At 60.3% G+C, this 129625-nt stretch overlaps 7 protein-coding genes across 7 annotated transcripts; 4 read left to right on the top strand and 3 right to left on the bottom strand.

Annotated features, from left to right (window-relative positions):
• Positions 1-1414: 1414 nt before the first annotated feature.
• LOC128975835 (carbonic anhydrase 15-like) lies at positions 1415-8253 on the top strand. Its single transcript, XM_054392891.1, has 8 exons — positions 1415-1481; positions 3158-3193; positions 5295-5465; positions 5685-5845; positions 6561-6653; positions 7003-7069; positions 7265-7425; positions 8035-8253. The coding sequence occupies exons 1-8, from the start codon at positions 1415-1417 to the stop codon at positions 8251-8253; spliced, it is 975 nt and encodes a 324-aa protein (XP_054248866.1).
• Positions 8254-16284: 8031 nt separating this feature from the next.
• On the top strand, positions 16285-21408 carry IQCD (IQ motif containing D). The gene is made up of 4 exons (XM_054392880.1): positions 16285-16977; positions 18644-18877; positions 20460-20531; positions 21121-21408. The coding sequence occupies exons 1-4, from the start codon at positions 16285-16287 to the stop codon at positions 21406-21408; spliced, it is 1287 nt and encodes a 428-aa protein (XP_054248855.1).
• Positions 21409-22780: 1372 nt separating this feature from the next.
• Positions 22781-74442, top strand: OSBP2 (oxysterol binding protein 2). Its single transcript, XM_054392608.1, has 15 exons — positions 22781-23049; positions 39130-39338; positions 54034-54284; positions 64562-64760; positions 65303-65420; positions 65528-65594; positions 66242-66409; positions 67994-68239; positions 70661-70781; positions 71368-71471; positions 71759-71854; positions 72215-72399; positions 73225-73417; positions 73916-73939; positions 74064-74442. The coding sequence occupies exons 1-15, from the start codon at positions 22781-22783 to the stop codon at positions 74220-74222; spliced, it is 2409 nt and encodes an 802-aa protein (XP_054248583.1). The 3' UTR covers positions 74223-74442.
• An 11908-nt stretch (positions 74443-86350) lies between these two features.
• MAJIN (membrane anchored junction protein) lies at positions 86351-95919 on the bottom strand. The gene is made up of 9 exons (XM_054392892.1): positions 95819-95919; positions 92908-92953; positions 92508-92583; positions 91335-91470; positions 89742-89876; positions 89001-89055; positions 88113-88185; positions 87274-87418; positions 86351-86393 (listed from the first exon to the last, which is right to left on the bottom strand). Exons 1-9 carry the CDS (start codon positions 95917-95919, stop codon positions 86351-86353), a joined length of 810 nt encoding a protein of 269 aa, XP_054248867.1.
• A 6435-nt stretch (positions 95920-102354) lies between these two features.
• On the top strand, positions 102355-104796 carry PLA2G3 (phospholipase A2 group III). The gene is given in 8 exon segments (XM_054392893.1): positions 102355-102458; positions 102460-102791; positions 102869-103001; positions 103090-103224; positions 103368-103657; positions 103996-104119; positions 104250-104384; positions 104595-104796. Coding segments are annotated over 8 exon segments (1455 nt in total).
• Positions 104797-105865: 1069 nt separating this feature from the next.
• On the bottom strand, positions 105866-114340 carry INPP5J (inositol polyphosphate-5-phosphatase J). The gene is made up of 12 exons (XM_054392895.1): positions 113541-114340; positions 112472-112582; positions 110906-111014; positions 110267-110383; positions 110007-110182; positions 108680-108791; positions 108230-108339; positions 107703-107892; positions 107405-107542; positions 106931-107023; positions 106607-106711; positions 105866-106492 (listed from the first exon to the last, which is right to left on the bottom strand). The coding sequence occupies exons 1-12, from the start codon at positions 114338-114340 to the stop codon at positions 105866-105868; spliced, it is 2688 nt and encodes an 895-aa protein (XP_054248870.1).
• A 12027-nt stretch (positions 114341-126367) lies between these two features.
• SELENOM (selenoprotein M) lies at positions 126368-127915 on the bottom strand. Its single transcript, XM_054392896.1, has 5 exons — positions 127787-127915; positions 127671-127706; positions 127558-127592; positions 126685-126763; positions 126368-126606 (listed from the first exon to the last, which is right to left on the bottom strand). The coding sequence occupies exons 1-5, from the start codon at positions 127913-127915 to the stop codon at positions 126394-126396; spliced, it is 492 nt and encodes a 163-aa protein (XP_054248871.1). The 3' UTR covers positions 126368-126393.
• Positions 127916-129625: the final 1710 nt, after the last annotated feature.

A 129625-nucleotide genomic window follows, 5' to 3' on the forward strand; every position in this document is an offset into this window, starting at 1 on the left:
AGGGGCCAAGTGGCAGCCGTGGCGCAGAGCCAGAGCAGCCTGGGGGAGCCCTGCGCTGTCGCCCAAACATGCGGCACCTGCCCGGCGCTGGCGCTGCCCGGGGGGCGTAAGGGTGTCCCGAAGAGCCCCCGCTGAGGACGAGCCCCGCTGGGTGTGCTGTCCTCTGTCGCACACGGCAGCCAAGTGGCTCTGCTGAGCCGGAGCCTGGCCCTGGCCAAGCTGGCAGCGGGAGGCTCCTTCGCGCTGCCCTTGCGCTGCTGCCGCTTTGCTCATCCTGACAGCGCCTCGGCATCGCTCCCGGCCAGGGCCGAAAGGGGCTGCAGGCTGTGGGCTCCGTGGCCTCTTGCAGCCTGAAGTCGGCAGTGATATTTCAGGAGTATGTGCCAACACCTCGCTCCTGTCTTCTCACCCCCTGCCCACCTGCCTGCTGGGAGCGCAGAGCTGCGCGGGCACCGTGCTGGCTCCTGTGTGCCCTGCCCGGCCAGGTGCAATGGGGACAGCCTGCGCTGCCTTCGCGGGGAGGAGCTGAACGCCTGCGTTCGCCAGCGCAGGATGCCAGTGCCAGGCTCCCGGGATGCCCAGGTGGGTGCTGAGGCTCCTGCTCTGGCACTGCCCCCCTGAACTGAAATGGTGTGGTAAGACCTTGTGCCAGGGAAAGAGCCGAGTCTTGCCCCACCAGTGTGCTGCTCCTGGGTGGCCAGGGGGCTACCTGTGCCCTAAGGGTGCTGGAGGGCTGCTGGGCTTTGCCTGGGGAGGGGCTTCTGTTTGCACTGATGAGCCGGATTTGGCCCACGGATCCCCATGGTACGGCCCTGCCCTTGGTCCTTGATGGGAGCCACCAGCCTCAGCACGGGTGCTGCAGGACCTGCTGCTGGCTCGGAGCCGCCAAAGCTGGAGTGGGGGAAGGCTGACCCACAGGCTATACCTGCAAAGAGTGAGCACCACTGGGGTGGGCATGGTGGCACACAGTGAGGATGCTGCCAACCCCTTGCTTTGGGGATGGAGAACAGGATAGCACTGGGGGGCCACCCCCTCACCCCTCGGAGGGCAGCAGGCCAGCAGTGCACTACACTCCTAGGCTACCGCCAGCCCTCTGCTCCCCTGCCTTTTCTTGCTTTGTCCCTGCCTCCTGCCCTTGGGCTGGCATCGCGCAGGGGCTTGGCACTGCACAGAGGGGCTGGCTGGGGGCCGGACCGCTCCCCCTTATCCCCCCCCTCCCCCCCCCTCCCTCCTAGCATCCGAGGAGTTAAAACTCAGCCCTTGTGATGAATATTTAACAGCAAAGCACAGGCTGGAGCGGAAGATTTCTCCGGGCTGGAAGCACTGCCTCCCGCCCCAGCCCTGCCGCCTGCCCGAGTGCACTGCGGAGGAGGCCAGGGGGCCCCCGCCCGCTGCTCTCCAGCCTGCCGCCAGCATGGGGACACAGGGACTGGGGTTAACTTTCCTGATTTTGCCTCTCGTCGTGCGAGCGGCCACAGCAGGTGAGATGAGATGATGATGAGATGCTCCATTTGCACATATTCCTGGGTTGGCTGGGGTGGCTGGAGGGGATGGTGGCAAGAGGACAGGGGGTCGTGGAGCTGGGGTGTGCCTGTGCCAGTCCCATTCATTCCCTTCGTGTCAGTCCCATTTATTCCCTTTGTGTCGTTGGGTTGATGCAGGGCTGGCATGCTGGAAGTAGGAACAGGGGGACCTGGTCTGGCTTAGGAACGGACTCCTGTCCTCCCACCACCCTCCTCCCCACTAGTTGACGTCCCCCTGTGCTGCCAGGCTCAGGGGATCCCAGGCTGCCCAGGACGATCTATGCTAGCAGGAGAGGTCTGGGCCAGAATCCCCTTGAGGAGTTTGGGTTGTGGGCTTCAGCCCACCTGCCCTACTGGGGATGAAATGTCACTGTGCTGGGACCTAGGCACTGGGGAGCTCACTTGCGTTTGTGCCAGGCTGGCAGCAGCAGGCACTAACTGGCTCCTGCCAGAGGATGCTTGAGGTCAGGTGAGGGGTGGTGAGGGTAGATCCAAGGTAGGTCCAGGAGCCAGGCTTCCCCCTGGACCGGGAGGAGAGCCTGAGGTCCCTGACTGGGAAACCCTCTGAGTCCTGAGGTCCTTGACCCGGGGACTCTCTGAGTCCTGCACCATCCTGCTCCCAGTTCTCTTCTGGGGCTGGTGTCTCCTATGCCACCATAATGAGGATTTGGAAGTGGTGCTGCAGGCTGGGGCCACGAGTAGCACAGGTGGAGGCAGGCTGGGCTGCCTGAGTCCTGCCAGTCTGGGTGGCTGGCACGAGAGCAGGGCTCAGCTTGCCTGCAGCCAGTCTGCTGGCACAGCCCCTTGGCCATCCGTGGAGACCACTTGTGTAGGCTGGCCCTGGCCAGCGCTGAGCTGCTCTGTGCCTCCTGGCAGGAGCAGTCCAGGGAGCTGAGGAGGGAAGGGATGTGTTCCCCTGGCTCCCATCACAGAGCTGATGGTCCTGGGTGGATGTGCAGACAGCAGCAGTGGGGCTCTGGTTTCCTTGGCATCCCCTCAGCATCCTCTCAGCATGCCTGCACCTGCTGCACTGGCACCAGACATCATGCACAGAGTCCCCACAGCCACCTAAGTGCAGGCAGCAGTGCTGCTGGGAGCTCAGCAGCTTCAGCTGAGGTGGCTCTGAGTGATAGGGTGAGTGTCGTCCCCACAACGTGGGCACTGCCCACTGCCAGCCCTGCCTGCTGCATCCCCAGCAGCCGCCTGCTACTGCCAGCCCACCTGCGGGGAGCCGTGAGAGGCACCGGGGAGGGCTGCAGCAGCCTCCCCCTGCCTTAGCTCACTGCTCAGCCGGGGCTGGCGGAGGGTAGGGCATCTGGTGTGGTGTGAGGAGCTGCCGTGGCTGCCCAGGATGATTAGGAGGCAGGGGTGGCCCTGCAGCATCCAGGGAAGGACCCCGACGAGCAGCGAGGTTGGGCTGCCTGGCAGCGGTGCTGAGGGAGGTTTCCTTGCTGAGCGGCCGGGGGAGGCAGGGAGAGTGCGAGAACACCAGTGCCAAGAATAACTGGCATGAATATGAGTGCTGGCAGGACCCCTGGCTGTGTTCAGGGGTGCCCTGGCTGCCGGGGGTGGGTTTGGGGGACGGGTGTGTGCCCGTCTCCATCAGCTGTGCTGAGCTCTCCTCTCTCCCGCAGGGCAGTGGTGTTACGACTCGCAGGACCCCAGCTGCGGTGAGTGGTGCCTGGTGTGGGCCTTGGGCGTCGGGCTGTGAGGGGCTCCACCCCTGTGCCACCCCACGGTGCCCAGCTGAGGGGTGATCCTCAGCAGCATCAGCAGGGCTGCAGTGGCTCAGTGAAGAGTGAATTCACCTGCACCACCCCAAGGTGGGAATAGTTGGCTGAGCCTCGCTTCCAGGCTGGGCACAAGCGCCTGAGCCCCTTGGAGAGCTTCAGCCCTGGCTCCCCGCCCCAGCCAGGCCCAGGCGCAGCCCTGTCCCCCTGCCCTGTCCCCCTCTTTTCACCTGGAGCAAATGAAATGTGCCGTTAGCAACCCCAGCCAGGCACAGGCTCCGAGGAGGCCGTGGGGCACAGGAGGGACAGCTCCATTTGGGCAGGCAAAAGGGGAAGGGAAGCATGGCTGGGGGCACTTTGTCTTGAAGCATGTAAATGGCTTGTAAAAGGTTAATTAAGGATCAACGAGCATTTAATCAGCCGTCACGGGCCAGCTGGTTTATAGCTCTTGGGTTTACATGCCCCGTTCCCAGATGCCATGGCACACAGGCCGTGGTTGGCAAGCTGTGCTCCACTCCTCCGTGCTGGAGCAGCGCTGGGCGATCCCAGCGAGTTAACGTCAGCGGCCCGGCGGCGAGGGCAGCCTTCAGCAGCGGAGCAGGGCCGGTGGGAAGCGGCTCCGGGCAGCGCCGAGCCGGCCGTGTGCTCACAGCAGTGCCCCGGGCGATGGTTCTTTAATGAAGGCACCGAATAATTGCTGGGGTCACCCAGCGGCACCATACCAGGGAGCTGGTGGGACAGGCTGGCAATTCCCAGATTTCCCAGGCAAAAAGCTGCCTGGAGTTCTGAGAGGAGAAGAGAAGGAGACGAGGCTGCGCACGGAAGGGTAGGAAGTGGTGAGCAGTCTGTGGGTTTGGCTGCCCAAGAGGAAGAGAAGAAAACGTGAGAGCTGACCCATGGGGTGCTGCTGGGGGCACAGCCCCTCCAGCCCCTCATCGCAGGAGATACAGAGAGTACTGGTGTGGGGGTCAGACAAAGGCTGCCCAGCCATCTCCTGTGCCAGAGCAGAGCCAGGAGTGTCCATGCAGGGATGCCCTGTGCTCCCCTGGGACTGGCGGTGCCCAGGGTGGCCAGGGCTGGAGACGTCAGGAGACCTCCCGTTCCCTGACTGGAACCGCAGCACAGCCACTGGCAGTGCCCAGTGCGAACACCTCCACCCTGGCACCTGCAGCCTGGGCTGCCCTGTGGTTGCTGGGTGAAGGGTTGGGTATCACTACAGCCACACTGGAGCAGTGACCAGCAGGGTGGCAGGCTGCAGCCCACAGCTGTGGACCACGATGCATTCTGCAAGAGGAGATGATGCCAGGGTGATGCATGTGTGAGGTGTGTGGTCTGGCCATGGTGGCAGCCGCAGGGCTCTGCTCACCACCCCCAGGCAGCGCTGTGGATCTGCCGTGGGTCCTGCTGGCTGCCAGTGCTGCTCTGTCCTAGCTCCTGCCACAGTGATGCCCCACCCGAGGATGGGCATCCTGTTGTCATGCAGAACCCCACGTGGCATTTGCCCCAGGATGTGCTGCCACCTGCCACCACTGGATAAAACCAGCCTGGCGAGGCTGAAATGGGATAACCCCAAACCTCGTGGTTTCTGAAAGGGCTCCAAGCCCTCTGCCCCCTTCTTGGTGGCTGCACTCTGTCCTTCCCCTGCAGGGGTGGTTTGTTCCCTCTGTGTAGAGCAACCCCCAGCCCAGTCCTGGCAGGAACCCCAGTCCAGGGGCTGTGGCATGGGATGGTGGCCAGTACAGCCCCTCAGTGGGGGCTGCTGGGCAGAAGGGGCTGGGAGAAAAGCCTGCTGCTGGGCTAAATATAGCCCCCACCCCCACCAGAGAATCCTGCTGAGCTAGAGCTGAAGCTGTAGTAAGCCCCCACTCATCACCAGAGAGCAAGGCTGGCTGGGCAGGAGGGCACAGATGCAGGCCAGCATGACTGGGACAGCAGGACTGGCAGGGGACACAGCTACATTCAAGATGGCCTCATGGCCCCCTGCCAAGGGGTGGCAAGCAGCTTGGTGGTTAAGAGCAGTGCCCCTGCTCCTCCTCTGCAGGCCCCAGCCACTGGAAGGAGCTCCAAGCTGCGTGTGGTGGTGAGAAGCAGTCCCCGGTGAACATCGACCGGCACTGGCTGCAGCGGGACAGTGGCCTGGGGGACATCCTCTTTGAGGGCTATGACCTGGCACCCCCTGGCAAGTGGAGGCTGACAAACGATGGGCACACAGGTGTGTGCTGTGGCTGGGCACTCACCCATGGCTTGACTCCTCAGACACTGCCCCGGCTGGGGCTCAGCTCTGCCGCCGTCCCTGGGTCTTCTCTGCCCTCCAGCTGCACCCACCCCGTGGGTTTGTGCTAACGCTGGGGTGAAGCCTGGGGAGGATGAGCCCAGGTGTGCAAGGGCAGTGTGCAAGGCCTCTTCCTCACCCTGTCCCACTGCCCTGCAGTGATGCTAAGCCTAGTGAGTGAGTTGGCCTCGGAGCGCATCACCGTCAGCGGCGGGGGCCTCCCCGGCAGGTACCGAGCGCTGCAGCTCCATTTCCACTGGGGCAGCCCAGTCGGGAACGGCTCTGAGCACACTCTGGATGGACACCAACTCCCCATGGAGGTAGGTGAGAGAAAGCACCCGCTTTGCTCCCGGGGTTTCCCGGGTCCTCGGTGAGATGGGAAGGTGTGGTCCTGTTGTGTCCCCTGCAGCAGGCTGCCCGAGCTCCGGTGCTGCGCCGGCGAGCTCCACCGTGCTCCCGGTCACCGCAGCCTGCTGCTGACGGTGGGACGCAGCCAGCCGTTGCTCGGGGCAGCCACGTGCTCAAACAGTGACTGACAGGAGGCTCAAGGTTGTTCTGCTCTGTGCGTGGGTCAAGCTGCCTCGTCGGAGGCACTCAGCGGGGCCTTGAAGGCTCTACGCCCCGCCGGGGCCGCCGGCGGAACCGGCGAATGCGAGCAAGAGCGCGTGGAGCCTGCTGTGCCGAGCGCCTCGGGAGCCTTCTGGGTGAGAGAGGCTCCGAGCCTCTCAAATATTAATGACCTGCCAGTGGAGAGCAGAACTGATGTACTGCGGCTGGCAGGCGCCCCGGCACCACTGCCCCCCTTTGCCCAGCCCCTTCCAAAGGCGCCTGCTTCACTGGGAGGCTTCGATCTTCCCAGCGGCCGCCCTGTGGCAGCACCCATGGCACTGAGAGGGTTTTCCTGGGAAGTCCTTGGCTCAATGTCTGGCTGCATGTCCCCAGGCTGGACAGGGAGAGCCATGGGCATGCATCTCACTGCTAAGGGGTCGGTCAGAGACAACTGCCGATGCTTGGCCCCTCTTGTGCTTTCCACAGCTGCACATCGTCCACGTGAATGTCAAGTACCAGACGCTGGCAGAGGCCAAAGGGCATGCCAACGGGCTGGCTGTCCTGGGCTGCTTCTTCCAGGTGGGTCTGTGAGGGCTCGTGCTGCCTATGGATGGGAACCCTCCCTTCCTTTGCAGGGAACAGGGTGCTCATGGTGCAGCTTGGAGAGGGTCCATATGGCCACCCCAGGGGAGGGAGGCAGGGTGGAGAGATTGGGTCAGTGCCGGAAGGTGCTGAGGAGCCTCAGCAGTGAAAGGCGCCACGACTCCATCACTTGCTTCATGTAAGGGGGTCCTGGCAGGGAGCTTACCCATCCCCACCACTGCCCTGCAGCAACATGGAGCTGGGGCCAGCTCTGCCGGCGGATGCTCAGAGGTGCAAGATGCCCCTGTTCGACTCTGTTCCAGCTGCTTACTCTCACCCCCTGCAGGTCTCTGAAGCCCCTAATGCCAATTACAACACCATCGTGGCGGGGCTGAGGAACGTCTCCAACGCTGGTGAGTCACCTCCTCACCGAGGCAGGGACAGACAGGGTAGAGACCTTGGTGTGGGAGGGAAGGGATGCGGCCCGACAGGGTGGGCTGAGGGGGATCTGCTAGCCTGTGGGGCCGTCGGACTGCAGGGAAACTGACGGGGGCGGCCCTGCCATCCGCTCGGCGTCTCTGGCTGAATGCTCCCGTCCCACCCTGCAGGGCAGTCCGTGGATTTGGCCTCCACCTTCCGCCTGCACACCCTGCTGCCCAGCCAGCTCTCCGGGTACTACCGCTACCAGGGGTCCCTCACCACCCCCGACTGCAGCCAGGCTGTCATCTGGACCATCTTCGAGGAGCCGGTGGAGATCGGACGGGAGCAGGTACTGCGTGCACAGCCCCAAGCATCCTAAGGGCTGCACCCCCTGGGTGGCCAAACAGCAGCCCCTCTGCTCGTGCTTCACCTGGCCCTGAAGCGGGGAAGGTTCTCCCTGTGCTCCTGGCACACCTGGCCGTTAATGGAGCTGTGGCCACCTGTCAGTGGGGAGCAATCCCGTAGTGCTGTGCTGCCCAGCCCTGCTATTGATGAAGGGAAATGGAAGTGAACACAGTGGAGCTCATAAGAGGCTCCCAGGAGGTGGGTGGATGTATGGACGGAGTTCTCCTCTGCTGCCCAAGCATCTTAGCAGATGTATTTCCTTGAGGGTGTCATGGGCCAGCTGCTCTGTAAGTGCTGGGCACAGGCAGTGGCAGCCGATTAACTCCTCTCAGACTCCAAAGCTGATCCTGGCAGGACCCTGCTTCAGCGCTCACCCTCTGGGTCTGGGTTCAGGAGAGCGGCGAGGGGCAGTGAGGGGACAACCACCTGGCACTGGGTCGCGTTGCGGGGTTCTGTGCCGCGTGGGGCAGCACGGAAGGGGACTCGCAAGCGGGTGGGGAGCTCAGGGTGCCTGGCGAAGCGGCTGCCCACCCCTGCCTCTCCCCCTGCCTAGCTGCGGGCGTTCGTCAGCACCCTGCACTTCCCGGCCGACGGCCCCCGGCTCCTGACAATGACCAACAACTTCCGCCCACCGCAGCCCCTCGGCGGCAGGAAGGTCTTCGCCTCCCGGGCAGCCACGGCCAGCGGCGGACCCCCGAGCCGCGACTGCTGCCAGCTCCTCTTCCCCCTGCTCCTCCTGGCCCTGCTTGACCCCTTCTCACCACACCCATAGGCTCTGCTCCAGCCTCTCAACAGCCTCCACGTAAGCGCTGCCCTGCTGTGCTGACGGTGGGGAGGCGACACACCTGGTGCATGGGAAATGGGGGAAGAAAAGGTAAAAAAGCACCTCGGGACCTCAGCTGGGTGAAGGTTTTGCAAACCTGGCTCTGTGCAGGGCTGAGTCTTTGCAAGCCTGCAGCCTCCCTGTGCTGCTCCAGTAGCCAGCGGTGGGAGCCATCAGGACGGAATGCTGGAAGGGCGGCAATAAAGCTGAGGTCCTAGCGGGTGGCTGTGGGTCGCTGCCTCTGATTCTGTTTCCCTTTGGCATTGCTGGGGCAGGGTGTGTGGCGTGGGGATGTGGGATGGTGTCTGGGTGGCACTCACGGGTACTGGCCCGGGGCATGCCTATGCAGGTGGACATGAGACCCCTCTGCTGTGCAATGGATGCCCCGGGCTCTGCAACATGGCTTAGTTTCCTGGCAGTCCCTGTGCTTGCAGGCATTGCCCTGCTGCTGTCCAGGGGCTGGCTGATAGAGGGACAGTCCTGCTGCCAGGGTCACAGCGCCCCTCAGTGTCCTGGGGCGGCTTGCAGGAGCCGATGGCTCTTGCCGTGGAACGAATTTCAGGCTGGCAGAAATCACTGCAGCTGCCACTGCTTCTCCTGCGCTGCCCAGCAGGGCAGGGGCAGAAGCAGTGCCAGGGGAATTGAAGTGGTTTCTAATTAACGTGCTGAGCTCCAGGCATGTTCCTGGCTCCTGAATTATGGCTGTCAGAGCTCCCCCAGGTCATTACCTGGGAGCAGAGCTGGTTGAGGTTTTCAGCATTTCTGGAGCCCACTGCCAGTGCAGGGCTCCAGCCTGGCCCCAAGTCCAAGGGCTGGCTGTGGCACGGGGCTCAGGCTCCCTGTGAAGCCCACAGTATGGAAGAGGCTCAGCTGAAGGCCCCGTGGCCCCCCTGACAGGGAGCTTTCAGGCCCCTGCGAATGCTGGGGCTCCATAACCCCTAGATCTCAGCTCTGGGTTCTCGGAGCAGGGCAGGGCAGAGCTGGGGCCGGTGCCGGTGCCCTGGGTGCTGCTGGGGGCACCCCGGGGGTGCGCTGGTGGGAGCCAGCACCCAACTCAGCACCTCAGCGGCCTCGGCTGGAAGTGGCAGCCTTGCCCGGGGCACGGGGGCTGACCGGCTGGTACGGAGCCCATTATTGCGGGTAACAGCCCTGGCCCGGGAGCGCCGGCAGCCCTGGGACCTTGTCCTCCCCGTGTTCTCTTCCCGTGTCCCCTCCTCGTGTTCCCTCCCCGTGTCCTCTCCCGGGTCCCCCTGCAGCGCACGCCCGCGGCCCAGGCGCCGCGCGGGCCGGCAGGGAGCAGCGGCGGCCGCCAGGGGGCGACAGCGTCCCGGCTGCGGACACTCGGACCCGCGCGTCTCCTCTGCCACTGTCACCCATGTCGCCGCTGTCCTCCCGTGTCCCCTGATCCCACTGCCACCTGTGTCCCCCTGTGTCGTCTCATGGTCCTCCTGTGTCCCCTATGCTGCTGTCCTCCATGTCTTCCCGTGTCCTCCTGTCTCTTGTTGTGTCCTCCCGTGCGCCGCTGTGTCCCCTGTGTCACTGTCACTGCTCTTCCTCCCTTGCCCTGCTGCTGTGGATGCAGCCCAGGATACAGTTTTCCCTCTGTGTTGATGGTGCAGACTGCTGACTTCTGCCCAGCTTTTGATCACCTAAGCCTGCTGGCCTGGCCCAGCTTGAGGCCATTCCCTCTGTCGTGTTGTTAGTTACCTGTGAGGACAGACCAGGGCCTACCTCTGAGCAGCTTCCTCTCAGGGGGCTGGAGAGAGCAAGGAGGTCTGTGCCCCCCTGTGCCCCACTCAGCCACAAGCACCAGGGCGTTATGAGGATGCCATTGGAAGCTGTGCCAAGGGCCTTATGGGAGTCCAGCTAAACAGCATCACAGCCTTACCCTCACCCACCTGGCAGGCTCCCTGGCACAGAAGGAGATCAGGCTGGTCAGGTAGGAGCTGCCCCTCACATACCCATGCTGGCTGGGCCTGATCCCCTGGCTGTCCTGACTGGGGTCAGGATTCATAGCAGGATTCATAGTGGGGTTTGGACCTGCTTTGGAGAAGGAGGAGGATCCTGGCCTGGATCACAACCAGTGTGGCCAGCAGGAGCAGGGCAGTGATGGTGCCCCTGCCCTGGGCACTGCTGAGGCCACAGTTTGAGCACTGAGATCAGTTCTGGGCACCACAGGACAGGAAAGACATTGAGGGGTTGCGGGGTGTCCAGAGGAGAGCAATGAGGCTGGGGAGGGGTTTGGAGGAGCAGCTGAGGGAGCTGGGGGTGTTCAGTCTGGAGAAGAGGAGGCTGAGGGGAGGCCTCACTGCTCTCTACAGCTCCCTGAGACTTGGTCTCTCCTCCCAAGTCCCCAGCAACAGGAGGAGAGGAAATGAGCTGAAGCTGTGCCAGGGGAGTGTTAGGTTGGAGATGAGGAACAATTTCTTTCCTGACAGTTGGTGAGAGGTTGGCACAGGTTGCCCAGGGAGGTGGTGGAGTCCCCAAGCCTGGAGCTGTTCCAGAAGCTGCAGCTGTGGAGCTGCAGGATAGAGTTTAGTGACCATGGCAGCCAGGTTATGGTTGGACTCCATGATCTTAAAGGTCTTCTCCAACCTTAATGGCTCAGTGATTCTAAGGCAGAAATGCTGCTGTCCCACCCTGCCTTTGTAAAGCACAAAACACAAACCACCTCAGAACTGCAGTCAGGTTTATTTGATGTTTCTGGCAGTCACAAACATTTGGTGGTTCTGGTTGTGTTGGAGCTAAGCTCTAGAGGCAGTTTAGGTGGTTCTTCAGGAACCAAGAATGGTTCAAACCAGCTGCCACCACTGCAGTAGGTTCTTGCTCTTCCCTGTTTGGCCAGGACTGGGACAGGCTGGGAGCTGAGTCTGGCAGTGCTCAGCACACAGCACTTGGGTTTGGGGTTGGACGGGGAGCTGCTGGGATTTAGAATGTGCTGTGGTTTCACATGGACCATTGGTAAAGCTGCCCTGCATCTTCCCAGCAGGCAAAGGTGATCCTGGCTAGGCTCCTGCCACCATCCACCCTGAGAAACCAGCACCCTGTCCTCCTGCTAATGAAGTGCAGCAGCAACAGCGTCTTTAGAGTGCTCATCCTCTTGGCCCGTGCCTTGCTTCTCTGCACCACTCACACCTTGCTAAGGGTCTCCTTCTGCTCCACAAGCTCTGCATTGGGGCTGACCCAAGTGCCACCCAGCTTGGTGGAAAGTCTCCACCTGGCTCATGGCAATTCTGAACAATCCCTTGGACATTAAAATGCTCCAAAGAATAGGTGAGGAGAGTCCAAACCTATTCAGGAGTTTGGAAACCTGCCTCAGAAGTCTTTTCCAGGTTTCAGATCTCATCCCTCAAATGCCCCTCCATGAGGAAGGGGCAGAGGGAGTGATCCTCAGGCCCTCAGCACCCCCAACCCTCCACTTCATCCCACAGCAGGGACCTTCAAGGCCATGGGCCCCCCAGCTGCCAGAAGAACCATACCTGGTGCTTTGCTCAGACATCACCCTGACCTTCACTGAGCTCATTCCACATTCCTAAGGGTGCTGCCACTGGCAGGAAGAGGTCCCACAGCAACCATAGCCCACCCCTGCATGGGCAACCAAAGAAGCAGTTTCAGGAGGGACAGAGGACGAGGCAGCAGCTCAGGAGAGACACCACCAGCCCCAGAGTATTTACCCCTCTGGGACACAACTCATTGTGAGTGGTGTGGAGCCCATTGAGATGGATCCACTCCAAGATGAGAAGCAGCACATGCAGGTGGATCCACCTAAAGACGAGGAAGATCTCATGCAGGTGGATCCACCTGAAGATGAGGAGGCTCCCATGCAGGTGGATCCACTTGAAGATGAGGAGGAACCAAAGGATGTGTGTCCACCTGAAGATAAAATGAAGCCAATGCAGCTGGATCCACCTGAAGATAAGGAGGAACCAATGGATGTGGATCCACTTGAAGATAAAAGGGAATGCATGCAGATGGATCTACCTGAAATTAAGGAGGAAGTGAGGGAGATGGATCCTTGTGAAGGAGGATCCCATGCAGGTGGATCCACCTGAAGATGAGGAGGATTCCATGCATCTCCTGAAAATGAGGAACCAATGGATGTGGATCCACCTGAAGATAAAGTGGAGCCCATGCAGACAGATCCACCTGAAAATACAGGGGGTCAGAGGGAGATGAATCCTTGTGAAGAAGGATCCCATGCAGGTAGATCCACCTAGAGATAAGGAGGAACCAGTGGATGTAGATCCACCTGAAGATAAAATGGAGCCTGTGTACATAGATCCACCTGAAAATAAGAAGGAAGAGTTGGAGATGGATCCTTGTGAAGAAGGATCCCATGCAGATAGATCCACCTGAAGATAAGGAGGAACCAATGGATGCAGATCCACCTGCAGGATGGCTACCCCTACCACCATGTGCCCTGCCATTGGCACGGTCACCACAGCTGACAGCAGCTGTGTGGCCTGTCCCTGTGCCTGTCTAGTGGAGCTGGTGGTGTAGAGCCCATGCAAGTGGATCCACCAAGAGATGAGGGGGATCCCATGCAGGTTAGCCCACCTGTTGATCAGGTGAGACCAATGCAGGCAGATCCACCTGAAGATAAGGAGACCATGCAGCTCGATCCACTTGAAGATCAGAAGTCCATGCAGGTGGATCCACCTGAGGATGAGAAGTCCATGCAGGTGGATCCACCTGAGGATGAGATGTCCATGCAGGTGGATCCACCTGAGGATGAGAAGTCCATGCAGGTGGATCCACCTGAGAATGAGAAGTCTATGCAGCTGAGGATAAGGATGAGACCATACTGGTCGATTCCATAACATAAGGAGCATGGACAGGGACCCACATGAAGATAAGGATGAACTAACGGATGTAGATTCACATCCAGGTGAATCAACCTGAAGATGACGAGGAGCCGATGCAGATGGATCCACTCAAAGGCAGACTGAGCCGCGGGGTCTCTGGGGCCGGCAGCAGCAGCACCCCGCGGGCTGATTCCTCTCCCCAGCGCCAGCCCCGGCCGGGCCGTGAGCACGGAGCCGGAGACTGGGAGAGCAGCAGCAGTGCCGCCCACGGCCCCGGGCTCTAACGCATACAAGGGCTGGCTCCTCGAGTGCACCCGAAAGGTTAGCAGAACCTCAGTGCTCAGCTACCACAGGTACCCAGATGGGGAAGGGGGAAAAGGGTCTGGTACCGAGGGCTGCTTGGCCCAGCCCGGGTGCTAGGCCTGTGCCACCCCCAGCAGCAGGATCGCTGCAGCTGGCACACCTGGGTGGCCGGCTGCTGGCTTACCTGTTCCATCTCCCTGACATAAACAATTGGTTTGGTAATGGCCATGGGTCCTTGTGAGTCCTTCCTTCCCACCTCCCCCCCTCTCCCTGACCACCACACCTCCTGAGGGGAAGTCATCTCCTTTGCACCAAGCCCCAAGAAAATGGGGTGGCACAACACAGCTTTGCCAGGAAAAGCCCCTCAGAGGGCCACCAAGGTCCCCCAGGGCCTGGAGGTTTGATTATATTCCAATATTGGTTTGTATCTGTTTAATTTTTCTGTTCCAATTTCCATTAAAGCTTGTTCAGTTTCTTTCCCAACCACCAGGCTCTCTCCCTTAGTCCCTTTCTGGGGGGCAGATGGGTGTCTGCCTTCCTCAGCTGGGCTTGAGTAGCACTGAAATGCAGGGATAGATGTCTTGAGGGGAAAAGCAAGGAAATGCCAAAAAGAAAACAGTGCCATCAAGTTTTAGAGAGGAGCCTGGAGGCTGTCACTCAGGGGTGACCTGTGCTGGCCACCCTGGGGGTTATCCTTCTGGGAAGATGCTGTGAGACAAGGACTGGTTTAAAACCAAGTGAAAGCTTCTGGATTTGGTTCAGGTGCTCCCACGCAACACTTGAGCTGTTGTTTGAACACTGCCTGGAGATCCTGGCTCTGGCAGCTGTGAAATGTGCTACCCAGCCAAGACCCAACACAGGCTGCTGCAGGCATCTGCTCCAGCTCTCAGCGGTCTGACCTGCAGCTGCCCTGTCCTACAGGCACTTTGGGCTCTCCTGAATGTGTCTGGTCCCCACAGCATCCTGGGGCAGTGAGGCTCAGCATTTATTAATGCAAGCTGCTGGAGGCCTGGAGCAGGCTGCCCAGAGACGTTGTGGTCTTCTTCTCTGGGGAACTTCCAACCCCCTGGGCATTGTGCTCCTGGGCAAGCTGCTGTGGGTGCCCTGCTGGAGCAGGGGGTTGGACTGGATGATCTCCAGAGGCCCCTTCCAACCCCTCCACGCTGGCGTTCGGTGATTCTTCCCCAAGCGCTCTCCGGGAGATTTTCCTCTCCCGCTGCTGCTTCTATCGCTGCCCGCGGCTGCCTGCAGGGGGCGCTGCGTGTCTCGGTTGATGGCGTCCTGGCGTTTCGCAGCCCCTTGGGGCTCTGCCTCCTTGAATACTGCAGCGTGGTCTGAATGTCCGTAATATCAGCCCGCCCGAGGAGTGTCAAGAGGCAGTGTCCTCAGACGGCACTCAGTACAGCATTACTCTTCCGTGAGCTCTCCTCAGCTTGGCCCCACGGCAAAGGCCCCGCACGTCACACCCAGCAGCTGCCGTGGATGGGTCTGCGGCCGTTCCCTTATGTGTCTGTCCGGCGGGCAGCTGGCAGGTCCCGCAGGGCTCCTGGGCACCGACTCACTGACGCACTCCCCCTGCTTAACTTTTGCTCCTTTGCGACTGAGCAGGGCCTGATCTCAGCGGGTATAAAGTTTATTTTCTGTCTTGTTTTTAGGCCTCTCCGGAATGCATTGCGGGGCGCCCGGAGGGAACGCTGCTGCGAGCGCACGCTGTTGCGAGCGCACGCTGCTCAGGAAGCCGTCAGGAGAACACAGCGAAACCCTCCCGTCTCCACAAGAGCGCATTCGCCCTTCCTACCTTCCCCTCCCTGGCTCCACCACCAAGATGGCAACCGCCCCTTCCACGGCAGCTCGCCGCTCTGGCACATCTTATTGGACAGCGGCACTGCCCATCAAGTGAACGACGACACTGAGAGGTAGGTGCCGCAGGGGGTGGGAATGAGCCGATCGCCATTGGCTGACGGGGAGGGCCCGCCCCCGCTTCGGGTTGCCTAGCAACAGCAGGACTCTGGCAGCGGCGAGTGCGGCAAGGATTGGTACCAGGATCGGGACCGGGACAGGATGCGCTGGGGAACTGGAGGCAGCCCGAGACCCACAGCCCCCGGAAGCTGATCCCTGAGATACTCGTGACCCTCCGAGAGCCTCCCTGGACCGCTGTACCCCAGGCCCGTATCTCTCCTCAGAACCTCATATTGATCCTCCGATCCCGGGCGCTCTCGAGCCTCCTTCCCGTCACCCGGCGGGGTCCGCCCCTAGTCTCTGGCTCTTTCCCGGGGGATTCCTGAGTTCCCCTGGAACCCCGCTGTCCACAGCCCCACACTTCCTCTCCGTCCCAGCCTCCCACACACATCTGCCCCCTCTTCTCACCCCTGTCCCTGTCAGCGCAGCCCCCGTGGCCACCCAGATCCTGTCTCCCACCTCATCCCTCTGGCAGCGCCAGGGGTGGAGGGATGGAGGTTTGCGTTTCACAGTGGGAACTCTTCCCTCCTTCAGGGTGGCCCCAGGGAGCTGCAAGCTCCTCTGCACAGACCTCCAGGGCTGCAGAGCTGCTGCTTAGAAGGAGTTGGGAGCTTTCTTCCCACCACTCTTCAAAGTCAGGTGTCCATTACTCTGCTCCTTTCCCACAAGTCTTCCATAGCCTCTCTGGGGTGGAGATCAGTTTTGACGTACAACCCCATGTGCTGATCCTGTGCTCAGAACCAGGGGCAGCTCCAGTGTAATCTGAAATTCCCATTGTTCCCCTAATGCTGTCACCACATTTTTTCTGTTTAGAGACAAAATCCAAGAAGGAAGAGTATGTGGCAGGATGTCCGAGTCTCACTTTGTGTAAGAGTTCCTAGACCTTTAAAGCACTCAACTCACAACTGAAGCCATGGCAACAGAGGATCCAGCTGCACTCCAAGTATCATCTCAGGATGTGGAGCAAATGAAAAAGCCCTTGGTGAAGGGCATGGCAACTCCAGAGAAGGAAACAGCCGTGTCAGATGACACAAAGATGCTAGATTTGTGTCGTTTACAACCTGATAGCATAGAGACAGACAAAATCATAACTGTCTTGGATGAGACCATGGCCAGGCTGGAGATGAGCAGCTTGATCCCGCATATTATTGGCTCTCTGGACAGGTTTGCTGATATGCTGGGACCTGAGATCACAAACTGCCTGATCCAGTACCAGAAGCTTTCCATTGAAATGGAGCACCTGCTTGGTAGCCCTGAAGAAGAGGCCAGCATGGGAAGTGAGGTGCAACAGGGCTGGCTCTGTCAGCTGGAGGAATGTCTCTCACGTTCTGTTCGAGATGTCCTGAGGCTCATACTGGCCAACCCTTCACTGTGCCAGGCTCTGAAGCAGGAAACTTGGGCAAGGAAGTTACCAGCTGAAGGCTTTCTTAAAGGCTTTGGGGAGTTCAGGAACTTCATGATCGAAAGACTCCTGACTCATCCTGTGGAAGAGGAAGAAAAGATTCAGCTCATGGAAGACATCTCCCTCCAGATAAAGGAAAGCACTGAAGCAATCACAGCTCTCCAGGCAGATCTGGCAGCAGTGAGCCAGGCTGGAGAGAAGGAGGTATGTAGGAATGTTTTTCCAACAAAGAGTTACAGAATCAAAACTCTGGTAAGCTAAAAACTCAGCCCTTCCTTGCAGTTAGCTCCTAAACAGGAAGTTCCAGAAATGATTTCTAAACCAGATCCTAAATTTAAAGGCACTGTTTTCATCATAAAATACCATGAAAAATGATTATTGCATGTTAGACTAAAAGAAAGAAAATAAAAACCAATTTGAATTTGGCATGTTTTGGGCCAACTTGAGTGACACAAGTGGCTGAGTTTAAAGAGGAGCTGGAGGACAGGCACAAACTGCTGCAATGGTGCTTTGGCAGGTCTGCAGTGCCAGCTGCCAGCTCCAGACTTGGGTCAGTGCTGATGAAATGATGAAAAGTCATCCCAGGGAGAGATTGCTCTGATTAAAATCCATTTTTAATGTCTTGCTTTGCCTTCACTCTTGCTTAAAACCAACATTGCTGTAACCTCCAACTCCCTAACACGAGTTGCTTGAGAGCAGTGTGTGATGACAGACTGCTGGAAGTGGACTGGGGCTGTTCAGGCTGGAGAAGAGAAATTCTTTGCAGTGAGAGTGGGGAGACACTGGCACAGGTTGCCCAGGGAGGCTGTGGCTGTTCCCTCCCTGGAGGTGTTCAAGGCCAGGCTGGATGAGGCCTTGAGCTGGATGGGCCTGTGGGAGGTGTCCCTGCCCATGGCAGGGGGTTGGAACTGGATGATCTTGAAGGTCCCCTCCAACCCAACCCATTCTATGGATCTCTGATGATATGAACTCTTCATGATTCAGTGGAGGCAGCTGAGGCGCCAATAAGCAAAGGGGCACTTTCCAGGCTTGTTCTGTCAGTCTATGGGCTGTGCCAGCCCAGCCCCTGGGCTCCTGACAAGCCATCCTTTGTTTTATGCTTTTGAAAATGCTTTTCTTTCTCCTTCCTGCAAGAAGGGTCAGAGGGGAAGGTTTTGTCATGTGCTTGCTGTGCTGAATGGTGCTAAGGGAGACAAGGGCCTGCTTTCCCCATCCCTCTGCTCCTTGGAGTTCATGAATCCAGACAGGACCTCATGGGTCCTGGCTCTGGGTCCCCCACAGTCCCTTTAGCTCTTGCTAAGCTAAAGATCCCCTCTGGGGCTGCTCTTCTCCAGGCTCAACAGCCCCAGGGTTCTACCTTTCTTCCTCACACAGATGCTCCAGGCCCCTCTGCATCTTTGTAGTCCACAGATCTAAGAAGAAACTACAAAGATGCTGAGGGGCCTGGAGCATGGGGGCTCCAGGGGCTGTGAGGGGCAAGAGGCTGGGGCCAAACTCTTGGCAGTGGTGCCCAAGACAGGACAAGGGGCAGCGGGCACAAACTGGAACCCAGGATGTTCTGTCTGAAGAACAGGAGAAAGTTTGATGTGAGGGTACTGGAGGCCTGGAGCAGGGGTCCCAGAGAGGTTGTGGAGTCTCCTTGTGTTGAGAGCCTCCAACCCCCCCTGAGCATTGTGGTCCTGGGCAAGCTGCTGTGGGTGCCCTGCTGGAGCAGGGATGTTGATCTGGGTGATCTCCAGATGTCCTTTCCAACCCCCACCATGCTGGGATTTTGTGATCTCTTCCACCTTTGCAGGGGTGCCTTACTTCTCCTGCACCCCTTATGCCTCACTAGAATTTCTCAGTGGTATTTCTTTCTTTTTGGATCTAGATTCACAAGAAGGACCAAGAGATTGAAGACCTCAAAACCAGCATGCAAGATCTGGCCAAAGACTCCAAGGCTGGCATCCAGCAGATCAAGCAGGAAGGAGATAAACAGCATGAAAACGAGCTTCAGTCCTCTCAGGCCAAGTGTGCCAGGCTGCAGGAGGACATTGAGCAGCTGAGAGCACAACTCAGTGCCTTCATCCCAGAGCATCGAGCATCAGAGCTGGATCTCAAGCAGGTAAATGGGAGGAGAGGTCCAGGAGGGATTTCAGCCCTTGTGTAGTGCTGTCAGGTCTGGTGCTGTGAGCAGTCCTGTGGCCCTGCTAGCTCCTGGCAGCGTGCACATGGTGCTTGTCAGCCTGTACCTGCTCTGTCCTCATGCTCTGCTGATTGCAGTGGAAAGCAGCCCTGCAGCGACAGCAGAGAGAGAGCCTGCTGACAGGTCCCCCTCCTGCCTGCTGACCTAGCACTGTGACATGCCCTAGAGAGGTGACAGCACAGTGGGCAAGGCCTGGGTTAAACACAGTGAGCAGAGCAAACATCACACTGGCTTTACACGAAGCCATCTCTCAGAGCTGGTGGCAGCTGCTCTGGGGAACTGAGTCCTTCCCACCCTGGCTGATGCAAGCCAAGGAGTTGAGCTGAATGAGGGAGAAATGGGATTTATCCCTGAGCTGAGCAGACACAGCAGGAGGAAGGAGCAGCAGCAGGCAGGCCTGGGCTGCTGTATTGACAGCTTTGCCCTGAGCTGTGCCCTGGCATGTTGGTGCCACAGGGAATCTAGAGCTGGAAAAAGAGTGTGGGTGTTTTTTTCCCCCTCCATTTGCTCCTGTTGGTTATTTACTCCAGAAAAGCACTGGCTTCCCATGGGCAGGACTACACACACTAGTACTGGGGCAGCTTTCACCCTTGTGTTGGATGATGTAGAGCAAAGGGACAGCAGGGCTGGGCATGCACAAAACATCAGATGCAAGTCAGAGCACAGGACAAAATCCCAGTCCCACCCATTTACCCCTCCTTTAACGCTGTGGGGTTATGAAGCAGCTCTCCTGAGACTGCAGCCCTGCAGGTTTTGTTGGTGAGCTGCTCAGCTCTCTCTATTGCTTAGGCAGACAGATTTTCTGGCCACTGTGGTTTCCTTTCCCCGTCCTCTGCATATTCTCTGCCCCTGTGCGGCCCAAGGTTGCCCTTGTGGTCCTAAATAGCTGAAGTCTTACCTCATGATGGCCCTTAGGATGCCTTGGTGAATCAGTCACACAGAAAACAATGTGGCCCTCGTGATGGTCTCTATCTGATCTTCCTTTTTATGGTTCCTCAGGACACAGATACAGCAGCTTGGGTTAACTGCCTGCACCTGGTTATACTGCAGTACAACCCCTGGTGGAGTGATTTACAGCTAGAAAGATCTCTTTGACGCAAAAGGCACCATCTTCCCGGGCCTTTCTGTCCTGCTTTCATGTTTGGCAGTTCTCTGTTGCTTCAATTTTAGGGTGATTGGCCCAGTTTGGGGATGACTTGCCACATTCCACTGCAAATGCTCACTTCCTGCTGCAGAATGCACCTTTCAGCTGCCTTTCAATCCTGCAGCTCCACGCTGTAAACCAAATAAGGCCCTTCTGGCCTCAGGGAATGTCCCTTGAGAATGCTCAAACCAGGGCAAGCAGAGAAGCGTCAGCTGAAGGAAGCTTGCCACAAGGAGGAGGTGCTCTGCTCAAGTACCCCGGTGCTGGAGCTCAAGGCTGCTATACTGTTTACTAACTCAGGCTACTCTGTATCAGGCTTGAGGGACACGCGGGGAACCTCTCTTGTTTGTGTTTCAGAGGAAGCACAGAGTGGAGATGGAAATAATGAACTGGATGCAGAAATACAAGACAGACATGGCAGAAAAACAGGTATCACTTGGAGGCCCTTTGCTGTCCCATGGGGTGATGGTCCAGCAGATGCAAGAGCAAACTGCAGGAGGTTCAACAAGTCACAAGGCAAGGTCCTGCATCTGGGACAGGCCAGTCCTACACATCCAGAGATGGAGAGGGACTTTTAGCAAAGGCACAGAGTGACAGGCCCAGGGGGAATGGCTTCAGACTGGAAGAAGCTGGATTGAGATGAGACATTAGGAGAAATTCTTCCCCATAAGGGTGATGAGGCACTGGAACAGGTTGTCCAGAGAAGCTGTGGAAGCTGCAACTGTGGAAGTGTTCAAGCTCCTTGAGGAAGGAGGTGTCTCTGCCCATGGCAGGGGGGTGGAACTAGATGATCTTTAAGGTCTGTTCCAACTGGAAGCAGTCTATGATTCTATGATCTTGTGGAATTCCCTGGATACTCTGGGCTCATGTGCCCTGTTTGAGTCCCTGTTTGAATCTCTGTTTGAGTCCCCTAAAGGCTTAGCTCAGCTCCCAGCCATGGTGCTGCCTGGATTTGGGGTGGGTTTGAGTTGCTGAATGTCTTCAGAGTTGCTGTACTGAGTATCTGCTGTCTTGCTAGGCTGAGTACGAGGAGGTTGCTGCTGCCTACAGCGAGGAGAAGGGCCAGCTGTCCCTGCTGATGGAGAAACGTGTGGTGCTTTTCCAGGAGTATTCCCAGATTGAGGAGGAGCGCAGGCTACAGCAGGAGAAGGAGGACGAGGCTTTGGAGGAGTTGAACACCAAGACTCTTGCTGCCACCTGCATCCAGGCCTTCTGGAGAGGATATTTAGTCCGATCCCTCTTCAGCTTTAAAAAGAAGACAAAGAAGGGCAAGGGCAAGGGCAAAGGCAAGAAGGCCGAGAAATAATGTCCCAAATGTCTTCTCTCTCTTCCTGGTAAAGCTGCTGATCCCACTGGGACTGAGATCTACCACACAAAAGCACTGCACTTGAAAGAGCATTTGCCAGTGCTGAGGCTGCTTCTCACCATGGGAGCACCTCAGAGAGGTGCCATGAAGTCATGTCTCACCATTTCAGCTTTGGCTTCGCTACCTCTGCAAGGAGGAGGATGTCTCCTGAGCCAGGAGTGCAGGCTCCTCTCTTGTCTCTGTGGCTTTAGCCTCCTTGCTTTACACTTTGTCCGCCAGGGCCCTGCTCTGTCCTTACTAAAGATGGAAATAAATTAATACCTGGGGTGGGATTAGGCTCTTCCTGTTGGAGTAGTTTACTCTCTGGCTGCTTCTGAGCATAAGATTTGCCCTTAGAGTTGCCTCAAGGTCTGCTAGTGCCAGAGGTATAGGTCCTTGTGGCTGAAGGACTCCCAGGGTCATCTCTTTCTAACAGGAGGAGATGCTCAGCTAGCTTCAGGAGAGCAAAAGGAACTCCATTCAGGACAGTGGGTGGAGTCTGCCTCCTTCTTTTTTCACCCAAGGAACTGCCTAGCCCAGATGCTCAGGCTTGGAGCCAAGTGTGCTCACTGGAGATGCCTCCAGGGGCTGGAGGAGCCCCTTCATTCACTCTCCATCCCCGTGAGAGCCCAGCAAGGCTAGCAGGAGGTCCTGCTTTGGGCTGCCTGTGCTGGCAGGGCTGTCATGAGGCAGCAGGGGTGCAGGTGATGGGTGAGCAGTAATGGGATCAGGGGGGATCAGAGCAGATTAGAGAGATCAGAGAAAGATGATCCCCTGGGCCATGAAGAGAAGGAGCCTTGGTAGACACAGGGGTTCCTGGCAGGGCAGAATCTGTCACAGGTTCCTGTGGTGCTTTGCTGGGCTCTCTGTGGAGAGGGAACCTATTCACAGGAACCTATTCAGATGTGACCCAGCTCATAAACGAGAAAGGACCATGGGCAGCGCCGTGGTGGGCTGAGAGGGCTCCTCAGGCTGCAGCTCCGGCGTCTGCTGTCCGGAGCCTTCTCCAACGCTCCGCCGAGACACAGACCGCTTGTTCAGCGGAATCGGCTGGAAAGGTAGAGGTCGGCGAGCCCGCGATACCCATCCGCCGGTACCTGCGGGCCGGCCAAATGACGGCTCGGGGGATGTCGAAGTAACGTGCTGCGGGAGCGCAAACCCTCCCCACCCCGCCGCCAGGGGGCGCCCGCGCCGTGACACCGCCTCCCGCGCCCCTCTCTCCTCGCTCCCACCCCTTCCCCAGCCCGGCGTCACGTGTTGGCGGCACCGCCCCCGCGCCGGTGCCCGGCGGAGCGGAGCGGCGGGCGCCGAGCCGAGTCGAGTCGCGGGGTCTATGGGGAAGGCGGCCGCGCTGTGTGGCGGCGGCAACAGCACCCGCGGGCTGGTTTCTCTCCTCAGCGCCGTCCCCTGCTTGGCCTGCCAGGAGCTGCCGGCCATGAGCGCGGAGCCGGGGGGCCGGGGCGGCGGGGGCGTGGCGGGGGGGCCGCCCGCCGCCCCGGGCTCCGACACGTACAAGGGCTGGCTATTCAAGTGGACCAACTACCTGAAGGGTTACCAGCGCCGCTGGTTTGTGCTCAGCAACGGACTGCTCAGCTATTACAGGTACCCAGACGGGGGTTGGGGTGGGGAACAGGCCGGTACCGGTGGCCGCTCCGCTCGGGCCTGCCGCGGCGGGCACTGCGTCCTCCGGCTGCCTCGTGCCGCCCCCGGGGTCGGGCGTCCCCGCCAGACCCCTCCGGTGGCGGGGTGTGAGGGTTTGCGCTCCCGCAGCACGGCGGTCTCTCGGTTTCGCTCCGTTTGCGCTGTGGCTTTTGGTTTCCTTTTGAAGCGAAACTCAGTGCCCGAGGTCTCGGTGCCGGCGGGCTCCGGTGCAGACCCTCTGCGGGGCTCGTCCGGGGAGATCTCCCATCCCTGCGGCTCCTGCTGCAGCGGCGCCGCTGCTCCAGCTGCCCTTAAAGCCAGAACCCGCAGCCTGCTAGCAAACCCCCGCGCCCCTTCATCCCCCCAGACTCCTTCTCACTACAAATCGATTCCCTTCTGTAACCTGCTCCTGCTGCCGCTTCGTGCCCGGGCGGGAGGGCAGAGGCTGCAAACATTCCCAGTAACGTGTGAAAGGGCGAGCGCTGCGGTTCCGGTGCCTGGGGGGACAGGAGGGCCTGGGAGGCAGCCGAGCCAGGAGGCTGTGTCGGTGGAGGGAGGAAGGAAGCAGGTTGTAGCACTTAGCCGGGACTCGGGATCCCTGCCTGGCTTTCTGTACTGTCTGCTGCGGTGGTTTTTGGACAGACCTTGCTGCAGGTTCAGTGGGGAGCAGATGGGGCAGGAGGCTGCAAGGTTTGATCCGAGGTGGTGGTGTCATGGAAGGTTCTCTCTGACAGCAGTTAGAGCTGCAGAATCACAGGGTGCTGGGGTGGAAGGGAGCTCTGGAGCTCACCCAGTCCAACCCCTCTGCTCCAGCAGGGCACCCACAGCAGCTTGCCCAGGAGCACAATGCCCAGGGGGAGTTGGAAGCTCTCCTGAGAAAGGAGACTCCACAACCTTTCTGGGCAGCCTGTTCCAGGCCTCCAGCACCCTCACACCAAACAAGTTTCTCCTCATGTGTCAGTGAACCTCCTGGATTCTGGTTGGTGCCCATTGCCCCTTGTCCCATCCCTGGGCACCACTAAACCAGGGACTGGTTCCATTCTCTTGAAAACGGAGCAGTCTGAGCTTGTTCATCCTCTCTGTGGCACTGGAGACCTAGGGCTGGACCACATCTCCTGCACATCCTGTTTCCTGTGGGTTCACATCTCCTTCACACAGCTCTGATCTCTTGGCTGGCTTCTTGCCAGTGCAGGAATTGCTTTCAGAGCCATGGAGTTGGACTTAGAGATCCTTAGAGGTCCTTTTCCAACCAAAACAGGTCCATGGCTCTGTGATTGAGTCTTGTGTTTCCTGTGCTGGTGGAGTGGTGAAAATAAACCTGCCACTGCTGGAGGGGTTTGGTGTTTTTCTCCTTTGGAAAGGATCGTGTTTCCTCTTGTCCTTTGCAAAACAACTGCTCTGTCACCTTCAGTGTTGTGCAGTAGATGCTGGCTGTGTTTCAGAGCAGGGAGACAGTCCTGGATATTAAATATAGTCAGGCAGTTGATAATGCATCATGGAAGTACCAATCCCTGTGAGTGTGGACTGCTGTGTAAAAACTCTTTTCCTCCTGGCAAAGTTCATCTGCTTTCCTCTCTGCTCCACTTCGTGCCACGTAGCCTGAAGCAGATCCTTGACTTTCAGCTTGCTCTCAGATGTTGATTTTAACTACTCCAGCTCTAAAGAGAGAGATCTCAAAGCTGGGTCCTGGAGTCAGACCATGGCAGGTTGCAGGTCAGGAGTTCAGTGATGTGTTGATCTACTTGGAGGTGTTTGAACCACCCCCAAAAGTGCTCCAGAACACAAACCCCCACAAGAATGTAGTTACCTCTTAGTAATTAAGCTAATTTGCTTGGAATCCCTTCTGGTATGTTCATTCCATTTAGCTCCTGTCCAACTCTGGACCAGCAGAGATCTGTGGCTTGAAAAGGTTGTTGTAGTTTAATGCTCTGCTCATAACCTTCTCAGAACACTTCTGTGTTGCTGCCAAGGCTGTCATGAGCAAACAAGTGGTTTGCTTCAACTATTATTTTAGGTTGGGACAGCTGGGGGTTATTTGAAAACAAGTTGATCTGTTTTAGGCTGAAACAACAAACAAAAACACCCAAGGAAGTGCTTCTGAGCAGCACGTGAAGGGAGCTGGAGCTGCAGTGTTTGGTGGAGCCATCCTGCAGCAGCTGCTCTGGGGACAGGGCTGCTGAAGGTTTTCATTGTGGGGCTTGATAAGGGCTGAGTTAATTTGGTTGTGAGTCAGGAGTACAAAAATATATAGTAGGGACCAGGTGGTGAAGTTCTTGCTAAATGGAGAGAAGCCTTCAAAGTCCTCTTCAGAAGCAGCACTGGTCAGTGACAGCCAGGCCAGCATGCAGGGGGCAGCTCACAGCACTCCCTGCACAGTGCCCCAGGCAGAGAGGCTGGGGTAGGGCTAGGGTTGCTTTAATACAGAGTCACAGCTGGCACTGGGCTGGAAGGGACTCTCCAGGGGCATCTTGTCCACCCCCTGCAGGCAGCAGGGACACCTCCAGCCAGAGCAGGCTGCCCAGGGACACAGCAAGGCTGAGCTTGGATGTCTGCAGGGATGGAGCCTCAAGCACCTCCCTGGGCAGCCTGTGCCAGTGTCTCCCTACCTTCCCTGTGCAGAGCTTCCTCCTGCTGTCCAACCTAACCCTGCCCTGCTCCAGTTCCAAACCCTTGCCCCTGGGCCTATCCCCACAGCTCCTTCTAAACAGTCCCTGCCCAGCCTCATGGAGTTCCCCTGCAGATACTGAAAGGTATTTATTTGGATGCAGATTGAAGCTCTCTCATTTGCCTTACCTTTCTTGCCTCTCAGCTTGCTTTAAAACCAGCCTGGCACCAGTGCTTGGTGCTTCCTGGTAGGTTGTTTTGTTTAGGAAGTTGAGCTCTTCAGATCCTCTTGGGAGGTCCTGTTGTGATGGCACCTGACTGGGAGCAAGGAGCTGCTCTCTGGGCTCTTCTTGGACAGGCAGGTGCAGCACCTTTGTGTCACCCAGGTGGCTTCACAGGCACAGCTTTTGCAGAGGCAAAGCTCCCAATTAGAGAATTCTTTCCAAAGCCTCCTCTCTCTCTCTTGCATCTATGCAGACATCAAAATCTCACTGGTACCAAAGCTTCCCTGCTGGTCACAGGATCACAGAACATCAGGGTGTGGAAGGGACCTCCAGACAGCATCCAGTCCAACCCCCTGCCAAGGCAGGGGCACCCAGGGCAAGGCACAGAGGAACACATCCAGGGGAGTGGAAAGGCTCCAGAGCAGGAGACTCCACAACCTCTCTGGGCAGCCTGCTCCAGGCCTCCAGCACCCTCACCAAACTTTCTCCTCATGCTGAGGTGGAACCTCCTGGGTCCCAGCCAAGGGGAGTGCTGGAGGATGCCAAGTTGCCCATGAGCCAGCAAGGTGTCCTCATGGCCAAGAAGGCAAATGGGGTCCTGAGCTGCATGAAGGTAAGTGTGGCCAGGAGGTTCTCCTCCTCCACTGCCCTAGGGAGGTCACATCTGGAGTCCTGGGTCCAGTTCTGGTCATCCTGGTTCAGGGGACACAGGGAACTGCTGGAGAGAGTCCAGGGGAGCCTGGAAGCTGCTAAGGGGCCTGGAGCAGCTCTGTGAGGAGCAAAGGCTGAGAGCCTGGAGAAGAGCAGCCCCAGAGGGGGGCTGAGCAATGCTCAGCAAGAGCTAAAGGAGCTCTGGAGAGCAAGAGGCTGGAGCCAGCCTCTGCTCAGTGGTGCCCAGGGACAGGCCAAGGGGCAAGGGACACAAACTGGAACCAGAAGGTTCCATCTGAGCAGGAGGAGGAGAAAGTTGTTTAGTGTGAGGGTGCTGGGGACCTGGAGCAGGCTGCCCAGAGAGGTTGTGGAGTGTCCTTGTGTGGAGAGCTTCCAACCCCTCCTAGGCATTGTGCTCCTGGGCAAGCTGCTGTGGGTGCCCTGCTGGAGCAGGGCTTGGACTGGGTGAGCTCCAGAGCTCCCTTCCAGCCCCTTCATGCTGGCATTCTGGGATTCCGTATGGCTTTATGAACGTCCAGGCACAGCAGGACTGTGGGACCATTTTGATTGCCCTTGAGTGTCCCTCTTAGGTTGTTTTTTGACTAAGTTTTCTGTCTGACTTGGCAGCCAGCAGCACAAGGGTGCTGCCAGTGTTGGGAGGCAGTTTGATCCTGGCACAGCCCCTCCACTTGACTTGCTAACAACCACAGCTCCCTCCCTGAACTGCTCTGATAGGTTGCTACTTACAGATGTCTCATTAGCTATAATTAGTGCCTCTGCACAGCAGAACCTAATCACCTTGAGCAGGGCAGTGTTTGCAGGGAGACTGGGGAGATCTCCAGGTAAGTATTAATTCATCAGAGATGAGCTTTGGCTCTTGTGATCAATGCTCCAGGTGAGAGTTGTCTTCTCCAAGCAGCCTCTCATCTTCAGTAGAGAATCACAGAATTGTCAGGGTTGGAAGGGACCTCAAGGATCATCTAGTTCCAACCCCCCTGCCATGGGCAGGGACACCTCACACTAGAGCCTGAGTTTCATCTTGCCTTTTCTGGATGTTTGCTCTGCAGCCTGGGGTCCATTGGTTAGGTGTTCTAAGAGCCTTTGACAGGACAGAGCACAGGGTGCACAGAATCACAGCATACCAGGGCTTGAAAGGGACCTCCAGACAGCATCCAGCCCAACCCCCTGACAGAGCAGGGGCACCCAGGGAAGGGCACAAAGGAACACATCCAGGGGGTTGGAAAGACTCCAGAGCAGGAGACTCCACAACCTCTCTGGGCAGCCTGCTCCAGGCCTCAGCACCCTCACACCAAAAGTTTCTCCTCATGTTCAGGTGGCACCTCCTGGATCCCATCTCCCCCTTGTTGTTCCTGGTCCCTCTGCAGGCAAGAGCTGCCTCTCCTTGACCATTTGCTTGGTCCAGTGCCTCCAGGGTGCCAGCTTTTAAGGACAGCCCTGGGGCGGCACAGTGCCTTTGAGCTGCTTTTGGAGCAGTGGTGTAATTTGTGTTCCCACTCCTCCTGTTTGCACAAGGTGCTGCCTTCAGCCATCTGGGCTCTGCTGGGGAGCTCTGTTCACCCAGTGCCTGCCTGCCTGCCTGCTGGGAAGCTTCCCTTCTGTGCCTGGGAGCTGTGGACACGGTGCTGGCACAGCACTGAGTGCTGCTGTGGTGCAGGATGAGCCCTGCTGGGCTACTTGCTGCAGGCTTGATTGCTCTGTTCCCAGTTTAAAGCTGTGCTGGGACAGTCACAGAGTCACAGGTTGCATTGGGCTGGAAGGGACCCTCCAAGGGCATCAGCAGGGACACTTCCAACCAGAGCAGGTTGCACAGGGACACAGCAAGGCTGAGCTTGGATGTCTGCAGGGATGGAGCCTCAAGCACCTCCCTGGGCAGCCTGTGCCAGTGTCTCCCTACCCTCCCTGTGCAGAGCTTCCTCCTGCTGTCCAACCTAACCCTGCCCTGCTCCAGTTCCAAACCCTTGCCCCTGGGCCTATCCCCACAGCCCCTTCTGAGCAGTCCCTGGAGGTGCCCTGCAGATACTGAACCGTGCTGAGGAGCACAGAGCTGTAGTTAACCTTTGCTGGTTGTACCCTGCCTTGATGCCCTCTGTAAGAGCAGGACAAGGTTACTGCTCCAGGCCTGTCTGTGTCCCACACCCTGCTGGTAGCTGCTGCTTAGCTCTGCCTCTTGCAGCTGAGGGCAGGCTGCAGCTTGGTGCCAGCGGAGCCTCTGCTGCCCTCAGAGGAATCGCTGCCAGCCTTGGCCTGGCCTGGCTGTATGGTGCTTGGCACAGCCCAGGAGCCATGTGGCCCTCTCCTCTGCCCCAGTGCTGGTGGGCATCACCTGCCATCTGGCTGCAGCTCCTCTGCCTGCCTTTCTCCCGGGGTGGTGTGCTCAGCTCCCACTGCAGGTTCCAGCTGGTGCTTGCGTGGTCTGTCAGCTGCCATGCCCACAGTGAGTCACCAGTGAGGGAGCTGATGGTGCTTGGCAGAAGCAGTGTGAGCAGCCTGTGGTGCTGGTGCTTGCAGCACCCTTTGGAACCTGCCTGGTTCCCTCCTGCTGAGGAGGCTGCAGTCAGCGCGGGCGCTGAGCTCCTGGGGAAGGCCTTGGGCTGCTATCCTGTTGTCTGTAGGTGGATTTGTCTGTGGCAGCAAAGTCGTGCTGCTGTGTGCTGCTCACATGAGAATTGCATCATGGCCAGGCACCAGCCTTGAGTCCTGTCAGGCACCTCAGGGAGCCTCAGCTTGCAGCAGGGCAGGCTGAGGTTGGGTATTAAAAGAAGCATCTTCACTGCGAGGGTTGTCAGGCACAGGCTACCCAGGGACATGGCTGAGTCCCTGGAGGGGTTTAAAAGAGGCAGAGATGTGGTGCTGAGGGGCACGGTAGAGTTAGAGAATGGTTGGACTCGGTGTTCTTGAAGGACTTTCCCAACCAAGCTGGTTCTGTGAGTGTGTGGTGACATTGGTGCCCTCTGCTTCTGCGGGGCTGTTCAGATCTGGAGCTGGTGGCCAGCAGCTCAGGTGGTCCCCCAGAAATGGGAGTAAGCTGAAAGCAGGAAGCTCTCCTGCTCTAACATCAGAGAATCCTCATCAGAGAATCCTACAGAGGCTCAGGTTGGAAGGGACCCCAGAGAGCTCTGTTCCACCCACCCTCAGACTGAGGAACTTCTTCCTCAGTTCCACTCTAACCCTGCTCTGCCTCAGCTTCAAACCATTCCCCCTTGGCCTGGCTCTAGACCCCCTCAGCAAAAGTCTCTCTGCAGCCTTCCTGCAGGATCCCTTCAGGTCCTGGCAGGCAGCTCTGAGGTCCCCCTGGAGCCTTCTCCTCTCCAGGCTGCACGTCCCCAGCTCCCTCAGCCTGGCCTCACAGCAGAGCTGCTCCAGCCCTTGGCTCATCTTTGTGGTCTCCTCTGGCCTCCCCCCAGCAGCTCTGTGTCCTTGTCCTGCTGGGGACACCAGAACTGGAGGCAGGATTGGAGCTGAGGTCTGAGCAGAGCAGAGCCAAGGGGCAGAATCCCCTCTGCCCTGCTGCCCACACTCCTCTGGCTGCAGCCCAGCACACAGCTGCCTGAGGGCTGCAGGAGGCCACTGCTGGCTCCTGGGCAGCTGCTCAGCACCCAGCACCCCAAAGGCTTTGTCTTCAGGGCTCCTCTCAGCCCCCTCTGCACCCAGCCTGGATTTGTGCCTGGGCTTGGCCTGAGCCAGCTGCAGGACCTTGCCCTGTGACTTGCTGCCCCTCCTGCAGCTGGCACTGCCTCACTTCTCAAGCCTGTCAAGACTCTTCAGGATGCCATCCCTGCCCTCAAGTGAGTGCCCTGCAGCGCACAGCTTGCTCCAGCCCTTGGATCATCCTTGTGGATGATATCCTGGAGGTCTGACCCCTGCACAGAAGAGCACTTCAAAGCCTGAGCTCACAGGAGGACTTAAATTCCCCTTCAGGTCGTCTTTGTGTGGTTCAATTATTCCAGTGGTTCCTGTGGGCACCTTGGCAGGGATCTTGCTACACTTCAGATCAGCCTTTGTTTGGTTTTGATCAAAAATCTCCTTTAATAATTAATGTCTTCAGATTCCCCTGCCTGCCAACTGCAGGCTGGGCAGAGGGATTTAAAGCTGGAGCCATAGCCGGGCTGGCTGTGCTGGCTGCTGCTGGACACTGATTGCTGACTCACAGAGGGGGAGGGGGAGGCCAGCCAGGAGCCTCTGGGCCTGCAGGAGTCAGCTGCAGACTTACAAATGCAAATGGCAGGCAAGGTGCCACAGGCATGTGGCAGGATCCCCACTGGCAGCACTGGGGTGAGGGTAGAACAAATATCAGAATCCTAGAGTGGCTCAGGCTGGAAGGGACCTCAGAGAGCATCTGCTCCAACCCCCTGCCATGGGCAGGGACACCTCTCAACTAGATTTGGAGGTGCCTCAAGCCCTCATCCTGCCTGGCCTTGAACACCCCCTGGCAGGAGGCAGCCACAGCCTTCCTGGGCAGCCTGTGCCAGACTTTCACCACCCTCACACTCAAGAACTTCTTCCTCAGCTCCACTCTAACCCTGCTCTACCTCAGCTTCAAACCATTCCCCCTTGGCCTGGCTCTAGACACCCTCAGCAAAAGTCTCTCTGGACTCCCCCCAGCAGCTCTGTGTCCTTCTCCTGCTGGGGACACCAGAGCTGGAGGCAGGATTGGAGCTGAGGTCTGAGCAGAGCAGAGCCAAGGGGCAGAATCCTCTCCCCTGCCCTGCTGCCCACACTCCTCTGGCTGCAGCCCAGCTTTGCAGGACCTGCTGCTTGGTTCCTCTCTGGGCACTGTCACCATTCCCCTCTGCAAGCAAGAGGCTCCTGGCACTGCTCTACTGAAACCTGTCCCCAGGTGCTGTTGCTGCTGGCTGTGCCCTGCTGCTGGCTGTGCCCTGCTGCTGGCTGTGCCCTGCTGCTGGCTGTGGTTGTGCCTCTCTGTGTGATGCAGTTCCAGGACTCCAGGGCCGTGCTGCAGTGTCAGCAGGATGCAGCAGCTCACAGCTGCCCTGCTGCCAGCCTCCCTCCTTGCAGCTCCTTTGGGCCAAGCTGCACTTCTCTCAGCTTTGCTGCTTTAGTTGATCTTTTTCCTGCTGCTTGAAGGATCTCTCTGCTCGGGAATCACGAGCCTGGAGGTGTCTGTCCCCACGGTGACTCAAGGGGAGGGCCTGGCTCCCTAAAAATAGGCTGAGTGCTCCAAGCCTCCCTGGCTGAGCAGCACTGCCTGGGCAGGGGGCAGCACCTCCTGCAGTGCTTGTGAAGGTGGAGCTGGGGGAGTGGGAGTCTGTCCCTTGCTCTTTTCCTTCCCTTTCACCAAGCAGCCAGTCCCACTCTGTCACTACTAGCTGGAGCAGGTTTCTGCTAAGCCCTTGAGCAGGGAAATGTTGTCCTGAGCTGCTCCTGCCTGTGTGTTGCTGCTGTGTGCATCTGAGCATCTCCCTTGAGGCTTGGCAGTAGCTGTGGATGCTCCTGACACCTCAGCCCTGCAGCTGAGTGGCCTTGGAAAGAATCTCACAGCCCCATGCTGGGGGGTTGGAAGGCTCCTCTGAGGATCATCCAGTCCAACCCCCCTGCTGAAGCAGGCACCCACAGCAGCCTGCCCAGGAGCACGGTGCCCAGGCTGGTGTTTAATCCTGCAGGTGTTCAAGGCCAGGCTGGATGAGGCCCTGAGCAACCTGGGCTGGTGGAAAGTGTCCCTGCTCATGCCAGGGGGTTGGAACTGGATGATCTTTGAGGTCCCTTCCAACATTCCAAGAAGCTATGAAGCTCCTGGGTTCCAGTTTGTGCCCCTTGTGCTGTCCCCGGGCACCACTGAGCAGAGCCTGGCCCCAGCCTCTTGCCCCCCACAGCTCCTTCAGCTCTTGCTGAGCATTGCTCAGCTCCCCTCTGGGGCTGCTCTTCTCCAGGCTCTCAGCCCCAGGGCTCTCAGCCTTTGCTCCTCACAGAGCTGCTCCAGGCCCCTCAGCAGCTTCCCAGCCTCCCCTGACTCTCTCCAGCAGTTCCCTGTCTCTCCTGAACTGGGCAGCCCAGAACTGGACCCAGTTCTGCAGGAGTGGGCTCAGGAGGGCAGAGTGGAGGGAGAGGAGAACAGCAAAGTGCTCCTTCAGCTGTGATTCCAGAGGCTGGCAGCAGTAACCCTGGGTGGGCAGCAAAGGTCCTTTGGGCAGACCCTTGACCTGCTGTTGCTGGGCCATGGCTTGGGGCCCCTCAGTTTCAGGTGTGCTCCCTGAGGTGCTGGGTGGTGCTGGGCTGTCAGTGCAGCCCTGCTGTCAGGAGCTTGGTGGTGGCTGCTTCCTAGCTGAGTTGGTGCTTGGTGGCTGTCACTCATCTGAACACAGGATTAGAGTTTTTTGTGGCAGCAGAAAATACCCATGGCAACTAACTGGCTACTTCTGGGAACCTTCCCAATTTTGGAGGTTTCTCTTTGTTTGTGAAATGCACAGGGGTGGTTCCACAAACTTCTGTTTTTCAGCTCAGAGCTGTGTCTGCTTCTGGGGTCCCCAGTGCAGGAGAGGCAGGGAACTGCTGCAGAGAGTCCAGGGGAGAACTGTGAGGATGCCGAGGGGCCTGGAGCAGCTCCGTGAGGAGCAAAGGCTGAGAGCCCTGGGACTGAGAGCCTGGAGAAGAGCAGCCCCAGAGGGGAGCTGAGCAATTATCAGCAAGAGCTAAAGGAGCTCTGGAGAGCAAGAGGCTGGGGCCAGACTCTGCTCAGTGGTGCCCAGGGACAGGCCAAGGGGCAAGGGACACAAACTGGAACCAGAAGGTTCCATCTGAGCAGGAGGAGGAGAAAGTTGTTTAGTGTGAGGGTGCTGGGGACCTGGAGCAGGCTGCCCAGAGAGGTTGTGGAGTGACCTTGTGTGGAGAGCTTCCAACTCCCCCTGGGCATTGTGCTCCTGGGCAAGCTGCTGTGGGTGCCCTGCTGGAGCAGGGCTTGGACTGGGTGAGCTCCAGAGCTCCCTTCCACCCTCACCATGCTGGGGCTCTGTAAGTAAACTCCACTTACACACCTCAGGTGTATTTGTAATTAATAACTGTAGTTCATTTCTAGCACTGCTGGTGCTCCTTTGCTCTTGATTTCATTTCCATCCAACCCTACATGAGCAGCCCCTGGGGGGGTTGCAGTGAGCCCCACACTGTCACCAGCAGTGCCCTGTCCAGACAAGGCCATGTGTTGTTCTGGGGCATACACCTGGCATGGTGGCTGGCAGCAGGGTAGCTTTGGGTCCCACATCACCATTGAAGTGATCAGAGGGCTGGAGAACCTCCCCTATGAGGGCAGGGTGGGAGAGTTGGGGCTGTTCAGCACTGAGAAGAGAAAGCTCCAGGGAGACCTCAGAGCAGCCTTCTAGTACTTGAAGGGGCTCCAGGTGAGTTGGGGAGGGACTTCTGGCAAGGGCTGGGAGCGACAGGATGGGAGGCAATGGATTGGAGCTTGATTGAGGAGGGCAGATTGAGACTGGGGATGAGGAAGAAGTTTTTCAGTGTGAGGCTGGGGAGACACTGGCACAGGCTGCCCAGGGAGGCTGTGGCTGTCCCCTCCCTGGAGGTGTTCAAGGCCAGGCTGGATGAGGCCTTGAGCAACCTGGGCTGGTGGAGGTGTCCCTGCCCATGGCAGGGGGTTGGCACTGGATGAGCTTTAAGCTCCCTTCCAACCCAACCCATTCCATGAATCCATGAATGGAGAAGATTTGATGGAGGAAATGTTGTTAGGTCAGCTCTGGCCTTGCTTCCGCTGCCACACCAGTAGAGCATCCCTGGTGGGAACTGCTTTGAGAAAATAAATAGCAGCACCTCAGGTCTTGCATCAGAGAAGCCTCTGGTGAAACTCGAGGAGCCTTTGGAGGACACACAGGAGCTGCATCTGAATTATTGATGTGCAGCTTGCAGCCTGTGTCTGGTTCTGATGCCTCTTGTTCTGCTCCCAATGGAAGGAGGGCAGGACAAATGCAAGCCCCCAGCTGCCACTTGAGATGAGCTTCTGGGCTGGAGGAGGTGGTGTGGGGCTGCAGAACTGTGTTGTGCCTTCAATGGGACCAGGGGGGGTGGTTTGAAGCTGAGGAAGAAGCTGTTCAGTTTCAGAGAGAGGAGCAGGATGGCTGAGAGGCTGCTCTGGAGCACCAAGCATGTGCCTGGTTGCTGTGGCTCTGGCAGCAGCCCTGCTGTGCTGGCAGCCCTGGGCTCTGGCCAGCAGCTGCAGCTGGGCTCCTTTTCAGGTGTCTGTGTGGTTACCAGAATGCAGCCCTGAGCCGAGGCTTTATCTGCAGGAGCTGCATGAAGGCAAGGCTTAGGCAGAGGAGAGCTGAGGCACCCACTGCCCAGGAGGGTCCTGAGAGGGGCAACAGAGCTGGGGCAGAGTCTGGAGAACAGAGCTGGGGAGGAGCAGCTGAGGGACCTGGGGGTGTCTGGCTGGAGAAAAGGAGGCTGAGGGGAGAGCTGATTGCTCTCTGCAGCTCCTGAGAGGAGGCTGGAGCCAGCTGGGGCTTGGGCTCTGCTCCCAAGGAACAAGGGACAGCACAAGGGAAGAGTCTCACATTGCCCCAGGGGAGGTTTAGGTTGCACATGATGAACAATTTCTTCCCCTTGAGGGCTGTCCAGGCCTGGCCCAGGCTGCCGATGGCAGTGGTGGAGTCCCCATGCCTGGAGGGGATTCAAAGCTCTGGAGATGTGGTGCTGAGGGCCATGGTTTGGTGGTGCCCTGGCAGTGCTGGGCTCAGGCTTGGACTGGGTGATCCAAAAGGTCTTCTCCAGGCTAACCAGTTCCAGGGTGTTCTGTGGGAGGAACTCCAGTGCAGAGGAGGCAGTGCAGAGGTGTCAGAGGTGTGCCTCAGGAGCTTTTGTCACTGTCCCCAAGGACGCTGCAGCAGCAGCAGTAGCATCAGGAGATGCTGGCTGCAGCCTTTCTTCCCCTGCCCAGCTGCACAGCCAGGGCTCTGCTGAAGCTGCTGAGCTCATGGCTTGGATTCTGAGCTGAGCTCTGTGTGGGGTTTGCTGTGTCAGTCGGGGCTGCTGCCCTGCTTGGGGTCCCGCCTGCCCTGCCGGGCTCCCGACTGCCCTGCTGGGCTGCCCTTAGGGGCTTGCTCCTGGCCAGGCACTGCGCTGCCTTCCCAACCACGTTGGCTTTGCTTTCTTTGCTCATTCTCAGCTCCCTTGCAGCCTTCTGCTGGAGATGGAGGAGTGCCAGCCCTGGCTGGGCAGCAGGGTCTGGAGCAGAGCTGTGGTTATGCAGCATCCAGGCTGTGTGGAGGGCTTCCCTTTGCCCTGCAGAGCCAGGGGAGACTTCACCCTGGGAGCAAGGGAAGATTCTCACCTGAAGCAGTGCTTGAAGAGCTCCTTCTGTGTGCCCATGTTGGCAGTGCTGATATCCCTTATCAGCTGGGGCCACCCCCAGCCTCTGCAAGGGTGGGGAGGAGATAGCATGAAGTGGTGCAATGAATGAGGAACCATCCTGGGAACCTTTTGGGTCTTGGTTTGTTGGGTTTTTGGTATTTTTACAGCCTGCTTTATTTTGTCTATTTGTTGTTATTTTTTTTATTCATTAAAACCCCAAGAGTGAGTCCCTGTGCAGGCTTCCACTTGCTGAGCTCTGCAGGATCAGAGAACCACAGGATGGCTCAGGTTGGAAGGGACCTCAGAGATCCTCTACTCCAACCTCCCTGCCATGGACAGGAGCACCTCTCAACTTGATTTAGGTGCTCAAGGCCTCATCCAACCTGGATGAGCCTTCAGGATTAGCTTTTAAAAGACATTTCTGAGTCTACCAGGTGCACAGGGCAGGTTTGCTGCCAGGAATCCTCAGCAGTGGTCAGGAGGGAAAAAGATAAACTATCGTAAGAAGGACACAGAGCTGCTGGGGTGAGTCCAGAGGAGACCACAAAGATGATCCAAGGGCTGGAGCAGCTCTGCTGTGAGGCCAGGCTGAGGGAGCTGGGGACATGCAGCCTGGAGAGGAGAAGGCTCCAGGGGGACCTCAGAGCTGCCTGCCAGGACCTGAAGGGATCCTGCAGGAAGGCTGCAGAGAGGCTTTTGCTGAGGGTGTCTAGAGCCAGGCGAAGGGGGAATGGTTTGAAGCTGAGGCAGAGCAGGGTTAGAGTGGAGCTGAGGAAGAAGTTGTTGAGTTTGAGGGTGGTGAGAGTCTGGCACAGGCTGCCCAGGGAGGCTGTGGCTGCCTCCTGCCTGGGGGTGTTCAAGGCCAGGCTGGATGAGGCCTTGGGGAACCCAAGTCTAGTTGAGAGGTGTCCCTGCCCATGGCAGGAGGTTGGAGCTGATGCTCTCTGAGGTCCCTTCCAGCCTGAGCCATTCCATCATCACTTCTCTTACTGCACCTCTCAGGTTTACAGCTCAGCGCCCCCTCCCCCCCCCTTCCCCCCCCAGTCCTTGCTCGTGCAGTGCTGGCTGCAGCTCAGCAGGATTGGGCCCCAGGTGCCTGTCCCAGCAGCCAGCGTGGGAAGCTGCTGGATGGCTCAGGGGGGGAATTGTCTTCTGTGCAGGGGCAGTGGGTGCCCAGCTCTGGGGCATCCCTCTGGATGGTGAGGCTGGCAGCCTGGCTGTGCCCTGGAATCTGCTGGTTACTAATCTGTGCCCGTCCTGAGTGCTGGCAGCTGCAGATTAATCAGCCTTTAAATAGCAGCAGTCCTGTCTGGTGGTGGCAATCCCAGCACAGCTCTTTGCTCTTTGCCTCTGTGGGCTTGGGCTGTGGCTTTGCTGGAGGGGAAAAAGAGGAAGAGAAAAAACCCAACCCAAAGCCTGAGCTGTTTGTCACATGGAGCTGGGGGTGTGGGAGAGCTGTACTGAACCAGCTTGTGATGTGCTGAACAGGAATCCTGCTTACTGCTGGGCTTGGAAAGTCCCTCCTGGGCCCCACTTCCCTTGGCTATCCCTGTGGTGCTGCTTTCCAGCTGGTCCTGCTGCAGGGGGTTCCTCCTCAGTGCCCTTCAGGCCCTGCAGTGCCAGGCACAGGTGGTGTTATCTCTTGGCTGTGCTTTGCAGGGCTGCTGCCCTTCCACAGCCCTCTGCAGGACACCCTCTGCCCTCCCAGGGATGGGTGCTGGACCACCACTCCCCTCTCCTCACATGCTGGGGACTTTCCTTTTTCCCCCCAGCAGGGAACAGGCTGCTGGGAAGCCCTGAACAGATGCAGGCAAATGTCTTCTTCTCTCTGAGAGCAGAAGGTGGCTCCTGGAAGTGTTCTTTGCAGCCCATCTGTCACACTGAGAGGTTCCCTTGCCTCAGTCTCTTCCTGACAGACCAGGATGGAAATGTTTGTCCTTGCCTGGGGAGCTGCTCCAGGGCCCTGTGATGTTCACCTGCTGCTGTCTGCGGAGCTGTGAGGTGATGCTGGGCTGCAGCAGGAGCAGTGTGGCCAGCAGGGCTGGGGAGGTTCTGCTGCCTCTCTGCTCTGCCCTGCTCAGACCACCCCTGCAATGCTGTGCCCAGTTCTGAGCTCCCCACTTCCAGAGAGACAGAGACCTGCTGTGGAGAGTCCAACAGAGGCTGTGAGGATAATGAAGGGCCTGGAACAGCTCTGCTGTGGAGGAAGGCTGAGAGCCCTGGGGCTGTTGAGTCTGGAGAGGAGAAGGATGAAGGATAGACCTGGAGGAGGGCTCTGGTGGGTGGGCTCAGGGGCAAGGGAAGGAGCAGGCAGTTCCCTAGCAGTGGCTGTAGTTCCTCCTGCAGCTCAGTGAGTAAGTGCATAGTAAGGTGGTGCGCTGCAGAACCCCTGTAGGGCTTGTCTGACACCTACCCCCCTGGGGCATCTTCTGGTGTCAGGGGAGGGGTGGGAGAGAGGACTCTGGAGATGACTTGGATGAGAGGCATTTAAGAGCCCCTGAGGCTGGCATCATCCTGCTCCCATCTTCCCTCTCCTGGGCACCAAGGCTTGAGAGGATTTAGGGCCTTTCAAACTCTCTGAGGATGTTTCATGCTGCCCCAGATGGGTAAGGGAGAACATTGCTGGGCCAGATTAAACTGTGCCATGGGAAGAGATAGTCCCAGAGAGGAAGGGAACTGCTGGAGAGAGTCCAGGGAAGAACCATGAGGATGCTGAGGGGCCTGGAGCAGCTCTGTGAGGAGCAAAGGCTTCAGGCTCCCTGGGGCTGAGAGCCTGGAGAAGAGCAGCCCCAGAGGGGATCTGAGAGGAGGAGGCTGAGGGGAGGCCTCACTGCTCTCTACAGCTCCCTGAGAGGAGGCTGCAGTGAGGCTGGGCTTGGTCTCTCCTCCCAAGTCCCCAGCGACAGGAGGAGAGGAAAATAGATGAAGCTGTGCCAGGGGAGGGTTAGGCTGGAGACGAGGAACAGGAGTAGTCCTCATCTTTGCTGCAGGAGTGGTCAGGGCTTGGCACAGGCTGCCCAGGGAGGTGGTGGAGTCCCCATGCCTGGAGATGTCTCAGAAGCTGTTGGGGTGGAGCTGCAGGCTGTAGTTCAGTGGCCATGAGCTGGGTTATGGTTGGATCCAGGACCTTAGAGCTCTTCTCCAGCCATCCTCGGTGCTTGCAGGGTTCCCTGGGGGCGGTGCTCGGGGCCGGGCGGGCTGCGGGTACTGACCCTTCCCTTGGCCCTGGCAGGACGCAGGCGGAGATGGCTCACACCTGCCGGGGCACCATCAACCTGTCCACAGCTCACATCGACACTGAGGACTCCTGCAATATCGTCCTGTCCAGCGGGGGCAGGACCTACCACCTGAAGGCCAGCTGCGAGGTGGAGAGGCAGCGCTGGGTGACGGCGCTGGAGCTGGCCAAGGCCAGGGCCATCCGCATCAGGAACAACCAATCAGGTATGATCTGCCTGCCCTGCCCACCCCTGCTGCCCTGCACTGCTGCCCCGCCCTGCCAACCTCTGCTGCCCCGCCCTGCCAACCTCTGCTGCCCCACCCTGCCAACCTCTGCTGCCCCACCCTGCCAACCTCTGCTGCCCCGCCATGCCACCCACCCCTACTGCCCTGCCCTGCCCACCCCTGCCACCCTGCACTGTTGCCCTGCCCTGCCAACCCCTGCCACCCTGCCCTGCCCACCCCTGCCACCCTCCCGCGGCAGCCCTTGGCCTTGCTGAACCTCACCCTTCTGTCCCCAGCCCATGGATCTAAGCTGCCCCTGTCCTCTATCACTGCCCTCAGCCCTGCTGCAGGGACCCCCCAGCAATGTCCCAGGCAGGTGGCAGGCACCCTGGAGCCAGCACAGCTGGACAGGCTCCTCAGGCAGAGACACAGGGACAGGCTGCAGCACTTAGGGAGAGTTTGTTTCCTTCTCCTGCTGGGGACACCAGATCTGGAGGCAGGATTGGAGCTGAGGTCTGAGCAGAGCAGAGCCAAGGGGCAGAATCCCCTCTGCTGCCCACACTCTTCTGGCTGCAGCCCAGCACACAGCTGCCTGAGGGCTGCAGGAGGCCACTGCTGGCTCCTGGGCAGCTGCTCAGCACCCAGCACCCCCAAGGCTTTTTCTTCAGGGCTGCCCTCAGCCCCCTCTGCACCCAGCCTGGATTTGTGCCTGGGCTTGGCCTGAGCCAGCTGCAGGACCTTGCCCTGTGACTTGCTGCCCCTCCTGCAGCTGGCACTGCCTCACTTCTCAAGCCTGTCAAGACCCTTCTGGATGCCATCCCTGCCCTCAAGTGAGTGCCCTGCAGCACACAGCTTGATGCCATCAGCTGACTGAGGATGCGTTGCAGGAGACCAAGGCCCCAGCCCTGGCCTGACCTGGTTTGCCTTTTGTAGGCTGAGCTGTCCCTGAAGGTCACCCAGGAGCTGATTGTCTGTGAGGCGCTTCCCAGCCCTGTGTGAGCACAAAGTGTTCCTCGAATGGATTTGCTGGCAGTGCTGTGAGCTCTGTGTCACTCCACAGTGCAGCTCTAGGGGGTGTGAGCAGCCAGGCAGAGCACAGCTGGCACAGGAGGAGGTGCCAGGCAGCCTTGTTTAGCCTGGCAGAGCCTGACACTGCACCAGGGCACAGCTGCAGCGAGCTGGCTGCTTGGCTGTCCCTCTGCTGAGCAGCACTTCTGCCACTGTGGGACAGGGTGAGTGTGTGCAGCAGGGGCTGTCCTGTGGGAGAGCTTGGGATGTGCCTCCTCGTCCTCCTCCTCCTCCCCCAGCGTGGGACCCGGGTGGTGTCAGGGCAGGGCTGGAGCCAGCCAGCTGCCCCCAGTGCAGGGCTGCAGGAGGAGGTTGGTGATGCTGCCCCCAGGCAGGAGCTCTGCCTCTGGGGTGGCTTAACATAAAAATAGCAAAGGCAGAGACTCCCTGGCCTTGGGCCTGGACCTGCTGCCTGCCACCAGCAGCCAGCCCGGGCCCTGCTGTTGGGTGAGGACAGGGCCCGGGCTGGCTGCAGCTGTGGCTCCTGTGCTGCCTCCCTGCTGTGCTGAGTCAGCTGCTGGCAGAGAGATCACAAAGAGTTCTGCTGTGGCCTGCTCCTGAGGGTCAGATACTCATAGACTTGTAGGAGGGTTTGGCTTGGAAGGAACCTTAAAGACCATCTAGTGCCAACCCCCTGCCATGGGCAGGGACACCTCCACCAGCCCAGGCAGCTCAAGGCTTCATTCAGCCTGGCCCTGAACACCTCCAGGGAGGGGACAGCCACAGGCTCCCTGGGCAGCCTGTGCCAGTGTCTCACCACCCTCTCTATCAAGAACTTCTTCCTCATCTCCAGTCTCAATCTGCCCTCCTCCAGCTTCATCCCATTGCCAAAGTCCCTTCCTGACTTTCTGGGTGGCTGTGCCCTGAGAGGCTTTCTCACAGGGCTGATTTTCAGTTCTATTTTTAAGAAATAGCAAAACCTAAGCCCAAAGCAGGAATGAGCAGGGGGACTTTGCTGTTCCCTCCTGCCTGTAACTGGAGGAGCTCTGCTTTCCCCTCTGCCCAGGACTGTTTTGGTAATGGGCCCTGAGCAGGGCTATCAGTGAGTGCTGGTGGATGGCAGGAGGGAAGGTTTGCTCTCCTCATCCACCTGGAACCTGTTAGGGCTTGGAAGGGAGCTCCAGAGAGCATCCAGCCCAATCCCCTGCCAGAGCAGGGCACCCATGAACACATCCAGGGGGGAGCTGGAAAGGCTCCAGAGCAGGAGACTCCACAATCTCTCTGGTAGCCTGCAGGACCAATGCCCCTCACTGTTGCTTGGGTGCCCTGGATGACAGCTACTTGCTCCCTCGAATGATCTCTGCTATTTCCAGCTCACTTCACAACAGCTTTTCCTCCCTTTTCCTGTCCTCCTTGGGATATTTCTCCATCATCTTGTGCACTGGTTTGGCTTCCCCTCTGCTCCTGGAGCTCATGCCTGCAGAGGTGCTGGCTGCCAGCCCTTGGCTGCTGTGCTCCTCTCGTTGTCTTTGTGATCCTTGGCAGTCTGAGTTTGGCCAGCCTGCTGGGGACTGTGCCAGGAGGTGCTGCCCTGCAAATACAACTGGCAGTGCTGCTGAGATCAGAGAGCCCCAGCAGGGTGGGGTTGGAAGGGACCTCTGGAGATCACAGCTCCCTGTTCCAGCAGGACACCCACAGCAGCTTGCCCAGGAGCACAATGCCCAGGGTGGGTTGGAAGCTCTCCAGAGAAGGAGACTTCACAACCTCTCTGGGAAGCCTGCTCCAGGCCTCCAGCAGTCTGCCCTCAGCTCTTGCCCTCAGCTGTGTGTGTGGCAGGAGGGGAAGGGATGATCCAGGTCATTCCTGCTGTGCTGCACCTGCTGAGGTCAGCTTCAGCTGGCATCTGGGTAGCTGTTGGGACTGAAAGAAGGCAGAGGCAGTGTGGATGGTCCCTTGCTGTCCAGGAGTGGTGCATTGCTGACTTTGGTGCTCTGCCTGGCTGGGTCCAGGCTGGGAGAGTTGGATGTCCTCAGCCTGCGGAAAAGAAGGCTCCAGGGAGACTTTAGAGCAACCTTCTGGTACCTGAAGGAGGCTCCAGGAGAGCTGGGGAGGTACTTCTGGCAAGGGCTGGGAGTGACAGGATGAGGGCAATGGGTTGAAGTTGTAGGAGGGCAAATTGAGACTGGAGATGAGGAAGAAGTTCTTGATAGAGAGGGTGGTGAGACACTGGCACAGGTTGCCCAGGGAGGCTGAGAGGGAGAAACTGCCCAGGCAGGGCCTTAGCTTGCTCCTGGGTTTCTTTCCTCCCGAGGGCTCTGCTGGGACTTCATTCCCCAGCGGCCCATGGCTCTGCTGTGCTGTGCCTCAGGGCTGCCGCTTGAGGTTCCCTTGGCGGTGGTTTGCTGCGTACTGCAAACCCAGAGGATGCAGCAGGAGCAGGTTGCCCTCTCCTGGTGCTCTCCTTCCATGAAGCCTGGCTCCTGGTGGTACTCGGCAGACCCCGAGGCTCCTCCGCTCCTGCGGAAGGGACGTCCCAGCAGAGAGCTCTGTGTCGGGGTCGCCGGAAGTCTTTAATTGCCTTCAGCTGATTCTGCAACTGCCCTCCAAGAGTGGCTGACAGGAGAGGGCTCTGGCAGCCAGACCCTGCTCAGAGGCTCTCCGTGGGGGCAGGGGATCAGCTCTTCTGGTGGGGCTGCCGGGGAAGAGCTGCACCTCCTCTCCCCAGCATTTCAGCTCCTCCTGGACCCAGGTGTGCTGCAGGCTGCTCACGGCATGTTGGGACCCGTGGGGACCCCAAAACTGCTGGAGTGGGTTCAGAGGAGGCCACCAAGAAGATCAGAGGGCTGGAGAACCTCCCCTATAGGGACAGGCTTGAGAGAGTTGGGGCTGTGCAGCCTGGAGAACAGAAGGCTTCAGGGAGACCTTAGAGCAACCTTCTGGTACCTGAAGGAGGCTTCAGGAGAGCTGGTGAGGGACTTCTGGTAAGGGCTGGGAGTGACAGGATGAGAGGCAATGGATTGAAGCTGGAGGAGGGCAGATTGAGACTGGGGATGAGGAAGAAATTCTTTGCAGTGAGGGCAGTGAGACCCTGGAAGAGGCTGCCCAGGGAGGCTGTGGCTGCCCCCTCCCTGGAGGTGTTCAGGGCCAGGCTGGATGAGGCCTTGAGCAACCTGTGCTGGTGGAGGTGTCCCTGCTCCATTCCAACTGGGCCCATTCTGTGCTCCAGGCTGTGCCCTGCAGTGCCTGAGGAGCAGCTCTGCTCTCAGGCTGATGATGGAGGGCAGCTTCCTCAGCTCTCCAGTGAGGCTGGTTTGGCTCTTGCCTCTCTTCCCATCTGGAGGGTGGGTTGGGCATTGGCAGAAGAGTTCTCTGTAGCTTGCAGACTCCGCAGGGGGCTGGGGGCAAACGAGGGGCAGCCTCTGGGTGTATGCTGTCCACTCCAGCAGAGCTTTCCCAGTGCAACAAAGCAAGAGGAGGGCAAGGGAAAAACGTCAAGAAAAAGCCAATTGTTGGGCAGAGCTCCTGCTGGGCCTCAGGGCATCTGTTTCTCTGGAGACAACCTTTCTGCCTGACCTTGGACAAGCTGCCTTGCTGCTGGATGTCCCTGCTTGGATCTTCACAGCCTTGAGGGGGCTGTGGGATGGCTCTGAAACTGCTGTGCCCTTGTATGTCTTATGTTCCTGCAGATAGCCAGAGGGTGAAATGTCTCAGCTGGGAAAAAAAAAACCTCCAGCTGTAGCTGGCTGGAGTTGTGATGGGGTTTGCTGCAGGGTTCAGAGGCTGGGAGGCTGGATGGGGTGCTGAAGGTGTCCTGCATTGAATGACATCTTGGCTACAGGGCAGAGCTTAGGCTCTGTTGTCTCCAACTCTGCTCCTGAACCATCCACTGTAAAAGACAGGAAGGAATTCTTGGCAGTGAGGGTGGGGAGACACTGGCACAGGCTGCCCAGGGAGGCTGTGGCTGCCCCCTCCCTGGAGGTGTTCAAGGCCAGGCTGGATGAGGCATTGGGCAGCCTGGGCTGGTGGGAGGTGTCCCTGCCCATGGCAGGGGGTTGGAATCTTTAAGGTCCCTTCCAACCCAATCCAATCCCTTCCATGAATCTGTGAGTATTTGACCAGGAGCCCAGCACTGTGTGCTGCTGTCTTCTCAAAATGCTCCTCTGCCCTGATGTGCTCAAGGAGATGCCTCCCAAGGGAAGCTGGTTCTGTGTTCTTCCTTTATAGGCATTCTGAAACCTGAGCAGCTGAACTTTCCTCTGATCCTCTGCCATGCTCCCACTGTGCTGGGGCAGGGCAGGCAGCTGCCTGTGCATAGGGGATGGAGGGAGAGGAGGAAGAGGAGGAGTGCACAGGAGCTTTGAGTAGGGCTATGCAAAAGAGGAGTGCATGGGATAGATGCAGAAGCTGTGAGGATGATGAAGGGACTGGAACAGCTCTGCTGTGGAGGAAGGCTGAGAGCCCTGGGGCTGTTGAGTCTGGAGAGGAGAAGGCTGAGAGGGGACCTGAGCAATGTCTATCAATAGCTGAGGGGTGGGGGTCAGGAGGAAGGTGCCAGGCTCTGGTGGGTGGTGCCCAAGGACAGGACAAGGAGCCACAGGGATGAGCTGGGACCCAGGAGGTTCCTCCTGAGCATGAGGGGAAAGTTGTTTGGTGTGAGGGTGCTGGAGGCCTGGAGCAGGCTGCCCAGAGAGGTTGTGAAGTCTCCTGCTCTGGAGCCTTTCCAATCCCTCTGGATGTGTTCCTGTGTGCCCTGTTCTGGGTGCCCCTGCTCTGGCAAGGGGTTAGGCTGGATGCTGTCTGGAGGTCCCTTTGAATCCCTCCCCTGCTGTGATTCTGTTACCCTGGCTTGCTCTAGTTGTTTGCTCTGAGAAATGGAAGTGCTTGCTCTGAGCTAAACCTCCTCAAGAGCTTCCTTCCCAGTTAAAAACTGCTGCTTGTGGGCATTTCCCCCTTGACAACCTTCTGCTTTCTACCCCAAAGCAGGACTGCAGCTGCAAAGTGACTAAAATGTGTCCTGTGCACTGCCAGCACTCCAATGGGATGCATCCAGCAGAGTGTGGCCAGCAGCTCAAGGCAGGTTCTCCTGCCCCTCTGCACTGCCTCATCTGGAGTCCTGGGGCCAGCTCTGGGCTCCTCAGGTCAGGAGGGACAGGGAACTGCTGGAGAGAGTCCAGTGGAGACTGGGAAGCTGCTGAGGGGCCTGGAGCATCTCTGTGAGGGCTGAAAGCCTGGAGAGGAGCAGCCTGTGCCCAGGCACACATCAGCCAGCAGCCCTCTGCTGCAGCTGCTGCTCTCTCAGGGAGCCCTGACAGGTGCCACACTCCCTCCAGCCCTTGCTCCTTCCCCCTGAGACCAGTGAGCTGGGAAAGGCTGGGAAAATCCAAGGGTCCCACCAGGGAGGGGGTGAGGGAGCAGCTGCTGGGGGGGACACAGTCATCAACCCCCCCAGGGTTTGTTGTTGAGCTGCTGGCCGGGGTGGGGGTTGGTTTGGGGTGGTTGGAACGTGGCTGCTTGAGTGAAATTTCTCATGGAGCTTCTGATATAAAGGAAAGAATTCTGCTGTACATTTTAAGCAATGTCCTAAAAATAACCTCCAGCAGCATTTAAAGGGACAGGCCTCTAGATATCATCTCCCCCCCCCTTACCCTCCCCCAAAGCAGCATCCCCTTGGCTTTTGGGGCTGAACAGACGGCAGCGAAGCATCCCCGGGGGAGGACCCAGCGCGGTCCTTTGTCATCCCCCTGCCTGCCGTTTGGGCAGGAGGAAGGCTGTGCCCGGCAGGGCTGGGGTTAAGGCTGGCTCCGTGGTGCATGCTGGTAAGGGGGTGGTCGCTGGGGGGAAGCAGGGGGCCGGAGTGCCCTGCTCGCTGCCAGCATGTGGCCAGGATTTATTCTGGGCGGTGTGGAACTGTAAGTGCAGCGCTGGGAGGAGTGCTGCGGAGCAGGACGTTTGCTTTTGCTTTGCTTATTGTTATTATTATTGTTAGTTTGGTTTTCCTTTCTTTTTGTTTGTTTGCTTTTTGCCTTTCCTCCTCCACCCTAAAGCTCGCAGCCATGTAGGGCAGAGCCTTCCGCTGTGGGGATGAAGGGGAAGGGCTGCTGGGAGCCAGGACCCCTCCGTTCCTTCTGCAGCGCCGCCTGTCTGAATAAATTTCACAAGGGTTAGTGGCCTTCCTGGCACCCTCCTGGCACCCTTTACCCCCGCAGCCTGCCCAGCGGGCACTCCCCTGCCAGCCCTGCGCTCGCCGGGCACGGTGAGGAGCGATGCAGGGGCTGCCCTGCCTGCCCAGGGTGGGGAGGGTGTTTGGCCCCTGCACAGGAGCCCTGGGAGGCAGGGAAAGAGGGAAGATGCTCCGTGTGGGTCATGGGGGGGGTTGTTAGTGGCCTTCCTGGCACCCTCCTGCCCCAACAGCCTGCCCAGCGGGCATTCCCCTGCCAGCACTGCACCCGCTGGACAGCTGGCAGGATGAGGAGCGATGCAGAGACTGCCCTGCCTGCCCAGCTGCCTCCCCAGGGTGGGGAGGGTGTTTAACCCCTGCACAGGAGCCTTGGGAGGCAGGGAAGGAGGGAAGATGCTCCATGTGGACCCGTGGGGGGTGCTGGCATGGTGGGATGGCATCTTGGCTCCTGGGCATCAGGTGGGCTGCTGGGGTTGGGTTGAGGTTTATGCAGTGCCTGGCACTGGCTCCTTTGGCTTGCTCAGGAGATCAGCCCCAGCTGGCATTCGCCGAGAGGGTTGGCTTCTGATCTTTGGGAGCACTTTTAGTGCCCCCAGGAGGCAGTGGTGATGGCTGAGTCCCTGCTGCAGGCTGCTCAGGCCCACTGCTGGGTTTCAGAGATGTTGATTTGTGGTTCCTGAGAGAGACTGGGGGAGCTGGAAGCTGAATTGCTTTGCAGCTGCGATGGAGTGGGAGGATTTCTGTGCTGCCTTCTATGTTGGCTCTGCTGAGACCCTGGCTGAGGGCAGAGCTCTCTGGGTTGGGTGTCCTGCTCCCAGATGGATTTTGGGGCAGCTTTGCCAGCCCAGGGTGGCTGTGGTGGGGGAGAAGCTGGACAGGAGCCAGCAATGGGCACTGGCAGCCCAGAAGGCCAAGGGCAGCCCTTGGCCTTCTGGGCTGCCAGTGCCCATTGCCAGAGATGCAGAGAGGGGATCCTGCCCCTCTGCTCTGCTCTGGGGAGACCTCACCTGCAGGGCTGTGTCCAGCTCTGGGACACAAGAGAGACCTGGACCTGCTGGAGAGGGTCTAGAGGAGGCCACCAAGATGATCAGAGGGCTGTGGGGACAGGCTGGGAGAGTTGGGGCTGTGCAGCCTGCAGAAGAGAAGGCTCCAGGGAGACCTTAGAGCTGCACTGCAGTATCTGCAGGGCACCTCCAGGCAGGCTGGGCAGGGACTGTTCAGAAGGGGCTGTGGGGATAGGCCCAGGGGCAAGGGTTTGGAACTGGAGCAGGGCAGGGTTAGGTTGGACAGCAGGAGGAAGCTCTGCACAGGGAGGGTAGGGAGACACTGGCACAGGCTGCCCAGGGAGGTGCTTGAGGCTCCATCCCTGCAGACATCCAAGCTCAGCCTTGCTGTGTCCCTGGGCAGCCTGCTCTGGCTGGAGGTGTCCCTGCTGCCTGCAGGGGCTTGGAAAAGATGCCCTTGGAGGCTTCTTTCCAGCCCAGTACAGTTTGTGACTCTCTGGTCCCCCTGCCCAGGCTGTGGTGTGAGGCCCAGAGCGAGGCAGAGCTGTGCTGCAGGAGCAGCTGAGTGATGGGCAGCTGGAACTGCTCAATGTCATCTCCCATCTGCTGTTGTCCCCCAGGTTGTTCTATGTGTTTCCTATTGGCGGTCCCAGGACAGCTCAGTGCTGGGCATGCAGCAGAGCTCTCCTGTGCAGGGCAGGTGACTCTGCTTGAATCTGTGCTGGGCTGGGGCAGAAATCCCTCCTTGCAGTGTTCCTGTGACCAGTTGTGCTGTGTTTGTCTGGACTGGATCTTGTGATGAGGCAAAACATCTCCCTAGGGAGGTCCTGCTGTTCATGCAGACACCTTTTGTGTTGAAAGGGCCAGGGAGGGTCTCCTGCTGCCCCCCTGCCCTGCTGAGACAACCCCTGCAGTACTGTGTCCAGTTCTGGGGTCTCCAGTTCCAGAGAAACAGAGGCCTGCTGGGGAAAGTCCAACAGAGGCTGTGAGGATGATGAAGGGCCTGGAACAGCTCTGCTGTGGAGGAAGGCTGAGAGCCCTGGGGCTGTTGAGTCTGGAGAGGAGAAGGCTGAGAGGGGACCTGAGCAATGCCTATCAATAGCTGAGGGGTGGGGGTCAGGAGGAAGGTGCCAGGCTCTGGTGGGTGGTGCCCAGGGACAGGATAAGGAACCACAGGGATGAGCTGGGACCCAGGAGGTTCCTCCTGAGCATGAGGGGAAAGTTGTTTGGTGTGAGGGTGCTGGAGGTCTGGAGCAGGCTGCCCAGAGAGGTTGTGGAGTGTCCTTGTGTGGAGAGCTTCCAACCCCCCCTGGGCATTGTGCTCCTGGGCAAGCTGCTGTGGGTGCCCTGCTGGAGCAGGGCTTGGACTGGGTGAGCTCCAGAGCTCCCTTCCACCCTCACCCTGCTGGGCTTTGGTGGTTCAGTGTAAATGGAGCCTTGCAGGCTCTGGTCCTGTCTTGTTTTCACTGTGTGCTGTGAAGGTGTCTCTGCAGAGCAGGGCCTGAGTGTCAGCCTCTGCTTGATGTGATCCCTGCCCAGCCCTCCCAGCCCAGCCCAGCCCCATCCTGCCCTCCAGCATCTTTTCCCAATGACTTATTTCAGCTAAATGGAATTTCCTTCTGCCAGAAAAAAAAAAGGCATGGAAAGGAGAACTGTGAATAGGTCAACTCAAAATTCAAGCAATTGAGGATTTACTGGCTTCAGATGACCAAAAAAAAAAAAGAAAAAAGTTTTTTTTTTCTCCCCTCAAATCCAGATTGGCCTCTTTGGTTTTCCTGTGGAGCTGCTTCTCTGGCTGGGTGACATAAGGACAGGAGAGGCACAGGAGAGCTGCACACACAGAGGCTCAGTGCTTTATGTAACTCAGCTTCAGCAGGCAGTGAAGTGCCCCCAACAAGAATTCTGCTCACAAAGGGCTGCAAGCAGCCTGAGTCTTGCTCTGTGAATCCTCCTGGGAGTGGGGGAGTGCTGGAGAAACAGGGACTGAGCTTGGAGAGAGTGGCTCAGAATGGAAGGGACCTCAGAGAGCATCTGCTGCAACCTCCCTGCCTGCAGGTACAGCTCTCAGGTAGACTTGGGCTGCTCCAGGCCTCATCCAGCCTGGCCTTGAACACCCCCAGGCAGGAGGCAGCCACAGCCTCCCTGGGCAGCCTGTGCCAGAGTCTCACCACCCTCACACTCAAGAACTTCTTCCTCAGCTCCACTCTAACCCTGCTCTGCATCAGCTTCAAACCATTCCCCCTTGGCCTGGTGCTAGACCCCCCTCAGCAAAAGTCTCTCTGCAGCCTTCCTGCAGGATCCCTTCAGCATCCTGAGGCTTGGTTGTTTGGGGATCAGCTGTGTGCTGGGCTGCTGTGGAAGGCTGAATGGTAGAGCTCAGAGAGGTTGTGGAGTCACCTCTGAAGCCTTTCCAACCCCCCCAGGATGTGGTCCTGTGTGCCCTGCCCTGGGGGCCCCTGCCAGGTTGGACTGGATGGTGCCCAGAGGTCCCTTCCCACCCCTACTCTATGACTCTGTGATGCCCTCCCCAGCTCAGCTCATCCAGGGGCAGTCTGGCCATGAGCAGCAGCACCCTGGGATGGCTCTGGGTCTCCCCTTATGGTTCAGGGGGGGGTGTGCTGCATGGCCTGGTTTAGGGGTGGGTTTAGGGCTGCATGGCTGTGCCTGGGTGGCCACCATGCCCCTGAGTGTGCCCAGGAGCTGCAGGGCCAAGCCCTGGTGTGCCACCAGTGCCTGCGCTGTGCCTCCAGCCTGCAGCTTTCCCTCCAGCTTGGGAGAGGCTGGCAGCAAGGGGAAATGTGTAACTGAGGGAAGCTTCAGAGGCAGAGGAGGGAGGCACTGAGGGAGCTTCTGCCTCGGTGGCCTCCCTGTGAGAGGCTGCTCTGGGTGCTGAGGGTTGGCGCTGCTCTGCATGCTGAGGAGCAAGCCCCAAGAGGCTTAGGGGCTGGTGGCTGCCGAGCTGTTTGACACAGATTAAAGAGCAGCACAGCTCCAAAAATAATCTCCCCAGTTTACCATGAGGCTGTTCCTATGGCAACTGCTTCATGCCAGTGCCCCACAAACACAGCTCACAACAGAGGTGCTCTGCAAGTCCAAGCAAAGAGTGGGATGGGGAGCCAGGGGGCTCGGCTGGGGGGGGTGTGCAGGGGGTTCTGGGCTGCCCAGTTCAGGAGAGACAGGGAACTGCTGGAGAGAGTCCAGGGGAGGCTGGGAAGATGCTAAGGGACCTGGAGCAGCTCTGTGAGGAGCAAAGGCTGAGAGCCCTGGGGCTGAGAGCCTGGAGAAGAGCAGCCCCAGAGGGGAGCTGAGCAATGCTCAGCAAGAGCTGAAGGAGCTGTGGGGGGCAAGAGGCTGGGGCCAGGCTCTGCTCAGTGGTGCCCAGGGACAGGCCAAGGGGCAAGGGGCACAAACTGGAACCAGAAGGTTCCATCTGAGCAGGAGGAGGAGAAAGTTGTTTGTTGTGAGAGTGCTGGGGGCCTGGAGCAGGCTGCCCAGAGAGGTTGTGGAGTGTCCTTGTGTGGAGAGCTTCCAACCCCCCCTGGGCATTGTGCTCCTGGGCAAGCTGCTGTGGGTGCCCTGCTGGAGCAGGGCTTGGACTGGGTGAGCTCCAGAGCTCCCTTCCAACACCCCCCCTCCTGCTGGGTTAGGGATTTCAGCAGTGGGAGGTGTTTCAGCCTTGGCTGTGGATCACAACCTCATCCTCAGAGGCAGTGTCAGTGCTTGGCCTCCTGCTGGGGAGCTTTGTGTTGCCCTTGGCTCGCTCTGGTTTGCTTTGTGTTTCCCTTGTGTTTTTTCCCTTTGTTTCCTTCTTCCTCTGCTTTGGTTGGAGCTTCAGGGATTTCTTTTTCACCCTGAGCCACAGAAGCATGACCTTGGCCAGGTCTCCTCTTGTCTGGGGCTGCAGGTTCAGAGGCAGGGTTAGGGGAATGGGGGTGCTGGGGATGGAGGGCGGTGTGCTGAGGTTTCCATCCTGCTGCCCACCCCCCATGGCCATGAGAGCAGCTGTGGGGCAGCCGGGAGGTGGTGAGGGATGTTCAGCTCTTAGCCTGAACCAGCAGCACCACAACTGGTGTGGGCTGACCCAGCTCCCTTCCCAACCCCCCTTTTTTTTTTTCCCTGGGCTTTGAGGCCTTTATGTAATTCTGCTATAAAAAAAATGGGCCACAGTGTGTCCCTGCTGCTGCCTCCAGCTGGGCAGGGATCATCACACAGCCAGGAAAGGATGGAGCCCATCCCACACCCTGCTGGCTGTGGCCTCCTCTAACGATGGGCAAAGGTCCCCAGCCTGAGGCTGCAGCTGTCCAGGCTTTGCTCTGGGAAACAGAGCACCCCCAGGAGCCAGGAGCTCAGACAGCCCCATGGCTCTGCCCTGGAGAAATCAGAGAACCACAGCATGGTAGGGGGTGGAAGGGGCCTCCAGACAGCATCCAGCCTAACCCCCTGCCAGAGCAGGGGCATGCAGGGCAGGGCACACAGTAACACATCCAGGGGGGCTGGAAAGGCTCCAGAGCAGGAGACTCCACAACCTCTCTGGGCAGCCTGCTCCAGGCCTCCAGCACCCTCACACCAAACAACTTTCCCCTCATGCTCAGGAGGAACCTCCTGGGTCCCAGCTCATTCCTGTGGTTCCTTGTCCTGTCCCTGGGCACCACCCACCAGAGCTTGGCACCTTCATCCTGACCCCCACCCCTCAGCTATTGATAGACATTGCTCAGGTCCCCTCTCAGCCTTCTCCTCTCCAGACTCAACAGCCCCAGGGCTCTCAGCCTTCCTCCACAGCAGAGCTGTTCCAGTCCCTTCATCATCTTCACAGTCTCTGTTGGACTCCCCCCAGCAGGTCTCTGTCTCTCTGGAACTGGGGTGCTCAGAACTGGACACAGTACTGCAGGGGGGGTCTCAGCAGGGCAGGGCAGAGGGGCAGCAGGACCTCCCCAGCCCTGCTGGCCATTTGTTTGGTCCTGGGAGGAAATGCAGGGAGGGATCTGGGGGTTAAATGCTGCCCCAGGTCCAGGTGGGGAGATGCTTCCCCCAGCTTGGCACAGTTCTGGCAGTCTCTGTGAGCAGCTCCAATGATCTCCAGGAATTGTTGCTGTCTGCCAGCACAGAAACTGCAGACTTGGCTTTTCTCCTTGAGTCCCACAGAGCTGGGGGTGCTTTCTGATGTCATTAGTGGTGGGAGATACCTGACTTGGGTCTGCAACAAAAGCTGAGCTGCTGTGGTTGGGTTCTGCCAGGAGTGGGGCAGGGATTGTGCCCCTCGACTGGGCACTGGTGAGGACACACCTTAAATGCTGGGGTCAGGTTTGGGTCCCTCACTGCAAGAAGGACACTGAGGGGCTGGAGCAGATCCAGAGAAGGGCAACAAAGCTGGGGAAGGGCCTGGAGAACAGGACTAGGGAGGAGCAGCTGAGGGAAGTGGAGGTGTTCAGCCTGGAGAAGAGGAGGCTGAGGGGAGACCTCATTGCTCTCTGTAGCTCCCTTCCCAGCCTTCCTGGAGGTCCCCTCCAGGATATGGCAATGCAGCTCTGAGGTCTCCCTGAAGCCTTCTCCAGGCTGAGCAGCTCCAACTCTCTCAGCCTGTCCCCATAGCAGAGGTTCTCCAGCCCCCTGATCATCTTTGTGACCTCTGGACCCTCTCCAGCAGGTCCATGTCTCTCTTGTGCTGTGTCTCTCTTTCCCCTCTCCAAGCTCCCCCAGTCCTGGCAGGCATGCTGGGGACAGGTTTTGCTGCTCCCATCTCTTTAATCCCAAAGCAGCTGCTTGAGGGAGAGGAAGTGGCAAGGGGCTGCTCCCTGCTCTGCTGCCTTCGTGGGGTCTGAGTGTCCCCAGAGGGACCTTGGCTGAACCTTGGGCATCAAGATGAGGCAGGAGCTGCTCTGCTGTCCCTTTCAGTACTTGCTCTGTCGGGGCTGTTCCACCTTCCCCAGGGCAGTGCTGGGAGGAGCTGGAGAAATGCTGCCTCACACTTGCTGCTGGCTTTTTTGGGTTGAATCTCTGGGTTTAAGTCACCCAAGTGTCCTGGAGCTGCAGGAATAGCCTTTTCTGCTGTACCTGAGCTGCTGAGTGTGGAGTTTTCTGCCCCCTGAAGATGTGATGATGGTTTTGGGTAAAGGCTGTTGCTCTCCCTGTAGCTTTGTGGCCTTTCCCTTGGGTGAAATACTTTCTTCTGCCTTTAGCAGAGCCCAGGTGCAGGGCACCTTGACACGGTGCCTGCTGTGGAGGGCAGAGCTTTGACCTGTGCCCCCCCTTGCTCCCAGTGCCACTTAGCCTCACCACCCTTGAGCCCTGTCCCAGCGACAGCCGCAGGGACCCTTCAGGTGCATCCTTGGGCCGGGGGTCGCTTCTCGGCCCACCGCCAGGCTTTGGTCCTGGGCTGGGGGGGTGACACACGGTGACACCGACGCCTGGAGCTGCTGGCAGGCAGGAGGTCCCCGTGCCCACTGCGCTGCCGGGCGGGCAGGGGGTAGCCATGGAAACCGTTCTCCCTCCATCCCTCCCCCGGCAGATGACTCTGGCGACGAGGAGCCTGCCTCGCAGTCGGACAAGGGCGAGCTGCAGGGCACGCTGAAGAGCCTCTCGGGGAAGCTGGAGGACCTGAGCACCTGCAATGAGCTGATCGCCAAGCACGGCGCCGCCCTGCAGCGCTCCCTCAGCGAGCTGGAGAGCCTGCGGCTGCCGGCGGAGAGCGGCGAGAAGATCAAGGCGGTGACGGAGCGCGCCACGCTCTTCCGCATCACCTCCAATGCTATGATCAACGTGAGTGCCCGCAGCCCCCTCTCCTCTGCCTCCTCCTCTCCCTCCTTCCCTCCGGCACGGCCCCGTTGCTCCCCGTGCAGCCGGAGCCGGGCGCTGGTGCGAAGCGCGGCCGGGGGCTCGCTGCCGGCTGCCTGCTGCCGTGAGGGGCTGGGAAGTTGGGAAGGGGCAGCTCAGGGAGCGGGGCGGGCGCGTGGGTAAGCCCCGAGGCGGGGCTGACACCATCATTGCAGCAGTGCCTTCCGGGGAGGCTGCTCCCACATGGGACGTGTTGGATGGAAAGGGGGCAAAGGCTGAGGGTTGGGGTGCAGGGGGGTGGAGGGAGTGTTGGGCTTTTCTAGGGGGTGACTTTCTGGCTGGCACAGCAATCTGAAGCCCGTGGCTGCTGCAGGTTCAGACCCACGTCTCCCCCATGGCTCTCATCCTCTTTGACTTCCATGAAGCTGCTCTCATCTGACACGAGCTGGGGATTTAACCCCCTTGAGGTCCCAGCACTGCCTGCTGCTGGCTGTGCTCTCCCAGCCCAGGGAGCTAGAGGTTGGTGCTGGGACTGCTCCCTGCCTTGTGCTGCTTTCTGTGCTGCTTTTTGCCTGTTCTTTGGACAGCTTCTGCTGTCTCCATGGCAGTGAGACAGCCCTTCCTGAGGAGTCATACTTCCCACAGGGAGATCTGGGCAGGGGAAAGGAGAACAAAACTGAGTAAAATATTTCAAGGAAGGTGGCGGGGAGGAGGAGGGGGGGGAAATAAATGCAAAAGCCCAGCAGAGCTGGAATAACAGATGAAGGCAGAGCTGGGGCAATTGTGAATGGAGCAGTGCTGTCCCAGCCCTCAGCCAAAGGAGGTCTTCTGTTGCTTTATGTGAGCTTGGGAAGCATCCTCAGAGCCCAGAGCAGGGCTGGAGGGCACTGGGGAGCTCTACACTCCCAGCACCCCCCCAGGCACAGCCCCCTCCCCGCCCCTGCTCGCAGGGGGTTGTAGCTGTGGTGGGCAAAGGGCTTCCTGAGGTGGTGTCTGGTGTTATGGAGCAGCTCTGGGGTGCTCATGCAGAGCTCTGCCCCTAGAGAGCTCAAGGGGAGGTTTTGGAGCAGGGTGGCAGCATGGCATGAGTGGTGATGGGGTGTGGGCAGGGAACTGCTGGGCACAGCTGGGAATTGCTGGGCTCTGCCCTGCTGAGACCACTCCTGGAGTGCTGTATCCAATACTTCTGGGGCTCTCCAGTTCCAGAGAGACAGAGACCTGCTGGAGAGAGTCCAACAGAGTGTGAGGATGTTGAAGGGACTGGAACAGCTCTGCTGTGGAGGAAGGCTGAGAGCCCTGGGGCTGTTGAGTCTGGAGAGGAGAAGGCTGAGAGGGGACCTGAGCAATGTCTATCAATAGCTGAGGGGTGGGGGTCAGGAGGAAGGTGCCAGGCTCTGGTGAGTGGTACCCAGGGACAGGACAAGGAACCACAGGGATGAGCTGGGACCCAGGAGGTTCCTCCTGAGCATGAGGGGAAAGTTGTTTGGTGTGAGGGTGCTGGAGGCCTGGAGCAGGCTGCCCAGAGAGGTTGTGGAGTCTCCTGCTCTGGAGCCTTTCCAGCCCCCCTGGATGTGTTCCTGTGTGCCCTGCCCTGCGTGCCCCTGCTCTGGCAGGGGGTTAGGCTGGATGCTGTCTGGAGGCCCCTTCCACCCCCTACCATGCTGTGGTTCTCTGATTTCTCCAGCAGCCTTTTGGGAAGGGATGAGCAGAGCAATTATTTGCTGGGCCCAGGCTGGAGAGGGAGGAGGTTGTGGTGGTTGTGATGTGGTAAAAGCTTGAGTGAGGCTGTCTGGTGGGTGGGAGATGGCATGAAAAATACTGTGCAGGGTGAAAAGCAGCAGCAGCATGGCTTGGCCACAACACTGAGCAGGGAGGGAGCAGGGGTGGCTCTGGGTGGACATCAGAGACCTGTTTTTAACAGCATCCTTTTGTGCTTCAGCTTCTGGCTCAGTCTGGAGATGGTCTCTGAAAAGGGAGAGGCTATAGTGTGGAAGGAGCTGGGAGTGAGCAGAGTGACAGCTCTGGGGGCTGGCTGTGCCCCTGCCAGCTGGCTGAACAGGCTGGCATTTCAGGAAGAGGTGGTGGAGAGGTGGGCAGAGGCCACACTGACCCCACAAAGCAGTGACCCTTTCACAGGAGCACAGGATGTGAGGGTTTGGAAGGACCTCTGGAGATCATCAAGTCCAACCCCCTGCCAGAGCAGGGCCATAGAGTCCAGCACAGGTCACACAGGAACACATCCAGACAGGGCTGGAAAGGCTCCAGAGAAGGAGACTCCACAACCTCTCTGGGCAGCCTGCTCCAGGGCTCTGTGGGTGGATGCTCCAGGGATGAGTGCTCCAGGATGGATGCTCCAGTAATGGATGCTCCAGGTATGGATGCCCTGGAATAGATGCCCCAGGGCTGGATGCTCTCTGGATGGATGCCCAGGGCTGGATGCTCTCTGGATGGATGCCCCAGGGCTGGATGCTCTCTGGATGGATGCCCCAGGGCTGGATGCTCTCTGGATGGATGCCCCAGGGCTGGATGCTCTCTGGATGGATGCTCTATGGATGGATGCTCCAGGATGGATGCCCCAGGGCTGGATGCTCTATGGATGGATGCCCCAGGGCTGGATGCTCTATGGATGGATGCTCCATCCATAGAGACAGGAGTGCTGGGCTGACCTCTTGCAGAGAGCAGGGAGAGCTCCTGCCTCATCACTCAGCAGCAGGGCTGTGTGGCCGTGCTGAGGGAGCCAGCTTGGGCCTCAGGAAGCGCCTGCAGGGCTGTGGGAATGGTGCTGCGGCTGGCTACAGCCAGGCTGGGCGGCGGCCAGGCTGCGAGTGAGTGCACCACAGTAGCCTCTTCCCGCTGGCTCTGTGCTTCCCCAAGGCAGGGAGCGTGGAGAGCAGCAGGGCTGGGCCTGGGCATGCATCACTCCTGGGTTCATTTGTGTCTTCCCTCAAGGTTTCTTTACCACTGAGAATTTCTTTGTCATGAGGGTGGTGAGACACTGTAAAGGGTTGCCCAGAGAAGTTGTGGACATCTCATCTCTGGAGGCATTCAAGGCCAGACTGGATGAGGCTTTGAGCAACCTGGGCTGGTGAGAGGTGTCCCTGCCCATAGCAGGGGGCTTGGAACTGGATGACCTTCAAGGTCCCTTCCAACCCAATCCATTCTGTGATTCTTGGATTCTGAGGAGCAGAGTTGGAGGAAGGCTCAGCTGGGCTGGTGCAGTGCCAACAGGGAGAGTGGTAGAGAAGCCAGGGCAGGGTGTGAGGCTGTGCTGGAGATGCTGAGTGGGCAGGCAGCCCTGGGAGCCCTGGCCTGCAGCAGGAGTCCTGAAGGACTCCATCTCTGGCTCTTCAAGAGGCCACTGTGCCCATCACACAGAGGGTGCCAGCCCCTGCTTCGGGACAGACTGACTTCCCCCTGTGGGCTTCCCTTTCCCATGGGAACAGAGCCCTCTGGAGTGAGATAGCAGCCAGGAGCATTCTTCCCCCCTCTGAACCTGCAGGGAGGAGGTGAATGTGCAAAACTCAGAGCTTGAACTGGCACTGAGATCGATAGCAGCCATGTGCTGCTCCTCCTCTGGGGAAGGCAGCCCTGGGCTGCTCCTTTAAGCCTCTCCAAGATGCTCCGCAGCACACCAGAGGCTGCAGCCTCCAGCCTAGCAGCATTTCTCTCCAGGGAGCCCTTTAGGGCCATGCTCTGCCCCAGAAGCAGTTATGGGCTGGCTTCCATGCCCTGGTGCCTCAAGGAGCAGCCAACCTGTCCCTGTGGCCATGCTTGGCTCTTGGAGATGCTGAGTGGCATCTGCTCAGGGGAGGTGTGTGCTGGTGGGCACCACAGATGGGGTTGTGGAGGGGCAGGGTGCTGGAGCTGAGGGTTAGAGCTGCTCAGTTGGATTATTTGGAGACCTGCAGGGTGCCAGGAGGGCACTGCAGACTGCCCTGGGGTCCTGGGCAGCCAGAATGAGCTGTGGCAAGGGCTGGGAGTGACAGGATGAGAGGCAATGCATTGAAGCTTGAGTAGGGCAGATTGAGACTGGAGATGAGGAAGAAGTTCTTTAGAGTGAGGGTGGGGAGACACTGGCACAGGCTGCCCAGGGAGGCTGTGGCTGCCTCCTCCCTGGAGGTGTTCAAGGCCAGGCTGGATGAGGCCTTGAGCAACCTGGGCTGGTGGAGGTGTCCCTGCCCATGGCAGGGAGTTGGCAGTGGATGAGCTTTGAGGTCCCCTCCAACCCATTCTGTGAATCTATGAATCCATTGCCCTTCATCCTGTCACTCCCAGCCCTTGTCACAAGTCCCTCCCCAGCTCTCCTGGAGCCCTCCAGGCACTTTTCAGCCCAGCACAGCCACTGGAGCTGGAGCAGCTCTCTGCTCCCTGCACCCTTAGAGCTTAGGGTTAATTGTGGCTCTGCAGCGAGCGAGCTGCAGCTTCCACCCCTGGATTTGCTTCCTGAGCAGCAGGGATTGCCCTCAGCAGCCCCAGGCAGATGCTCTGCTCCCTACTACGGGAGTCGAACGCCGGCGGTGGGGCAGGGACCTTCCCCGGGGTAGCTCCGGCGGCGCTGACAGTGCGGGAGGAGCTTGCTGCGTTAATTAGCAGCGCTAACGGCGGCCGTTAATTGGCCCGGGGAGAACCATGTCAGCGACCCAGAAGAGCCACAGCCCCGCGATTAAATCTGCAAGCCAAGCCTAATCCTGCCAGGAGCAGCAGGCTGCAGCCAGGGCTCTGCGTGTCCCGGTGCTGGCTGCTGCGGATGTGCTGCGTCCCCAGGTAAAGAACTTGGTGGGGACTTGGCTGTTCCCTGGGGAAGGTGGTGGAGGGTGGTGGGAGTCGCCCTGGGGCCTGCCCCTGCCTGGACAGCTGCCAGAGAGAAGCTGGGGGGCCCAGAAGGTTGGAGAGGGGGAGCCTAGCTCCTGCTTTGGGAGCTGCTGCTGCAGCTTCTTGTCTGGTGTATCCTTTATGGCTTTGATTTGGAGTGAGAGCATCTCTGAGCAGAGCTATCCAGGCAGGACCTTCCTTCAGCTCCCATCATCATCACCACCTCCCATTGTTGCTGAGCCCTTCCAGCCAGGTGATACCACAGGTGTGGGTGCTCAGACCTCTCATGTGTATCCTCACCATGCCTTGGGGCTTCTCACCTCTTCCTCTCCTCCTCCTCATTGTCCCAAGCCCAGGAGGCTTCAGACTCCGTAAATTTGGCTCTTCTCAGAGTGTCATGTGACAAGAGGGTGGTGGAGCCTGAAGAAGAGAAGGCTCCAGGGAGACCTTCTGGTGCCTTTCAGTGCTGAAAGGGTTAAGCAGAAAGCTGGGGGCAGAGTTTTGAGCAGAGCCTGTTGGAACAGGACAGGGGAAGATGGTTTGAACTCAGAGGGAGATTGAGAGTGGAGAGAAGAGAGAAATGTTTGATGCTGAGGGTGGTGAGAGCCTGGCCCAGGCTGCCCAGAGAGGTGGGAGCTGCCCCATGGCTGTCAGCATTCCATGTGAGGTTGTTTGGGGCTGTGCTCAACCTGCTGTAGCTGCAGCTGTCCCTGCTGGGTGCAGGAGGGTTGGACTGGATGAGCCCGAAAGGTCCCTTCCCAGCCAAAGCACTCAGTGCTGCCATGGCTGTAGGATGGGTTCAGGTCTGCACCAGCACCAGGATGCCTGTGCCAGCTCTGCCCTCCTGCTGCTTGGCCACATTCCCATCGCAGCTTCAGAGTGGAGGTTGCAGCCTTTGTGCCCAGGGGGCTGCTGGCTCAGCAGGGGCTGGGTGTGGGAGGGCTGAGCTGGGGGCTGCACTGTCAGCACTGTCCCATCCCTGCTCTGCCACACAGCTGAGTCCTGCCACAAGCCCCTCTGCTCCTCTGGCAGCTGCCAAGCCTGCTGCTTGTTGGCACCATGGGGCAGGAAGGGAGGCTGGGGAGGGCAGACAGCAGAGGGGCACTGGGTTAATGTCTTCTGGGGTTCTGCCTCTGAGGACACAAAGTGTGGTCCCAGGATGATGATGAGGATGGGTGGGAAATGAGCTGGGAGTGCTGGCTGCCAAGAGGCTGAAGATCAGCCAGGGTGTGCCCAGGTGGCTCAGAAGCTACCTGGCATGTGTCTGCAATACAGTGGGCAGCAGGGCCACAGCAGGGATTGTACCCCTGGACTGGGCACTGGTTAGTCTGGAGAGGAGAAGGCTGAGAGGGGACCTGACCCTGGGATCAGGTTTGGGCCCCTCACTCCCAGAAGGACAGAGAGGGCTGGAGGAGGTCCAGAGAAGGGCAACAGAGCTGGGGAGGAGCAGCTGAGGGACCTGGGGGTGTCTGGCTGGAGAAGAGGAGGCTGAGGGGAGAGCTGATTGCTCTCTGCAGCTCCTGAGAGGAGGCTGGAGCCAGCTGGGGCTTGGGCTCTGCTCCCATAGCACAAGAGGAAATGGCCTCAAGTTATCCCAGGGGAGGTTTAGGTTGGACATGATGAACAATTTCTTCCCCTTGAGGGTTGTCCAGGTCTGGCCCAGGCTGCCCATGGCAGTGGTGGAGTCCCCATGCCTGGAGGGGGTTCAAAGCCCTGGAGTTGTGGTGCTGAGGGCCATGGTTTGGTGGTGCCCTGGCAGTGCTAGGGTCAGGCTTGGACTGGGTGATCTGAAAGGTCTCTTCTCTCCAAACCAATTCTGTGATTCTGTGCAGTCAGCTGCTCCCCTCTGGCTCCTTCCCCCAGCATCTGTCAGAGAAGGCGGCACTGAGGTGGCAGCACTGCCCTGCACTTACCCAGGACGTTGTGGCACCAGGAGATGGGGGGGATGGAGAAGAGCTGCTAAAGGCAAGCCCTGTTCCTGCAGCACCTGGCCCAGCAGAGCTCTTTGCAAAGGCACCACATGAGGTCCCAAGCAGCTTCCTCCAGCTCCCAGGGTCGGAGCTGCCCATGGGCAATGCCAGCTGCTCACTGCCAGCGCAGCCGCCCGCTCTGTGCTGGGCACAGCTGCTCCCACAGCCTGCAGAGATGGCTCCAGCAGGCAGGCAGGCGAGGAGAGGAGCCAGCAAGAGTCTCATTAACTCTTCTGTGGGAGAGCCCTGCACAGGACAGAGCTCTCCCAGGACACCAGAGCCAGGATCAGGTCTCCAGGGGGCTGGCAGTGGAGCTCAGCCACCCTCGTGGTGCTGGCTCTGTGCTTTGCAGGCTCCTGAGCAAGTCCTCAAGGAGTTCCTGGGGCTTTGGGCAAGACAAGAGGAAGGAAGAAACTGCAGCAGCTGCTTGGAGGTAGCTCACAGGGCATGAGCTGATTGTCAGGAGCTTGCCAAGGAGAAGAACTGAGAAGGCTGAGAGCCCTGGGGCTGTGAGTCTGGAGAGGAGAAGGCTGAGAGGGGACCTGAGCAATGTCTATCAATAGCTGAGGGGTGGGGGTCAGGAGGAAGGTGCCAGGCTCTGGTGGGTGGTACCCAGGGACAGGACAAGGAACCACAGGGATGAGCTGGGACCCAGGAGGTTCCTCCTGAGCATGAGGGGAAAGTTGTTTGGTGTGAGGGTGCTGGAGGCCTGGAGCAGGCTGCCCAGAGAGGTTGTGGAGTCTCCTGCTCTGGAACCTTTCCAGCTCCCCTGGATGTGTTCCTGTGTGCCCTGGGCCACAGCAGGGACTGTCCCCCTGGACTGGGCACTGGTGTGGCCACACCTCGAATCCTGGGGTCAGTTCTGGGCCCCTCACTCCAAGAAGGACATTGAGAAGCTGCAGCAGATCCAGAGAAGGGCACAGAGCTGGGGCAGAGTCTGGAGAACAGAGCTGGGGAGGAGCAGCTGAGGGACCTGGGGGTGTCTGGCTGGAGAAGAGGAGGCTGAGGGGAGAGCTGATTGCTCTCTGCAGCTCCTGAGAGGAGGCTGGAGCCAGCTGGGGCTTGGGCTCTGCTCCCAAGGAACAAGGGACAGCACAAGGGAAGAGTCTCACATTGCCCCAGGGGAGGTTTAGGTTGCACGTGATGAACAATTTCTTCCCCTTGAGGGTTGTCCAGGTCTGGCCCAGGCTGCCGATGGCAGTGGTGGAGTCCCCATGCCTGGAGGTGTGGTGCTGGGGCCATGGTTCAGTGGTGCCCTGTTCCTGCTGGCCACACAGTGCTGGTCCAGGCCAGGCTGCTGGTGGCCCCCTTGGCTCCTTGGGCACTGCTGGCTCACCTGCAGCCAGCTGTCCACCTGCACCTCACCAGACAGCATTGCAGTGGGGGTTGAGGTCAAGGAACCCCTCTGGGGCAGACTCTTGGCCACCTCCCTGCTGTGGATGCAGATTTTGGTGCCCTGCCCCAGGCTGGCACCACGTGGGTGTGCTCAGAGCCCCAAAGGCTCAGGACTTGCCCTCCCTGGGGAGGCTGTGGTGTGGTGGCAGCAGCACAGCTGTGTCCCAGGCTTCTGATGGCTGCAGGAAGGAAGGCAGCACTTCAGCTGCAGGCACACAGAGAGCAGCCAGGGCCTGGGTCCCTGCTGAATGGAGCTCAGCTCCTCCTCTGTAATTCAGCAGTGAAAAGGAGATGATTGAGCACAGCTGTCCCTCCTGGGTGGTGATGTGCTGCTTGTGCCATGCTGGCAGAGGAAGGATCTGGCTGAGGAGCAGATTCACAGATCCACAGAATGGGTTGGGTTGGAGGGGACCTTCAAGATCATCCAGTTCCAACCCCCTGCCATGGGCAGGGACACCTCCCACCAGCCCAGCTTTCTGAAGGCCTCATCCAGCCTGGCCTTGAACACCTCCAGGGAGGGGGCAGCCACAGCCTCCCTGGGCAGCCTGTGCCAGTGTCTCCCCACCCTCAGACTGAAGGACTTCTTCCTCAGCTCATGTCCCATCCTGCCCCACCAACCAGCTTTCACTGCACCAGGACAATCCCAGGTGGTTTCCCACCACATCTTAGTGTGCTGAGCTCCCCAAGCTGGAGCAAACTGGCAGTCCCCACCCTCAGTGCCAGCCAGCTGTCCCCAGATGGGTATTCTGTGCCTGCTGCCTGCAGAGAGGGAGCTCCGGAGCAGCTAAGGAACTTTGCTGGGTGGGAGGCTCGTGGCCACTATCTCATTGCTTGCCTTTGTGCTCTCATCCTCTTAGTGCAATGCATCAGCACAATGAAGGAAGCCAGGGTGCCAGCTCAGAGCATGGCACCATACTTCAGCTGGCAGCTGAGGACGAAGGCTTCAGGGCAGGGTCCACCCATGGGTGCTGTGGGTGGCTACCAGCTTGGGTGATTTTCAAGCTGAGGAGGAGCTGAATCAGTTCCAGACAGCAAAGCATCCTGAAACTCTGTGGTGCAGTCTCACACCTCCCTGTGCCCATCCTGGCAGCTCCATGAGGTCCCTGGCTCATGGGAGGTGGTCCCTGGCAGGCTGGGGAGAGCAGGGAGAGGGGAGGCCTCCCTGGTTGCAGTCAGAGAAGCACTGAAGCACCTGGCACACTGCTCTGGGCTTGCAGGAGCCAGGCTGGGGGTGTGGAGGGATGGGCACAGTCTCCTCTCCTCTCCTGGGGGCATCCCCACCCCGAAGCAGCTCTAAATGCTCCTGCAGCATGGAGCTGGCAGGGGAAGGAGCTCAGCCAGGTTGGTAGCTCCGTCACCACTGCTGGTGCTTCCTCGGGTTGCTGCCAGCCAGAGGTGGAAGTGCAGAGGGTGGGAGGCATCGGTGCTGCAAGACAAAGCCACGTTCAGAGCCGGCAGGGCACTTCTGGGCTGGGTGATTCTTTCTGCCTGGGTGAAGCTGCAGGTGGCTGTGCCCACCTGAAGGGTGCTGCAGGCTGGTGTGTGCTGGGGTCACCCCGGGGCAGGGCTGTGCTTGTCCCTGCTACAGAGAGCAGGCAGGGTGTGCGAGCAGGGCTGTGGGGCTGACCCTGCGGGAACTTGCCTGCGGGCTGGGCTCTGTGTGCTGGGAGCAGGCAGCAGCCGCTGGGGGTGGGGAGAGCACAGAACGGCTCAGGCTGGAAGCCACCTCAGAGAGCATCTACTGCAACCTCCCGGCCGTGGGAGGCTGTGGCTGCCCCCTCCTGCGGGTGTCCAAGGCCAGGCTGGGTGAGGGCTGGGGCAGCTGAGTCTAGCTGAGAGGTGTCCCTGGGCATGGTGGGGGGCTTGGAGGAGAGGAGCTGTGAGGTCCCTTCCAACGTGGGCCCCTCTGTGTCAGATGATGTCTGAGGTCCCTTCCAGCCTGAGCCATTCCGTGTCCAGATTATGTCTGAAGATCCCTTCCCACCTGAGCCGTGCTGTGTGGCAGTGCTGGCTCGGAGGGCAGCTGCTGGGCTGCGAGGGCGATGCCAGGAGCTGACCCTCGCTCCCTGCCTTCCCTGCCCGCAGGCCTGCCGAGATTTCCTGGAGCTGGCCGAGAGCCACAGCCGGCGCTGGCAGCGGGCGCTGCAGCATGAGCGGGAGCAGCGCATCCGCCTGGAGGAGACCATCGAGCAGTTAGCCAAGCAGCACAACAGCCTGGAGAGGGCCTGCCGAGGGGCTCCCGGCCTCCCCCCCGCCCCCTCCGGTGGCCCCAGCACAGCCAAGGGTGAGCAGAGCCCCTGCAGGGGGGCGGGGCTGTGCCGGGCAGTGCCCCGAGGCTCCCACCCCTCTCCTTCCTCCACCGCTATCATCATCCCTGGCTGGCTGCTGCTCCCTGCCTGGGGGCTGCACCTGCAGCACCTGTCTGACTCTGGGGTCCTCAGCTGGGAAAGCTGAGGGCTGAGGAATGTCTCTGAGCATGGCCTGGAGCTGATGTTTTTTCCCTGCTCTCATCCCAAGGGGATCTGGCAGCAGACAGCACAGTGCAGGGCACCCCTCTGTGTCTGCCTCTGGCAGCCTGCTGGCATGTCTGGAGGTGCAGGGAGGCTTTGGGTGCCTGCAGGGGGGAGCAGGAGATGCCCTGCCAGGGCACAGCCTTGCTTTTAGAGCTAGAAATTGATAGGGCATCTTCTGGTCAGGCAGCGGGGTGGAGAGGAGGAGAAGAAGCTGTAAGGGCAGGGATGCAGCAGGAGGAGGGTGGGTTCATGCTGGCTGGGTTCCAGAGGGCACCAGCAGCACCTGAGCATCTCAAGCCCTTTGTGCCCACAGGGAGTGTGCAGTCAGCCAAAGCAGAGGCCAGTGATGAAGATGAGGAGACAGAGTACTTCGATGCCATGGAGGATGCACCAGCCTTCATCACTGTAACCGCAGACCCCAAGCACCACAGGTAGGAGCCCCTGCCCCAGGGCAGCCTCTGGCAGGCTGCTGGGGCCTGCTGGGAGGGCAGGAGGAGCAGGGGGCAGCCCTCACCAGCTGCTGCTTCCTTCCCTGCAGGCGTTCGGGCAGCAACCTGAGCGGGGCCAGCGAGGGCCACCCTGAGGACTGGAACCTGGAGGACAGTGTGAGTTGGGCAGAGAGGGAGGGATGGTCCTGTTGGGATGAAATCAGGGCTGAGGAGCAGGAGAAAGGGAGGTGGTTGGAGGCACTTTGTCTCCACACCTCCAGGATGGAGCACACAGGCTGCCTGTGAGCTGTGCATGAGGAACATCTCAGCAGTGCTACAGCAGCACCCCCAACACCTCCTAAGGGAAGCAGGACAGTGCTGGGGGGCAGCTGCACCATCATTTCCCCCCTGCCCTGGAAATCAGGCTGCCACTGATGCTCCCTGAAGGGGCTCCAGCAGAACTGGGGAAGGACTTTGATTAAGAGCTGGGAGTGCCAAGGGACAATGGATTGAAGATGAGAAAGAAATTGTTTAGAGTGAGGGTGGGGAGACACTGGCACAGGCTGCCTAGGGAGGCTGTGGCTGCCCCCTCCCTGGAGGTGTTCAAGGCCAGGCTGGATGAGGCCTTGAGCAACCTGGGCTGGTGGGAGGTGTCCCTGCCCATGGCAGGGGGTTGGAATCTTTAAGGTACCTTCCAACCCAAACCATTCCATGGTTCTAAATGCACACAACATCTCCTGAGCTCTGGTTGCTGCTCCCAGGAGCTGCCAGGTCAGGCTGGGCCAGTCCAGCTTAGGTTTGCTTTTCACCTGTTGCTTCTGCAGGTCTTTGAAAGCTCAAATCAGAGCAGCTACAATGAATCCACCTGCAAAGATCTCCTGCCCAAGAAGAGGAGGAGGACTCGGATCCCTGACAAACCCAACTACAGCCTTAACCTCTGGAGCATCATGAAGAACTGCATTGGCAAAGAGCTCTCCAAGATCCCCATGCCTGTAAGCTGCCAGGGGGGTGCTGGACACTGGCAGTGAAGGGTGGGCACAGCTCAGGGATTGGGATTGCAGCTCTGGGAGGTTCTCACTTGAGGGCAGGGATGGCATCCAGAAGGGTCTTGACAGGCTTGAGAAGTGAGGCAGTGCCAGCTGCAGGAGGGGCAGCAAGTCACAGGGCAAGGTCCTGCAGCTGGCTCAGGCCAAGCCCAGGCACAAATCCAGGCTGGGTGCAGAGGGGTCTGAGAGCAGCCCTGAAGAAAAAGCGTTGGGGGTGCTGGGTGCTGAGCAGCTGCCCAGGAACCAGCAGTGGCCTCCTGCAGCTGTTGGAGAGAGTTCAGAGGAGGCCACAAAGATGATCCAAGGGCTGGAGCAGTTCTGCTGTGAGGACAGACTGAGGGAGCTGGGGGTGTGCAGCCTGGAGAGGAGAAGGCTCCAGGGGCACCTCAGAGCTGCCTGTCAGGACCTGAAGGGATCCTGCAAGAAGGCTGCAGAGAGACTTTTGCTGAGGGGGTCTAGAGCCAGGCCAAGGGGGAATGGTTTGAAGCTGAGGCAGAGCAGGGTTAGAGTGGAGCTGAGGAAGAAGTTGTTGAGTGTGAGGGTGGTGAGAGTCTGGCACAGGCTGCCCAGGGAGGCTGTGGCTGCCTCCTGCCTGGGGGTGTTCAAAGCCAGGTTGGATGAGTCCTGGAACAACCTGGACTGGTGGGAGGGGTCCCTCCCCGAGGCAGGGGGCTGGAACTGGATGGGCTTTAAGGTCCCTTCCAACCCAGCCCATTCTAGGAATCTGTGCATCTTCCTTTGCTTGGAACAGGGGAAGGAGCAGCTTAGAGGGGCTGGGGTGTTGGATTTTTGGTGTTCTGCCTGCAGCCAGAGCAGTGCCTGGCACTCTGTGAGTCAGAGGGGGGAGCTGGTCTCTCCTTTGTGCAATTCTGAGACACAAACACAGCCCAGCACTGCCTGGCAGCCTCCCTGCAGCACCAGCATCAGATGAAGTTCTGCTGGTACAGAAATGAGCTGAGGACATGAAATGCCAGCAGCTGGGGCCTGCAGAGAGGAAATTGATCTCTTCCCTATCCACCACATTATCATGGGAGCTGCTGAAGCCCAGGCCAGACCTGGGAGCAGTGTTCAGCTTGCACAGCAGCTGCCGGGGCGGGCATGGGGGATGGGACCCCTCCTGCCCTGCCCAGGGGCAGGGATCTGCTTTCCCAGCACTGCTGGCTCTGGAGATGCTCAGCAGAGCTGTGGGGGCTCAGCCTGGTGCCCACCCCTGCTGCCAGCTCCTCTGAGGGTGGTTGGGTTACAGTGGGACTCAGTGATTCACAGCTGGCACTGGGCTGGAAGGCAGCCTCCAGGGGCATCTTGTCCAAGGCCCTGCAGGCAGCAGGGACCCCTCCAACCAGAGCAGGCTGCACAGGGACACAGCAAGGCTCAGCTTGGATGGCTGCAGGGATGGAGCACAGGCTGGAGAACCAAATGTGTGGGATGCTGCTGGTTAGCAGGGCACAGGGCTGAGGGGAGGAGGCCAAGGGGTGCTGTGCCCAGCTGGCATCTCTCCTGCTCTGCCAACCTCTGCTTGTTGCCCTGCAGGTGAACTTCAATGAGCCTCTCTCCATGCTGCAGAGGCTGACAGAGGACCTGGAGTACCACGAGCTGCTGGACAAGGCAGTGAAGTGTGAGAGCTCCATCGAGCAGATGTGCTTCGTGGCTGCCTTCTCGGTGTCTTCCTACTCCACCACCGTCCACCGCACGGCCAAGCCCTTCAACCCCCTGCTGGGGGAAACTTACGAGCTGGACCGGCTGGAGGAGCTGGGCTTCCGCTCCCTCTGCGAGCAGGTCAGCACAGGGGCAGGGGGCACAGAGTCACAGCGTGCCAGGGCTTGGAGGGGAGCTCCAGACAGCATCTAGCCCAACCCCCTGCCAGGGCAGGGCACACAGGAACACATACAGGGGGGCTGCATAGGCTCCAGAGCAGGAGACTCCACAACCTCTCTGGGCAGCCTGCTCCAGGCCTCCAGCACCCTCACACCAAACAACTTTCCCCTCATGCTCAGGAGGAACCTCCTGGGTCCCAGCTCATCCCTGTGGTTCCTTATCCTGTCCCTGGGCACTACCCACCAGAGCCTGGCACCTTCCTCCTGACCCCCACCCCTCAGCTATTGATAGACATTGCTCAGGTCCCCTCTCAGCCTTCTCCTCTCCAGACTAACCAGCCCCAGGGCTCTCAGCCTTCCTCCACAGCAGAGCTGTTCCAGGTCCTTCATCATCTTCACAGCCCTCTGTTGGACTCTCCCCAGCAGGTCTCTGTCTCTCTGGAACTGGGGAGCCCAGAACTGGGTGCAGGACTCCAGGTGTGGCCTCAGCAGGACACAGTCATGCCCTCCCCTGCTGCGCCGCTGCTCACATAACCTCCAAAGTCCTTTCCAGTATTGGAAGGTAGCTCTGAGGTCCAGTGGCCCTTTGGGAATGTCACAGAGCTCAGGCTCAGCAACCTGAGCAGCATCACCCTCTCACCCCAGGAGCAGTGCCCCCAGCCTGCTGCACAGCTGCATCCCGCAGCTGGCTTCTTGCCCAGCCCAGAGAATTCAGGGGTCCCTTCTCCATCACCTCCCCCCTGCCCTGGCTCCCTGCTGCTACTGTAGCAGGCAGTGGCTGGATTCCATCCATCCCTGGTGTTCTCTGTGGCCTCACTCATCCTCCTGGGGTGCACTGAGAACATCAAGACCTGCACAGAGGAGGTCACAAAGATGAGCCAAGGGCTGGAGCAGCTCTGCTGTGAGGCCAGGCTGAGGGAGCTGGGGGTGTACAGCCTGGAGAGGAGAAGGCTCCAGGGGGACCTCAGAGCTGCCTGCCAGGACCTGAAGGGATCCTACAGGAAGGCTGCAGAGAAACTTTTGCTGAGGGGGTCTAGAGCCAGGCCAAGGGGGAATGGTTTGAAGCTGAGGCAGAGCAGGGTTAGAGTGGAGCTGAGGAAGAAGTTGTTGAGTGTGAGGGTGGTGAGAGTCTGGCACAGGCTGCCCAGGGAGGCTGTGGCTGCCTCCTGCCTGGGGGTGTAAAGGCTAGGCTGGATGAGGTCTGGAGCAACCTGGGCTGGTGGGAGGTGTCCCTGCCCAAGGCAGGGAGGTTGGAGCTGATGCTCTCTGTGATCCCTTCCAACCTGAGCCATTCTCTGACTGACAAAGAGCCTCTTCCACAGCTCTGGACTTCCCTTGGCTGCTGCTGTGCTGCTCAGCCCGGCATGGCACTGGTAATCCTGTGCCTGAAATCCAGTTACCCAAAGAGGATTTCCTGCCCCTGGATTTCACAGAGAGCTTTTGGCTCTGCTCACCTTTGTAATCAAGCAGCTGGGGGGGGGCAGTGCTTAGCCTGTAATTAACAGCACTGCCAGTCCAGGGTGGCTGTGGTGGGGGAGAAGCTGGACAGGAGCCAGCAATGGGCACTGGCAGGCCAGAATGGGCTGCCAGTGTCCATTGCCAGAGATGCAGAGAGGGGATCCTGCCCCTCTGCTCTACTCTGGGGAGACTTCACCTGCAGGACTGTGTCCAGCTCTGGGACACAAGAGAGACCTGGACCTGCTGGGAGAGGGTTCAGAGGAGGCCACCAAGATGATCAGAGGGCTGTGGGGACAGGCTGGGAGAGTTGGGGCTGTGCAGCCTGCAGAAGAGAAGGCTCCAGGGAGACCTTAGAGCTGCATTGCAATATTTGCAGGGCACCATGCTCAGAAGGGGCTGTGGGGATAGGCCCAGGGGCAAGGGTTTGGAACTGGAGCAGGGCAGGGTTAGGTTGGACAGCAGGAGGAAGCTCTGCACAGGGAGGGTAGGGAGACACTGGCACAGGCTGCCCAGGGAGGTGCTTGAGGCTCCATCCCTGCAGACATCCAAGCTCAGCCTTGCTGTGTCCCTGGGCAGCCTGCTCTGGCTAGAGGTGTCCCTGCTGCCTGCAGGGGGTGGACAAGATGCCCCTGGAGGCTCCCTTCCAACCTGGTACAATCTGTGAATCCTTGCGGAGCGGGGCCCTGCCATGAGGTGCCAGCACAGCACCATCTCACCAGAACAGTTGCTCAGGTTAAGATCTCAGGGGGAGGCTTTGCCAATGAGCTTTGGAATGTCCTGGCAGTAGCTCCCTGCAGCTCCGTGTGCTGCTGAGGAGCCTCGTGGGGAGATGCCCAGGAGAAGCATCCTCAAGGCCCAGGCTGCCGTGGGGCACTGCCTGGTGCTGGTGACTGTGACCTTACAGAGTGTCCCTCTTGCCTCCCAGGTGAGCCACCACCCCCCAGCAGCTGCCCACCACGTGTACTCCCGGCGGGGCTGGACGCTGTGGCAGGAGATCACCATCGCCAGCAAGTTCCGGGGCAAATACCTCTCCATCATGCCCCTGGGTAGGTGACCTGTGCCAGGGGCTCTGGGCCTTCCCTTCCTCCCCCTGCTGCTCCTGCAGGACCCCAGAGCTCAGTGAATTCCCACCCTGAGCTCCTGGTCACAGCCAGCCCCTTAACTTGGCTGCCCTGGAGATGGGAATTCTGCCAGCAGCAAGGGGACTCTGCCCTGGAAGCAGCCTCCTTGCCCGGCACTTAGTTCCTCCTTAGCTGGTGGCTCAAGGGCAACTCCCCCTCCCTGGCAGCCTCCTTTGTCTGCTGCCTGTGCCTGGGCTGGGCAGTGTGCCTGGGGCTGGCCCCAGGGCTGTGCTGGTGCCTGGCTGTGTCGTGCTGGGAGTCCAGCAGGCAGCACCCAGCTGTGCTTCGGGTGGGGGTGGAAGGAGAGCAGGAGGCCTTGCAGCTGCCTGCCTGCAGCAGACCCTGGAGCGTGGCTGGGGGCTGGTGGTGGGAGCTGGGGGTTGACGGGCAAGGTTGGCTCCGAGGTTGTGCTCATCACAGTGCCAGGGTGGTTGCGTGCCCCAGGGCAGGGTGCCCACAGCTCTGCCCAGCCATGGCCCTCACTGAGCTGGGGGTCCCCCTCTCTCCACAGGAGCCATCCACCTGGAGTTCCACTCCAGTGGCAATCACTATGTCTGGAGGAAAGTCACCTCCACAGTCCACAACATCATCGTGGGCAAGCTCTGGATTGACCAGGTCGGTGCCAGTGGCTCCAGGGCAATGGATCTGCCCTGGCACGGGGGGGCTGGAAGGGCTCTACCCTCCTGGGGTGTCCCCACCCTGCTCCTACCACCCTGGGAAGCTGGCAGGGGCTGGAGGAGGCTCTTGCCAAGGGTGGTGACCCATGGGCTGGGCCCTGCCCTGCCGCTGTTGTGCCATGGGGCAGGGGGTGAGGGGTGGTGCTCGGTGCCTGCGCTGCAACTGATGCCTGCTTTGTCTCCCTGCCAAGCCTCTCACTCGCTGTGGTTCTGTCTTCCATCTAGTCTGGTGAGATTGAGATTGTTAACCATAAGTCAAAAGATAAATGCCAGCTGAAATTTACCCCCTACAGCTACTTCTCCAGGGATGTGCCCCGAAAGGTGAGTGCCCAGCAGGCTCCTCTGGCAGCCGGGCATGGGGTGGGACCTGAGGTGGGCTCCTGGGCTCCCAGGCCTTCAGCTGGGGTGAGCCCCAGTGTTGGGAGTAAGGAGCTGTGCCATGGAGGCCTGTGGGGGGGACCTCCAAGCAGAGGCTGTGCTGGAGCTGCAGCACTGGGAGGGCTTTGCTGGGCTGGAGCCCCCACGGCGTGTTCAGGATGTCCTGTGCTGGGCTCAGCTGCTGGTGAGGGGACACAGTGCCCAGCTCCAGTTGGGGCACCCAGGGGCTGTTGTGCCCTCCTGTCCCCCTTTCCTGCCCTCTGGGCACTCGCAGAGGCCAGCAGAGCCCTCTCCTTGTGGCAGGTGAGCGGGGTGGTGAGCGATGCTGAGGGCAAGGCTCACTACGTCATGTCTGGCACCTGGGACGAGAGGATGGAGTGCTCCAAGATAGTGCAGAGCAGCCAGGGCAGTGCCAGCACCGAGGGCAAGCAGAAGACTGTCTACCAGACCCTGACCCCAAAGGTCCTCTGGAAGAAGTACCCCCTCCCGTGAGTGCTCCCTGGGGCAGGCTGTGGGGCTGGGGGCGCTGGGCAGGGCTGCCCCACAGCCTGGGGGGGGCATTGTCTGCCCAGCCCTGGGGACGTGGGAAGGGCACCAGGGCTTGGGTGGCTGAGTGGCTGTGGCCCCTGCAAGGGAAGGGTGGCTCTGGGGCCCCTTGCAGGTGGGTTTTGGGCAGCTGGGGTTCCTGGGAAGGGTTTTTGGGCTGTTGGCCATGGCAGGGAGATGTGCTGGCTGCTTTGCCATGTGGGGGTGTCCCTGGTCTGCCTGCTCACTAGCTGCCTTGGCCCACTGGAGACCAGTCCCTGTGGGCACCTACCCACAGCAGGGCTGATTGCAAAGCAGCCTCCAACCTTAGGTGGCACCAAGGACTGAGCCCTGCTTTGGGGGTGCTCCTTCGGGCAGGGCCCCTGTGCCAAGCATCTTCCACTCGGTGCCACCCAGTTCTGCACTGGGGACCCAGCAGCTCCTGGCTGAGGCTGTTTCAGGTCTTGGCTCTGCCAGGCAGTGCCCAGAGCTCCTGGGCTTGGCTTTGAGCTGCTCTGTGTGCAGCCAGCACAGGGGGGCTGCTCTCCTCTGAGACACCCAGCAGCTGCCCTTTCTGCTTAGAGGGTGGGTGGGAGGCTGCTGAAGGGGCTCCTGAGGGGGCTCCACGTCTGGGTTGCGGGAGCAGGGGAGGGAGGCAAAGGGCTTGAGGCGGACCTCAGGCTGCTGGGTGCTGAGCTGGGGGCTGGGTGCCGGGGGCTGGTGCCGAGCCGTGCCATGCCGGGGGCGGGTGCCGGGGGCTGGTGCTGAGCCGTGCCGTGCCGGGGCAGGGAGAACGCCGAGCACATGTACTTCTTCTCGGAGCTGGCCCTGACCCTGAACGAGCCCGAGGAGCGGGTGGCGCCCACCGACAGCCGGCTGCGGCCCGACCAGAGGCTGATGGAGAGCGGCCGCTGGGACGAGGCCAACGTGGAGAAGCAGCGGCTGGAGGAGAAGCAGCGAGCGGTGCGCAGGAGGAGGGAGGCCGAGGCCGTGGAAGCTCTGGAGGAGGGTGAGGTGCTCGGGGCAGGGACCCCGCACTGTAGGGGGAGGGAGGATGTGGGGGGAAAAAAAAAAAAGCTTGCTTGAGTGGAGGGGGTGGAGAAGGGACCCTGGAGGTGTTTGGGGGTGGGAGGGATGTGAGGGACTTGAGGGAGCTGAAGCTGGTCTGGAGAGGAGCAGCTGAGGGAACAGCTCTGCTATGGGGACAGGCTGAGGGAGCTGGGGGTGTGCAGCCTGGGGAAGAGGCAGCTCCAGGGGGACCTCAGAGCTGCCTGCCAGGACCTGAAGGAATCCTGCAGGAAGGCTGCAGGGAGACTTCCAAAAGACCTGCAGGAACAGGACCAGGGGCAAGGGTTTGAATTGAGAACAGAGCAGATTTAGATTGGATGTGAGGAACAAGCTTTGCACCAGGAGGCTGCTGGAACACTGCAGCAGGCTGCCCAGGGAGGTGGTGGAGTCCCCATGCCTGGAGGCATTCAGGAACCCTGTGGCCATGGCACTTGGGTTTGGTGGCCATGGTGGTGCTGGGTTGCTGGTTGGGTTGGCTGCTCTCAGAGGGCTTTTTCAACCCCAACAAGCCTGTGAGCCTGGGTTTGGGGTGGGTTTGGGGCCCTGGCAGCCCTCACAGTCTGTTGCTCCCCCAGGGAAGGACTACGAGGGCTACATCCCGCAGTGGTTCGAGCGCAAGGTGGACGCCGTCACCGGGGAGCTGATCTGTGTCTACAAGGGAGGCTACTGGGAGGCCAAGGACAAGCAGGACTGGAGCAGGTGCCCTGACATCTTCTGACACGGCCAGCCCCGTGCCCTGGGGCACACAGGGACAGCAAGGGCAGGCTGGCAGTACCCTGCTCCTGCCCCTGAGGGCAGCACATAGAGCTGGGCCAGGCACAGCTCCAACGGCAAATCCAACCAGGGAACCCAAACCTACTTTTGTATGCACTGATTCCAAGCATCCCTTTCCTTCTTCTTCTCTCTTTCTTCTTCTTCTTCTCTCTTTCTTCTTCTTCTTCTCTCTTTCTTCTTCTTCTTCTCTCTTTCTTCTTCTTCTTCTCTCTTTCTTCTTCTTCTTCTTCTCTCTTTCTTCTTCTTCTTCTTCTTCTCTCCTTCTTCTTCTTCTTCTTCTCTCTTTCTTCTTCTTCTTCTTCTTCTCTCTTTCTTCTTCTTCTTCTTCTTCTCTCTTCTTCTTCTTCTTCTTCTCTCTTTCTTCTTCTTCTTCTTCTCTCTTTCTTCTTCTTCTCTCTTTCTTCTTCTTCTTCTTCTTCTCTCTTCTTCTTCTTTTCTTCTTCTTCTTCTTCTTTCTTCTTCTTCTTCTTCTCTCTTTCTTCTTCTTATTCTCTCTTTCTTCTTCTTCTTCTTCTTCTCTCTTTCTTCTTCTTCTTCTTCTTCTTCTTCTCTCTTTCTTCTTCTTCTTCTTCTTCTTCTTCTCTCTTTCTTCTTCTTCTTCTTCTTCTTCTCTCTTTCTTCTTCTTCTTCTTCTTCTCTCTTTCTTCTTCTTCTTCTTCTTCTCTCTTTCTTCTTCTTCTTCTTCTTCTCTCTTTCTTCTTCTTCTTCTTCTTCTCTCTTTCTTCTTCTTTCTTTCTTCTTCTCTCTTTCTTTTTCTTCTCTCTTTCTTTTTCTTCTCTCTTTCTTTTTCTTCTCTCTTTCTTTTTCTTCTCTCTTTCTTTTTCTTCTCTCTTTCTTTTTCTTCTCTCTTTTTCTTCTCTCTTTCTTTTTCTTCTCTCATTCTTTTTCTTCTCTCTTTCTTTTTCTTCTCTCTTTCTTTTTCTTCTCTCTTTCTTTTTCTTCTCTCTTTCTTTTTCTTCTCTCTTTCTTTTTCTTCTCTCTTTCTTTTTCTTCTCTCTTTCTTTTTCTTCTCTCTTTTTCTTCTCTCTTTCTTTTTCTTCTCTCTTTCTTTTTCTTCTCTCTTTCTTTTTCTTCTCTCTTTCTTTTTCTTCTCTCTTTCTTTTTCTTCTCTCTCTCTTTTCTGTTTTTAATGGTGGCTTTTTCAGCAGCTAACAAGGAAGGAGGACACCTGGGGCTGGTTCCTTGGCAGCCTGTTTCTTGCTATCAGGAGTTGCTGCCTCTTATCTGCCAGCACCTCGGCTGTCCTGGCCTGGGACATCCAAAGATGCTTTCCTTCAGGGGATGCTGTGCAGCTGTGTGAGCTCTGGAACCTCCTTTGGTTTTGGTTTTTTCTTTTCCCCATTCCTGTGTGGACTTGATGGAATTATTTTTTTAAGAAAAAAAAAAATCTCCCTCCTGGTTCAGGTTCCTAAAAGATGGACACAAAGGAAACAACCTCCACGTCCTGCTCAGAAAGCCACCCCCCAGGTGCTCTGGAGGCTCCCAGGGGCTCCTGCAGTGCCCACTCACCCCAGTTCCAGCAGTCCAGAATCCTCCAGCTGATGACTTTTTGGTTTTGTGACTTCATTTTTGTTCTTTGCAGCAGCTTTGGAGCAGACTCTCGGTGATCTGCCAGGTTTAGGCCAGGCTTTGGACTTGTCCTTAACACAGAGATGCTTTGTGTGAGTGATTGGAGTGAGGTTTGGTTTGGTTTTCCTGCCCCCACCTCTGGAGGGGGAAAAGGCCTCCCTGAGGGTGGGGATGCCAGGCAGGCACAGGGCAAAGACCAGCCCTGGGCTCTGCACACCAGGAAGGCTCTGAGGGACTCAGTGCCAGCTCTCTCCCATCCCATATTAGCACAGGCAGGGGCTGGTGGGCACCTGGACCTCAGTGCTGGGCTGGCACCCAGCTCTGCCCTCCTCCAGGCAGGAGGGGAGGGGAGAGATGCCACAGTGCCACCTGGGTGGGGCCTCCCTGGTGTGCAGCCCTGGCCCAGGGTCTCCCAGCCCTGCGCCTTTGCTGTGAGGGGGAACTGATTGGCAGTGCCCTGGCACAGCCTGGTGCCTGGATCTGTTCCTTCTCCCTCCTGGCTGCTCTCTCCCAGGAGCAGTTTCAAGTCATCACTAAAGCAGCCTGAAGCCCTGGCAGGGCTGTTCAGCCCTCCTGTGTGCCACCACCTTGCCATGGCCCTGGCCCCACCAGCAGGAGCAGAGCAAACCTGGCTGATGATTGGTGAGGACCAGGCACGGGCAGCCCTGGGGCACTGGCACATGGGCAGGTGCCACCCAGCACCAGCACCAAAGCTGGCAGGACCTCAGGGTTGAGATCTGCTGGGCCAGAGGGCATTAGGGGTAGCCAGGTACCCACATTGCCCTGTCAGATCAAGACTTGAGGAAGAAGCTCTTCAGTCTGAGGGTGGTAAGACGCTGGCACAGGTTGCCCAGGGAGGCTGTGGCTGCCCCCTCCCTGGAGGTGTTCAGGGCTGGATGAGGCCTGGAGCAACCTGGGCTGCCCCCATGGCAGGGGGTTGGCACTGGATGATGTGTAAGGTCTTTTCCAACTCAAGCCATTCCCTGATGCTCTGATCTCCTTTGTGGTGTCTTCTCCTCTGGGTCTGCACCATCTCCACCATGCTGCCTCTGCTTCCTGGGGCTCAGGGCTGGCCTGAGCTGGCCTGGCACCTGCACAGGGGAAGACAATGAGCAATAACAAACCTGGAGGCAGTGGTAACTGGAGCACCCAGGCTGCGCAGAGGACACTTCTGCAATCAGGTTCCTCAACCATCCCTCAGCTCCTGTTGGTCACAGCTTCTCCTCCAGCACCTCCATCCCCTCAGCAAAACCTACGGGAGACAGAGACTGTCCCCAGCCTAGCAGCAGTGGGTGGCTGTTGGAGTGGCAGCTCCCAATGTACCCTCTGCATCTTATTTATTTGCTTCTAATTTATATCTCTATAAAAAAAACAAAACAAACCCCAAACCAGAAAAGAGATCTAATTGTTTTGCTTACATTTCTATGGTTCACAATAGATGAAAACCATGAAGAGAGGAAGCCTCTGTCTGAGTTTTTGTAGCACGAGTGGCTGTGGCCACACTGCAGCAGGCTGCCCAGGGAGGTTGTGGATGCCCCTTCCTGCCAGCCTGGCTGAGACCTTGAGCAGCCTGGGGAGAGGTGGGCATGGCAGGGGGGTTGGAACTGGATGAGCTTTAAGGTCCCTTCTAACCCAAACCATTTCATGAGTTTGATGTCCTCAGGCTCATCCTGGGGGCAGGGGTGATGGCAACCAAGGAATTCCCACAGCAGAGAAGCCACATTTTGCTCCAAAGCTTAGAGAATGAGGAGGACAAGGGAAGGGGGCCAGGGAAGAAGAGCATCCAGGGAGGAGATATCACAGTGGAGTGTGGCCAAGGGAGGAGTTGCAGGGAGAAGAAACAGGAGATGTGCTGGGATAAAGGAGTTTCTCTGGGACTGGTGGGATAGCCCTGGGGAGCATTGTCCGGAGCAGGAGGTGGCCAGGAGTAGTTGGGGCAGGAGAGGAGGCCCAGGGAGGGTGGAGGAGGCTCTGGGCAGGGTTTGTGGAGGCAGGCTGGGGAAACCTGGGACAGGCTGAGACTGGCTGGCTGCAGCGTTGCCAGGAGACAGACACACACAGCACTGCCTGCCCTGCTGCCCTGCTGCTGCCTTGGTGCTGCTCTCCTGCTGCCTGCTGTCCTGCTGCTGCCCTGGTACTGCCCTGCCACCCTGCTGCTGCCCTGGTACTGCCCTGCTGCTGCCCTGCTGCCGCCTTGGTGCTGCCCTGCTGCTGGCCTGCTGCTGCCCTGTCTGCCCATCCCAACGTGGCCAGGTGAGCACCGCTTGGGTCTGAGGCAGGGGACTCAGCCATGAGGCTCCACTGTGCCCATGGCTGCTGGTGGGTAAGGAGAATCCTCCCTGCCTGCCCTGGGGACAGAACCTGCAGACCCACCCCCAGTGTCAGCCCTGTGCTGTGGCCTCAGCCCCACCGTGGGCCATGGGTGAGCCGAGCTGGGTAGTGACCCTCAGCAGGGTCCCTCTGGAGCCCAGTGGTGACTCCCAGAGCCTGGGACCCCTCCCCTTGCCCTGGCTCGCAGGCCTGGGTGGCAGGGGTGGAGCTGGAGGAGGTTGTCTCTGTGGTAAGGCTCAAGCTGGTGCCCATCCCTGCATCCAGGGCATGGGGTGGGTACCCTGCTCTCCCCCAGCCCCAGGTGGGCTTGCCCCAGGCACTCCAGAGCAGAGCAGTTTGCTCCAGGGTGCAGGAAGCCAAAGCTGCTGCCTGCTGCCCTCCCTGCTGTCCCCCCCCAGGGCTTTTATCCTGCTGCTCTGTCCTGCTCAGCAGCTTCTCCTCCTCCCTTTGCAGCCCTGGAGCTAGGGAAGCAGCTGGGATCTGTGGGGTCCTGGGCAAGGGAATGCCAGGACCATGGCCTGGCCCCCACTGCCACCTGGCTCAGGCAGATGTGGGAAGGAGCCACAGCTGGGGCTGAGATGTGAGAGTGCAGTAGGACTGCCCAGGGGCCAATGCAGCTCCACCACTGGGGTGCTCCTGCCCTGTCCCAGCTCCAGTGAACCTCAGCTGCTGCCCATGTCCCATGCCCCCCTTCCCTCTGTAGCAGGACACTGGTGGCAGCAGACAGTGACATCTCCCCTGGCACATTTCCTGCTGGCTTCTGGATGGCTGGTGAGTGGGGATGGGGGCTTGGCTGCTCTCTCAGCTCTGCTTTGCCACCAGCCCCCCAGGCCCAACTCCCCTGCAGAGCAATGTCTTGCTGGGGAGCAGTAGATGCTGGGGGTGCTGGGGCTGTGCCTGATGCTCAGTACAGCAGCACAGAGCCCAAACCAGCAAGTGTTGGGAGACCAAAACCCTGTCCTGGGACCCTGAGGCTGCAGCACAAACGTTGGCAGAGGAACTTGTACAGAGGTGCAAAGGGCAGGATGGGACCAGGCCTTTCCTCCCATCAGGCCCTGGCTTCCCGGGGGTTTTTGGTGATGCCCTATCCCTGGCTTCCCGGGGGTTTTTGGTGATACCCTATCCCTGGCAGCATGGCAGGTGAGGTTGTTGGGTGCTCTAGCTGGGGATGTCTCTGCTGAGTGCAGGGGGGGTTGGACTGGATGAGCTTCAAGGTTCCTCCCACCCCAGTCCATGCTGGATGGCAGAGGAGCTGGCAGCCTCCCACCTGTGCCCTGCCAGCCTTTGTGCTGTGCCCATCCCTGAGCTGTGCTGCCGTGGTGGCACCTGGGGGCATCCAGCAGGGTGGAAAAGGCCCCTGGGTGTAAACCATCCCCGTGCTGTGGTGGCTTTTTGCTTCCGGCAGCCCCCGAGTGGCTTCCTGCAGGCCTTCAGCCCAGGCGAGCACCAAAGGCCTCCCTGGTGGGGCTGGCTCCTGCCCACCCCTGCCCAGGCACAGGGCAGCCTCACCGCTCTGCTTTCCCACGCAGAGCTCGGAAGACACCGTGCCAGGCGGCCCCGGGGTGATGCCAGCCCTGTCCCACGGGAGGAGCACCGCCGGGGACCGGCGCCGCCGCTCGGCTCCCAGCCCAGCCCCGGCCCGATCCGCACCGAGGACTTCATCGAGAGGTTTCGGGAGGGCACGGCGGAGCCCCTGCTGTCCTCGGAGGAGGAAGATGAGCCCGCTGGGGCTCTCCCTGCTGAGGAAGGGGCTCTAGGGCAGGATGAGTCCCCGTTCCCTGCGGGGACAAGCCCGGGTGCCCAGCGGCGGCTGGCGGTGGGGCCGGGCACAGGTCCCCTGCGGGGCAGGACTCCACCTCTGAGGAGGAGAGACAGCCTGGAGTCTCTGGGAGGGAGGATATCCAGGCTGAGCCAGAGCGCTGCTCTGCGGGTGCCCTGGGGGTGTCCGCGGCCAGCCCCCTCCGCACAGCCAGCCCTGGGTCAGGAGCACTTTCCCCAGCAGAGGCCAGGCTCCGGGGGACCTGTGGTGGCCACTACCTGGCACGGTGAGGACTCAGCTGCTGGGCATCCCTGGAGAGCTGCTGGCATCTTTGCTGGCAGCAGCAGGGCTGGTGCCAGGAGGAGCTCTCCTGGCAGTGGCTTGCAGAGAGTCATCAGTGGCAGGCCCAGGGCACGTCCCAGCAGCAAGCCCCCGGGCCTGAGGTGGCAGAAGTCACCACCCCTCCCAGGCTGGCATGGAGGGGACCTCACCCTGGCTGTGGATGGTGTGGAGAAGGAAGGAGCAGGCAGAGTGCAGAGGAGAGCTCCCTGCTTGGCTCACCGTGAGTCTGGGCTGGCCAAGAGGTGCTGGGGGAGGGACCAGGGGGGAGGGACATGGCTGGGCCAGGGACCCTCTTTGGGCAGGGGCAGGGAGCTGTGTGCAGGGCACAGTGCCAGAGACCACCTCCAGTTGCTCCTAGGGTTTGGGGGGGGGGGGGGGGGGGGGGGGGGGGGGGGCGCCCCCCCCCCCCCCAAAATGTCATTTTCCCTGCAGGTTCTGAGTTGGCAGTGGGACCTCCTGGGCAGTGTGGAACAGGCACAGCTGCATCCTGCTGTCCAGGAGCAGCAACTGGGGCGTGGTTGCCGTGTGGGAAGCACAAAGCTCTGCTGCCCTGCAAGGTACAGCCCTGGGCAGGCCATGCCCTGCCAGGGGGCACAGAGAGGTGGCTGTCCCTGACACCGAGGGGACAGCTCCTGCTCTCCAGGTGCTTAGTGATGGCTGAGGGCTCCAGGCTCTGCCTCTCACCAGGGTGTGCAGTGCAGAGGGGATGTGGCCAGGAGATCAAGCCTGGCCCCCAGCCTGTGGGTCCCATGTGGTGGCCAGGGCAGTGCAGGGGTGTGTGAGGTGCAGGGGGGGGGGGGACTGCTGTCAGTCACTGCTGTCACTGCCTTTGTCCCTGTAGGGCAGCCAGGAGGGGACACCAGAGCTGGGAGCTGCTGTGAAGGGGACTCGAGGCAAGGGGGACAGAGCCAGGTACACCTGCAGGGACACATCCTGCACTGAGGCTGGGGGCTCAGCTCAGGCGTGCCCATGGCTGCCTGCCAGTGCCCTGAGAGCAGAAGATGACCCAAGAAGGTCCTGGGTGTGGGTGGGCATCCCATGGGCTCTCTGCCTGTGGATCAAAGCAGAGGCAAGCATGCTATGTGGGTGACCATGGCTGCTCTGTGGGTGACAGTGTCCTCACCACAGGGGTGGCCTGAAGCTGATGACACATCCCCAGGACACCTGCCACAGGGACCCCAAGGACCTGGAGAGGATGGTGAGAGGTGTCCAGAGGGGAGGCTGGCCAAGCACAGCTGTGGGTGGCAGGGACAGGCTGAGGGGGGAGCTTCAGGCATCCCTTGGAGGGCTGGGAGACAGCAGGGTGCAGAGGGCTGTGCTGGCCACAGCCACCAGCTCTGCTTTGGGAAGGAAGAGACATTCCTGCTGTGCACCATGCAAGGGCCAGAGCTTGCTCCCAGGAGAGGGCATCTGAGCAATGCTCAGCAAGAGCTGAAGGGGCTGTGGGGGGCAAGAGGCTGGAGCCAGGCTCTGCTCAGTGGTGTCCAGGGACAGGACAAGGGGCAAAGGGCACAAATTGGAACCCAGGAGGTTCCATCTGAGCAGGAGGAGGAGAAAGTTGTTTGGTGTGAGGATGCTGGAGGCCTGGAGCAGGCTGCCCAGAGAGGTTGTGGAGTGTCCTTGTGTGGAGAGCTTCCAACCCCCCCTGGGCATTGTGCTCCTGGGCAAGCTGCTGTGGGTGCCCTGCTGGAGCAGAGGGGTTGGGCTGGGTGAGCTCCAGAGCTCCCTTCCAACCTCATCCTGCTGGGATTCCAGGATTCTGGGATTCTCCAGTCTCAGCAGGGACAGAGAACCTGTTCAGGCTATCAGGAGGGGCTGGAGGAGGGCAGAAGGAAAACATCAACCTTGCAAGAAGAGAAACTGGAGCTCTGGAAGGTCAGTGCTCTCCTGGCACTTCAGTGGACACAAGGTCCCACTGGAGGGCCCTGGGAAGGAGGCCATCAGCTCCCCTGCCACAGGCTGAGCCCCTTTTCCAGGCAGGCACATGTCCCATGGGAATCGTCAACCCTTCAGCTCTCTGAGTACAACCCAGCACTGCCAGGGCCAGCACTAAACCCTCAGTGCTTGGTGGTGTCCTCAACTCCTAAAGAGCCAAACTAAGGGCAGCTGGAGCAAGGTTTGATTGAGAATTGGAGCTTCTAAGAGGCAAAAGCTGTTTGGGGCACCATTCCCCTGGCTGTTCACTGCCCAGAGGGTTGCCTGCAGGTCAGAAGGTCCCTGGAGAGCTCCAGCAGAGACTAGGAGAGCCCAGGGAGATCCCAGGCAGCAGGAGCAGGCAGGGCTTGGAGAGCTCTGCACTGCCCCGAGGGTGATGTCCATGCCGAGGACACCTCCCCCGCCAGCCCCCACAGCTTCAATCCCTGTGCTAGGGCTGGCTCAGGGGGCACCACCCCGGCCAGGAGCGACTCAGGCATCCTGCATGCAGACCGCCCTCGGGAAGAGTCCTCCTGGAGCCGGAGGGCAGGGCATGGGCTGCCAAAGGGCTGCCAAAGGGGCTGCCAGGAGCTCATCTCCTCCTGCACAGGCTTCGGGAGCTGGAGCAGCGCAGCCGCTGCCTGCTGCGGCAGAGGCAGGGAGCCCTGAGGCAGCTCCACCTGCTGCTCCGCACGGAGAGAGGGGAGGCCCTGCAGCAGGTCGGGGGGGGGGCTAGGGGAACGGGTGGGCGTTAGGGAGAGCTCCATCTCAGTGCCCCGGAGCTGAGGTACCAGGAAGACCTCCCCAGGGCGGGGGGCAGCTGCCCAGGCACACCACGGCTGGTCACAGCCAAGCACAGCAGAACTGCTGGCAGGGGGCTGCAGCTGGTGCAGGGCTGGGGAGAGCAGCATGGGGGAGCACAGCAGCCCAGATGTGCTGCTCCCCTGAGAGCAGCCAGCTCTTCCTCCTGCTCATGACTCCATGGACACCTCATGAGGACAGAGGAGATGTCCCCTTGGGTGGCTCTGTGCTTACCCTGCTCATGCCAAACCCCTGGTGCTCAGCCCTGGGCATACCAGGTGGCTCCAGGTCCTTCCTAGAAGCTCTGACCTGGCTCCTTACCCAGGAGGCTGAGTGGCTCTGGGGGGCAGATGGGGGTGGTGTAGCCTCTTCCCTCACCGATCTCCCCTGGTTGCTGCTGACCAGGAGAGGGCTGGCAGAGGTGCCCGGCTGCAGTTCCTCCTGAGTCACCCACGGGAGCCACTGGTGCCAGGGCAGGCTGAGTGCTCCCCAGCCATGGGGACCACCTCAGTGTGCCCATGTCAGCTCTGCTCACCCCCCAACCGTGCTGTGGGGCAGGACCCTTCACCAGCAGTGCTCAGGTGAGTCCCATGCCCACACCTGGGTAGGAGGCTGCTGGCCTAGCATGGGTGATGTGGGCTCCTGTGCCCTGCAACCCTGGGCACCCTGTGTGGAGGAGCTGCTGCATGCTTTGGAGCATGTTGGCTCTCCCTCTCTGCCCATGGCCTAGCTGCAGCTCCTCTGCCCTCCCTCCCCCAGCCATGTGCTTCACGTCCTGCGTGGCCTCCGGGAGCAAGTCCAGCAGCACCTTGGAGAGCTGCAGCGGGCAGGGGGAGCCCAGGGAGCCCCCGGGCAGAGGGAGGAGGTGAGCTGGAGGTGGGACAGGAGGGGCTCACACTGCACAGCCCAAAGGGGGGCCTTGGACTGATAATTGCTCTGCCTGTGCCACACAGTCAGGGGCTGGGATGCACCTCTTGCACCCATCCATCCCCTCATGGGGCACTGCTGCCCCCCCAGAGGCACCCTGCAGTGGCCAGGGGCTCCAGCCTGCCATCTTGCACCCTCTGCCCATGCCAAGCAGTGCCTGCTCCTTGGGGCAGAGCAGTGATGGTGCCAGGCAGGTTCTCCTCTCTCCCTTGAGCACTGTAAAGCCCTCAGCTTCTCTCTGCAGCTGAAGCAGATGGAATCCATGGCAGGCAGCAGCCCCTGGAGGAATGACAGACTGCTGGGGGTTGGAAGGGCCCTCTGGAGATCCTCCAGCCCTGCCTGCCTGCTCCAGACGGGGCACCCACAGCAGCTTGCCCAGGATCAGAGTGGCCAGGTGGGTTTGGAAGCTCTGCAGAGAAGGAGACTCCACAGCCTCCCTGGGCAGCCTTGTCCTTAGAGCCTGCAGCTGGGAGCACAGGGCTGGGATCTCTGCTGCAGTGGTCCCTCCACAGCCAGGAGTGGCTCCCCCGTGTGAGATGCTGCTGAGTGGGGCTGAGTCTCTTCCTGTCCACCTGCAGGAGTGGGAGCAGAGACAGCAGCCAGAGCAGCCTTGCATGGAGAAGGCAGCAGCTCCTGGAGCCCTGCAGGAGGAGCTGAGCCAGGTGAATCCTTCAGGCACTGCTCCAAAGCTACCTTTGGCCTGTGCAAGGCTTGGAGGGGAGGGTTCAGAGGCTTCTTTTGAGGAGGGGCTGCTCTGGCTGGGGTGTTAGAGCTCCATGGGGATCTCCAGCTGTGCCCTGTGAGGCATGCAGCACAGCTTCCCAGGTGTGTGCCCAGCCAGGTGGTGCCATTGCCCCATGGGTCCATGGCATAGCAGCCCCGAGCAGGCAGGGCTGTAAGTGCTGGCCCTGCCAAGCCCGGGCTGACCTCTGTCTCTCTCCCTCTCAGAGGTGGAGTGAACCTCCACGCCCCTGTGCCACCTCCTCGCCGGCCCTCAGCGCCGTGCCTGGGCTCGGGCAGCGCCTCCGGGGGGCGCTGGGGCTCCTGCACCACCTGCAGCGCTGCGTGCAGGGGCTGCAGCTGCAGCAGACACAGCAGACAGGCAGCTCTGACCGCCCAGGGCACAGAGAGGGGCACCAAAGCACCAGAGAAGGTACTGGGGCAGGGGCCTCACCTTCTGCCACAGCCTCAACCAGACAGCAGGAGGTGCAGAGCTCCACCACAGAGCACCCCAAGGGGACTGCAGCCTGGTGGCACCAGCCCTGCAGTGGGGGAGGCTGTCTCGAACCTAGAGGCCTTGGGCAGATCCCAGGAGCACCACAGAGCAGTGTGACAGGGTTAGAAACGTCAGCAGCAGTCACTGAGGGACCTGCTGGGGGGCGGGGGAGGGTCGAGGAGGTCCTAGGGAGCTCTCCTGAGTTTGCCTGGATGAGGCAAAGGGTCCCTGGGGAAGGGGAAGAGTCAGCCCCCATGGAAACATGCTTTAGGAAAGCAAAGACCCCAAGAGCTCCTCCTGTCCTCCACCTGCAGTTTCTCCTGTGCATGCCCAGGAAGGACAAACACCTGTAGAAGGACAGAAGCACAGAAGGGCTTAGGCTGGAAGGGACCTCACAGATCAACTGCTCCAGCTCCCTGCCAGAGCAGGGACACCTCCAAGATAGTGTCTCACAAACCTTCTACTGAAGAACTTCTTCCTCAGCTCCACTCTAACCCTGCTCTGCCTTAGCTTCAAACCATTCTCCCTTGGCCTGGCTCTAGACCCCCTCAGCAAAAGTCTCTCTGCAGCCTTCCTGCAGGATCCCTTCAGGTCCTGGCAGGCAGCTCTGAGGTCCCCCTGGAGCCTTCTCCTCTCCAGGCTGCACACCCCCAGCTCCCTCAGCCTGGCCTCACAGCAGAGCTGCTCCAACCCAATCTTTGTGGCCTCCTCTGGCCTCACCCCAGCAGCTCTGTGTCCTTCTCCTGCTGGGGACACAGCTCTGGATGTCCCCTCCCTGGAGGTGTTCAAGGCCAGGTTGGATGAGGGCTCGGGCAATGGAGGCTGGGAGGTGTCCCTGCCCCTGGCAGGGGGTTGGAGTGGATGCTCCCCGAGGTCCCTGCCCACCTGAGCCACTCTCCAATGCCAGAAACCTCTGCTCCTTCTTGGAGGGAAATCCTTCTCTGCCAGGCAGGGCAGCTGCAGTGAGACCCTGCCAGGTTGATATCAGCTTTATTAGACCTCTTTAGAAGGATGCATAAAGGCAAAATTCGCAACTCCTGACACTCAAGAATCCAAATTTTGCAGCTTTTTCCAAAACCTGTGTCTGAACAGCTCCAAACATTCCAACCAACCCCCACAGAGGGTGTCCTTGAAAGCACTGAACAGCTGAGAGAAACAAGGCGGAAGGCTCAGCCACAAGGAGAGGCTCCAAGCTGGCAGAGGACAGACAGGTTCAGTTCTTGCCAGCAAAAAGCTGCTGCAGTGGTGAAAAGATCCTGCTGGGGAAACAACAAAATGAGCTCATTAGGCTTAGAATACTGCACTGGGAACCATGGAGGGGTAGAGGTTGGAAAGAACCTCCAGAGAGCATCCAGCCCAACCCCCTGCCAGAGCAGGGGCACCCAGGGCAGTGCACACAGGAACACATCCAGGGGGCTGGAAAGGCTCCAGAGCAGGAGACTTCACAACCTCTCTGGGCAGCCTGCTCCAGACCTCCAGCACCCTCACACCAAACAACTTTCCCCTCATGCTCAGGAGGAACCTCCTGGGTCCCAGCTCATCCCTGTGGTTCCTTGTCCTGTCCCTGGGCACCACCCACCAGAGCCTGGCACCTTCCTCCTGACCCCCACCCCTCAGCTATTGATAGGCATTGCTCAGGTCCCCTCTCAGCCTTCTCCTCTCCAGCCTCACCAGCCCCAACCTGCTGGCTGCTGCCCCAGGAGCTGCTGAGGCAGCTCAGAAGGACATTTACTGAGCATATTGCAGTTCAGCCCAGCCTGCAGGACAGCCCTGAACATTCCTTTGACTTTGGTTTAACCCCAGGGGGAATCCATTCCTTGAGATGAAGTAGAGTCACCCAGAGGGCCAGAGCCAGCCACAGGCTCTGACAGAGGCTCAGACATAGGTTCAGGGATTCATGGAATGGGTTGGGTTGGAAGAGACCTTAAAGAGTCCAATCCCCTGCCATGGGCAGGGACACCTCCCACCAGCACAGGTTGCTCAAGGCCTCACCCAGCCTGGCCTTGAACACCCTCCCTGGGCAAGCTGTGCCAGTGTCTCCCCATCCTCACTCTCAAGAATTTCTTCCTCATCTCCAGCCTCAATCTGCCCTCCACAACCAGGACTGCATCTGCTCCATAGCTGCAGTGTTTGTACCTTCTCCAGAACTTGGAGAGACCTCCCCCTGCTGACTCCAGCTTCCCTTTGTTCACCATTTGGTCCCTTTGCTGGGGCAGCTGCCTTGCACCCTCAGCCTGGCCAGCTGCTGCTCTTTGGTCAAGGTTAGACTCTGCAGGTCCCCCTGTGAGAGACAGCAGCAAGAACCCAATCACAGCCTTGCTCTCTCCACACTCCCTGCAAACCCAGCAGCAGACTGAGAAGGTGGCTCCAGACTCTGGTATTGTACAGAAGGGTAGGGGCTGGAAGGAGCTCTGGAGATCCTCCAGCCCAACCCTGCTTCAGGGTGACCCAGAGAAGGTCACACAGGAAGGCATCCAGACAGGTTTGGAAGCTCTCCAGAGAAGGAGACTCCACAACCTCTCTGGGCAGCCTGCTCCAGCAGCCTTAAATTAAAGAAGGTTCCTCTCATGTTCAGATGGAACTTGTGATGTTCAAGTTTGTGCCCCTTGCCCTGTCACTGGGCACCACTGAACAAACCTTGGCCCCATCCTCCTTGAGGTACTGATCAGCACTGCTCCCCCCTCAGGCTGCTCAGCCCCAGCTCTCCCAGTGCCACCTGAGAGCTGTTCAAGCCCCCACCATGCAGACTGACTGGGAGGGAGGTGCCCAGCCCAGGGGCCAGCTCTGCAGGAGCTGCAGCTCAGCTCTGTGGGTGGGACTCTGTTTCTCAGGCACCATCATTGCTGATGGTTGCTGCAATTGCTCATCTCACCTGCTGCAAAATCCCCCCCTCAAGCTCAGGCCCCCCTCCCCCTGGCAGCTTTACACTGGACACCGCCAAATCTGAAGCAGAGCCCCAGACACTGCTGACTTACAGCTCCTCCCTTGGGTGCAGCCCACAACAGGGGGTGTTGGCTTCAAGCCAGACTTCTCTTCTCTGGAGGCACTCTGCAAGGACAAGGAAGCCAAGGCCTGGCCCAGCAGCCAACACTTTTCCTGACTTTCTTCACCAGTATGTTCCTACCCTCCCTCCTCAGAGGCCTAACAGAAAACTGTGATTCCTTGAGTCCCAGAAGGGCTCAGCTTGGAAGGGGCCTCACAGCTCCTCTCCTCCAACCTCCCACCATGCCCAGGGACACCTCTCAGCTAGACTCAGCTGCTCCAGGCCTCATCCAGCCTGGCCTTGAACACCCCTAGGTAGGAGGCAGCCACAGCCTCCCTGGGCAGCCTGTGCCAGACTCTCACCACCCTCACACTCAACAACTTCTTCCTCAGCTCCACTCTAACCCTGCTCTGCCTCAGCTTCAAACCATTCCCCCTTCGCCTGGCTCTAGACACCCTCAGCAAAAGCCTCTCTGCAGCCTTCCTGCAGGATCCCTTCAGGTCCTGGCAGGCAGCTCTGAGGTCCCCCTGGAGCCTTCTCCTCTCCAGGCTGCACACCCTGAGCTCCCTCAGCCTGTGCTCCCATGCAGGGCTGCCAGGCCTCTGAGCATGCTCCTGGCCCTTCTCTGGGCACTGTCGGGTACAAAACTGCACAGTGCTCCAGGTGTGGCCTGAGCAGCAGTGAGCATAGTGGGACAGTGACTCCCTTCTCTGTGCTGGGGATGCCACTCAGCATCCTGCTGCCTTTCTTTGCCCCTGCAGCTCCCTGCTCCCTCATGCTGAGCTGCTTGGCCAGCAGGAGGGCATTGCTCTGCTTGCTGCTGGAGGGATCTAGCAGTAACCAAAAGCTGTAGTCTCCTCCTGCCCATTCTGGAGCTTACCACTTTGAATCCATGCTTTGCTGTGCTCATGTGGTGAACACCCTCAGCTCCACCTCTGAAAAGGAGTCAGACAAGGGAGAACTTGGGTAGGCAGAAAGTCACAAAGAGGAATCAGTCCTTAAATGGCTCCTCCAGGGCTTCATTACAGAGCAGGGATTGAGCTCCCCTGGCCAATGAGACAGAGACCCTTAAGAGGATCAGAGAGTGGCTCAGGATGGAAGGGACCTCAGAGAGTATCTGCTCCAATCCCCTGCCCTGGCAGGGACACCTCTCAGCCAGACTCAGCTGCTCCAGGCCTCATCCAGCCTGGCCTTGAACACCCCCAGGCAGGAGGCAGCCACAGCCTCCCTGGGCAGCCCAGCACACAGCTGCCTGAGGGCTGCAGGAGGCCACTGCTGGTTCCTGGGCAGCTGCTCAGCACCCAGCACTCCCAAGGCTTTTTCTTCAGGGCTGCTCTCAGACCCCTCTGCACCCAGCCTGGATTTGTGCCTGGGCTTGGCCTGAGCCAGCTGCAGGACCTTGCCCTGTGACTTGCTGCCCCTCCTGCAGCTGGCACTGCCTCACTTCTCAAGCCTGTCAAGACCCTTCTGGATGCCATCCCTGGCCTCAAGTGAGTGCCCTGCAGCGCACAGCTTGGTGCCGTCAGCCAAGCTGCTGAGGATTACACAGGAGTGAAACAGGAGGGAGGCACAGGAGATACTTGAAATAGAGCCCTCTGAGACTCTTTTGCTGTCAGCTGACCTGTCCAGACCCAGCTGTGGGTATGAGGCCTCTGCTCCAACTTCAACTCTTCTCCTCTTCACCACCACTCCCACTGCAGGACTTTCCAACAGTTCACTTCTCCTCTTGACATTCAAAACAATCACAAACTTGGCACTGAAGAAACTGCATTTTGACTTCTTCCCCCCCCCCCCCCCCCCTCCCTATTTCAGAACAGGCTCAGAGTTCATGGGAATGGATTTTTTTGGGGGGGGATGGGTGGGGTGTGTGAAACCTTTACACAACACAACCTCCCTCCTCCCCCCCCAAAAAAAAAAAACAAACCTACTTCAGGAAGCAAAGTTTGGCTGCTTTCTACAAACAGAACATCAGCACTGAGAGGCCTCCCTGAGAATTGCACTCAACTGCTTCAAACAGGACAGCAGAGAAGGGGTTGGGAGTGCTGGCCAGGAGCCAGCAATGGGCACAGGCAGCCCAGAAGGCCAAGGGCAGCCCTTGGGCCAGAGATGGAGAGAGGGGATCCTGCCCCTCTGCTCTGGGCAGACCTCACCTGCAGGGCTGTGTGACCCCCACCCAGGACTATACAGATTATGTAGAATCCCAAACACAACTTACAAGCTCCTCACTGCCCTGGGTTCCTTCTTTATCTGTAAGAGAGGTTTGAGACAATGTGGGTGAGCATTTGGTGAGTGGAGTCTCTTCAGTCAAGTGTGAAGTGCACTTCTGCACTGCACCTCCCTGCCTGAGAGCAAGAGAAGCCTCTGCTGGACCTCAGAGAGGAAGAAAGGGGAAGGGAAAAATGGGTTGAGGCCTGTGGGAAGCAGAGCAGCTCTTGTAGTAGCCCCAGCATGCTGCCAACCAAAACCTTCTTCCAGCCAAGGTACAGAAAAAAACCAAACCAGACCAGACCAAACCCTCTCAGCATCCTTTGCTGTGAGCACAGGCTGAGGGAGCTGAGCTTGTTCAGCCTGGAGAAGAGAAGCCCTTGGGCTGCCAGTGCCCATTGCCAGAGATGCAGAGAGGGGATCCTGCCCCTCTGCTCTGCTCTGCTCTGGGGAGACCTCACCTGCAGGGCTGTGTCCAGCTCTGGGACACAAGAGAGACCTGGACCTGCTGGACAGGGTCTAGAGGAGGCCACCAAGATGATCAGAGGGCTGTGGGGACAGGCTGGGAGAGTTGGGGCTGTGCAGCCTGCAGAAGAGAAGGCTCCAGGGAGACCTCAGAGCTGCACTGCAGTATCTGCAGGGCACCTCCAGGCAGGCTGGGCAGGGACTGTTCAGAAGGGGCTGTGGGGATAGGCCCAGGGGCAAGGGTTTGGAACTGGAGCAGGGCAGGGTTAGGTTGGACAGCAGGAGGAAGCTCTGCACAGGGAGGCTGGGGAGACACTGGCACAGGCTGCCCAGGGAGGTGCTTGAGGCTCCATCCCTGCAGACATCCAAGCTCAGCCTTGCTGTGTCCCTGGGCAGCCTGCTCTGGCTGGAGGTGTCCCTGCTGCCTGCAGGGGGTGGACAAGATGCCCTTGGAGGCTCCCTTCCAGCCCGGGACACTCTGTGGCTCTGTGAAAAGCAAGGCACTGATTGCAGATGTTTCCAGAAACCATCCAAAGCAAAGCACAGAGACTTACCAGCAGAGAGCTTCTGCTGGAAGGAGTTCAGCTCCAGGTACATGGTGCAGATGTATGGATATGGCACCAGATGCACACTCCCATGTTGAAACCTCATCTTGGACACTCTCTCCCACTTCCTAAGATCTGAGAAAGGCTTTAAGGACATGGCACTGAGACCCCTCCAGGGATGGCCACTGCAGCACTGCCCTGGGCACCTCTTCCAAGCTTTGAGAGCCCTTCCAGTGCACAAAAAATTCCTGGCAGCCAGCCTGATCCTGCCCTGGTGCTGCTTGGAACCATTTCCTCTCCTTCTATCACCTGATACTAGGGAGAAGAGGCCAAGCCCCTCCTCACTTCACCTCACCCCTCCTTCCAGGGAGTTGTAGAGAGCAATGAGGCCTCCCCTCAGGCTCTTGCCTCCTCAACTGGCCCTAACTGAAAGTAATTGTTGTAAAAACCACCTTCAGAACTGCAGAGGGCTGGGCAGGATCTCCAGGAGCAGCATCAGTTGATTTACTCTGGAGGAGGAGTGAAGACCTCTGAGGTGGCAACCACCCCCCCTGCAGATGCTGCTTGCTGGAGCTGCTGCACAGCAGTGGGCAGCAGCCCCCTCACACCCCTCTGACCTCAGCAAGAAGCAGGTCAAAGGAGGAGTTTGAGTCCCTTTGCTGGCAGGAACCAACATGGGCAGGGACACCTCCACCAGCCCAGGTTGCTCCAGGCCTCATCCAGCCTGGCCCTGAACACCTCCAGGGAGGGGGCAGCCACAGCCTCCCTGGGCAGCCTGTGCCAGTGTCTCCCCAGCCTCACTCTAAAGAACTTCCTCATCCCCAGTCTCAATCTGCCCTACTCAAGCTTCAATCCATTGTCTCTCATCCTGTCACTCCCAGCCCTTGTCAGAAGTCCCTCCCCAGCTCTCCTGGAGCCTCCTTCAGGCACTGGAAGGCTGCTCTGAGGGCTCCCTGGAGCTTTCTCTTCCCCAGGCTGCACAACCCCAACACTCCCAGCCTGCCCCTACGGGGGAGGTGCTCCAGCAGCTTCCATTGACATGCATCTGCCAAGCTGAGAGGAGTCAGACTCCAGGTGATCTGCACAAGACCAGAGATGAATGTCCAGGGAAGCAGTGCCCAAGAGATGCAGCCATGGAGTCTTTCCTTTCACAAACAGGAAAGAAAGGATACAGGGGAAGACAGTGAAGTGGTCTGTAGAAAATGGATGCAAATCATGGAGGTTTCCAAGGACCACTCGAATTGCTTCCTGGAGAGGCCAGAAAAAAAGAGAGGAAGGGAAAATATCACCAATACAGCCACAATCCCCCTGCCAGGCTTTGGAAAATGCTTTCAATTACTTGATGGTTTGCATGAACCATGGGAGAGGAGGTTCTAGACAATCTCCTACTGCCTGGGGGATGGCTCCTGCCATTTCCATCATGCTTTTCCCCCTCACACTCCCCACACAGCTTCCTCACTATGCACACTTGGAATGCTGCATTTGACAGAACATCCTCAGGCCCACAGGGAGCAAAAGATTTGCTCAGCCCAACATTCAGGCAAGCTCCTGCAGAGCTGCTTCATCTCCTACCTCCAGCTCCTTGGCAGCACTGTCAAGGTTGTCAAGCTCAGGAGTGCTGGGAAGCAAGCAGAGGGAGTTAGTTGCACCACAGTCCAAAAGATCTGTCACTAGCTGAGGTCAACTCTTGCAATCCTCTCCATCTGCCTTTAGGATCTTCAGATCTCACTGTGGCCAACAAGGAGCTTCATCTGACAAGTTTAGCAGCGGGTGAACCCAGATGCTGTGAGTGAGCAACCCCCCAGGCAGCAGAGCCATGGCCCAGCACGGAAAAGCTGCACAGGGTTTGGTGCCACAGGAGCTGCTCTGGCTGTGTCTGCCAGGCTGATGGGCAGGGCTGACTTGAGGAGCTCACTGCCACTTCCAGAAGCTGCTATGAAACACAAAGGGTGCTGCAAAACCTCAGCTGTCCTGATCCCTCAAGTTCAGCAAGTCACAGGGCAAGGTCCTGCAGCTGGCTCAGGCCAAGCCCAGGTACAAATCCAGGCTGGGTGCAGAGGGTGCTGAGAGCAGCCCTGAAGACAAAGCCTTGGGGGTGCTGGGTGCTGAGCAGCTGCCCAGGAGCCAGCAGTGGCCTCCTGCAGCCCTCAGGCAGCTGTGTGCTGGGCTGCAGCCAGAGGAGTGTGGGCAGCAGGGCAGCAGAGGGGATTCTGCCCCTTGGCTCTGCTCTGCTCAGACCTCAGCTCCAATCCTGCCTCCAGTTCTGGTGTCCCCAGCAGGAGAAGGACACAGAGCTGCTGGGGGGAGGCCAGAGGAGGCCACAAAGATGAGCCAAGGGCTGGAGCAGCTCTGCTGTGAGGCCAGGCTGAGGGAGCTGGGGACGTGCAGCCTGGAGAGGAGAAGGCTCCAGGGGGACCTCAGAGCTGCCTGTCCAGGACCTGAAGGGATCCTGCAGGAAGGCTGCAGAGAGACTTTTGCTGAGGGGGTCTAGAGCCAGGCCAAGGGGGAATGGTTTGAAGCTGAGGCAGAGCAGGGTTAGAGTGGAGCTGAGGAAGAAGTTGTTGAGTGTGAGGGTGGTGAGAGTCTGGCACAGGCTGCCCAGGGAGGCTGTGGCTGCCTCCTGCCTGGGGGTGTTCAAGGCCAGGCTGGATGAGGCCCGGAGCAGCTGAGTCTAGCTGAGAGGTGTCCCTGCCCATGGTGGGGAGGTTGGAGCAGATGATGTCTGGGATCCTTTCCATCCTGAGCCATGCCAGAGCAACAATGTGTTGCAAGAACTGATGTTGCAATGCACACCAAGGGTACAACACATGGGGCAACAAGCAGCTGCCAGCACAGCCTTCCTGGGGCCTGCCCACCCTTCTGGCTGCCCAGCACACACCCACAGGGCGGGCAACACCATCCTGAGGGATTAGCTGAGGGAAAGAGCTGACAAGAGCTCTCTGGGTTGGGTGTCCTCCTCTCAGATGGATTTTGGGGCAGCTTTGCCAGCCCAGGGTGGCTGTGGTGGGGGAGAAGCTGGACAGGAGCCAGCAATGGGCACTGGCAGCCCAGAAGCTGGGCTGCCAGTGCCCATTGCCAGAGATGCAGAGAGGGGATCCTGCCCCTCTGCTCTGCTCTGCTCTGGGGAAACCTCACCTGCAGGGCTGTGTCCAGCTCTGGGACACAAGAGAGACCTGGACCTGCTGGACAGGGTCTAGAGGAGGCCACCAAGATGATCAGAGGGCTGTGGGGACAGGCTGGGAGAGTTGGGGCTGTGCAGCCTGCAGAAGAGAAGGCTCCAGGGAGACCTCAGAGCTGCACTGCAGTATCTGCAGGGCACCTCCAGGCAGGCTGGGCAGGGACTGTTCAGAAGGGGCTGTGGGGATAGGCCCAGGGGCAAGGGTTTGGAACTGGAGCAGGGCAGGGTTAGGTTGGACAGCAGGAGGAAGCTCTGCACAGGGAGGGTAGGGAGACACTGGCACAGGCTGCCCAGGGAGCTTGAGGCTCCATCCCTGCAGACATCCAAGCTCAGCCTTGCTGTGTCCCTGGGCAGCCTGCTCTGGCTAGAGGCGTCCCTGCTGCCTGCAGGGGCTTGGACAAGATGCCCCTGGAGGTCATCTCTGAAGTCCCTTCCACTCCAGGCCAACCTGGGATCCTGACATTCACCACTGCACAGCAGTGCTGGTTGTGACTGGGGCAGAGTTCATTCCCTTCAGCAGCTGAGCCAGGGCTGTGTTTTGGCTCTGTGCTGAGAGCAGTGTTGATAGCACCCGGATGCAGCCATGTCTGAGCAGAGCCTCAAGGCCTCCTCTGCTCCTCACATTGCCCCAGCAGTGAGCACGCTGGGGGGGGCACAAGATGTTGGAAGGGAACAAGGCTGGCACAGGCTGAACCTAACTTACCCAAGGGATAGTCCAGACCTGGAGGAAAAAGGAGGAAAGGAGGAGGGTTGGTAACTGTTAGACATGATGGAGCCTGGCTTCCTGGCAGTGAACCCCCTGCCCACTGATGGAAATGAATGAATCCCTGAATCCTGACTTGGATTTGCTTGTTAGTGGGGATCTTGCTTCTGTCTTCATCTCAAGCCCTGAGTTTTCTCTTTTACCCTTCTGATTCTCTTCCTCAGTGAGTGGGCAGCCACGTGGAGCTTGGCTGCCAGCTGGGGTGAAACCATGATGAAGGCCCCAGAGCTCCTCAGTTAAACAGTTAAACACATTTCAAACTGCTGTCACTCAAATCAGCCTCTTTTCCCATCAATTCACAAAATCCACCCCTGGCTTCAGTGAAGCAGCAGTGGGGCTCTGCAGCTCAAAATTACTCTCTCAGGCCCATTTTCAGTGTCTGCAAGCACAGCAGCAACTTTTGAGCAACCACTTGCAGAGCTAGGGAAAGAAGATCGGAAATGAGGACACACTCCTGCCCCCCAGGATCTGCATTTTGGGTCTCCTGTGAACTGCCTGCCACGTGCAGGGTGACCCTGCAGCTTTCACACAGCCTTGCTCACCTGGGGAAGTTGCCATAGCGGATTTTGAACTTGTACACCAGCCTGCCTGCATGCAGAAACCTCGTTTCAGGCCATGGGTAGGTAAATGGCTTCAGTGACATCTCTCCTTCTCCCCAAATGCCAGCCTAGGGAAGCAGAAGAGACACATCACTCTTAACTCTCCCCTACATCTCATTGCTGTGCCAGAGGACATGCTTCCTCCAGAGACCAGCTGCAGCAGCAAGCTATTTCCTACCACCTGCTCCCACCACTCAGAAAAGGGCCAAGTGTCTGTTCCACAGCAGCAAGGGATTCTTGGAGCAACACAGTGTTAGCTACTGTTGGATTAATGGAAACTGGGAAGAAATTCTGGACAATGAGGGTGGGGAGACACCAGAACAGGCTGCCCAGGGAGGGTGAGATGCCCCCTTCCTGGAGGTGTTCAGGGCCAGGCTGGATGAGGCCTGGGTTGGTGGGAGGTGTCCCTGTCCATGGCAGGGGAGTTTTGAATGTCCCTTCTAACCCCAGCCACGGGAGAGCAGAGGCTTAAAGCTGACAGCAACCACACCTGGCCCCTGCTGTACCCCCACAGCCTCACAGGGCTCCTGCTGCAGGGGCTGGCAGGGACACCCCGGGCTGTGAGGAGACACTCCAGGCTGTGAGGGGACACTCCGGGCTTGAGGGGACACTCCCGGCTGTGAGGGGACACTCCCGGCTGTGAGGGGACACCCCGGGCTGTGCGGGTTCCTGCAGCCCCGGCCAGCAGAGTGTGGAAGGCAACTCCTTCCTCTCCTCACCCACACGACTCCCCGCTGCCCCGCGGTCTCCAGCGGCGGCCTGGTCCCTGCTGTCCCCGCAGCGCCGGCGACTTGGCAGGAGGGCCTGGGGCCGGGAGCGCGGCCCAGCGCCGCGGCCTGCCGAGAGGGCAGATGCCGACACGGCCTCCTAGGACGCGCTGTCGGCCTGAGAGGCACTCAGCCAGCAGCACCTCCGCGCCCGCCCCTGCCTCTGCTGAGCCCAGCCCGGGTCTGCTTCCAGAGGGCAGCCGAGCGGAGCCGAAGGAAGCCGAACGGAGCCCAGCCGAGCTGAATAGAGCCGAAGGGAGCCGCACAGGCGGAGTGAAAAGCACCTTGAAAGGTGCCCCGTGGGGATGCTGAGGAGTAATGCCTCTGTGAGGACCCCCGGAGGGGGGGACCCCCCACCCGCACACCTCAGGTGGTGATGAGAGACAGCTTGTTGGGGACCCTTCTGATCAGGGGGGACCCCGTTCCAGAGCCCGTGGCAATGCTTGCTCACACTCTGGGCAAGTTGCTGGGGATCCAGATGGGAAGTGTGGACATGGCACAAAGTGGGGCAAGGCCAATGGATTGAAGCTGGAGGAGGCCAGATGGAGACTGGAGATGAGAAGGGGATTGTTTAGAGTGGGGAGACACTGGAACAGGTCGCCCAGGGAGGCTGTGGCTGCCCCATCCCTGCAGGTGTCCAAAGCCCTTTGCTGAACTCTGTGCAATGTTGGTGTGACACAGATGGCGCAGCCCTGCCAGCACAAGGATCCCTCAAGGCTGCTGTGCCCCACGTGGAGCTGTCTGCATGCTCAGCCCCCCCTTTGCTCATGCTGGCAGCAGTGCAGACAGACATGCCGTGGCTTGTCAGCCTCAGTCTGCAGGTTAATGATTCACCTGGCACCATACAACACTTCCTGCAGCAGGCACTCAGATCCCTCAGCAGCTCAGTCAGATCCCACATGCACAACATTAGGCAAAACTGCAGCACCTGGGGAATCCTGTTGGAGAATGGCTCGAATCTAAGGGACACGGTTTTATGTAACAACTGTTTGAGCAAAAGGTGTAGGCCGTACTCCATCTTTTTGCTTATTGCTCACAGATAGCTTTTAGGCTGATGTGTTGCAGCTGTGTTATCGAACTACAGGATGTGCCAAGGTTACTATGGCCTTGTGGTTGTCCTTGCAGCTGTGTTTAACAGGATGAAAACAAGTAACTAATGAGAGAGAAGTTTGTGGAACTGCACGTAGGATTAATTGCAAGTAGGCGTGACATTATAACTGAGCTTTTTACCTTAAACCAATTAAATGATGACACTTGGTATATTCAGTTAAGGTGTACCAATAAAATTATGCCACCTGTACATATTTAGCCAAAGATGCTATATAAGCTGTGCTTTTGAACAATAAAGTTGAGACTTGCTTATCAATCATATTGATTGTGCGGGTCTTCCCTCGCCACCCTCGCCGTGGGTTCTCCCTGACAAGTTCCTGACAAGCAAGTTCCCCAGCAGAATCCTTTTTTTTTTTCCTGTTGAGCTGTTTTGGTAGCTTCCACAAAGACAGAAACACCATCACATCGTTCACCTTGGACACCAAAACACCTTGGACCCAACCAGGGGGTACCTTTTCTGCTCTCCAGCTCACCAGCCTACATGATTTTTTCTGCCAAGCCTCCACACGTGCTGGCAAGTGGCTGCCTGCTTCTGAAGCTGCTGCTCCTCAGGCTGTTGGTCAGCTCAGGTCTTGCTGACTCATTCTCAGATTCCCAGATTGCATCATCATTTACCTGACCTTCACTTGGAAGTTCAGTGATATGTACCAGGCAGGTATCAGCTCCTGCTTGCAAAACTGCTTCCTTCTCTGTAGTTCCCATAATTAAAAGGAAGGCATTTGCCAGGGCAGCGAAACCAGGTACCTCCCTATGGCACTGGGAATTGCCTGAGGCCTCAGGGAAGGCAGCAATCGGTGGGAATTTCCTCCTAGCGTCAGAATCTGACTGCTTACAATGAACCTGTGTTTCTTGGGGAGGTTTTGGCATAGTTTTCATCATGTTTTTTTCCCATGTCTCTGTTTTCTATTTAATACAGACCATGGTTGGTTGTGGCTGGAAGCCCCTCCAGAGGCCCAGCACCCCACCTTGCTGAGGGTGATGATTGTGTAGACCCTGGCTCAAGCAGGGTCACCAGGCTGCCTAGGACCTTCAAGGAGCTCCTTGACCCTTGAAAAAGGCTTTGAGGCAGTTGCATTCCTAGCTAGGTCAGAAGAGGACTGCTGTGAGCTGCAGGAACTGCAGATGACCATGGGGCCTGATCTGACTGCCAAGGCTTGCACTGAAAATAGCTGCTGGAGCCATCCCAGCTTCTGCAGTTCCCAGAGTCTGGCAACTCTCAGATAATTTCCCCCCACTGCAATCCCTCCCTTACAAGCCTATATTAGAAAACACATCCTAGAGGGATGCCCCTTTCCTTAAGAGGCTTCAGGCCCACACCACATCCCAGCCCCAGTGTGGCACCAGAGCCATGTGGGCCTGCCTGTGAAGGCAGAGCATTCCCTGCCTGTTCTTGGCCTGGGGTGGGCTGAGCACCCCTGGACACCAGTGCAATCTCATCCTGAAACAGCCCTTAGATGCAGGGCTGCAGGGCATGGTTCATTCGAGCCCACTGCCCCCACCTCTGGCAGCCAGGGAGCAGACAGAAGCCATGACAGTGGCAGGAGAGCCTGGCTCCTGCCACATCCTGGTGCCACAAGCTGCTGGAAAGCTCTGTTCCTGCCAGCCCAACCACCAGCTCAGTGGGCTGGGACAGAGGCACTGGGAGCTCTGCTGCCTGCCGCGTGCTGAGGCTGCTTGCAGGAGCGTGCCAGTGTGGCCCACGTGTGGGGTTTTGGTGCCAAAGGAGGAGACCCAGGTGGGATGAAGGTGTGACATGGAGCCACAGCTCAACACCAGAGACAGGTGATGGACATGGTGGCACCCAGGCAGAGGCCATGCCAGCTGTCAGGCAGAGAGTTCCAACCCACCATGTCCTGGCAAGGGATGGAGGGACTGGTGGGTGGGTGAAAGGCAGAGTCCACACCAGCTCTCAGGAGCCTCCCTGGTTGAATTGATTACCTCAGTTCAGGTGTGAAGCAGGTGCACCATCCCTTCTCTTGCTCCATCCTTTCTTCTTCTTTTCATCTCTACAAAGATGTAAATTCCAGCTCAGAGCAGTAGAAAGAAGAAAGGCTCAGGTCCAATACTGCAACAGCTCCTTATGTAATTATCTCTGTGGATGTCCCACATGAAGGACACCATCCCATGGCAGTCCTTGAACCACTCACTGTTTACATGCAGGGCCTGGCTAGGCTTGCCCAGTGGTCTGCAGAGCCAGCTCCCCTCCCTGTGTGCACCATGAAGAGCTCAGGCTCCCCTGGCTCTGTCCTTCCCCAGAGTGGGCAGAGCTGTGTCCCCCACCCACTGGTGCCTCTCCTGTGGGGACACAAGCAGGATGCAGCTGGCAACACACTCTGTACACACTCACACGGTGCCTGCCGTCTGGAGCAAAGGGCAAGGCTGGGCATGGAGGCAGCTGGGGATGGGTGAGCTCCAGGGCATGGATGAGACCCCAGCTCCAGCAGTCACCCACATGGCCTGGACATCCAGACTCTGCCTGCAGGAGCTTTCCATGGGAGGCATCACTTCAATGCTCATGCTGGCCTTGGGGTATAAAGGGAGAAGAAACCACTCTGCCCTTGACCAGGGCAGATAAGGTTGAGCTTCACCTCCCCTCCTTGCAGCCCAAGGAAGCACAGCTCCAGCCTGGATCAGCTCAGTAGCTTCCAAGACCCCAGCAGGGGATGGCTTTCTTGTACTGGGGAGACCCCAATGGAATGTGGAGCACAGAGCAGAGCAGGAGAATCACTCTTCCAGGCCACCTTTGCACTCCTGCTGACCCAGTCTGGGACTTGCTGGCCGCCTTTGCTGCATGGCACTGTGGCTGCTGGCACCTGAGCCAGACCCCAGCATTTCCCCCTGCAGGCCCAGGGGTGGCCTGAGCACTGCAGCAGGACAGGCAGAGCAAGCCCTTGGTATCTCAGCCCTGCACTGTCCTTGACAGCAACCTTGAGCCATGTCAGCAGAGCTGGTGGCAGAGCAGGCAGCCCATGCTCCGGATAGACCCCAGCAGCCCCCCACCAGCAGCCAGCAGTGGGGCAGCAGGCACCTGGCTAGCAGGGAGCTCTGCAGCATGAGGCCAGCCACGTCCCCCATGCTGGCTGCTCGTGGGATGAAGGCTGGAGCCCGCTTATCTCCCAGACAAACTCAAATTGGGTCCCGAGTCCCTGCGGTGCTCAGACGCTTGGCAGCCAAGGCTGCACTGCGCTGCCAGCTCCAGGCTCTCCCCATGGGGCTGCGAGCACAGCCATGGGGCATCCCTGGGGGTGCAAGGACATAGGGGGCATGAGGCAGCCCTGGGGCCCACTGGGAGGGCAGGGGACAGCACAGCAGTGCAGTGTGGCAGCAGCAGGGTCTGCAGCAGGAGGAGGCTGTGGTTGCCAGTGGGGAGGTAGAAGGCTGGCTCCCTTGGGGCTGCAGCATCTCCTAGCAGAGCTCTTCCTTGGCACTGGCATGGCAATGCCACTTGGTGAAAACAGCCTCCAGGACAGAACTGTGTTTCCAAGGGATAGGGGCACTCGAGCTAGGTGATGTAGCATCTGAGAGACCTTTACACCCTTGAGCAGTATTGTGAGTGGCACCTGGCAGCCCTACCACAGCTGCATAGTGGACTCTGCACCTTGTGTGGTGCTGGCCTCTGGCCAGGCCATCAGGGAAATCCTGATAAAGTGAGATAAGGCTCCAGTGCCAAACCCCAGCTGCCAGACCCCAGCTGCCCTGAAGCACTCCTGTGTACACAGGGCTCCACAAACCATTGGTCATCACCCCTTAGCATGCAGAAACCCAGAAGGGCACAGCATCATCCTAAGCAAGTAAACAGACGCAAGGCTGCCTCTGGAAACATGAGCTGCACCCAGAAAAATCATGGTGGCTCCTGCTTCCTTCCCTTTCCAGCCCCTTCCTGGCACCCCCTTGGCAGAGAGAAGTGAAGCTAGGCCTCAGTGTGCCACTTCTCTTAGTCAGGGGAACACCTTTTGACTGGGACTAGCAGAGGTTTCCTAAGGGAGGCTGCAGAGTCTCCATCCTTAGGGATACTCAGCACCTGAGCAGACACAGTCCTGGACCACAAGGCAGGCTCAGCAGTGGCTGGGCAGGACCCGGGCTCCATACCCTGTACCGTGCACAGCCACCACGGGCACGCACGCGCGGCCACCCGGGACACGGCACAAGCTTGGGCATGCACAGCAAACCGGCACGTACACGCGCGCGCGCGCCTGCTCCTACACCTCCGTGCCCCTCCGGGATCTCCGCGCTGCCAGCGGGCAGCCCCACAGCGCTGCGTCTGGGAGGGGTGCCCACCCCGGGGCCTGCGGAGCCGCAGGGCAGAGGGAACACGGCACCAGGGTGCGAGCAGGCAAGAAGCGCCCGCGGTGGGGCGTGCACCGGGCGGAGAGGGCAAGGCGCGGGGTGCGCAGAGGCGGCGGGAGGTGTCCGGGCAGAGCGAGCAAGGCAGGAGGTGCCGGACGAGCGGTGCCCGGGCGAGCGGTGCCGCTGCCTCCCGCTCGCTTGCCCAGGCCGGGGCGTGGCCAGGGTGTGGCGCGGCCCAATCAGCGCCGGGTGCGCCGCCGCGCGCGGGCTTAAAGCCGGGAGCGGGTGGCGGGAGCGGGCGCGCGGTGCCGCAGGATGTGGGAGCGCGCGGCGTTGGCGTGCGCGGCTCTGTGCGCGTGCGCGGGAGCCTGGCCCGGCGGGGCCGTGTGCGTGCGGCGCGTGGCGGGGGCGAGCGGCGCGCTACGTGGCCTTCCTGAGCGGCGGCGGCGGCAGCAGCCCCGGGGCCGGCCCGACCGCTCTGGTGGAGAGCACCTGGGCCGGGCGCGGCCGACTCCGCGCCTGCTGGGCCCGCCGCGACCCGCTCCTGGCTCGCGCCTTCCGCGCCGCCTGCGCACGCCACCCGCCCGCCCCACCCAGTGCCGCGCTGCGGCGGGACCTGGCCATGCTCTGGCGGCGCCGCGCCGCCTGCGCCGATCCCGCGCCGCCGGCAAAGCGCCGCCGGCGGGGCTGGACGCTGCTCGGCACACTGTGGTGCGGACTCGGTGACTCGGCAGGGAACACCAGCGAGCTGGGTACGGGGGCGGCGGGCGGGAGCGCCCCATCCGTCCTCTCGTCAGCCGCCGTCGCTCACCGACGCTGCCCCTGGCAGGTCTCTTCCGTGACCCCGACCGGTGCTGCCGGGAGCACGACCTGTGCTCGACGCAGATCGCGGCGTTGCAGTTCAATTACGGCATCCGCAACTACTGGCTGCACACCGTCTCGCACTGCGACTGCGACGCCAGGTGCGCCGGGGGCCGGACAGGGTTGGGAGTGGTTGCGACCCCCGCGGAGGGGCTTCTGGGCCGCTCACGGCACCCGACTGCCCCGCAGGTTCCGGCGGTGCCTGCTGGCCCTCAACGACACCGTCTCCAACCTCATCGGCATCACCTTCTTCGACCTGTTGGAGGTGCCGTGCTTCGTGCTGGAGGACAGCGAGGAGTGCGTCCAGTGGCACTGGTGGGGAGGGTGAGTGTCCCCGGGCAGGGGTGCCCCTGACTGCTGCTGCAGCCCCGCGCGTGCCCTGCTGGGTGCCCTGCCGGCGGCAAGGGTGCACAGCCGAGCCGTGGCAGGGCTGGGTCGCAGGGCCTCATGGCGCACGGTGTCATCAGGTGTGCGCAGTACGCTGTAGTGCCCCTGGCCAGGATGGTGCAGCAGAGTCAGTACCAGTCCCGCCTGCCTGCGGAGGAGACGGGCAGCCCTGCGGGGCAGCCTCCGGCCAAGGGAAGGAAGGCCTCTAGAGCAGGGCGCAAGCGGCTCCGGCAGGGACCGGAGCAAAGCCCTAGGCTCCGACAGCCACAGAGACCTGTGACAGCCCCGCAGCTGCAGGGCCCACGCACCTTGTCCCCTGCACCCACAGGGGACACGGCCGAGCCTGCAGCCACCGGGCACCCAGCAGCAGGTGTGGGGCTGGAGCCCAGCCCCTCAACAGCAGAGACTGTGTTGGAACAGGACCTCGATGGAGGAAGGCAAGTGCTGGGAGAAGCACAGCCAGGGCCTGGGGGCTGGGCACAGCCTGCCTGCCTGGCCCCCTCCCATGATGGCATCCTCGGATCTGGCTTGGCCACGCAGTGGTGCAGAGCCACCTTGGTACCTGCCATGGAGGGGCACAGGCAGTGGGGTGAGTTGGTGCCCTGTGGGGGCAGAGTGCATGCCACAGCTGGGGTGTCTGGACAGTTCAGCCTGCTGGGGTGCTTCTCAGCCTGCTGGGGTGCCCCTCACCCACCCTGCTGCCCTCAGGCAGAGCCTGCAGGCGCTACAAGCGTCTGGATAAGTGCGAGCACCAGGTCGCTCCTCAGGAGGTGAAGTACCAGCTGCACAACGTGGGCTCCCAGACCTTCTTCCACTGCAACTGCACTCGCCGGTGTGTGTCTGGTTGGGACGGGCAGGGCTTTGTGTCCTGCCCTGTTGCCCATAGCTTGGGGTCAGATGGCACCTAGGGGGATGCCTACTTCCGCTGGGAGCTGCTGAGTGCTGCCACCCTGTGCCTACAGGCTGGCACGGTTCCTGCACAGGGCCAGGGACATTAGTGAGGCAGAGGTGGCCATTCTGGCTGACCGCATCGCCATGGACTGCTTTGACCTGGAGCCACCCACCGGCTGCGGCCTGGGGAAAGGGTCACAGCACAGGTAAGTGCCGGAGGGGCAAGGGAACGTGGCTTGCATGGGGCTTCCCACCATGCATGGGCAGCAAGGCTGGGTGCTGTCCTGCAGGCTTGGCATGAAGCTGGCATTGCAAATATCATCGCCTGTTCTGCTGTGCATGAGCAGGGCTGGGGTAGAGGGCAGTGGATGTCAGTGCTGCAGCTTTACTGATGCTCAGCTTTGCTTCTCTGACAGCTGTGTGGCAGTACCCCGAGCTGTCCCAGTCCCTGCACGGCACCTCCAAAAGATCCTGAGGCACTGGATTCCTCTGCATGGCACCTCCAAGGCCAAGCACCCAGACTGGAAGACACAGCACAGGGGAGGCACCGTCTACGAGCAATGCCTGCAGCTGGCCATGGAGCAGAGGCTGGGTACTTGGCACCAGGGGGTGCCCTGATGATGCCCAAGCAGTGTTGCCTCCTGTGGGGAGGAAGAGGTGCAGTGCTGCAGCCACAAGGCAGAGCTGCTACGTTTCTAGCACTAAGCATGGCTGCTGGCATGACTGCATGGAGCTCAGGGGCGCACAGCTAGAGGGCAGAGGGATAGAGAAGGCTCTTAAGAAGCTGTGGCTGCCATCTACAGGCATCATGGCAAGGGAGAAGGACTAGGAAAGCCCACCAAGCTGTGCCCTGAGGCAGGCAGGCTGGCAGGACCCCCCCCCCCCCTTCCCAGTTCCTTCAATGGGGGAGGGGCCTGAGCAGTGTGGTGTGACTGACCCTCCCTCAGGCAGGGCAGGAAGCAGTGGAAGGAGGGCTGGGGGGGGGTCTTATGCTTGTTCCCAGTACTGTTGTAAATTAGGGGAAGCAGGGTGGGTGGATGTGGTGGAGCAGCTAGGTGAAGGCCTAGGGCTCTGCCCTGGGGAGGGGTCAGTCCCTGTGTGTGGCAGAAGATAAATAAAGGGTGGTTTGAGCATGGAGGATGATGCCAGGACTGAGCCTTCTGCTCCCCTCTGTGTTCACACTGTGGCCCCCGCCCTTGGGCCTGACCTTGCCCCCCTTGCAGTAAGCACAGTGCAGCTGGGGTGGGCAGGAGAATTTATTTTGTCGCTTGCACTACATCCAAGGCTGAGGCACAGTGGTTAACAGGTGGGAGGAGCAAGTTTTGATCTCAGGGGTACCCTGGGGTGATCCTCACTCTATGCCTACCACCAGTGCCACCCTAGCCCTGCCCTGTCCTCCTGTCCCTCCTCAGGTGCAAGGCCAGCACTCCAAACACAACTGAAGGGGTCTTGCAGTCTGAATTGCAGGAGGAGCTCCCCCCACCCTAGACCAGCATTGCCCTCCCTCCCTCCCTCCCCTGTGCCACTTCCCAGCCCACCCAGGGCAGGAGCTCAGGCTGAGGGCAGCCTGGCACACACTAAAGGTGAGTAATCACTGCAATAAATAAAGGGAGAGGGAAGTCTCAGCAGGGAAGTGGCAGAGGAAAGCACAGAGCAAGCATACTAGAGGGGGAGGCAGGGGCCGCCCTCAACGGCCCATGGCACAGCTATGGCTGTCCAGCTCCTGGGGGCTGCTCCCCTCTTTAGGGGTGCTGCTGCTGCTGCAGCCCAGGGGGCTGGTGGGGCTCATCCTCTGGCAAGGGTAGGCCTGGTCGGTGCTGTCTCTGCGGCGGCCCAGGGCCTGGTCGATCATCTCCAGGCGGAGGGTGGGCAGCAGCCCCAGGCTGCGGGGGTCGGCCCTGGCCAGGGGGCTGTCGGCAGAGACCTGCCTGCAGCGGCCCTGCTCCAGCACAGTCTGGTAGCAGGAGCTGCCTTCCTGGCTCTCAGCCGCCCACTCCTTGGCTTTGGGCGCACGGCCCGGTCCCGGCTCCGCGGGGGGCAGGTGGATGGTGGGGATGTCCCCGGCAGGGCCGCGGCGGCGGCTCTGAGGCGAGGGGCTGCGGCTGGTGGCCCTGTCCCGGCTGGACGGACGCAGGATGAGACCCTGGAACTTGGCCAGGCTGGGGCTGCGGCTCCGGTGGCGGTTCATCTTGCCCGGGCTGGGGCTGCGGGACTTGGGGGCCAGCAGGACCAGGGTGCTGTCGTCCTCCTCTTCTGAGCTGCTGCCCGAGCTGTCCGTGGGGCTGCTGCCCTCCTCTGACCTGGGCAGGGAGATCTGTGCCCCTGTGTTAGCACTGCTGCCTTACCCTCACAGGGGGCTGTGGGGCACTGCCAAGCGCCCCCAACCCCAGTACCCTCCCTCAGCCCCTCACCCCTCGGCCATGCTGACCTGGAAGGGCTCAGTCATGCCAGCAATGCTGCTGGAGGTGTTGCTGTAGTACCCGAGGATGTATTCGCCCTTCCCCTTGGGCAGTGCCTCCTCCGAGAACATCACCTGGGGCCCAGAGACAGCTGGTGGGCATCAGGGCTGGGCACAGGGGTACCCCTTCTGCTCAGCTCCCGCCCCAGTGCCAGCACAGTCGCTCTGCCCCAGGCTCAGTACACGCCACTGAGGAGGTGCCCTCTGGCCCTGCTGGACTAACAAGGGGTGGATTGTTTCCCTCTGTCCTGGGGCACAGGTGCCCAGGGGGCACCAGGGCTGGCCCCAGCTCACCTGTGCACACAGCTGCTTCTCCAGGCAGCGCTCCCCCTCCTCACTCCTGGCCCACACGTAGCAGACATAGTCTTTGGGATGCCGAAAGCCTACCTGTGCATGTGCAGGGCAGAAGATCAGCTCTGCTCAGCACCACCCCCATGCCCGGCCTCAGATCTACTCCCTCCTTCCACACCCTCTCCTTGCACAAGGAAATGAAGGGTTGCCTTCCACCCAGCCAGCAGTGCCCCCAAGTGCCAGGCTTTGAAGCTGGTGAAGCCCCCAGAGCAGGAGGAAAGGAGGACTGCTGAATCTGAGCCTCCTGAAGTAGGGACAAATCCTGCTGCTCACTGCCAGGGGAAGGGAAAATGCAGAGCACAAGTCCACGCCATGTATCTGTGTCCACTGGTGGGGGAAGTAACTCAGAAGGGCTCCTGTGATGCCTGTGCAGGGCTCCCCCCTCCCTCCAGCCCCCACAGCCCCCCAAGGCCATACCCGGTAGAGTCCTATCCAGTCCCAGGAGCTCCGGTGGAAGCCAGCAGCCGTCTTGTACCTGACAACTGCTTGTTCAGGCCTGCTCCATTCATCAGCCACGTAAATCTCAACGGGGGGCTTGTCTGCCTTGGAAGCAAACTGTCACAGACACACTGTCAGCCAGGGCATGCCAGACAGAACCACCTCTGCTGCCCAGGGCACCCCCCCTAAGGCCAGACCCTGAGGCATGCAGCCCCAGCACACACCCACGAGCATCTCACCCCTGCCTGCATGCCTAGAGGCCCTGCCTGGTGCTCACCTGCACTGCAAAGAGGGCAGCTACTGGCTTGTGGTCGCTGATGGTGTACTCCATGTGGCTGCAGTAGCAGAGCTGGCTCACTGACAGCACGCTCCGGCTGGGCCGGCGCCCACCCGTGCCAGGCCCCCCACTGGCACCTTTGATCTTCCACAGGATGCGGTCGGTCCAGGCAGGCTTCCTCTTCTTGGCACTGCAGGGCACAGAGGGGCATCTCTTGCCTGGCAGAGGGCAGTGGGCTCCTCCCCAAACTGCCTCCCCCTGGCACTATGGCACACATGGGGAGGGGAGGCAGCTCCTCTCAGCACAGAGCTCAGAGCAGCTGCAGGGACAGACCTGTGCTGGCACCACCATGACATCTGTGCCAGAGCCTGCCACCCCCAGTCCAGCCCATGCCAGGCCCAGCATTTTCTCATCCATCCCACACCAGCATCAGCTCCTGCCTTGGCTCTGAGCCCCACCACTCCTGCACCCCTCCAGCATGACCCTCGTCCCCATGCCCAGCACACACTTGAGCTCTGCTCTCCTACCTGCTGTCATACTTGTTGGTGCCCACATCAAACTTGAAGGTGGGTGGGAAGTTCAGGGGTCCCTCCTGAAACCCACTGAGGACAGGCCAGGTGCTCTTGGCGATGTTCAGCTGTGGGAAAGAGAGCAGCAGGTAGAAGAGCACAATAGCCCCCACGGCCAGACCCCTCTGCAAGCCCCCGAGACTGCTCCCCCCAGCACCCACATCCCTGCCCCATGGCTTTCAGCCCCACACAGCTCTTGGGGCCTGCCCATGCCATGCAAGCAGCAAATCCTCACACCTCATCCAACACCCCCAGCTCTTCCCAGCATGCTGCTAAAGGAGGCACAAGCCCAGCGCCGAGAGACCCTCCTGGGGCTGTGCTGCCCCTCTGTGCCCCACAGCTGCTCAGGCAGATTTGGCAAGGGCCAGAGCGCAGGCAGGGCCCAGCTGAGGCTCAGCCCATGCCCACCTGGTCCTTCTCCCAGAGCTGGCTGAGGATGTGGCTGTCAATGGCATACTTCACGAAGCGGATGTCCAGGCTCTCGATGCGGAAGTTGAGGTCCCCAAACCAGAACACAAGGCTGTGGGGCGTGGGAAGGAGGGTGACAGGTTGGAAGGAGACAGGCAGCACAGCACTCTGCCCTGGTGAGACCTCACCTGCAATATTGCACCCAGTGCTGAGCTCCCCAGCTCAAGAGGGACAGGGATCTGCTGGAGAGAGTCCAAGGGAGGGCTGCAAGGATGCTGAAGGGACTGGAGCAGTGCCTGGGGAGGAGAGGCTGAGAGGGATCTGATCAATGTCTATCAATTTCTGAGGGCTGGGGGGCAAGAGGGAGGGGCCAGGCTCTGCTCACCTGCACCCTGGGATAGGACAAGGGGCAATGGATAGAAACTCTAGCACAGGAGGTTCTACCTCAACAGGAGGAGGAACTTCTTCACTGCAAGGGTTACAGAGCCCTGGAGCAGGCTGCCCAGAAGAGTTGTGGAGTCTCCTTCTCTGGCGACTTTCAGGACCCATCTGGATGTGTTCCTGTGTGACCTGTGCTGGATTCTATGGTCCTGCTCTGGCAGGGGGGTTGGACTGGATGATCTCTGGAGGTCCCTTCCAACCCTAACATGCTGTGAGCATGCAGCCTGCAGTAGAGGTGCTCTTGGGAGCACTGATGCAGGTCAGCACTTCCAAGCCAACAGCCTGGCCAGCTGCCAGCACTGCCAGGATTCCTCAGGTAGGATCAAGCACCATCAACCAAACAGCCCTGACTTTCCTGGGCAGAAATTGAGGATGGAAATTTCCACTGTGAGTCATCTACCAGACACATATCACACAGCCAGGACACTGGGGTGATGCCAGACCCTCGCACCCCACCAGCCCCGAACCCCAACAGCATCAGTATGGCAGAAGGTGCCCAGGGATGTGGCAGAAGTCCCAGCCTTGGAGACATTGAAGATCAGACTCAATGTGACCATGGGCAGCCTGCTGTAGTTGGAGGTGTCCCTGCTGCCTGCAGGGGGTTGGACAAGCTGACCGTGGAAGGTCCCTTCCAACTCGATGCAATCTGTGAAGCTGTAAAGTTGCACCAGGCCTGGAAGTGCCCCAGGGGAAACCAAGGGCTCCTCTTAACACCTACCCCACCTTGCTAGGTGCCCACTGGGCCACAGGACAGCTTTGCAGCTCTGCAGGCAAGACCCCATCTTCAAGCTGTGGTGGGACTGAGAAGGCAGAGCGCAGACCCTATCTGGAAGGGGTGAAGGGTGGGGGCTGGCACTAGCAGCCTGTCACTGGCTGGGGTACGCACTCATGGTCCAGGATGCCGTTGGCCATGCGGCCCTCGAACTGCTGCATGTGCAGAATGGTGGCAAAGTCCTCCTTGCGCTGCTCAGCCTTCTCCAGGTGTGCTGGCAGGTGGCAGTTCAGGAAGCAGACCATGTGCCCGAAGATGGAGAGCCGAACGCTCACCCCACCCTTGTTGCCCTGCACCGAGAGGATCCCATCACTCCCTGGGCAAGCCAGCCCCACCCTCCCTGTGCCAGCCTCCCCCCTAGGGCCACCACTCACCCAGTAGCCCCCTAGCCCCGTCCTGGTGCAGTCTGTCTGTATGTCCTGCAGGAAGGGCAGGTGGTAGTACTTGGCAAATACCAGGAGGATCACACCCTGCATCCGCACCGTGCTGACCTGCCGTGGAAGCAGGGCATGAGGGAAGATGATAGCCTCAGCAGAACCCAGAGCTGGAGGCACAGCTTCCCCCACCCCCATCCTCTGCATGCCCCCCTCCCATCCTGCAGCTGACCACCAGCACCTTTAGTTCCTGAACAGTGACAGCTGGAAAGTGCAGCAATGCCAGGTGTGGTAGTTTTAGGGTGAACCTGGCCTGGGACCCACAGGCTGCTGCCAGGAGCACAGACTCATTCCCACATTCACCCCTTCACCCTGGTGCAATGCAGCAGGCAAGAAAAGACCCCAGAGCACCACAGGGGATGCCTAAGGCACAGGAAAGGGAGTAGGGTGGCACAGGGTGGCACACTGATGACATGCCCTCAGATCAGCCCCCAGTTGCTGCTTGGATGGCTGCAGCCTCTGTGTCCCACTGCATCTCCTTCCTTCACTCCCTGCAGCCCAACTTTCCCTGCCCAGGGTCCAGCTGCCTTTCGGCAGAGAGGGCACACCAGCTGCCCAGCCTCTCTGAGAGCTCCTTACCAGGACAAAATGGAAGGGGCTCAGCACATCCATGAAGAGCTCACTCCACTGATCTGTGAAGAGGGCATCCTTCAAGCGCTTGTTTATCTTAGAGTTCACCTCTTGCAGCCTGGGAACAGAGGGACACATCCCTCAGTCACAGCAGGAAGCTGTCTGTGCCCCAGCTGGCAAGAGCTCCTTGAGAAAGGTGTCAAAGCACAGTGCTGGAGAGCAGCTGGAAGGAGGACCTTGGGTTTCGAGCACAAACCAGCGCATCCTTGCTCCAGCGATGCTGGGCCCTGTGCTAGCAGGAGGCACAAGTGGCCCTGAAGGCCACAGGGCCTTAAGCCCATCTTAAAGCAGGAGCAGTTCAGCTGGACAGCACAGGGCTGGACAGCAGTTCAAAGCCTATTTCTGGGTGCAAGAAGGGCTTAGGGGGACATTTCAGCTGCATTGGGCTCTACAGAGAAGCTAAGTCTCACCAGTACTTCAGCACAGGAAGTCCAAATGAATATTTAGCCACCAAGCTCAGAGCAACAGCAAAGAGAAGGTTAATAGAGTTCCTCATGGCTCAGCAATTAGTAAAGAGAGGGAAGAACATCCGCAGAGAATGGCAGAATCAGGAAACTTCTTGCCCAAAAATATCAAATACTCAGGGCACAAAGACGTGGGTCAGAAGAAGGACGAAGCCAGGACAAAGCCAGGCAGAGACACCCTGGAAGTGGGGAGCAGCAGGACACCCTGCCCTGGCCAGGACAAAGTTCCTCCCTTGCTGTCAGCTACACCACAGCCCCCAGGCAGCTCCAGCCCAACTGTCTGCAAAGCCGAGGAGAGCAGGAGGCTGACTCCACCAAAGCATGGCAGCTCTGCCCCTCTCAGCCTTATTCCACTCTCTCCCTGCAGTGAGGATCACCAGGGGTCTTCCTGGATGCCTCCTGGCTACAGACCCAGCTCCTTCACCTCACCCCCAGGGGCAGAAGGGATTCTCACACCCTCAGTAAAGGCAGCACCTCCCTGGGCTCAGCAGGAACCCGCAGACACCACAGCAGAGCCTGAGGGACCAGCCTGCCCCACAGCCTCATTCAGCCACACGGGCACGGCGCCGCCTCGCCAGCCGCTGAGTACTGCCAGGGGCACGGAGCCAATCCAGCTGTGAGACAACAGCAGATCTGTGCCCTTGAGGCCTGCATACCATGGGCAAAAGCTGAGACAGGGAAAATACTCCCAGAGGACTTCCCGAGGCAAGCTAAATGCCTCTATAGACCTGACCCCAGCACTGCACAGGCTCTCAGAATGAGCTGGGCTCCCCAAGGCACAGTGCTGTACAGCACAGCCAGCCTGGGGCTCTTGGAGGGGTCAAGGCTGCCCAGGGTTCCAGGGTCTCAGCTCCTCTCAGCACCCCCATTTTACTCCATCACCATCATGATATTTGATGGTTTGTAACACACAACCCTCCCTGCTCACCTCGCCCCAGGGAGGCCAGGACTGCTGCTCTTCCGTTCCCTGCTCCCCCTAGGGTTATGGGGATCCCCCCAAAGAGGGAGATTGCAGGGCAGGGGAGGGGGCCCCTGCACCTCCCCCTCTTACCCAATGGCGATCATGTCTGCATCGTTTGTCTCGCCCGTGTTGAGGTGCAGCAGGGATGTGACATCGTTCGGGGGCATGGCTGTGCCCACGTTCCAGGTGACCACGGTGATGCTTGGGAGGACAAAGGAAGAACAAGCTAAGCCCTGGGGCTTAGAGCTGGTTCCTTGTGTCTCCCCCACCCCCATTCAGCTTCTAACTCCACTAAGGAAGCTCTCTGCCTACAACAGAAGTGGCCACAGCTGAAGCTCAGCCAGGGCATTTACACCAGGCCCTTAAGTCCCCTTGGAGGGAAACAGATCCTTGCCCCTAAACTCCCCCAGGGTCTGCACCTTACCTTGGCACACGGCAAACCCTGCTGCAAGCCACGCCCTGGTGAAATTCCAAACGCGAGCACAAAGAGCCCACATTTCCATCACCACCGACTGGCACAGCCAGGCTGGCACGGCAGGCAGCCTTGCGAGACAAGACGTCCCTGGAGAATCGCTTCCCTTCCCCAGGAATCCATCACCCTCTAAGCTCCTTCTCAGCGCCCCCAGCCTGCCCCAGCGCACGGCCAGCCCCCACGGCAGGGCAGAGCCTGTGAGGGCAGCGCTGCGCGCCCGGCAGCAGTGTCCTTCACCGGCGCCAAACCATCAGCAGCCACAACATATTAGTGCCGCTACGCAGCATGCACCAGCCGCCCGCGGGCGCTTTCGGCAGCGCCGGGACAAGGCTCGTTCACGGGGGACACATTTCAACACAAGGGAGGGCAATGCCACAGCATTTCCAGACTTGCTCCGCAGCCCGTGCCGCCCCACGCTGTATAAACAGCGGGCACTGGGCATCGGGCATTCTCTCCCGCGAACGCTGGCTGCACCCACAGCGGGCACCGGGCATCCCCTCCCGTCAGCGAACAGTCTGTCCGTGGCCCCTAACCAGAGATCTCCTCCAGCTGAACCAAGACCCACAGTAGGAGCCATGGGGCAACTCCAGCCCCCAGGAGGTTTCGTTCGCTGCTTCGTACATAGCAAGGGCAGCTTCTGCCCGGCATGGGTCTCCCTGCGCTCCCCTCGCGGTGACACCTGCTCACCGGAACGAGTTGTCCTCCGGGCCCCTTCCCGAGCCGCCGAGCAGCGCATCGCAGGAGTCACTGGAGCTTGGCAGGCCGAGAGACTTTCCGAAGAAGGAGAGCTCGTCCGGCTCCGGTTTGGAAAGGGCTGCAGGTTTGGCCAGGCTCGCCCGCCCGCCGGCGATGAACTCGCTGGAGATGGCTTTGGGCAGTCCGGCGGCGCGGGGCGAGGAGCTCGCCCAGGCCGAGATGTGGTCGCTCGACTCCGCCTTGGGGAGCATCTCCCTCCGCTCGGCGGGCGGCGGCTTGCCAGGGGCGTCATGCTCCAGGGGACTGAGCTCGGTGAAGGCGGGTCGGCTCGGCGCTGGGCCGAGCGCTACGGGGGACGGCATAGCGGGGCGAGCTGCGGGGGCGCCCGGGCTGGGGGGCAGCAGGGCCGGCAGCGCGAAGGGGTGGTGCCCGCCGGTCCCCTCGGGCTGGACCCGGCTGGCGTCCAGCGGCAGGGACTGGGCAGCCTTGCCCGAGGCCCGCTCCTCTGACCCGCCGCGCGGCGCGCCGCCGGGCCGCGGGCACGCATAGAGAAAGGGGTCGCAGGCGGCGTCCGGCCGGGAGCTCCTACGGACGCCCGAGACGCCGCCACCCCCGAGGAAAGGCGCCGCCGGGGTCCCGCCGCCCGGCTGCGGCCGGGCCGAGCCCCCGGAGCCGAAGGACACCGGCCGCGCGGGAGAGGCGGCGGCCGCGGGACCCCACGGAAGGCCGGGCCGAGGCCCCGCCGCGGCGGCCGAGCCCTGGTCCGCGCTGCCGCGCCGGGCCAGCTCCATCGGCGGCAGCTCCGAGCGACCGGCGCCGGGCCCGGCCCGGCCCGCGCCCCCCCACACCGGCTCACCTTGTGGTTCTGCCCCCCCCGTGACGTCAGCACCCGCCCCCCACCTGCGCGGCGCCTTAAAGGCGCAGGAGGCGCGAGCGCCGCCGCGCCCCGCTCCTCGCGCACCTGCCACCGCCCCGCCCACGCCCCGCCCCTGCGCGTGCACACCTGCCTTGCACGCGCGCTGCTCTTCGTGCACATCTGCTCTGCTCAGCTGCCCTTGTTCGTGCGCATCTGTCCCGCACATCTGCCCCTGTGCATACACAGCTGCCCTTGTGTGTGCACATCTGCCCGTACATATGAGCGTGTGTGTGCAGTGTGTGTGCAGCGTGCGTGCAGAATGCGGTGCCCAGGGTCTGTATGTGCAGTGTGCGTGCAGTGTGTGTGCCTAGGGTCTGTGTGTACAGCGCCCAGGAGGATCTGCTGCGTGCCAGGCGCCTGTCTGTGCGTTGCAGCTACTTCCCTGTGGGCTCGCGCTGTGCTTGCGCGCGCGTCCCCCGTGCTCGCGTGCGCCTCGTGTGCACGCGGGGCGCCGGCGCTCCGGCTGGGGCTGCTCCCGCGCTGTGCGTGCGCGTGGCCGTGCCGCCCGGGCGGGGAGGCGTTCCCCGCCTCCCCCGCGCGTGGGGATCGTGACGTGGCGGCTGCGGGATGCCGCGGGTGGCTTCGCTGCTGCTGCTGCTGCAGCTGGCGGCAGCGCTGCTGCCGGCGGGGAGCGACCCCGAACTCTCCCGGCGCCGCCGAGCAGAGCTGCGGGGCCTGGCCCGGGGCAAGGTGGAGGTGAGCGCGGGGTGGGGGATGCGGGAGGTCGCGGAGCCCACGGGGACGCGGCGCGCTGACCGAGTATCTCCTCCCCGCAGACCTGCGGCGGGTGACGGCTGAACCGCCTGAGGGAGGTAGGTGTCGCGGGTGGGGGTCGGGACCGGCCGGGGCCGGGGACACCGTTGAGCCGTGCCGACCGCTCTTGCCCGCAGGTGAAGGCTTTCGTCACCCAGGACATCCCCCTCTAGTACCCGCCACAGCCTCTGCCCCGAGCGGCGCCGCACCCTGCCGGGCTGCGTGCTGAGCTCAGGAGATGGGATGGGACGGGACGCGGGATGGGTGGGATGAGACGGGATAGGGGCGGGAAGGGATGAGATGTCGGCAGGATGGGATGGAATAGGGGACAGGACGGGATGCGGAGGGGACAGGAAATGGGATGGGATAGGATGGGACTGGACTGAATAGGGGCGGGATGGGATGGGATGGGATAGGGGACAGGATGGGATGTAATAGGGAACAGGAAATGGGATATGATGGGAGTGGACTGAATGGGGGCGGGATGGGCTGGGATAGGGGACAGAACAGGATGAGGGTGGGATGGGATACAAGATGGGAGACAGGGTGAGATGGAACGGAATACAGTCTGGGACAAGACAGGATATGGGATGGGGGGTGGGAGCAGGATAGGATGTGATGGGATGGGGGTGGAATGGGACAGGGATAGAGGATGGGATGGGACAAGGCAGGACTGTGTGGGATGGAGAACTAGACTGAATGCAGTGGTGGACAGAGTGAGAAGGATGAGAGGTGGGAGGGGATGGAGGATGGGGGTTGGATGGGGTGGAGGACATGATGGCCTAGGGACAGATGGAATAGGATTAGATGGGAAGTTAAGAGGACAGTACAGAATGGTGGAGGATGAGAAGGGGTAGGGGGGTGAGATGTGTTGGAGTGGGAGGGAGTGGGATGTGATGGACGGGATGGAATGGGAGGGCTGTGTGGACCTACCCAGTACTGTCCAGTCCTTAACCCATCACCCAGCCATAACCTGGAGATGAAACACCTGCCCGGTGCTGACCCTGAGCTTGTGCTCCTCAGCCACCGATACGAGGAGCTGGAGGTGAGTGAGCAGTGCAGCAGGAGCTGGGGCGGTCGGTGCCCTGCTGGGTGCCAGGCTGCAACCACTGTCTGTGCGCAGAGAATCCCTCTGAGCGACATGACCCGGGAGGAGATCAATCACCTAGTGCAGGAGCTGGGCTTCTACCGCAAGGAGGCGCCCGACGCCCCCGTGCCTGAGGAGTTCCAGTTTGCCCCTGCCAGGCCTCTGCCCACCCTCCCACCTGCCCGAGCCCCCGGTGCTGACAGCAGGACCCCACCTGAACAGGAGAAGGAAGAACACCCAGACCTGTAGCGAGGGTTGCTGCTGCCAGTGCCCAGCAGCTGGGTATAAAGGCAAGGGAGCAGCTGGGGATGCTGCTGCCAGGTGGCAAAGGTGCCCCCTCAGCTGTTGCTCAGTGTTGTGCAGCCTCTGCTACAAGGACACCTTGAGCAGAGGCTTCCCAGGCTTCGTGGACGTTCCAGGGGTCCTGTGTGCCTGTCATGCCCTTCCCTCCCCTGACGGCCAGCCTACCTGGCTGGCTGAGAGGAGCAGGGCTCCTTGTGCTCCCTTGTCATGCTTCGAGGTGTGGCTGAATCCCAGTGCTGGGCAGCAGTTCCCTACCTGCACGGGACAGGATGAAGCGCTCAGCAGAAAGCCCAAGGTGCTGAGAGTAGATGTGCTAAGTCCAGGAGGTAGGAGAGCTGCCCCCAGGGAGGGGATGGCTTCACAGCTCAGCAGGGTTGTCTCATACCCACCCCCAGTAAAGCCCTTGCACAGGATCAGCTGCATTGTGTCCTCCTATCCAAGGGGGGGTCAGTGGGGCACATCCTGCACTGCTCTGCAAAGCGCCAGCAGGACCTGAGTGTCCCTGAGGTGGGAAGAGGTGGCAGGGTCACAGCTACCCCTGGTGAGCCAACAAATGTCCCACACACCAACCATGCTCTTCCTGTGCCACCCCCTCCCAGGCACGATGGAGGTGAAGCACCACAGCTCAGGATGAGCTGTTCTGGTGGGACACAGGGGGATAGATGTGAGCTACAAGTGGTTCCCAACGTGCAGAGCCAAAGCGCAGGGGCTGTGCTGCCCCAGCAGAGACACCTGGCCCTTGGCTGGGAAAAGCAGCAGGGTGCACTTGTGACATCTGCAGACCTGGTTTTGCACAGCCTTGATAGCAGCCTGGGGTCTCCTCCCTGGGTGGGGGTAGGGGGGGTGCAGTGAAACAACCACTTTTGGTCAGGGTAGGTCATTGATGGTGCCCCTTGGCTCCAAACATCTCCCCTGAGCAGGAGAAGCAGCACTGGCCCTGCATCTCCCTGTGCCCAGGTGAGTGGGGTGGGAGCAGGCAGGGCTGCCAGTACCCCCTGGGCACTGTGGCATCCACTGCAGTGGGAGCAGTGTCATGGCCAAGGAGCAGGAGCTGAGGCAGAGGCATCACCCTGTAGAATAAACCTTTATTGTCTGGCTGGTGTTGGTAGGTGGCAGTGCAGGCATAGGGACAGTGCTGGAGGGGTGAGTGGCACGGAGCACAGGGTGCCCTGGGCGGGGCGGGAGAGCAGGGGCTGCTATCCCAGCCCCTCCTTGGGCCCCTCACTCCCCACTGCCTCCCTGCCCTCCCCACAGCCCACTCACAGGGTGCACGTGCATGGTGGAAAGCAGGGTGTCGGTATGGGCTGTGGAGCTGTCCCCAGGGAGGTGGCACCAAGGTGGGCAGAAGGGCTCCCTTGCAGGGGGCCAACTGCTTGTGACCCAGGCTAGGCTGCACAACCCTGCTTGGCCACCAAGCCACACCAGTCCCAGGCCTGAGGGCACAGATGTGCCCAATGCTTCCTCCCAGGGACACAGAGGTTCTGCCCATGGGGCCAGAGAACTCCTGGAGAACAAATAACTTAACAGAGGGGAGCAGGGCAGGCAAAGCCAAGCTGGGGGAGCATCCCGGGCAGTGCCTGCCTGCAGCTGGCTGGGGCAGAGGGAGCGCCAGGGTGGCAGAGGCGTGGGGTTGCCCCAGTGGCAGAACCCCATTTCATCCCCAGTCCCTGTGCCCCCCAGCCCCTACTGGGACAGGCAGCTCCCCTGGCTGCTGGCAGCCCCGAGGGCGAGGGGGCAGCCCCGAGGGCGAGGGGGCAGGGGGGCGGCAGGCAGCAGAGCAGGCTCCTAGCACTCCTTCTGCCTCATGCGCAGCTCATGGCGCCGCAGGTGGTTGTAGAGGGACTGCACGTAGGTGAAGACACACTTGGCATCCGGCTTCTTCCCCATGATCATCATATCTTCCACCTCCACCAGGGGCACGCAGTCCGCCAGCATCCTGCAGAGACGCAGCCCTCAGCACCGCCCCTGCCTGGGCTGCCCCACCCCAGGGGCTGAGACCAGGGGGGACCCTGTGCCACCCAGGGCCTGCTGGTGTTGGGCACCAGTGCCCTCAGCCTCGGCTCAGCTTCTGCCTGCCCCCACAGTACCCACGTTCCCTGCTGCTCCTGGCACTGGGAAAGGGCAAGAGATGCCTGCAAAGGGGGCAGCCTGCCTGCAGCCCCTGCCACGCTGGTGCTCCCTGCCCAGCTTTTGGTGCTGGCAGTCAGCCCCTGCTCAGGCTGTGCCCACCCAGCTCCTCCCCCAGCTGGTGCTGGTGCATTGTAGGGTAAGACCAAACTGCCTGCCCACACATCTCTGCTGTGTGTCCCCTGCCCCCCAACTCCACCAGCTGCTCCAGGCACAGGCGTGGGGGGGGGGGGGGTGTCCTCATCACACACTGCTCCTTACTTCTGCTGCAGGCTCTGGCCCTGCTCTCCTGCCTCCCCCTAAGCTCTGCCAGCCTAGTTCCTACTCCTGTCCTGTCCTGGAGCCCAGGGGAGCTGCCTGCCTCAGGCACAGCACCACTGGTGGGGTGGGCACTGCCTAGCTTCAGTTAGCACAGTGGCCCGTGCCTATGACCTCCAAGCCTGGGCCCTGGTGCTGTGCTGGGGTCTGTGTAGGGCCTTGCTCCAGCAGCTGCCAAGCTTGGTGGGATACTGGCAGAGCAACCATGGCTACACCCCCATCTTCACCCCAGCTTCTGCTACCCCACCAAAGGGGAAGCAGCCCAGCCCTTGGCCTGCCTGATCCACCCAGCCAGCTCCCTGGGCTACAGGTGCCCTGCCTCTTCCCCAGCTGAGGGCACTTGGGCAGCCATGGCAGAATCCAGCTTGCAGGGTCTGGAGCATGGCTGGTGGTCACTACAACAGTAAGCAGGGCATGGAGGAGAAGAGGCCACCTCCAGCCTCTCACCTTTCTGCTAGGGGCTGATGAGAGCGTGCAGAAGCCATCACCCAGCCCTGCCCAGGTCCCTGTACCCTTGCCAGGCAGCGTGGCAGATGGCAGCACCCACCAGGGGACAGAGAATGCTGGAGTACCCCAGGCTGCTGCTGTTGATAGTGCCCAACACAACCATGAATGCCCAGGCACACGAGGGCTGCTTGGTGCAGGCTGGCAGCCCTCACTGACCGCAGGGCTTGCCCAGCTGCTCTGGCACTGGGACCACCCTCGGGCAGGGGTTCTGCCCCAGTGACAAGGGGCACTGGGCAGCTCTGTGCACAAAGAGGATCTGAACCTCAAGCTGCCAAACAACACCTCCCTGAGCCCTCTCCCACTTCTCCAGGCTGCAGTAACCTTTGCTGCACACCTCAGTCCCCCCAGCAGAGCCCATCACAACCAGCACAGCTGAGAAGGGACCACCAGCTGGTGCCAGCCCCCTGGGAAACACCAGGACCAAGGAGAGGAGAAAGCCTCCCCAGCTGAAGAGGTCTGCTGGCACCCTGCCCCCAGCCCCTGTCCCAGCTCTCCCAGGAAGCTTCTGCCGTGCTGCAGGCGATGGGTTCCAAGCCCACGGTCTAGACTCAGTGGGGGTGGGCCATGCTCAGGGCCTTAGGAAGGTCCCAGCCCGACCTCCAGAGGCTGTTTCACTGCTACCTCCGACGGCAAAGCAAGAGCAGCGCAAGGAGAGCAACTCTGCCCTTATAAAGCCATTATTTGGGCCCCGGTGTGCTGCTGCTGCCCGGAGCCCGGGGGAGCAGCAGCGCCAGCTGGGATGTCCCTGAAGACAGGCACAAACACTGCAAGACGAGGCAGGACCCAAGCCTTGAGTCACACTTTCCAGGCTTCCCACTCTTGCCCATATATGAGCAAGCAGCACCTCATGGGCAGGGCCCCCACGCCTGGCTTCCACCGCAGGGGCTGCAGCCTCCCCCCGAGCCGGGGTCAGCAGCTCCTGCACACCCCGGGGTTGGGGGTGAAGGAGGCGCAAGTGCAAGCAGCAGCAGCGCTGGGTCATTGCCAGGGGGCTCACCTGCACCCACCAACACTGCTGGGGCTCGCACTGCAGCACAGCGACCCGGAGCAGGGCCCCCGCAACTAAATCCTCGGGATCCAGCTCAGCCCGCGGGGAGGGAAAAGCAGCGGCGACTCCGTTCCTGCTGCTGCCCTCTCCGTGCGGCTGCAGAGCCGACAGCCCCCTGGGCCGACATGGCCTCCCCTCCCTCCCCTAAAGCCCCACGGGTGCTATTCTATGGGTTCAGAGGCCACCCGGCTGCCTCTACCCCTGTCCTGGCCGCGGCTCGGCCCCGCCAGCCGCTGCCGCCCGCGGCGCCCACGGGCATCCCCCAGCCTCTTCCCTAGCCTTGGCGGCTGCTCGTCGGGCTGGGGCCAAGCAGCCGGGCAGCGGGGCGAAGGCAGATTATTTGGAGGGGAAGGTTCTCACCATCGCTCCCGGGGGCGTGAAAATGGGCTACGACTTTTTGGTTTTTACCAGCCCCTTCTGGACCAGGCAGCGATAGAATTCCTGAATGTATGTGTACACACACTTCCAATCCGGCTCGCGCATCCGGACCATGTCCTCCACGTCCAGCAACTGCGGACAGTCTGCGTGCTTCCTGGGGGCAGGGAGAGAGAGGGGCAAGCCAGTGACCACAGCCCAGTTGGGGGAGGGGAGGAAGAGAGAAAACAGAGACACAGATCAATGCAGTTCCCACCCCTCCCCGCCCTGCCGGGCAGATGCTGCTCTGCTCTCGCATGCTCTGGGGGAAGGGGAGGGTGGGGTGCGTGATGCGGGGACGGGGAGGCTCCAGGCACCACCGCACCAAGGCCATTCAGTGAGGTTTGGGGAGCGCGGGGGGCACAAGCAAGGGAGAGGGGAGAGCAGATGTGAGCTGGCGTGGTTTAAAGCTGTCATTGCGGGGCGTGGAGAGGCGTGACGAGCGCGGGCTCAGCATCAACAATCCGGTTTGTTGTTGCTGAGCCCGCGCTCCTCACGCCTCTCCACGCCGCTCACCTGCTCTCCCCTCTCCCTTGCTTGTGCCCCCCGCGCTCCCCAAACCTCACTGAATGGCCTTGGTGCGGTGGTGCCTGGAGCCTCCCCGTCCCCGCATCACGCACCCCACCCTCCCCTTCCCCCAGAGCATGCGAGAGCAGAGCAGCATCTGCCCGGCAGGGCGGGGAGGGGTGGGAACTGCATTGATCTGTGTCTCTGTTTTCTCTCTTCCTCCCCTCCCCCAACTGGGCTGTGGTCACTGGCTTGCCCCTCTCTCTCCCTGCCCCCAGGAAGCACGCAGACTGTCCGCAGTTGCTGGACGTGGAGGACATGGTCCGGATGCGCGAGCCGGATTGGAAGTGTGTGTACACATACATTCAGGAATTCTATCGCTGCCTGGTCCAGAAGGGGCTGGTAAAAACCAAAAAGTCGTAGCCCATTTTCACGCCCCCGGGAGCGATGGTGAGAACCTTCCCCTCCAAATAATCTGCCTTCGCCCCGCTGCCCGGCTGCTTGGCCCCAGCCCGACGAGCAGCCGCCAAGGCTAGGGAAGAGGCTGGGGGATGCCCGTGGGCGCCGCGGGCGGCAGCGGCTGGCGGGGCCGAGCCGCGGCCAGGACAGGGGTAGAGGCAGCCGGGTGGCCTCTGAACCCATAGAATAGCACCCGTGGGGCTTTAGGGGAGGGAGGGGAGGCCATGTCGGCCCAGGGGGCTGTCGGCTCTGCAGCCGCACGGAGAGGGCAGCAGCAGGAACGGAGTCGCCGCTGCTTTTCCCTCCCCGCGGGCTGAGCTGGATCCCGAGGATTTAGTTGCGGGGGCCCTGCTCCGGGTCGCTGTGCTGCAGTGCGAGCCCCAGCAGTGTTGGTGGGTGCAGGTGAGCCCCCTGGCAATGACCCAGCGCTGCTGCTGCTTGCACTTGCGCCTCCTTCACCCCCAACCCCGGGGTGTGCAGGAGCTGCTGACCCCGGCTCGGGGGGAGGCTGCAGCCCCTGCGGTGGAAGCCAGGCGTGGGGGCCCTGCCCATGAGGTGCTGCTTGCTCATATATGGGCAAGAGTGGGAAGCCTGGAAAGTGTGACTCAAGGCTTGGGTCCTGCCTCGTCTTGCAGTGTTTGTGCCTGTCTTCAGGGACATCCCAGCTGGCGCTGCTGCTCCCCCGGGCTCCGGGCAGCAGCAGCACACCGGGGCCCAAATAATGGCTTTATAAGGGCAGAGTTGCTCTCCTTGCGCTGCTCTTGCTTTGCCGTCGGAGGTAGCAGTGAAACAGCCTCTGGAGGTCGGGCTGGGACCTTCCTAAGGCCCTGAGCATGGCCCACCCCCACTGAGTCTAGACCGTGGGCTTGGAACCCATCGCCTGCAGCACGGCAGAAGCTTCCTGGGAGAGCTGGGACAGGGGCTGGGGGCAGGGTGCCAGCAGACCTCTTCAGCTGGGGAGGCTTTCTCCTCTCCTTGGTCCTGGTGTTTCCCAGGGGGCTGGCACCAGCTGGTGGTCCCTTCTCAGCTGTGCTGGTTGTGATGGGCTCTGCTGGGGGGACTGAGGTGTGCAGCAAAGGTTACTGCAGCCTGGAGAAGTGGGAGAGGGCTCAGGGAGGTGTTGTTTGGCAGCTTGAGGTTCAGATCCTCTTTGTGCACAGAGCTGCCCAGTGCCCCTTGTCACTGGGGCAGAACCCCTGCCCGAGGGTGGTCCCAGTGCCAGAGCAGCTGGGCAAGCCCTGCGGTCAGTGAGGGCTGCCAGCCTGCACCAAGCAGCCCTCGTGTGCCTGGGCATTCATGGTTGTGTTGGGCACTATCAACAGCAGCAGCCTGGGGTACTCCAGCATTCTCTGTCCCCTGGTGGGTGCTGCCATCTGCCACGCTGCCTGGCAAGGGTACAGGGACCTGGGCAGGGCTGGGTGATGGCTTCTGCACGCTCTCATCAGCCCCTAGCAGAAAGGTGAGAGGCTGGAGGTGGCCTCTTCTCCTCCATGCCCTGCTTACTGTTGTAGTGACCACCAGCCATGCTCCAGACCCTGCAAGCTGGATTCTGCCATGGCTGCCCAAGTGCCCTCAGCTGGGGAAGAGGCAGGGCACCTGTAGCCCAGGGAGCTGGCTGGGTGGATCAGGCAGGCCAAGGGCTGGGCTGCTTCCCCTTTGGTGGGGTAGCAGAAGCTGGGGTGAAGATGGGGGTGTAGCCATGGTTGCTCTGCCAGTATCCCACCAAGCTTGGCAGCTGCTGGAGCAAGGCCCTACACAGACCCCAGCACAGCACCAGGGCCCAGGCTTGGAGGTCATAGGCACGGGCCACTGTGCTAACTGAAGCTAGGCAGTGCCCACCCCACCAGTGGTGCTGTGCCTGAGGCAGGCAGCTCCCCTGGGCTCCAGGACAGGACAGGAGTAGGAACTAGGCTGGCAGAGCTTAGGGGGAGGCAGGAGAGCAGGGCCAGAGCCTGCAGCAGAAGTAAGGAGCAGTGTGTGATGAGGACACCCCCCCCCCCCCCACGCCTGTGCCTGGAGCAGCTGGTGGAGTTGGGGGGCAGGGGACACACAGCAGAGATGTGTGGGCAGGCAGTTTGGTCTTACCCTACAATGCACCAGCACCAGCTGGGGGAGGAGCTGGGTGGGCACAGCCTGAGCAGGGGCTGACTGCCAGCACCAAAAGCTGGGCAGGGAGCACCAGCGTGGCAGGGGCTGCAGGCAGGCTGCCCCCTTTGCAGGCATCTCTTGCCCTTTCCCAGTGCCAGGAGCAGCAGGGAACGTGGGTACTGTGGGGGCAGGCAGAAGCTGAGCCGAGGCTGAGGGCACTGGTGCCCAACACCAGCAGGCCCTGGGTGGCACAGGGTCCCCCCTGGTCTCAGCCCCTGGGGTGGGGCAGCCCAGGCAGGGGCGGTGCTGAGGGCTGCGTCTCTGCAGGATGCTGGCGGACTGCGTGCCCCTGGTGGAGGTGGAAGATATGATGATCATGGGGAAGAAGCCGGATGCCAAGTGTGTCTTCACCTACGTGCAGTCCCTCTACAACCACCTGCGGCGCCATGAGCTGCGCATGAGGCAGAAGGAGTGCTAGGAGCCTGCTCTGCTGCCTGCCGCCCCCCTGCCCCCTCGCCCTCGGGGCTGCCCCCTCGCCCTCGGGGCTGCCAGCAGCCAGGGGAGCTGCCTGTCCCAGTAGGGGCTGGGGGGCACAGGGACTGGGGATGAAATGGGGTTCTGCCACTGGGGCAACCCCACGCCTCTGCCACCCTGGCGCTCCCTCTGCCCCAGCCAGCTGCAGGCAGGCACTGCCCGGGATGCTCCCCCAGCTTGGCTTTGCCTGCCCTGCTCCCCTCTGTTAAGTTATTTGTTCTCCAGGAGTTCTCTGGCCCCATGGGCAGAACCTCTGTGTCCCTGGGAGGAAGCATTGGGCACATCTGTGCCCTCAGGCCTGGGACTGGTGTGGCTTGGTGGCCAAGCAGGGTTGTGCAGCCTAGCCTGGGTCACAAGCAGTTGGCCCCCTGCAAGGGAGCCCTTCTGCCCACCTTGGTGCCACCTCCCTGGGGACAGCTCCACAGCCCATACCGACACCCTGCTTTCCACCATGCACGTGCACCCTGTGAGTGGGCTGTGGGGAGGGCAGGGAGGCAGTGGGGAGTGAGGGGCCCAAGGAGGGGCTGGGATAGCAGCCCCTGCTCTCCCGCCCCGCCCAGGGCACCCTGTGCTCCGTGCCACTCACCCCTCCAGCACTGTCCCTATGCCTGCACTGCCACCTACCAACACCAGCCAGACAATAAAGGTTTATTCTACAGGGTGATGCCTCTGCCTCAGCTCCTGCTCCTTGGCCATGACACTGCTCCCACTGCAGTGGATGCCACAGTGCCCAGGGGGTACTGGCAGCCCTGCCTGCTCCCACCCCACTCACCTGGGCACAGGGAGATGCAGGGCCAGTGCTGCTTCTCCTGCTCAGGGGAGATGTTTGGAGCCAAGGGGCACCATCAATGACCTACCCTGACCAAAAGTGGTTGTTTCACTGCACCCCCCCTACCCCCACCCAGGGAGGAGACCCCAGGCTGCTATCAAGGCTGTGCAAAACCAGGTCTGCAGATGTCACAAGTGCACCCTGCTGCTTTTCCCAGCCAAGGGCCAGGTGTCTCTGCTGGGGCAGCACAGCCCCTGCGCTTTGGCTCTGCACGTTGGGAACCACTTGTAGCTCACATCTATCCCCCTGTGTCCCACCAGAACAGCTCATCCTGAGCTGTGGTGCTTCACCTCCATCGTGCCTGGGAGGGGGTGGCACAGGAAGAGCATGGTTGGTGTGTGGGACATTTGTTGGCTCACCAGGGGTAGCTGTGACCCTGCCACCTCTTCCCACCTCAGGGACACTCAGGTCCTGCTGGCGCTTTGCAGAGCAGTGCAGGATGTGCCCCACTGACCCCCCCTTGGATAGGAGGACACAATGCAGCTGATCCTGTGCAAGGGCTTTACTGGGGGTGGGTATGAGACAACCCTGCTGAGCTGTGAAGCCATCCCCTCCCTGGGGGCAGCTCTCCTACCTCCTGGACTTAGCACATCTACTCTCAGCACCTTGGGCTTTCTGCTGAGCGCTTCATCCTGTCCCGTGCAGGTAGGGAACTGCTGCCCAGCACTGGGATTCAGCCACACCTCGAAGCATGACAAGGGAGCACAAGGAGCCCTGCTCCTCTCAGCCAGCCAGGTAGGCTGGCCGTCAGGGGAGGGAAGGGCATGACAGGCACACAGGACCCCTGGAACGTCCACGAAGCCTGGGAAGCCTCTGCTCAAGGTGTCCTTGTAGCAGAGGCTGCACAACACTGAGCAACAGCTGAGGGGGCACCTTTGCCACCTGGCAGCAGCATCCCCAGCTGCTCCCTTGCCTTTATACCCAGCTGCTGGGCACTGGCAGCAGCAACCCTCGCTACAGGTCTGGGTGTTCTTCCTTCTCCTGTTCAGGTGGGGTCCTGCTGTCAGCACCGGGGGCTCGGGCAGGTGGGAGGGTGGGCAGAGGCCTGGCAGGGGCAAACTGGAACTCCTCAGGCACGGGGGCGTCGGGCGCCTCCTTGCGGTAGAAGCCCAGCTCCTGCACTAGGTGATTGATCTCCTCCCGGGTCATGTCGCTCAGAGGGATTCTCTGCGCACAGACAGTGGTTGCAGCCTGGCACCCAGCAGGGCACCGACCGCCCCAGCTCCTGCTGCACTGCTCACTCACCTCCAGCTCCTCGTATCGGTGGCTGAGGAGCACAAGCTCAGGGTCAGCACCGGGCAGGTGTTTCATCTCCAGGTTATGGCTGGGTGATGGGTTAAGGACTGGACAGTACTGGGTAGGTCCACACAGCCCTCCCATTCCATCCCGTCCATCACATCCCACTCCCTCCCACTCCAACACATCTCACCCCCCTACCCCTTCTCATCCTCCACCATTCTGTACTGTCCTCTTAACTTCCCATCTAATCCTATTCCATCTGTCCCTAGGCCATCATGTCCTCCACCCCATCCAACCCCCATCCTCCATCCCCTCCCACCTCTCATCCTTCTCACTCTGTCCACCACTGCATTCAGTCTAGTTCTCCATCCCACACAGTCCTGCCTTGTCCCATCCCATCCTCTATCCCTGTCCCATTCCACCCCCATCCCATCACATCCTATCCTGCTCCCACCCCCCATCCCATATCCTGTCTTGTCCCAGACTGTATTCCGTTCCATCTCACCCTGTCTCCCATCTTGTATCCCATCCCACCCTCATCCTGTTCTGTCCCCTATCCCAGCCCATCCCGCCCCCATTCAGTCCACTCCCATCATATCCCATTTCCTGTTCCCTATTACATCCCATCCTGTCCCCTATCCCATCCCATCCCATCCCGCCCCTATTCAGTCCAGTCCCATCCTATCCCATCCCATTTCCTGTCCCCTCCGCATCCCGTCCTGTCCCCTATTCCATCCCATCCTGCCGACATCTCATCCCTTCCCGCCCCTATCCCGTCTCATCCCACCCATCCCGCGTCCCGTCCCATCCCATCTCCTGAGCTCAGCACGCAGCCCGGCAGGGTGCGGCGCCGCTCGGGGCAGAGGCTGTGGCGGGTACTAGAGGGGGATGTCCTGGGTGACGAAAGCCTTCACCTGCGGGCAAGAGCGGTCGGCACGGCTCAACGGTGTCCCCGGCCCCGGCCGGTCCCGACCCCCACCCGCGACACCTACCTCCCTCAGGCGGTTCAGCCGTCACCCGCCGCAGGTCTGCGGGGAGGAGATACTCGGTCAGCGCGCCGCGTCCCCGTGGGCTCCGCGACCTCCCGCATCCCCCACCCCGCGCTCACCTCCACCTTGCCCCGGGCCAGGCCCCGCAGCTCTGCTCGGCGGCGCCGGGAGAGTTCGGGGTCGCTCCCCGCCGGCAGCAGCGCTGCCGCCAGCTGCAGCAGCAGCAGCAGCGAAGCCACCCGCGGCATCCCGCAGCCGCCACGTCACGATCCCCACGCGCGGGGGAGGCGGGGAACGCCTCCCCGCCCGGGCGGCACGGCCACGCGCACGCACAGCGCGGGAGCAGCCCCAGCCGGAGCGCCGGCGCCCCGCGTGCACACGAGGCGCACGCGAGCACGGGGGACGCGCGCGCAAGCACAGCGCGAGCCCACAGGGAAGTAGCTGCAACGCACAGACAGGCGCCTGGCACGCAGCAGATCCTCCTGGGCGCTGTACACACAGACCCTAGGCACACACACTGCACGCACACTGCACATACAGACCCTGGGCACCGCATTCTGCACGCACGCTGCACACACACTGCACACACACGCTCATATGTACGGGCAGATGTGCACACACAAGGGCAGCTGTGTATGCACAGGGGCAGATGTGCGGGACAGATGCGCACGAACAAGGGCAGCTGAGCAGAGCAGATGTGCACGAAGAGCAGCGCGCGTGCAAGGCAGGTGTGCACGCGCAGGGGCGGGGCGTGGGCGGGGCGGTGGCAGGTGCGCGAGGAGCGGGGCGCGGCGGCGCTCGCGCCTCCTGCGCCTTTAAGGCGCCGCGCAGGTGGGGGGCGGGTGCTGACGTCACGGGGGGGGCAGAACCACAAGGTGAGCCGGTGTGGGGGGGCGCGGGCCGGGCCGGGCCCGGCGCCGGTCGCTCGGAGCTGCCGCCGATGGAGCTGGCCCGGCGCGGCAGCGCGGACCAGGGCTCGGCCGCCGCGGCGGGGCCTCGGCCCGGCCTTCCGTGGGGTCCCGCGGCCGCCGCCTCTCCCGCGCGGCCGGTGTCCTTCGGCTCCGGGGGCTCGGCCCGGCCGCAGCCGGGCGGCGGGACCCCGGCGGCGCCTTTCCTCGGGGGTGGCGGCGTCTCGGGCGTCCGTAGGAGCTCCCGGCCGGACGCCGCCTGCGACCCCTTTCTCTATGCGTGCCCGCGGCCCGGCGGCGCGCCGCGCGGCGGGTCAGAGGAGCGGGCCTCGGGCAAGGCTGCCCAGTCCCTGCCGCTGGACGCCAGCCGGGTCCAGCCCGAGGGGACCGGCGGGCACCACCCCTTCGCGCTGCCGGCCCTGCTGCCCCCCAGCCCGGGCGCCCCCGCAGCTCGCCCCGCTATGCCGTCCCCCGTAGCGCTCGGCCCAGCGCCGAGCCGACCCGCCTTCACCGAGCTCAGTCCCCTGGAGCATGACGCCCCTGGCAAGCCGCCGCCCGCCGAGCGGAGGGAGATGCTCCCCAAGGCGGAGTCGAGCGACCACATCTCGGCCTGGGCGAGCTCCTCGCCCCGCGCCGCCGGACTGCCCAAAGCCATCTCCAGCGAGTTCATCGCCGGCGGGCGGGCGAGCCTGGCCAAACCTGCAGCCCTTTCCAAACCGGAGCCGGACGAGCTCTCCTTCTTCGGAAAGTCTCTCGGCCTGCCAAGCTCCAGTGACTCCTGCGATGCGCTGCTCGGCGGCTCGGGAAGGGGCCCGGAGGACAACTCGTTCCGGTGAGCAGGTGTCACCGCGAGGGGAGCGCAGGGAGACCCATGCCGGGCAGAAGCTGCCCTTGCTATGTACGAAGCAGCGAACGAAACCTCCTGGGGGCTGGAGTTGCCCCATGGCTCCTACTGTGGGTCTTGGTTCAGCTGGAGGAGATCTCTGGTTAGGGGCCACGGACAGACTGTTCGCTGACGGGAGGGGATGCCCGGTGCCCGCTGTGGGTGCA

The sequence above is a fragment of the Indicator indicator genome, chromosome 26 (genome assembly GCF_027791375.1).
Source record: "Indicator indicator isolate 239-I01 chromosome 26, UM_Iind_1.1, whole genome shotgun sequence".
Taxonomy (NCBI): Eukaryota; Metazoa; Chordata; class Aves; order Piciformes; family Indicatoridae; genus Indicator; species Indicator indicator.

Coding starts and splice junctions, on each gene's coding strand:
- OSBP2 (XM_054392608.1), top strand. CDS start 22,781: ATGGGGAAGGCGGCCGCGCTGTGTGGCGGCGGCAACAGCACCCGCGGG. Junction 64,761..65,302: donor TGGCCCCAGCACAGCCAAGG/GTGAGCAGAGCC, acceptor TTGTGCCCACAG/GGAGTGTGCAGTCAGCCAAA. Junction 72,400..73,224: donor TGGAAGAAGTACCCCCTCCC/GTGAGTGCTCCC, acceptor GTGCCGGGGCAG/GGAGAACGCCGAGCACATGT.
- IQCD (XM_054392880.1), top strand. CDS start 16,285: ATGGCAACAGAGGATCCAGCTGCACTCCAAGTATCATCTCAGGATGTG. Junction 18,878..20,459: donor CAGAGCTGGATCTCAAGCAG/GTAAATGGGAGG, acceptor TTTGTGTTTCAG/AGGAAGCACAGAGTGGAGAT. Junction 20,532..21,120: donor CAGACATGGCAGAAAAACAG/GTATCACTTGGA, acceptor CTGTCTTGCTAG/GCTGAGTACGAGGAGGTTGC.
- MAJIN (XM_054392892.1), bottom strand. CDS start 95,919: ATGTCACTGAAGCCATTTACCTACCCATGGCCTGAAACGAGGTTTCTG. Junction 92,954..95,818: donor CGCTATGGCAACTTCCCCAG/GTGAGCAAGGCT, acceptor CTTGCTTCCCAG/CACTCCTGAGCTTGACAACC. Junction 89,877..91,334: donor CTCTCTGCTGGTAAGTCTCT/GTGCTTTGCTTT, acceptor CAGTTTCTTCAG/TGCCAAGTTTGTGATTGTTT.
- INPP5J (XM_054392895.1), bottom strand. CDS start 114,340: ATGGAGCTGGCCCGGCGCGGCAGCGCGGACCAGGGCTCGGCCGCCGCG. Junction 112,583..113,540: donor CCGGAGGACAACTCGTTCCG/GTGAGCAGGTGT, acceptor TGTCCTCCCAAG/CATCACCGTGGTCACCTGGA. Junction 110,384..110,905: donor GCCCCTTCCATTTTGTCCTG/GTAAGGAGCTCT, acceptor CTTCCACGGCAG/GTCAGCACGGTGCGGATGCA.
- LOC128975835 (XM_054392891.1), top strand. CDS start 1,415: ATGGGGACACAGGGACTGGGGTTAACTTTCCTGATTTTGCCTCTCGTC. Junction 3,194..5,294: donor CTCGCAGGACCCCAGCTGCG/GTGAGTGGTGCC, acceptor CCTCCTCTGCAG/GCCCCAGCCACTGGAAGGAG. Junction 7,070..7,264: donor GAGGAACGTCTCCAACGCTG/GTGAGTCACCTC, acceptor CCCACCCTGCAG/GGCAGTCCGTGGATTTGGCC.